Here is a 144,179-nt window from a genome sequence, read left to right as displayed (position 1 = left end):
TATCGTGGTATTCACATTTGCTACTTGAAGTTAAAATCTGAAACGCGATGATTTTTCTGTTATATAATTATTGAGAAGCCACATCAGCCACTGTAATTTATAACAAGTTAAATAAGGGATTAAAGATAATTGAGGGTCACTGCAGACCATTTTGATAGTTTTCTCTTTCATGAAACTTGATTTAAACCTAGATTATAGATGTGATGTGGCATAGGTCATCCTTCGATCCATTATAGAACTTGGAAACCCATTCAGGTAATATTCGTTCTCATTTTTGTTGAACGCAGTTGGTTTTTATCATCCTGTATTTAAATATTTCCTTTTATCAATAGTGCAATTTATAAAGAGTGTTTGTGAGTAGAATAAAATTTCCAATGGTAAACTTAACTGCTTTTTCGACGTTATTTTACCAGCTAACTAAAAATAGGAAAGCCTGGAACCCCTTCCACTAAATTTAGTTAGTATTAAGATTTTTTTACAGGGAGTGCAGTGGAGCTGACGTTGAAATCATTTTGTATTTGATTATATCATCGCTAGTCTCACTGAACTCTTCTTTACTCTACATGTCATGTGTGGTCTGACGTCTCCTTACCAGCAACAGGTCCCAGGTTCAAACTAGTCAATTCCCTAAAAAACACGCTCAGAGCGTCGTTGCGAAAAAGTGGTAGGGAGACACCACTTAGAACAAACAGACACCACGCAGAATGTTAAAACCTTTCTTTTCTTTCCGTCATCGCATATACATAGAACAGAAGGTGGGAAACTCCACATCCTCGTCTTACAACCTTTTTAATGCGAATACTTCGTTCTTAGTCTTAAACTGTTATTGTTCCCATTTCGTTCTTGTGCGTATTGTATACTACCCGTCTGTCGTTACAGCTTATTCCCATTTTTCTCAGAATTTCGGAAACCTTATATCATTTTACGCTGTCGAACGCTTTTCCTACATCGACAGAACCTATGAACGTGTCTCGATTTTTCTTAGGTTTTTCGTCCTTTATCAGTCTGAACGTCAGAATTGCCTCTCTGATGCTTCTGTCTCTGGTAAAGCTAAATTGATCGTCACGTAATAGATTTGCTATTTTCTTTCCCATTCGTCTGTATGTTGTAGCCCATTCGACAGTAGCTTAGGTCATGAGACGTTTACCTCAATGTGCACTTATCGACCCTTACTGCTTTCAGGTTTGTATGGATGATAATTTTTTTCAGATGTCTGAAACAATGTCTCCAGAAATCCACAAAAAATTTACAAACTCTCGGATGCGATCCGGAGACCGTGCGTCTGTTTCTTTTGATATGCGAAATGAATGAAACAAAAATTGTTGCCAAGGGTACACAAAAAGCTAGATGAGATGAACATAACTGAAGGAAACATTTAAAACAGATAACTCTAGAATTAAAACAAAAAACTTCAACTTTTCTCAAGAAAGAGGGAAGAACAGTGGAAAAATCTTCTCACCAGGAACAAAAGCTACGGCAGACCAGGAGGACGAAAAAGTGCGGGGAAAAACTGAAACAACATTCCATTAACGTAATAGTTTTATGTTTTTCGCAGTTGGCCAGAGTGCATGCTAGAAGTAGAATTAATACTAAGTGTAAACTTTGTTCTTACGGTATGTCCCACAAAGTTTTCTTAATTTCTTTATGTCAGTGCACATGAACATAATGATGCTTCTCGTTTAATGTAACTGCGAGAAATTTTTCAGCGCTTTTGTTTATAATTGGTACAAACCTGTTTAATTCCTATTACGAAGACTGTCTATTTACTTATCGTGTGGCAATATGTATACAAAGATTACGAAACGGGTACATGTCACCAGGTACATGTCAACATTTAAGCACAGCTCTCCAGAATAAAAAAGACACAAATGACAACAACTATACAGGGTGTTCCATACATACATAGGGTGATCCATTGATCGTGACCGGGCCAAATATCTCACGAAATAAGCGTCAATCGAAAAAACTATAAAGAAAGAAACTTATCAAGCTTGAAGGGCGCTATGGTTGGCCCGCTAGATGGCGCTGCCGTAGGTCAAACGGACATCAACTGCGTTTTTTAAATAGGAAACCCCATTTTTATTACATATTCGTGTAGTACTTGAAGAAATAGGAACGTTTTAGTTGGACCACTTTTTTCGCTTTGTGATAGATGGCGCTGTAATTGTCACAAACATATCGCTCACAATTTTAGACGAACAGTTGGTAACAGGTAGGTTTTTTAAATTAAAATACAGAACGTAGGTACGTTTGAACATTTTATTTCGGTTGTTCCAATGTGATACATGTACCTTTGTGAACTTGTCATTTCAGAGAACGCATGCTGTTACAGCGCCGGCCGAAGTGGCCGAGCGTTTCTAGGCGCTGCAGTCTGGATCTGTGCGACCGCTACGGTCGCAGGTTCGAATCCTGCCTCGGGCATGGATGTGTGTGATGTCCTTAGGTTAGTTAGGTTTAAGTAGTTCTAAGTTCTAGGGGACTGATGACCTCAGTAGTTAAGTCCCATAGTGCTCAAAGCCATTTGAACCATTTTTGAGCTGTAAATATTACATTAATGCAATAAATGCTCAAAATGATGTCCGTCAACCTCAATGCACTTGGCAATACGTGTAACTACATTCCTCCCAACAGCGAGTAGTTCGCCTTCCGTAATGTTCCCACATGCGTTGGCAATGCGCTGACGCCTGTTGTCAGGCGTTGTCCGTGGATCACGATAGTAAATATCCTTCAACTTTCCCCACAGAAAGAAATCCGGGGACGTCAGATCTGGTGAACGTGCCGGCCATGGTATGGTGCTTCGGCGACCAATCCACCTGTCATGAAATATGCTATTCAATACCGCTTCAACCGCAAGCGAGCTATGTGCCGGACTTCCATCATGTTGGAAGTACATAGCCATTCCGTCATGCAGAGAAGCATCTTGTAGTAACATCGGTAGAACATTACGTAGGAAATCAGCATACATTGCACCATTTAGATTGCCATCGATAAAATGGCGGCCAATTATCCTTCCTCCCATAATGCCGCATCAAACATTAACCCGCCAAGGTCGCTGATGTTCCACTTGTCGCAGCCATCGTGGATTTTCCGTTGCCCAATAGTGCATATTATGCTGGTTTACTTTACCGCTGTTGGTGAATGACGCTTGGTCGCTAAATAGAACGCGTGCTAAAAATCTGTCATCACCCCGTAATTTCTCTTGTGCCCAATGGCAGAAGTGTACACGACGATCAAAGTCGTCGCCATGCAATACCTGGTGCATAGAAATATGGAACGGGTGCAATCGATGTTGATGTAGCATTCTCAACACCTACGTTTTTGAGGTTCCCGATTCTCGCGCAATTTGTCGGCTACTGATGTGCGGATTAGCCGCAACAGCAGTTAAAACACCTACTTGGGCATTATCATTTGTTGCAGCTCTTTGTTGACGTTTCACATGTGTCTGAACACTTCCTGTTGCCTTAAATAACGTAACTATTCGGCGAACGGTCCGGACACTTGGATGATGTCCAGGATACCGAGCAACATAATAGCACACGCCCGTTGGACACTTTGATCACAGTAGCCATACATCAACACGATATCGACCTTTTTCACAATTGGTAAACGGTCCATTTTTACACGGGTAATGTATCACGAAGCAAATACCGTCCGCACTGGCGGAATGTTACGTGATACCACGTACTTATACGTTTGTGACTATTACAGCGCCATCTATCACAAAGCGACAAAAGTGATCCAACTAAAACATTCATATTTCTTTACGTGCTAGACGAATATGTAATAAAAAATGGGGGTTCCTATTAAAAAAAAACGCAGTTGATATCCGTTTCACCTATGGCAGCGCCATCTAGCGGGTCAACTATAGTGCCATCTGGTTTCCCCCTTCAAGCTAGACGAGTTTCGTTCTGTGTAGATTTTTCGTTTGATGCATATTTCGTGAGACATTTGGCCCAGTCACTATCTATGGACTACCCTGTATATGGATATCAAGGTCTTTTATGTATTTTATGTCTTCGCTGTCGGAAAATCGGAAGTACCCGTGTAGCCTTGTTAAAAATAAATTTTGATCAGCGCAGGTCCGTCGTTGTCGGAATCCAGCTTTCCAGATAGGAAGGTTCTGAAAGGTCACTCGACTAATCCGACTGTAAATAGTGCTCCGTAGTGCGACTGGACAATAGTTCTTAGGCTGGTCTAATGCCCTGCCGGCCTTTAGCATTGCTCTGATTTTCGATTGTTTCATTTTCTGTAGGCTTGAACCAGAAATCATAATGTTAGAGGACAAATCCGCTTGCCACCTTTCCGTTTAGTTCCCACTATGCAGGAGAGACTCCGGTTCAAAAATGGTTCAAATGGCTCTGAGCACTATGGGACTTAACATCTTTGGTCATCAGTCCCCTAGAACTTATAACTACTTAAACCTAACTAACCTAAGGACATCACACACATCCATGCCCGAGGCAGGATTCGAACCTGCGACCGTAGCGGTCGCGCGGCTCCGGACTGAGCGCCTAGAACCGCGAGACCAAGAGACTCTGGATGGATTCCTTAGTTGCCAATGTCTTTCCAAGTTTTAGAGTTTTAAGAGCAGTGGAAATTTCAGATACAGAGAAAGTTCTTAAGTACTCTGATTGTTCATTAGTGTTTCTTTGAGCAACGTAAGTTTGCGTCTGACGTATCTTGTATGAGTTTTGTCGCTTGGTGCTCTTGATTTGAGCAGCAAATGTAATGCATTCCCATTAGCTGATATATGAATTTCTTCACTCTGTCATCTGCAGCGTTGATTATGTCACAGGAGGACATTATGCAGTCAGTTGCTAAACAGTCGCTGCCTAATATTTTTTTTTTTTTGTGTACGCTTATTTCGACGCTATTTCCTTCATCAGTAGGCAATAAAGCAGAAAGATGTTTATGTACAAAAAGAAAATATCGAGTAGCGTATTGGTTACTAATTGTATGCATTATGTATGAGTGTTGGCCTTACCTTAATTTTTGTTCCATCCAACTTTCTTAGTAACAACCATGCTTCTCTACTTGATGTTTGAAAACTCAGTGACTCATCAGGCTCTATCCACCTAGTACGTTTGGCTGTGTCGAGGTTATGAAGTAGATTATCCGCTATTCCCGGGTCCTCGCTTGTTAGAAATTCATTATACTGTTTTTCATTATCTTCGATAAGGATAGAGGCTAAAGCAATGAATTAAAATTTGTTTCGGCCTTCTTTGTTGCACCACTTACCGTAACTCCAAAGAGCCTCTCATTTATTTACTTATCTAATTGGGGGGGGGGGGGGGGAACAACCTAAACATCTGTCCAGAGTTTTAGCAAATACCATACATCTACATCCCATTCTGTTCGTGCCGGTGATCTTCCATAAATGACACGTGTCTTCCGGGTGGTGCTTAAAAAGTCACTTCAAGACAAATATCTGACGCCAAGAAGTAGAGCCAGCCAGATAATCTCAAAAATCTCCTAGCTAAAATGAATTTGTCATAAGACATGGACTCCTTCTGTAGATGTTGTTGTTGTTGTTGTTGTGGTCTTCAGTCCAGAGACTGGTTTGATGCAGCTCTCCACATGGACTCCTACTGCTGGTATCAAATAGGAATGCATTTTTTGAGTTTTCGATAACAGTGGACATAAATTTCTACTTCGCTCCACACGTAACGGTTGGAAGCCACTGATCTGGTGGAGCCTCTTGAAGAAATTGGTGTTGGCGGACGGTTGTTAAGAGTTAAGGTACGTTCGGGTTTAAAGTAAGTAGGTAACAGGAAATAATTTTTAATGCTGGATGACATATCGTTAATGAAGTCTTTGTTTGTTGGATTCTTTCAAGATGGACCCAGCTGACAACAGAGTAACGTTAAATTATACGAGGGCTATCCAGAAAGTAACAGATGTTTCGAAATAAAAAAATTAACGGTATGGAAAACCCAAATTTCATTATATACGTTTTAGAGGAACAGTCTTTGCTAGTTTTCTTTATAATTTCTGTTAAAACTGAGGCACTTATCATACCGTGGCGCAAGTTTTCCAATACAGTCTCTGGAGAAATCAGCCGCCTGCAATTATTGCAACCACTGGTTTATACCGGCATGCAGTTCGGCGACAGTCTCATAGCGTTGTGTAGACATCCATGACCTCATTACTGGAAACGGGTGGTAGTCGGTCGGCGCCAAATCCAGGCTGTATGGAGGATGGTCGAACACCTGCAGCAAAAACACCCTATGAGCTCTTGTGTACGATTGGCCGTGTGCAGACGTGGGTCGTCGCGAAGAAACTTAACTTTTGCGCAAGGTTTATCCGATGCTTGTTTTGTATCGCCCGCCTTAACTTTGTCAGTAGTTTAATAATACCTCTCTGTGTTAAATATTATGCCACGTTCAAGGAGATCAACGTGGATCAATCTACTAGAGTCCCGTAACACAGTAGCCCTGATCTTTGTTGCTGACAGCGTTTGCAAACCCTTGCTTGGTTTATTAGGAGAACTTGAGTGTCCCGTCCCATCGAGTGCCTTTTTGTTTCACAGTTGATATACTTCACCCAAGTCTCCTCACCAGTTACTATACGATCGATAAATTTGTTGATGTTTTACTTGCGACCTTCAAGAAAGCTCAGTGCTGCAGCTAGTCTCTCTTCTTTTTTTGGTCTTCATTTGGATTAGGATTAGACTTTTGGGAACTCACCTAGCACAAAAAAGGGTAAAAAAATGAAATGATCATATGGCATTGTTGGCCGGAAGGCCCCTTGCGGGGAAGTTCAGCCGCCGTTTTGCAAGTCCTTTTTAGTTGACGCCACTTCTGCGACTTGTGAGTCAACGATGATGAGATGATGAGAAACACACAACACCCAGTCACCACGAGGCGGAGAAAATTCCTAACCCCGCCGGGAATCGAACCCGGGACCCCGTGCGCGAGAAGCGAGAACGCTACCGTAAGACCACGAGCTGCGGGTAACCAATTTTTCACGACACAGTCTCATGCAGCAAACACTGTGAAATTTGGGGAAAATATTGCGAAAGTTCTGTATTACTGAAAAGACGATTTTCACGAATTTTGCCGGCCGCTGTGACCGAGCGGTTTTTAGGCACTTCAGTCGCTACGGTCGCAGGTTCGAATCCTGATGACCTTAGGTTAGTTAGGTTTAAGTAGTTCTAAGTTCTAGGGGACTGATGACCTCAGATGTCAAGTCCCATAGTGCTCAGAGCCATTTGAACCATTTTCACGAATTTTGTCGTTGATTTTCATCACCAGTTCGTCAGTCACGAGGCTAGGCTCGCAACTGCGGTTGCCATGGCGAATGTTAGTACGGCCACTTTTAAATCAGTGCACCATTGCCTCATTCGGCTTTCATTAACATCAAAAATGTCGGGATAGATTTCGACAGGTCTGCGGAATTCTCTACTGCAGCGCACATGTTAATACGCACCACTACTGGATGCATGTTGAGTGTAGGAACATTATGCCACCAAGATGGCGGCTGTAGCCCCGCCCACTGCCACGATAGACCAAAACGTCTGTTGCTATCTATGTAGCCCTCGTATTAATCAGTGATACAGAGATTTCGTTTGGGGCAGAATGTCATTTCCTGTGAGCACATTAATCTGCATATGGAGCTTTCACATGAACCAATCTTTCTTTTTTTAGTGTTTTCTCTGGTGTATGACGCTGAGCATCCGTTATGAAGCAATAGAGTGTGTATAATAGTTGCTAGCGCCGACCTAAACATGATTAATGTCTGGCATAAAGCAGCAGTGTCCTAATGTGCGGAGTCGATTATCTCTCCAGTTTTTTAATGCATTTCTATGCAGTCGTTTGTTAATGTGTAAATTTAGCGCGGGTCTCCCTTAATGGACGGTGCTAATGGCTCAAGATAATTTAGCGGCACCTGTCAGCGGCATATGCAAATGTCGCCGGTATAAAGCGTCGCTCTCGCGTTAACAGTAACGATGAATCTGGGCGGGCAGCGGCGCCGCGTGCTCGCAGGACGGAGACCCGTGTGACACACAGCACGGCACGCCGCGGCAGCGCACAGCTCCTGGCGTGACGTAACGTGACGTGCGAGGAGATTGTGCGATTAATCAACATCATCAGCCGAGCTGCGGCAACAGCGAATACCGCGTGCCGTAATTGACGCACGCCAGTATCTGCGCAATGCAAACACAGCCGGGCATTTCAACTAATATTGCCATCCGCGTCAGCTGTATACACTTGTTGGTCACTGCGCGCCCTAGCTCCTTGATTATTTGATAACATGATTAGAGACTAATTTTATTAATCTACCAAGTAAAAGGGAATATCCGTAGGCTTCCGAATGCAGCATACGAAAAATTTTGAATTGGGGGGGGGGGGGGGGGGGAGAGCAAACCTGATTCAAACTTTAAGATAGTGAGTCGCTGAGTTTGTTAAAAGGAAATTCTGGAGAATGTCATCACGCTTCTTGCGAATACTGCCGAATACGTTCCCCGACCATCCTCTTTGTCCTCCTGTTTTGATCCATCCGGTTGGATATAACTTAATTCCATCCATCCATGTACTCCGTCTTCAGGCCACGAGTGGCCTACCGGGACCATCCGACCGCCGTGTCATCCTCAGGGGAGGATGCGGATAGTAGGGGCGTGGGGTCCGCACACCGCTCTCCCGGTCGTTATCATGGTATTCTTGACCGAAGCCGCTACTGTTCGGTCGAGTAGCTCCTTAATTGGCATCACGAGGCTAAGTGCACCCCGAAAAATGGCAACAGCGCATAGTGGCCTGATCGTCACCCATCCAATTGCCGACCACGCCCGACAGCGCTTAACTTCGGTGATCTCACGGGAACCGGTTGTAAGTAGGCTGTTTAGGTTTTCTTATTGGTAACGCCACGTAGCGCTCTGTATGAATATCACTGGCTGTGCTGTGTGCAGTCTGTGGCTGGTTGGCATTGTTGGAATACTCGCCATTGTAGCGTTGGGCAGTTGGCTGTTAACAGCGGGTAGCATTGCGCAGTTGGAGGTGAGCTGCCAGCAGTGGCGGATGTGGGAAGAGAAATGGCGGAGTTTTGAAATTTGTAAGACTGGATGTCATGAACTGCTATGTATATTATGATTTTTCAACACTATTAAGGTAAATACATTGTTTGTTCTCTATTAAAATCTTTCATTTGCAAACTATGCCTATCAGTAGTTAGTGCCTTCCGTAGTTTGACTCTTTTATTTAGCTGGCAGTAGTGGCGCTCGGTGTATTGCAGTAGTTCGAGTAACGAAGATTTTTGTGAGGTAAGTGATTTGTGAAAGGTATAGGTTAATGTTAGTCAGGGCCATTCTTTTGTAGGGATTTTTGAAAATCAGATTGCGTTGCGCTAAAAATTTTGTGTGTCAGTTTAAGCACAGTCATGTATAATTGTTCTAAGGGGACGTTTCACGGTGTATCCACTGCGGCAAGGACGTGCCACCCTTCATCCACAGTTTGCAGTATATCATGTGAGAAAACGGCAAACTGAGTTTAGCATGTGCGATCCTTTCTAAAATCATGCTGATTCGTGGATATAAGCTTCTCAGTCTGCACTGAAGTGTCTGCGTGACTGTTCAGTAGCTACGGTTTAATGACTTGTAGCTTACCATATATCGTGGCTGCAGACGATGTATGTCAGAATAAAGTCGTCTCGAGCAACCTGTGCGGCGTGTGAAGCGAATTTCCACGAAAGAGGCTCCTCCGTCTGGTCTACGAAAAGATTTTATTTTAGTGCGGTTTGGTACAGTTTTCTAACGCCCAATGTTCAACACCGTGTCGCACACGGCTTTCAAGACATAACCACTGCATGTAAACCGTGCGAAGAAGATTCGGGTTTAATATTTGAGGCGTCGAAGACAAACACTTCCATCTTAGTTACTGTTTACCAATTTCCAAACGCGGTTGCGAGTAACTTAACCTAGAACTACCTATTCCGAAACAGTTTACCAAAGACTGACTTTCCACCAGCTAAAGTATGACATCTCTGTCTCTCTTCACCATCGCTTGGTGTATGGAGTAGTAGTTAAAGGAAATTCACGTTTGGTCGGTGATCTGGAAGGAATGATGATGAAAGTGGTGATCCACAGCCAGCAGTTTTGGTAAATGATAATCTGTAATATTTTTAAAATAAAACCCTAATTTCTTTTTCATATTACAGTTCCCAGTCAGGATTGTTGCCTGTTAGATGCCATACCTGGTGAAATCTAGGACTGTATGAATCGACATGACAACTCCGCATTTTATAATTAAGTGCCTTACAGAGGATTCATCGAACCATGTTCAAGGTAATACTCTATAGTCCCACTCTCGAACTGCGCGGGGGAAAAACGAACACCTAAATGTTTCCGTGCCAGCTCTGATGTCTCTTATTCAATCACAGTGATAATTTCTCCCTATGAACAAAATATTCTCGCATTCGGAGGAGAAATTTGGTGATAGAAATTTGGTGAGAATATCCTACCGCAACGAGAAACGCCTTTGTTTTATGTAGGCTTTCTGCCACCCCATTCGCGTATCATATCCGTTACACTCCCTCCCCTATTTCGCGATGATACACAACGAGCTGCTCTTCTTTGAGCCTTTTAGACGTCCTTTGTCAATCCTATCTGATGCGGATCCCACACCACGCTGGAATACTCCAGAAGAGGACGAACAAGCTTCGTGTAGGTAGTCTGTTTAGTAGACCTGTTTGTGACTTCAAAATAAATCACTGTATTTGGTTCGCTTTTCCCACAACGTTACCTTTGTGAATGTACCAAAGTAAATTTTAATAACTGCAATCAGTAAGTATTTATCTGAATTTGCAGCCTTTAGATTTGTGTAATTTATTGTGTAAATTGTTAATTCTATGTTTAATAAGTACGAAACATGAGTCACACGCCTTCCTGTTCGCAGTGGTGTCCTTAGTTTACGTTATTTTTTAGATTTTTCTGTTTTGTTGTTTACGTGTTATATGAATAAAGTTGTATTATTAACACTTTTGTCAAACTGTAGTAAATATCTCATACTTTTATTTGAAGCAATAACAAACATTACTAAAATTTATACCCTCGCTTTGCAAAGACAACGCCAGAACTGAATCCAACTGTCTAATTTACTGATTGATTTATTCTTTTCCAGACGTCATAAAACTGAAGCGTTATCTCATTAGTTAACAGTTCATTTTATACCTAAGATTTATCACTGGTTCCTCATATAAACCTACGTCCCCAATTATTAGTTGGATGCATTTCAAACTCTGTCTTCATATACAGTTTTTACCGCTCTGTTGCGGAGAACTCCTCATTCATTACCTTATCAGTGCACCTAATTTTCAACATTCTTCCGCAGCATCACATGACAGAAACTTCGGCTCACTTCAGCTCTGGTTTCACAACAGTCCATGATAATCCACGGTACAATGCTGTGCTCCCAGTGTACGTTTTCAGACATTTCTTCCCCAAATTAAAGGCTATATTCTATACTAGTAGACTTCTCATGCCAGAAATGACGTTTTGCGAGTGCTAGTCTACCTTTTACGTCGTCAGTTATTCAACTAAATTTTTGAATGTTTCGATAATTCCATTGGGCAAACATTTACGTATGTGTATATGCAAACCCAAAACCTCACATTGTTTAATGCATGATAAGAAGGCAGTTATTAACGAATATAAAAATAAGAAAAATCTCTGCAGCTAGTCACCGTTACTTTTAATGAAACATTTATTTTTTCATACCAAGCTTCGGGCGTTTGTACACATCATATTATGTTATTTTTATTAATCAGATCACTAAGGAGGATGATAGCTGGCTCATCCTAGTTTTGTTGCAAGTGATCAACCAGCCACATTTTCCTGAGTTTTTCTTTTAATTTTATGATTTAGGTCAGTTAAGACTTTAATAATACATTTTGACGTTAACAAATATACAAAATTTGCTTTCTTACTGGTGGAGAGTGACTTTTAGGTGATTGTGGGTGAAATTAAGACAGAGGGCTTGTATTTTTAAGAAAAAATGTAGCCTCTTTTAGACATTTTTAGTTTTTTTCGTTTCAGATTCGTTTGTCTCATATTACTTTAGCGAGGGCGATAATAATGCCTTTTTTGTGTGCCATAAGTCCGTAAACACACACACAAACGTATACAAACTTACGCGAGATGCACGATAATGGCTATATGATGACTGCAAAAAATTACACAGCTGGCTTTCGTGGAAACTAGGAATCCTTTCTCCTATGCATTCTGACTCCAGTCATCCGAAGATTCCTGTCATATGGGCTTTCCTATATGTTGCAGGTCCAAATTCATTCGCTGTCTGTCATCATATCAACTTGACAAAGGCTCCCAACTCTGGAACGGTTGGGCACGAAGCGTCCTGTATGCGAATTGTCTTTCAGATACACTGCTATTCGTTGGATCCCTTCCATTGGTCTTCCTTAAAACACCCCAAAATAATTGTGTGTTCTGACGTGTTCTAGATGGGGAATGTGATTATGGGTTTGAAGCCTCGCCGAAGACTATGGTGTTGGAGCGCAAGCTCTGGTTGAACGAAGTAGAAGAAGTCTCCATCACGCCTATCACACTAGTAGATTTAGCTGAAGTTTTATCTGTAGGGATGGATCCGCGTACGAGTCTAATGTCTTTCTACATCACAATCTAATTCTACCTGTCTCTCAAAAGCAAACAGATAAGCAGTGTATTCACGTCTGAGAAACAGTCGTGTCCAAGGGTTCTATAGTGACAAAAGTTTGATTAAAAATTAGATACGGTAATCTCCCAAACGCAATATTGTAACTGACGACATCTCTTCTTACACCTTCCCCACTCCACCTTTTATGACTGATATCAATGAACACTAAAGAGAATCATTTATAAAATAATGTAGCACGTGGTGCATGATTGTATTACGGTTCGGATGATTTTACGTGCCATTCATGCAGTATTATCAACTGCATCAGAGATAGTCAACCAATCTATTAATGCCTGTGCGTTTGAAAGGCGCTAAAGGAGTTGTATTACCGAAGACAACCTGCAGGTCAATATCTGTTCTAATAACGAAAAACGGATTCAGTTGTGAAGTGCATTATGGCACTCGCACGGATCATCTCCGCTTCAAGCTGGTAACTACCGTCTTGCGTCACTTTCAAATTTATTCGTGCATCCAAGGTGAAGTAAGCGTGGCTTCAGGATACTTTTTCCGAGCTCGTGGCCGTTGGTGATCATGCCATGCGTAACGGTGCATGACATTCTATTTCCATTTTATGCTTCTTGTGACGATAACGAACTCAGTTCATTATAAACTTGAGAATGAGCACTCACTCGAAAATGCTTAGTACCACTTAGTAAAATACTCATTCAGAATATCACCCCGGTTCTTCAGCTTTATCGAGGTTGTTGTGCTAGCCCATAACAATTCAGTGAAGTTGTCCGTTGCTTCAGTATTGCAAACATAAACATTAACCACGGAACTAAATCCCCCCCCCCCCCCCTTTAAAATTTTTGCACCGAGATTCTAATACCAGCCTCTAAATTGTGACTAAAGAGAGGAGTGAACATTTAGAAATAAGTTGAGAACGTGATGTGTAAAACTGGAAGAATCTACCCTTAAAAATTCCTGGCACACTAAAACTGTGAGCTGGTGAGCCGGACCGAGATTCAAACTCGAGAGTTCTCATTTTTGCGGGCAAGTGCTACACTAGCTCGACTCACGATCAAGGGACCAAGGACTCACAGCCTTCCTTCCGGCAGTACGTCGTCACCTGCCTTGGCTGCCAAAGGGAAAGATCCCGAGCTCAATTCTTGATCAAGCACACAGATTTAATCTGCCGAAAAGTTTCATATCAGTGCACACTCCGCTGCAGAGCGAAAATTTTATTCTGGAATCTGCAGTTAATCAATAAATCTTGAAATATGAACCGAAAGGACAGAGTTGTACCACTGACGGAAAAGAAATGTATTTGGACATTCTAAAATAGGTAGACGGTAGCCAGTTACGTGCAGCAGACTAAAATACACTGAAGCGCCAAAGAAACTGCTGTAGGCATGCGTATTCAAGTACAGAGATATGTAAACAGGCAGAATAAGGCACTGCGGCCGGCAAAGCCTATATAAGACAACAAGTGTCTCGACATGTACGGGTATGGAGACAACCTCATGAAGCCATAGATCCTGCATGTCAGCTCGGGACTGTTCAAGCTGGTGGAGGCTTTATAATGATGTGGGGCGTGTGCATTTGGAGTGATACGAGACCCCTGATACATCTAGCTAGGACTACGATAGGTGACAACTATGTATGCATCCTTTCTGATCACCTGCATCCATTCCGACGGACTTGAGCAATTCCAGCATGACAATGCGACACCCCACACGTCCATAATTGTTACAAGGTTTAAACATTTACGCGGGCCTCCAAACCACCCAGACATTATTGAACATGTCTGGGTAACCTTGCAACGTGCTGTTCAGAAGAGATCTGCACCCCCATGTATTCTTACAGATTTATGGACAGCTCTGCAGGATTCATGGCGTCAGTTCCCACCAGCATTAGCTCAGACAGTAGTCGAGCTGCGGCACTTCGATGTGCTCGCAACGGCCCTATACGATGTTAGCCAGGTGTACCTGTTTCTTTGGCTCTTCAGTGTAGGTAAAAAACTAAACTAGAAAACTAACATCCTCCCGAACAGGCCATAAAGGCCCAACGGTACCGACCGGCCACCTTGTGATCCTCCACCCACAGGCGTCACTGGATGCGGATATGGAGGGAATAATGTGATACCAGAAACAAAACAGTTCTTGCTCTTATCGGTAACAATTGTAGAAAAATGAAAATAGTGCAAGTAACATATTACGCCACCATTTGTGTGCTATTTAACAGTAGAAAATGGTGTGATAAGAAGTAATGTTGACGAAAATTTGCTACATTCGGCAGTAGCCTTACGATTCCTGTGTCAATAGAGGAGATCTCTACGGAAGAAAACTCGAATCCAGATTCTCCAATGGCAGTTAGTGTGTATGTTTCCAATACTCACGGACTGACCACATCACCTTAACTGTACAGGTAAATGTGGACAAGAAAGAGCTGTTGCTGAAGTGAATGTGTCAGACGAATTTCTTTCTTAATTTCTAGCCGATAATCATAAAATATTGCCCTCAGGCGATCGGTGTTAGCGTAGTACATCCTCAGATCTATGGAAAATAACCGAAAAGCAAATAGTAAAGTGGATAGCAGTGACCATTACAGAAAACCAAAACGTAAACTGAAATACTCCGGCATCCGTAGCCGAAGTTGTTAATACAAACTTGTTCGGAGGCTCTCGGCCCAGAGGATAAATTCTTCCCACCGTTGTAGGCCGGAAATTGGCGAATCCATGGTGCCGTACCTGTTCGTCAGAACTTGGCTCAATGCTCCGGGTTAAATTTCAAACTTTCTCGTGGAGTGATGCTATGGGGACATTGATAATGGTGATACGTCCGCTACTTACCGTGAAGATAACATGCTAAGTTGCGAACAGGCACATTTAAAAGATACTTACACATAAGCATTCGGCGCAGTCTGCGTCGGGAAAAGAGAAACACACACCATTCATTCACATAAGCAAGCACACCTCACGCGCCAATGACAGACAACTTCTGCAGCCCGGGCCACAATACCGTGCACTGATATTTTTACCTCGAGTTTCAACCCTTGTTTGAATTCAGAGAGAGAGCGAGTACCTTTAAATAAAATGGGAAACTGAGTCCATATCTACAGACAACATGCAAGATATGGGGCATGTGCTATGGCTTACTCAGCTTTGCAACTTATCATGCCCAGTTCTTTTTATGTAAGATGGTGTGAATTATACCACATTACACAGAAAACATTAGTTCAATGTGCATAAATTTTGTTCTAGGAGGAAATTCAAGATATATGTGTATATTTGTTCAAACGAATTCGGCAGTCATGGCGATAAACGAAATACTTCTTATAGTGCATCCTCCGGGCTTTCCCTGAACAGCAAAACCACTTAAAAAATGAGAAGTAATGAATTTTGGTTGGATTTGCCACCTAGCAACAGTTTTCTCTTGTGTGACTCATTAAATGATTTGTTAGGAACATTAAAATTATTAGGCACGAAATATAAATAAAGCTGTTGGAAATGTTTGGACTGTCATTAAATTAACCACACACAAGATAGCCATACAAAATACTGAATTGTGACACTGTTGGCTTCGATTTGTCATGAATTAAGATATGTGTTCAAACTATAGAACTTCTTTTTGAGGGTAATAATCGTCCATTTGATCTTTCGATGACCATCGCGACTGGGAAAGGACGACCAAGGTTCAAATCCCCAGCCGGAATTTTTGTACAGGTTTACTGCTGTTTATCCAAACAAAGTCAAGCGAAAGCTTGTACAGGCCGGCCGCGGTGGCCGAGCGGTTCTAGGCGCTTCAGTCTGGAACCGCGCGACCGCTACGGTCGCAGGTTCGAGTCCTGCCTTGGGCATGGATGTGTGTGATGTCCTTAGGTTAGTTAGGTTTAAGTAGTTCTAAGTTCTAGGGGACTGATGACCTTAGATGTTAAGTCCTATAGTGCTCAGAGCCATTTGAAAGCTTGTACAGTAACTTAAACGGGCCGAGCTTGAGATCCTTCTCCAGTTTTGCCCCACAGGGATCATTCACCCACTCGAACAACTATGTTGTCGATGAAACTTTCTTAACTTCCAAGTAATGTGCGTATAGGAGGTAATGGGGAAAACAGAAACGAAGAAATCGAAACGTTTCCGATAGGGTGTCACAGAATATTGAAAATTAAGTAAATTGTAGGGAATATGGAGATTCTCTGCAGCATCGAGATAGAGAAGAATATGGAGGGAATACTATCTAGAAGGATGAACAGAATGTTAGAATAAGGGTTAGGACAACAGGAAATCAGTCTTAAATGATGGAGATTGTAATATACGTACGGAAAATAAATGAGAATGTTTGATGAAGGTGCTACTCTGTTATGAAGAAATAAAGGGGTTGGACAAAAACACATTACCACCCCTAACAAAGTGAAGCAAGTACGGTGGTATTCAAATACTTCCAACCTCTGAATGGGTAAGTACAGGTATGTTATGGTTTTCAAGGAAATCTTAATACAATTATTCTTGCAAGATAGTAACAAGATCAGGTAACGATGTTGGAGCTGAAGGGGGCAAGGATCACACACCCTGTTCTCCACAGTATATGGTAAAGGCTGAATAATAATGGCATCTGGTCACTGTAAGTGGCCAGGGACATACGAAAACTCAAGCAGGTGTACGCAAAACCAAAAATCAAATGACCCTGAGCACTATATGACTTCACATCTGAGGTCATCAGTCCACTAGACATAGAACTACTTAAACCTAACTAACCTAAGGATATCACACACATCCACGCCCGAGGCTGGATTTGAACCTGCGACCGAAGCAGCAACGCGGTTCCCGACTGAAGCGCCTAGAACCGCTCGGCCACAGCGGCCAGCTCATAAAACCAGTCCTGGATGATGCGAGCTCTCTGAGCAGGGGCATGTCGTTTTTGGAGAGCAGCATCAACCAATGGCGAATAAACATTGTACCATGGTATGGACCTGATCAGCTAAAACGGTCAAATAGTCATTGGCATGAATGCGACCGACTAGAGTAACCATGGGCCCGTGGAATAGCACGATATGACTGCCCAGATCATCATAGAAGTCCCGCCAGGTCTCACTACTTGGACATAAACTCGGCTAGAAGTTGATAACAGTGAGAAACAAGATTCATCTGAGCAAGTGATTTTCTTTCATTGCTCCAATGTCACGGTTTCCTGTCTTCAGCACCACGTTTCCCTGTTACGGGCCTTTTCATCGCTGATACTCGGTTTTGCAGTTCCAGTTCGCCCTGCGTTTCCCAACTAATAGAGCTTCTTTCGTGTTGTAATGACGCTCACATAGTTCGCAAGCGCGACATTCAGTTCTGCAGTGTCTTTGGCACAATCTTCTTCAAATAACCGTCTTTCACGATTACTCAACACATTTTCATCCGCGTTGTGGCTTATCGAACGATGACTTTCCGCTTTCGCTGCCTGCGGTATAAATCTTCGATACGGTGTCTGTTGAAAACATCAGATATGTTGGCTACCTTCCTTACAGAAGCACCCAGCATGCGAACACCAATAATTTCGCATAATGGACTCACAACTACACAGAACTGTATTGTATATGGGCAGGGAAGGGGGGAGAGGGTTGTTACGTATGCCTCGTAACGACTGTGTGCTGGAGGTCGAGCGGCCAGGGCTGCCGTTAAATGACAGAACAGGAAATTAGGTACAATAAAGAGAATATATTTCAATGTGTGGCGTATAAAGGGACGCGCCTGGGGTCGGAAGTTAACAGGTTTAGGCCAGTCTAGGAGGTCGAACAATTAATTGAAACGGGCAACAGAAGCGGTTCATGTTAACTTATGTTGGTGGCCGGTCGTAAGAAGCAGAGCCAGAGGCTCTGCCTTCCGAAAAGACGTCTGTTCTGCTCGAGTTCTGGATTATAAGAGAGAGAGGCAACTGTGTTCCGCACCTCAGAACACTCCAGCCTCCAGACACGTGACCTGTATCCTACGCACGCTATTGGCTAAAACCAGTGGCGTGAATTTGCTAGCAGTTTCAGCACAGGTCTCAGGGCGTCTCTTGTCAGCAGCTTTAAGTGGACAGAACTGCTTCTGTTTTTAAACACAGGCAACGTGTGTCATGTAGGCACAGCGTAAGTTGCTCTAGGAGTGAACTTGTAAAGATTTGACTTGGCCTTTGAAACAAATTTTTTAAACCACTTCCCTAAGATATTACTTGACTGCCTGCCACCATGTACAGAACATTTTTCTGACCACAGCTGACACGTGCAAAATATTGAGGAGCGTGTAGAGATGCCTTTCGTTATCAAATACAACAGCAGTACCTGCACCGTTAGCTGGCGTCTGTATTTATGTTCAAGCATGCATTTCTCCCGATGCTTCCGTATGTTTGTGCAAACCCTGTAGGCCCCAAATAGAAAATCGAGATGGGTAGTATGAAACTCAAAAAGGGAATGAGAGCATTGCTTTGAGCTTCTTCGCATTGAAGCGCACATGTGTGGCATATTCGGATGATCGATGTATTTGAATGGTATGCAGCACTAGGTCCGCAGTTTTGTCAGAAGTGATTAACGCAACCTGCCGTAATCCACGTGTAAAGTCGAAGGAGGCGTTGCTGTCTATTTGTGCTGCACTGCAGTGCCAGGGCCAGAACATCGTGAGATAGCCTCAGCGTGGTTGGGAAGGAAGGGTGAGTAAGATTTGAAGCAACGTGAAATCCGAAACGGGCGTTGAGGTGGCCTCACATGGACAGCACTGCTGCCATCGGTAGGTATATGGAGCGAGGGCAAAGTTTTGTAAACCAGACGTACACTGGGTACCACACTTCGTACAGGAATTCATAGCTTCAAGGCCAATGTGGATTGTTCGGCAAAATTATTCCTATACAGCTACATGATGCCAGGTACAGGCCGCGCGGCGTGTGCTGTGGACACAGTAGAGGTGGCGCCGTGCGGTTGCGGCTGTGCCCGTGTGGGTGGCCGGCGGCGCGCCTGGCTGTGACGCGGAGGGCCCTGGAGAGCGGCGGCAGGTGTTTGACACCGCCTCTCCTGCCCTCTGGAGGGCCGGCACAAAGGGCCCGCGCCGCACCATTTAGGCCCCTGTGCTGTGCTGGGCTGGGCTGCGCCGCGCCGCCCACGCTGCCTCATTTGCTCCTGTGTGGGGCACCGCCCCTGTGCGACCGCACCGCGCCGCGCCGCTCTCAGCCGCCGCGTTAATCCACCGAGCGCCCGCTCTCCACTCGCAGCCTCTCCCCTGTCCTCCACGCTGCCCTCTTCTCGACGAGTCCACACCCCAGATTATGCCACCGTAGCATTTTATACACAGGCTCACAGACTATTCCGTTATCACTATTTTTTCATTGTAAACTAGTCCTTAAATTGTTGATCCAAACGAATGAAAGACACGACAGAGAAAGAAAAAGCACTGTACCTAATGTTATAATACCCCCGTCTCTCTGTCCATGTCCACCACCCCTCTTTCTCTGCCCACCTGCTCCATGCCCACTCTCTACCTCCTCCAGTCACCCCTCTCTTTCCAACTCCTCCTCCCACCCCTTCTCTCTGCCAGTTTGATTCTCCCCCTCTGTCAACCTGCTCCTCCATCCTCTGTCCATCTGTTCATCTTCTCCTTCCTCCTCTGTCCATCTCGTCCTCCTCCATCTAAAACCGTCTCCTCCTTTCACTCTTTTTGTAACACTCTACCTTCCACTCTCTCTGTTCATCTCGTCCTCCCCCATCTCTATGACTGACTCTTCCTTCCCATATCTCTGTCCATCTCGTCCTCTTTCCTCTGCCTATCTCCTCCTCTCCTCTCCCCCTGTACGTTCCCCCTGTCCCCGTCTCTGTCCATCTCTTCCCACTGCTATATGTGCCTGTGTACTCTTTCCTCTTCGCTGTCCACCCATCTCACCATCCTGCCTTGTCTTTCCACGTTATTATACTCATCTCAGTTGGAGCGTGGTGGGTCTAACCTCTACAGTATTTCTTTCCAGACTGTAACTGAACGTGTATCAAATTTGATCGTAATCGTTCCATTGGTCTAGAATTTCATTTTTATCCTTGGTTTTGGGTGCATACGCACATGAAAAATTCATTTCACACGTATTTAACACATTTCGCGTATTAGTAAAGAAGTAAAACCTAAAACGTCATGCATGATGCGGCAGTTTCTCATACATCTCAGTATTTGACGTCTTATCTCCTGAACTAACGGAGATATACCAACAAGTACATTAAGTAAAGTCAGTCCTGTATTATCAACGATATATTTTGGAGCTACATTCACCAGCAAATGTGGATGCTGTCTGCAAACAATGCTGCGAATTGAGTTAGTAGAAACGAAATAAAAAATATAAACATGTTGTATGATGCGGTGGATTATCACGCATTTAATGTTTATCACATAATATCTACTGAACTGTCATACAATGACGGAATTTTTCTGGTACATTTATTAGTATATATTAATACTGTCTGCAAAATGTGTCACGAACACAGTTTGTAGTAAAGACATAATAAATTGTAACGCCATGCTTCAAGTGGCAGTTACAGCGTGAAGAGGGAAAATGTAGTAAACGATAAACAATTTTCCTTTCATCGTTTTGTAGCGGTCGTCAGCGAGAAAAAGCTTCGTATGGATTTGAAATTGGGTCTAAAGTTTGTCGCAAGTCTCTCTGCGCTCTCTGTCTCAAATAATGGATAACTCGAGTGTCGTGGGCTAGACTGCTTTCTCATCCCCATCCCCTCTCCTTTGGTAGAAGTGTGGTTCTTACCCCCACAGTGATTTTTATAGACTATAAATGATTTCCAGAATGAAAATTTCACTCTACAGCGGAGTGTACTCTGGTATGAAACCTCCTGGAAGATTAAAACTGTGTGCCAGACCGAGACTAGAAGTCGGGGCTTTGGCTTTCGTGGCTAAGTGGTCTACCGACTGAGTTACCCAAGCACGACTCGCGACCCTTCCTCACAGCTTTAATTTCGCCATTACCTCGCCTCCTACCTTCGAAATTTCACAGAAGTTGTCCTGTGAACAGTGCAAGACTAGCACTTCTGGAAGAAAGAATATTACAGAGATGTGGCTTAACCACAGCCTGGAGAGTGAGCACTTGCCCGCGAAAGACAAAGGTTCCGAGTTCGAGTCTCGGTCCGGCACACAGTTTTAATCTGGTAGGTAGTTTCACATCAGCGCACACTTCGCTGCAGAGTAAAAATTTCATTCTGGAAACATCACCTGGCTGTGCCTAAGACATATCTCCGCAATATCCTTTCTTCCACGAATGCTGTGAAGTTTGGAAAGAAGGAGACGAGGTACAGGCCGAAGTAAAGCTATGAGAAGGGGCGTGAGTCGTGCTTGGGTAGCTCAGATGGTAGAGCACTTGCCAGCGAAACGCAAAGTTCCAGAGTTCGAGTCTCGGTCCAGCACACAGTTTTAATCTGCCAGGAAGTTTCATTCATGCATAGTAACATGCGTACATACATGCAGCTTTTTTTTAATTTGTGTGGATTATAGAAAGGTGAAAAGCTGCTCTACCTTGGTTTAAGGGTCCACGGCACATTCCTAGTTCCACGCCTCTCAGCAGTTCGCGGCAGCACTGGTAGTGTGTTCCAGATGCAGCAGGCAGCGCTCCTAACTTCAGAGTAGGTGAGCACAGCGCCACTGTGAGGCAACAAGTTGCAGAGACGACAGCCGTAAGCAGTCCGTGGTGTGACAGCGAAGAGGCAGTAACTCGGAGCCAGCGTCGGCGGCCGTGAGGAGTAGCTGAAGGCCAAGACTTGGGAGTGTGGCGCCACTCCATGGAGAGAGCGTCCTCCGTCGCTGTTCATCTCATGGACGGGTCTGGTCATAGAGCGGACTCCTAGGCAGATGTGTCGCGACAGCAAGCTCTCAATACGAGCGAGCGCCCACTATGCGAGGAAAACGGGCCGCAGGGAGTCTCGCAGTGAGTACCTGGGAAGATGAGTGGCAGCCGGTGATAGTGGCCGCCTATGTATCGAGACTGGGGCGGCTACGGTTACCATAGGAACTGGAAAATGAAGCCAGGGAGACGTGGATCATTCTGTTGACAGCTGCCGATGAAGGACCAAATGGGAGCAGAAGAGAGGGATGTGCAATACAGCAGGAACTGTAAATTCACATATCCGGCAGTGCGGCAGCCTAATGGACTCCCTGAGCTAGCAACCAGCGTATCTACCACCTCGAGGAGAATGGTTCCTGTTCCAGATCAGATTACATTAGATGTACTTTTCGTTCAAATTGATCCATGGTGAGGAGATCTACCAGGGTGTAGAGCGTGTGAGAAGAACAATATCACACAATAAATATTTACAATAAAAAACAAATACGAGTGTGCTACTGTACCTCCTAAATATTTCAAGTGGAATGATTGTCATTGATGTGGAATGAACATGAAACCTTTAAACAGATGAGGTAATAAACACTGTATAGAAGAATAGTTTTACAACACTCATTTACAATAATAGCATTACTCCACTGAATTTATAGCAGGCCGCTGTGGCCGGGCGGTTCTAGAAGCTTCAGTCCGGAACCGCGCTCCTGCCACGGTCGCAGGTTCGAATCCTGCCTCGGGCATGTGTGTGTGTGATGTCCTTAGGTTAGTTAGGTTTAAGTAGCACTAAGTGTAGGGCACTGATGACCTCAGAGGTTAAGTCCCATAGTGCTTAGAGCCATTTTTTAACTGAATTTATACAAAAATTAGAATGCACTAATATTCGCATTTTTTATATAATGCATATTATTAGTAACATAGACACATCAGCTGTTTTCAACGACGAAATTCATCTGTGGAGTAGAAAGAGTTGGTCACCAATAAATTTACTACGCTCTTCTTAAACTGAAATTTATTGATAGTTAAGGCTTTTTGTGATTTCTGAAAAGTTATTGAAACTGTGTGTTCCTGGTCAATGATCACCTCCTGGAACCAAAGTAAGAATCATTAAATCTTAGTGAAGATTATTCTTAGATCTAGTTTTGATTCCGCGAACTGAGCTGTTTGTTTGAAAGAAAGATATATATTTTTAATGACAAATTTCAATAGCGAATAAATATATTGGGAAGCAGTCGTTAATATCCATAGTTCCACAACAGGCCTCTGCAGGATGTTCTTCAGCTCACACCGCAAATAATATGTATTACAAGTTTTTGTACAGGGAAAATTTTAGCTTGGCGTGATAAGTTACCCAAAACTATAATCCCATATATATGACGGTAGTATCTGTTCCCGAAAGAACAGTTAGCGTTGATGACGGTGCAGCTTTGCGAGAATGAAATGATAATTAAATGGACACCCTAGCTGCAAGCAGGCGTTGATATACTTCATTGGCGACATGTTGAAAATGTGTGCCCGACCGGGACTCGAACCCAGGATCTCTTGCTTAGATGACAGACGCCACCGAGGGCACAGAGGATAGGTCTTATCCCTTCCACGCTCCCTGTGAGACCCACATTCCCAACATGTCCACACCACTACATTAGTAGTCCGCCTAATAGATGTTTGCCCATCAATTGCTCGTGGCAGATTAATCTACCAAGTCCCGTACGAGTTCGGGCATAGCTTGTGCGTTCGCACAGGAAGGTCAATGGCCGGGAAGCGATATGATATTATGAAATGAAAGTAAGCATAGTCTGTCAGCTTTATCACTTTTACATCCTCTAACGGTCTAATTGCATATAGAGATTAGTTTAGGCACTTCAGCAGCTCTGTGGTGTGCTCCTCCAAGTTCAATTTACTCGTATTACAGAGCTCTAATAGCAAGAATTTAACAGTGTCCACTTCTTCTATCGGTTTTTCATCAATTTCAGACATATACTGGTGGAACCCTCTTACAAGTTCCGAATTGCATGTACTGTGTTTTTTTGAAATTTTAGTGACAGAGAACTGACCAGGAATCATTTTAATGCCCATCAAATTTTCTGTGAAAGGAAGTATTCCTCTTTCTCCAAGCAGGAAAAACATTCTTGTGACGACCGCTACGGTTGCAGGTTCGAATCCTGCCTTGGGTATGGATGTGTGTGACGTCCTTAGGTTAGTTAGGTGTAAGTAGTTCTAAGTTCTAGGGGACTTATGACCTCAGAAGTTAAGTCCCATAGTGCTCAGAGCCATTTGAACCATTCTTGTGACGACTTCGGGAGGGGAAACAAAAAGGTATTGGGTCCGCAATAGCGATTTCCGTGACCCGTAGCAGGAGTAATTTTTAAAGCGCTTCATTTGTGGAGCGAATCAACACAGAGCGCGACCAATCACGACCCGCGGGCCTGCTTGGGGGGGCGTGTTGTGGTCGGAGTAAACGAGGCCACCTCCCGTGGGCCGCTCCCAGCAGGTATTGGGCGCACCCCCCTCCACTCTGCCTGCGGACTCATCGGCTAACGCCGCTGCTTCTGTGCAGCGCTGGCGACTGATGTTGAACGAACCCTCCAGCGAAATACGACGACTGCGGCGGCGGGGACGATAGCAATTTAGTTACAGAAACGCGACCCTCTCCCCTCCCGCGGGATGAAATGTTGTCGCAGACCGGCGCACCACCGCGCATTCCCCATCCCCCGCTCCATCCCCACCCACCTCGTTTTCGTCCCCGCTGACGCTTCCTTCAAATACGCCAGCAGGAAGCATTTTAATCTCAGGAATGTTTTTCTTGTAGGAAGCTAACATTACTCGCCCGTTGTGTTTGTATCGCCACAGGAAGGTATCTGAAGGTGAAACCAATCTGCTTCTGCAAACTGAGAAATTCAATCAGCCGCCACCGCCGCTGTATGACAGGCAGGTGAGATTTCTCCGGCCTCCTCGGCGGTATCGAGCTGTTTGCGTGCGCAGTGGTGAGTGCCCTGGCGAAGCGAACTGAAACGAAGACTCACACACGCGTCGGGTCCCTTTTAATTATTCCTCTTCATCACTGAGCCGCCTTTGTTTTCTACACAAAAGACTCAAAATGTGTATCCACATGCCTTGTTAGGTGCAGCGAACTCACCAAACGGCTGCGCCCCACTTTGACTGAGTGAGAACAGAACACCGTTCACAGTTAGTCTGCTGCTAAAACGTTTCTCAAGACTTTTGCGCACAGCGCGCTGAATGGAAGAAAGTCATGGACACAGTGGCCGTATGTGCTTTATTTGCAATGGACAAGTAACACAGGCTACTTTAGTTGAAAACAGGCTCCTACGTTATTATGTGCAAATATAGACTTCTGACATTGTGAGCGTGGGGGCAATCTGTAGTATTATGAATACTGAATACATTTCCGCTGCCGAAATCGCTAGAATCATTTCTTCACACACATTAGGGTTTCGTCAATTCTCAAAAATGGTTCAAATGGCTCTAAGCACTATGAGATTTAACATCTGAGGTCATCAGTCCCCTAGAACTACTTAAACCTAACTAACCATAGGACACGGCCGGCCGATGTGGCCGAGCGGTTCCAGGCGCTTCAGTCTGGAACCGCGTGACCGCTACGGTCGCAGGTTCGAATCCTACCTCGGACATGGGTGTGTGTGATGTCCTTAGGTTAGTTAGGTTTAAATAGTTCTAAGTTCTAGGGGACTGATGATCTCAGATGTTAAGTGCCATAGTGCTCAGAGCCATTTGAACCATAACCTAAGGATATTACACACATCCATGCCCGAGGCAGGATTCGAACTTGCGACCGCAGCAGCAGTGTGGCTCCGGACTGAAGGGCCTAGAACCGCTCGGCCATCGGCAGTTCTCTACTGCCATTTCGGAACTATGTTTCCAACATCACACCATCTTCTCGTTCGGTACAAAACGTGTTGTCATACAATTTATAAAGTGGTGACGAATGTGAGCATTTGTCATCGGAGCAGTAATATATGTGTACATAGCCGTTATTTTAGCACTGACATGGCGATTTATAGTATATCTCACGACACCAACATGGACATACACTGTATAGCACCACTTACTGTACTGAAGGAGAAGATTGTGTAATGATGTAAATATAGATGAAAAGATGGTAGCAGGAAATTTCCGAAACCAGTAATCTCGATAATCTACATGAATAAATGATTTTATTCACCTGTGTATCTTAATTTAATACAAAGGTATGGCAGCTACCGTCGGACCTATTGCCTTATTTATACTCTCAGTGCAAGTGTTTGCCACGAGACGTTTTGAGTACATGTAACCTACAGCCAGTGTCAAGCAAGTGATAGTCTTTGCCACTTTTTTATGAAGCGTTTGAAAAATAGAGTAATCGCTTGCGACTTTTCTGACATTCTGTTTTACCTCTCTTATCACTTTTATATTTAATTTTATTTTTATTTTATTTACTGACTTTTGTGTCTGTCTTTCATATGGATACAAGTCCATACTAAGTGTTGCACATGAATTGATATGTATGATTTTAACACATATGTTGACATAATTTCAAATTAATTATTACAACTATGGATCTTATTATGAACAACACACACAAAAGTCTCAAAACACTCTCGTCGTATTAACCAAAATTATACTGGTTGTGAAGTGAAATTGCCAACGGCTTTGCCGCAGTGGTAACATTGGTTCCTGTCAGATCACTGAAATTAAGCGCCGTTGGACTTGGCTAGCACTTGCACCGGTGACCGTCCGGGTGTGCCGAGCGCTATTGGCGAAAGGGTTGCAATCCGCCCACGCGAGGTCAGCTGAGGAGCTATCTGATTGAGAAGTGGGGCTCCGGTCACGTGCTAAATGTCCACGACCGGAAGAGCGGTGTGATTGCGAGGTGCCGCGGCTAGCAGTGTGTTTAGCACCAAACTCAGCTAGCATTTGCATATGGAAATGATGCTCTAAGCCCCCTCCCCCCCTCCTTCCTAACTCCGAATTTTTCTGTTGCACATGGATTAAAAAAGAAACGCGAACTGATTGTAATCGAACCTACAAGTAGAGTAGAGAAGAGTTTGGCACTTGCAATAATTAAATTTGATAAAAATTAATTTCACAATGTCAAGTTTAATTAATGTCGTGACCGACGAAAAGGTTGTTCTACATAACTACAGATAAAGTTCTGTTCAAGATAACAATTGGATTTATTGTTTCTAAATTCAAAATGAAAAACACACGAAACATTTACAACATGTCAATTTGATACGCAGATAATTACTGTGAAGGTGAAGTTGTCCATAAACTAGCTTGTGACATTAATGACCAGGTGATATGTGGACCTGATTACTTGCAACTCAAATCTTAAGAAAAACAACCAGCAAACCCGACATTAACTTCGCCAGTAGTGACAACTCAGACATTGAAAACCCAAGACAGAACCAATATAGAAAGAACGGAATCAGGCGCGCTCTGCTGACCTCTAATTATCACATGGCAACATTACCTAATCTGCCGGTGCTGCGGACATACATTACCAGGCTGTCTTCTATACTGCAAGAACACGATCTGGCGTACCGGAGGCGATGGCTGGTTGCTTCGACGTACCGTTGTGGTGATGATAATGTCCCGAGTATAGTCCGATACTAATTATCCTGGCCTAGTTGTTCCAGACTAAAGACTTCATAGTAGTTCAAATGCGTCTCTGAGGGAGACGAAGAATGCTCGCCACACAACGAGTGACGGTACAGTGACTGATTTTAACAAGCTAAGTCACACAGTAACTCCGATACAGCCAACTTTAGCCAAAACTGCTCAAGACGGACAACATAGGCCGTTTCTACGCAGAACGCTAAATTGCAAAACTGTACCCGGAAAGTTAAGTTGAAGCCGAAACTTCAGCAACTTCGTTAAACAGGTACTATTAAACAAAAACGGAAGGCAGAATGTCAAGAGCAGCGAGTTCTCAGTCATGTAACCTACTCAGACCGAAAGGCGAGACTAGACTCGTATCACAGAGCACGTGTACAGGCCGAACACAATACATTACCACAGTGGCCATAGTTGAACGTGCCAGTCAGAAACTTGATAAACAGTGGAAAATTCCAATCTACTACACCAATGGAAAAATTTGGCGCCAGTTTCTGCGCCAATTTTGCTACGTCACGGAGCGTTTCCCTGAGCAAGTCAATAACAGGTAATCTTTTACAGAAAACGTGGGAATTTGCGGCGAAAACTGCCTGGGAACTCATGTCGTTCCCACGCCTCGCTCGTAGCTCACCAGAAGGTGTGGACCGAATTTCCGCGAAGAAAAGGAATAGCTCACCCCAGGTACTCCCTCAGAACCCACCGTGGGCGTGTCGTCCCGTTCTGTTGACAATGTCGACGTCTGGGCAGCATCCGCCCCATTCAGCTAGTCCCCTCACCAGCCAGCATTACCCTTTCTTGACGAGCAGAACCCTTCTATCTTTCTGGACCACCCAGGCGACAAGAGACGCCGCGTGGGAAGGAATAGCAACTCTTCACTGCATGCAGTTAGACAGGAAAGCATTCATATCTTCCGTGTTCTCAATACTACCCATGTAATGACCATTCTCGGCTATAACTCTCCAAATCGAATTGCAAAGAGTAAGATGGTTGCCATAATCATGAGAGAGGGCAGGTCACTGTGTGCATCGGAAAGGTATGCCACCTCTCACACAGGCCCCATGCCGTTCCCTATCCTCATCTAGCGACGCCTATCAGCTGGAGATGTAACGGCGGTCGGTTGGTATTGTTAGGGCTTCAGAAGCCTGTTCCATAGGAGTTTAGTCTATGAAATGAAGTAGTATAACTAACCATCTTATCAGGAATAAGACACACAAAAGTTTCAAAACTCCTTCGTTATATTAGCCAAAATTTTACTGGTACTCGCCTGACACGCTGAAAGGGCAAGCTGCCATAATGAACCCTGAACAGAAGCTCATATCAGTCATCTCATCATCTGGAAAGTAAAGAGAGCAAGTAGTGAAAAAAATACACCTATTCAGTATCTCACACACACACACACACACACACACACACACACACACAAGCGCTCGTGCGCGTGCGCTCTCAGACAGAGAGAGAAAGAGAGAGGGAGGAAGGATTCACAGACATTCTTAAGTGACAAAGATTTGCTGAGGTTCACATAAACCATTTATATGAATTTGTAATTAATAGTTCGGTGAGAAACGGACACTTTGACGTATGACGCTGACTTTGCGCATCACCTCGTGTATTTACACAAATAAAAATAGAACGAAGAATAGGATTTGCTGTTTCTAATGTAACAATAACTTCCACGAAAGAAGGACGGAAGGTTACTGTTTAATATCCCGTCTGCAAGAGGTCATTATAGATGAAGAATAAACTCGTACTTGGGAAGGATTGCAAAGGAATTTGCGTTTTTGTTATATGAACTATCTCAGCACTTGTCTTCACTGATTCAGCGCGACAACGGAAAATCTATTACCTGTACCGCCTCACTCTAACTTGGAAACTTATAAGTACTATTAACGATGAATTCTAATACAAAACGTTTCATTTAAGAGTAGCACACAGCCTCGTAATTACAAGAATATCTTTCATATATCATATAATTAAGTAAGATTAATGAAAGATATTTAACCGTACTGGAGATGATTTTGGCGAAATACAAAATGGCTAGCTTTGCTTCCTGTTAGGAACGCTGGCTTACCGTAGACCTGCAGTTATTGCTTTTCACGGGGTTTTAAAAATTACTTTTAATAGTATTTTGTGGAGGAACTTTAAAAAAAAAAGTACTTCTCCATCATTTAATGTAGAATCGAAATGTCATACAAGCACTGCGTTTGACAGTCACTGTATTCAACTCAACTGAAGCAAGGACAGAGGATATCCCTCCGTACAGTCGACGCTCGGGAATGCAGATAATGTATCAGCGACTTCCGACAATTGTCACCGAAACGTTGTGGAACACAGGTCACGTTTTTTTTTTTATTTAATTTTGGAGAGACCTGTATTTATCGACGTGGAGAATTATAAGTCGAAGTGATAGAAATGGATCACAAGTTCGATTAGCATAAGAATAGGACAGGAAATAATCATTGTCTTTGTCAAAGGAGACCTACATGCTGGTCTTCCAATACGGTTAAAGCCCTGACCAATAAAAGATGGCTATAACATTAACCAATTTTGTAAATCGTTTCGGTATTTACCTTTCGAAAGGTATTGCACAAACCTGTTTACTACCCAGAGCTTACATAAATAGTGGAAATGTCAGCTTACAGGGAAAATGATTTGCACTATTAGTTGCGGTGATTGGAAAGTTCCAATACATCCATGCTAGACGTTAATTTATTTATTTATTTATTTATTCAGCCTCATCTGATTAGGGTTATCAGGTCCCCTCTCACATCGGAACAGTGTTTCACACATTTTAACACCATAGTCACCAGGGTTTCACACTTACAGCACTTTTTTTAACATCATAGTTAATTAAGAAATAACAGTTTTAATGCGACAAATAGTATAAAATGATTTCAGCGCTTGTAGTGACACTGTGAGTGAATAGCACTGACTATAGACTAATCAATTTAATACTGACAGTACTTCTAGTACTGCTACTGCTACCACTAATAATGACGCCAATAATAATAATAATAATAATAATAATAACAATAGTAATAATAGTAATGACAATAACAACAATAATGATAGTAGCAGAAACAGAAAGAATTTATACGTGTAAAAACTAGATGTTCTCTGATACAGCTAATTCTAGAGAGGTAATTTATAGAGACTGCGCCAGTTAAGAGTACTTGGAAATGAGGAAGATCTGGGTTGAAAAGAAGGACTTGCAGGTGTAACGACTGAGTAAAAGGCCAATGGTAATTATGATTGTTGCTTTGATAGATATGTCGTTAACTGTCTTATGAGGCTGGAGATGTTATTCAGTTCGCTAATATAGTGCGGGGTGTTATTCCAGAGTCGGGTTCCTGCTTCTGAGAAGGATTTAAAAAAAGTGGCTAAACGATGGAGTGAGACATTAAAGATTTTGCTCTGATAGGAATGAGTGATTCTGCCATGCTTTTAAGACGAGAGCGATAATGTGGAGAAGAGATATGAGGGACGGAGCACGTTTACAAGACAGTAGAGGAGACAGAGCGTACGGAAAACTCTGCACTCGTCTGCACGCAGAACATGATCAAAGAGTCGAACATCACAGATATGAAGTACAAAGGCATTCATAACCATGAGCGTTCCTGGGAAAGACATTGCAGGGTAACACCTTTGTTATCAATTATTTTATTTATTTATCGTACGACATGCCGCCAGCATATACACAAAAACTCTCATTACAACGCAAAGGGATATACAGGGTGTAAACTTTAAGTTGACAGACCAGAATAACTCGAAAAATAAGCTTCACACGAAAAAATTTGTAGAATCCAAAGTTGATTATTTTTGAGGGGGACATCTGTTGGTGCTAAAATTAGCCTGCCACCCCAGCCCCCAGGGGATGGGGTGGGAAGTAACTTAAAATTACAAATGGGAATTCCCATTTTATTGCAGAATCAGATTCTACATAAAAAATACGTACATTTTGTCTTAAACATATCTTTTGATTCTTGGTGGTTGGCGCTGTAATTCAAGAAAATCCATGTCCTCATTTTTGCGTCGAAAATGGTTACGGATAAATAAAAAATATTTCTTTACTTCGTAAATTTTGATTCGCTAAAATTAAAACTCTCCCTCTCCCCCCATAGGGTGAGGTTTAAGAGAGAGGAATTACAGTTTTACAAATGTTGACCAAAATATTAATTTTTTCCGCCGATTCGGGTAAGTTATGTTTGTTTCGTGGTCATGAGGCCACACAGCTTTTAATTATCAAGCAAATCATCTGACCAGCTGACTAACCAACCAAGCATCCTACGAAGTAAATAAGTATTGTTTATTTATCCGTAACCATTTTCCACACATAAATGAGAACATGGATTTTCTTGAATTACAGCGTCAACTACCACGAATCAAAACAAATGTTAAAGACAAAATGTTCGTAGTTTTTTGTGTGGAATATGATTTTGCAATAAAAATGGGGTTCCCATTTGAAATTTTAAACTTTCCTCCCACCCCACCCCCTGGGGGCTGGGGTGGCGGGCTAATTTTAGCACCAGCAGATGTCCCCCTCGAAAATAATCGACTTTGGATTCTACACATTTTTTAAGCTTATTTTTCGAGTTATTCTGGTTTGTCAACTTAAATATACACCCTGTATATACAAATATATTTAAAATAATAAACGAGTGATTAATATATTTCTTATACATGCGAGTGGTCAATGTGATATGATGTACAGAAATGTGACACGTATCATGCGAGACTAGAAGCTATTGGTTACACATCGATATCCAGGTCTTGGATCCACTTTATAGCTCGAGGTGTGGCTTCTATGAAGTCCTCATCTGATTCACTGAATTTACTAGTAGGGCACACTTTTGTGGTGTGGTCCAGTGTTTGCTCAGGTGCTCCGCAGTCACAGCTTGGGTTACCTCGAATCCCCATTTATAGAATGTGGCGTTGCATCTAGTGTGGCCACTTCGGATACGGTTGAGCTTAACCCAGTCTCTCCTAGCAAAGTCGAACCCTTTTAGTGCTTTTGAGGGGTCAGTTATAAGGTAATAATTAGTGACTGGGTTTTCCCATTCCTTTTTCAAAGCGCCTATAAGGTTGAGGCCATCCTATCCTCTTACGTAGCTGTTATTCCTTATCGGGTTTCGTGACTTCAATCGGTGATTTGGTAAATTTCTAACGATATTTTGAATGGGTAGGCATTTTGCGTCATATATTTGTGTTATTTGTTTCCCATTCTTTAATACATGTTTTTTGCCGTCTTAGTTTTGGTGGTGCTATGTTGACGATGACGGAGTGCCATGGTATTGGGGTAGATGTTAATGTCCCAGTGATAATACGCATTGTGTCATACAGCTGCACGTCTACCATGTTGGTATGGCGACTCCTCTGCCAGACAGCAGCATAGTATTGTGCAGTGGTGTAAACTATTGATGTTGCTGCTGTTCGTAGAGTGGATGCATCTGCAATTTCCTAATAATATTATTCCGTGTTTTGAGCTTCTGCTCAACATTTTAAGGTGTTCTTTGCAGGTGAGGGTCCTGTCCAGCGTTACGCCCAAATATTTAGAATGGAAGTTGTGTTTCACTCTCTCTTGATCAAAAAATACGGTGAGCCTTTCATTGGCGGCTTTATTGTTGAGGTGAAAAGCGCAGACTTCTGTCTTGGAAGAGTTTTGGTGCAGCTGCCATCTTCTGTAGTATTTGTTAAGAACTTCAAGGTCATCCTTTTGAGTCTTTGCCCCTTGTTCAAGAGATTTGCTTGCACTGCTACGGCCAGGTGGTCAGCATATCGGAATTTTTTGCTCACTGTGTAAGGTATATCGCTGGTGCAGAAGTTGAATAGTAGTGGTGCCAGGACTGAGCCTTGAGGTAGTCCGTTCCTGATCTTAAAAGACCTTGATATTAAAAGAGTTATTGACGTCCATTCCACTTGTCACTTTAGAGTTGCGACCGGTGAGCATGTTCTTCGGGAGAGTCGTGAGCTGAAGGCATGGGATCGCTTTCTTCAGTTTCAGCTCGATTCCATCAAACCAAACAGTATCGTAAGCAGCTGTTAAGTCTACGAATGCCACTGATGTTTTCAGTCCTCTTTGAAAGCCAGCTTCTGTGTATGATGTCAAAGCCAGTGCTTGCTCGCAGCAGCTACGATCATTGCGGAAGCCTGCCTGGAATGATGGTATCTCAGCATCTATAGCCTTATAGATACGGTTGTATGTGAGTCGTTCCAGCAATTTGCAGCTTACGTTCAGTAATGTTATTGGGCGATAGCTTGCTGCATCTTTGGGTGGTTTACCTGGTTTAAGTATTGCTGTAGAGTCAGCTACTTTAAACTGCTGTGGGATCTTCCTGGCGTTGAGCATATTGTTGTAGAAATCTCTCAGCCAAGTTGTGCCGTTCTTCCCTATATGTCTGATGAATTCTGGGAAGATTCTGTCCGTGCCAGCAGATTTCCTATTTTTGAGGCTTCTAATGGCTTCTTTTATTTCTAACTCTGTGAAGGTGTTCGAGTAATAGGGGTGTGGTTGCAAATTTTTGGCCATTTCGTCTAACTCCTTCTCAATTTCAGCTGCAGCTGCTCTGTGCAGAGGAACATTTTCAGCTCGTTGCTTAATGTGCTGTGCTCTCTGAGAGGCCGGTAAGGTTGGTTCACTAATGGTTTTAGAAGAAGCAGAGCCCAGTTTCCTTAGTAGTTCAAATGGTTCAAATGGCTCTGAGCACTATGGGACTTAACATCTATGGTCATCAGTCCCCTAGAACTTAGAACTACTTAAACCTAACTAACCGACAGCACACAACACCCAGTCATCACGAGGCAGAGAAAATCCCTCCTTGGTAGTGATCACGCCTTTCTGCTGGAGTGGGTGAAGTTCAGCTCTATTGTTAATGTTTTCCGTCTTTGTTTCCCTTTTCGGTTTAATGATTCTAGTATTTGTTTTCCCCTTTCGTTATCACCACTCACGCTGTGCTCTTGGTATAACTTTTCAGTGACTTCGTCCCAGCAAGGTATATATTCCTTGCGGTACTTTCGGGCTATCTTTCTCCTAGCAGCACTGATTATCATCCAGTTTTCTACGTTAGGTTTGATCCATCGAATATTGTCTTCTATTTATTTGGTATACTGCGCCCAATTTGCTTTGTTAAAGTTGCATCGTGTCTTCCTGATCGAATTTGCTAGGGGGAATTCTATACCCATGGAGACTAGCCTAGGCCTGTGTTGACTGTTTGGGAAGTTCTTTAATACTTTCTTTATATGAGGTAGAGGGATATTATTAGTGTCCTTGCTAACCACACACAAGTTGCGTTGGTACTTGTGTTCCATCTTGCGGATCGGAGAGTTTCCAGGTTCTTAGCATCATAGTTCATATATAGGTCTTTTTTTCTATCCACTGGGCTAGTTTTTCACCTTTTTCATCAGTGTTGCAGTTGCCCCGATTAGTGTGATAAATATTAAGGATAATGCAGGTATAGTCCAAACAGTGATTCTCACTGGGTTTTCGTCTGGCGTGAACCAGGAACCACATACCAACACCTTAACGTCGTTGAAAGGGACCTGTATGGAGGTCGTAGTTTGATGGTATGGGGTGGGATTACACTTGGTGCACGTTCACCCCTGCATGTCTTTGACAGAGGAACTGTAACAGGTCATGTGTATCGGGACGTCATTTTGCACCAGTATGTCCACCTTTTCATGGGTGCAGTGGGTCCCACCTTGTGCCTGATGAATGACAGTGCACGGCCCCACCGTGCTGCCATCGTGGAGGAGTACCCTGAAACAGAAGATATCAGGCGAATGCAGTGGCTTGCCTGTTCTCCAGACCTAAACCCTATCGAGCACGTCTGGGATTCTCTAGATCGACGTATCGCTGCACGTCTTCAAACCCCTAGGACACTTCAGGAGCTACAATAGGCACTGGTGCGAGAATGGGAGGCTAAACCCCAGCAGCTGCTCGACCACCTAATCCAGAGTATGCCAACCCGTTGTGCGGCCTGTGTGCGTGTGCATGGTGATCATATTTATGTCAGGGTACATGCTCAGGAAACAGTGTCGTTTTGTAGCAAATGAGTTTCGGGACGGTTTTCTCAACTTATCACCAATACCGTGGACTTACAGATCTGTGTCGTGTGTGTTCCTTATGTGCCTATGCTATTAGTGCCAGTCTTGTGTGGCACCACATTCTGCAGTTATCCTTAATTTATGAGCATGAGTGTATATATATAGTCTCTGGAAACCAGAGACTGTGTGTCGCTCATGTATTCAGCACGCAAAAATGTTTAAAGTGACAATGTCTCGAATAAAGTATTAATCTTTATTGTGTTGGTATTCGAAGCTGGACCAAGTGGTAACATATCACTCAAACTGTGGTCTCCTACGATTTCATTTAATGTCGAAAGCTTTGAAAGTTTCTTTTTAAGGTTAGAGGGACGAGCTTTTATTATTTTGTACAAGTAGGGACGTAATGGTTCCTTCTTGCACATTGCAGTTTCTACGTTCACTTTTACTCCCAGGGAAAGAAGATGATATATGTCGTGTTTAGGATTAAAGCTGGTAGTGATTCTCGATATTTGAAGCCGATTGACCAACCATTACCGCTTGGCTTTTGGACGGGGCGAGCTTTAAACCTTTATCCTGTACCCAATTTAGTAATGCATAAAGGTCGATGTTAAGATCCTAGATAGCTGTCTTCAGCTTCATTGGTTTCGTACATAGATGCAAGTGGAAGCCGTCAGCGTACACGTGGTATTCACAGTAGGACGAAACTGATCAAATATCGTTGACATACGACGAACAGATGTAGGGCTTAATACGAAACCATGGAGAAAGCCTGATACCCCTGCCTCCATCGGGGTTTTATGGTGCCAGACCTGATGTGTTGCTGGCAAGACGTCAGGTATGAGGTAAGAGTCCGCAATAAATTTAGGCTGCTAAGTTTGGCAAGTAGAATGTCGAAGTCAGCAGTGTCAAAGGCTGCTGAAGTCTAAGAAAAACGTGATAGTCGCCTCTTGTGGATCCATAGCAAGCTTTACCTTTATTAAGACTGATTTTGTGCTGCAATGATTACGGATTCCTCATTGATATTATCTAACAGTTCGTTTGAAGTCGGTTATTTCGTTAGCTGGTCGCGTACTATACATACATCCTAAGGCCCGGGGCAGCGCAGAAATACTGCAAACACGTCGGTAATCAAAGGATGCCGTAGGTAGTGTTGTACCTAGTGCCTCTTTCCGAGTCTCATGGAAGACGCTTGTGGTTAAGGCGTGGTTAAAGATAGTGGGGTAACAGACTTCGTGCTGGCATAGTCTGCACTGTTGCCAAATTTGTCCAAGATGTCAGCTTTTCTAGTTGGTCCTCCCACCTCCTCCCCCTGAGGTGTTGCTGTGGCAATGTCACAGTTAAATTGGAATTTAAATTAATTAAATTGGTACGCAAATTAATTATGCACATTAATTGATGCAGAAGTGCGGGAAATTCAAAAATATCGGAATTTTCAAAAAATGGCGGAAAATTCAAAAATAGCGGAAATTCAGATTTTGGAGCCCTGGTTCACAATACCAGCACCAGAGGGCACAGTTGGAATGTCCACGTTTCTGAAAGAGCCAGTCAGTCCACCGCGCAGGAGACGATTTTGTACGCAGACTGTCGTCCCTTTTTCCCTACTGCGTGTGTGCCTCCCTGTCCGATGTCAGAGTTTCCTACAGATGCCTCCCGCTGCATTACTGTATACCCTGGTGCCCGAAATTGAAATAAACGGTGCTCTACTTATTTCTCTACAACTTCGTCTTATTCCACTGCCCCTCACATCCCTCCTTCTCCTCACTATAAAGTAGGGACACAGTTTTGTTCCATGCTGTCGCTGATGGCACACAAAGAGATCCATCTGCTCGCAGTGATATACTGTTTCCTGTCTGCAGAAATCAGTCACAGATGAACAAAAGACGCAGGGACAGGACGCTTCCTGGAAGCGGTTGGGCGTATTTCTCAGAAAGACTAGCCCCATTGAAACAATAGCGAAATACCTGACTATCCGTCACAGATGAAAAACTGAACGATCAGCAGCGGCGTGCTTTCAAACGTTCTGTATGGCACGGCATTCGGATAGGTAAAATGAGGGCCACGTAGGAAAAACGCTGGAAAAATACGTCCCGCTTAAACGAGATACACACAGACCTTTATAGTAAGTGTCTCACAGTGCGCCTATCCGTCCGCTCTGCCCCCGACACATCTTTTGAGGGAACTTGGTGGTGAAAGAGCGGCATTCCTGCTGTACAGGTGGTGGATGAATAGAAGGTGAAGGAATTCTGCATAACTTACTTGCTCCTCATGAAGTAACACACTGCATGTCTGCCTAAAGTGTTGCCGTTCTTAATAGGTCAACTGCTATAATGTTAGCTCATTTATTTAAAAAAAAGTGACTGCATAAGCACGAACACTCATTTGGAGCGTGAAGTATTTCCTTCGTGTATTCTGTAGGTGTGATTCTTATGCCTACTACAAAGAATATTGTACCGACAGACCTCAGTACACATCGTGTAAAGCGTGTAGTCTTAAGCTTTTAAAACGAATACTGTGGCGGCAGCAGTGCAAACAACAGATATAGTACTAAAATCAATGAAACCTCCAGCTAAATAAGTATGCTCTCATAGTATGAACTAATGCTTGGTACAATGAATCTTGCGTTGAATTTGTAAGAAAATAAGGACTTAACACCATCCAACAGTCCTTAAACATATTATCAGCTAGCAAGTTCCACGCACTATAGTGATAGAAGACTTCGTCAGTATAGTAATGCAGGTAGGACCAAACAATAACACGACAACCAACTTTTAGCAAACATTCCTGGATGGATAGACGTGTTGTTTTTTTTTTTTTCCTGAGCGGTACCAATGCATCTTAGAAGGAGAGAGAAGTAATCCTCAAGAAAAATAAAAAATAAAAACTTCTGCTATGTTATGTTATGTTGTGCACATCAGCCTTGGTTCCACAGGAAAACGAAACAAAAAAGCAGATGAGAGCACAGCTGCGTCGATTTTCACGTTAAAACTATACGTGGTTTTATAAGTCGTGGATGTAAGTACAGTATCGAGGTACGGTATTGCTACGTTTGATTCATGAAAAAGCTACTGTCTTCCACTACCAGCTACAAATGCTGCGCTGCAAGTTGATTGTGATCACTTTAATCGCTCACATTCATCGCGTATTAACCCCTCTGTGGGGAGTGCAGGATCATGCCAGGAAAAAGCATGGTGTAAAGTCGCAATAAAGTCAATCATCTTACCGAATTTATAGAGTGATGGCATGTCCACGAGGCTGTAGGTCATAGAGAATGGTACTCGATGGGGAATGATCGCGTACAACAGATGCTGTGCTGTGTGAGAAATTAGTCAAAATGCAGCGCTAGCTTTGACATTAGATTGAGATCGCAAGAACTGAACAAAATACTACGCTTAATACCATGGCTTTCTAGCCTAAAAATATCGTCTGCGAGTTGGAATCATGTATTTACATGTTTATGTTGGAGACGTCTTTTTAATGATTACCACCTCGACTGGCGAATTATATCCATGGCCCACTCGTCACTATTTCTGAACGGGCTGCCCTTCTTTGAACTTTTTCGAACCTGTCTGCTAAGGATCTCATCAGTCTCTCTGCACCTTGTAGCTGTTCCTCAGTCTTTGACCCACCCTCCATGCAACATTGTTTATGCGATCTTTCAAGTTTAATTTACACACTGACCGGAAGTCGGGGTGCACTGTATCTACTGCCTTCTGCGTCTCGTGGAGGAACAGAGTGAGCTGAGTTAATACGAGTGGACCATATGTTCCGCACTCGATGGAAATGAGAGCATGTTGACATAGATCAGCTGATCATGTACATGGAACAAGACCACCGCTAACTGGTGCTGTCTCTCACAACTCGAGGCAAGCGTGAGCAGCTACGGTGGTGTTTGTTATTGTCGAATAAGCATTGTGGAAAGTTTACAAAATACAGGTACTGCCGTTGGAAGGAGATGACCTACGCATTGGCAAGACGCCCACGTCGAAATGCAGCCGCGTTTAACAGGACGCCATATCACAGGCCAGCTACATTGTGGGGGAGGTATTGGCTCTGAGCACTAAGTGGGGGAGGTATTCTGATCCCATATACGAGGGTAATCCCAAAAGTATGGCCTCATATTTTTTTTTGTAAGTACATAGACCCGTTTATTTCTACAATGGTTTACATTAGTTTACAGCTTGAACATTTAGCTATTTTTCGACATAATCACCATTTCTGTCGATGCATTTTTGTAGACGCTGTGGCAGTTTTTGTGTGCCCATACCATATCAGCTTGCCGCCATGCTCTTCATAAAGTTATGGTTCTCTTCTTTCACCTCGTCGTCAGAACTGAATCGCTGGGACCACAATTAACGCTGACAGGTACTGTGAGACTCTGAAAAAACTCAAACGGGCAATTCAGAACCGGAGAAGAGGAATGTTGAGCAAGGGCGTACACATTCTCCATGACAACGCTCCTCCACACGTCGCTCGGCAAACCGTTGCTCTCCTGCAACAGTTTCAGTGGAACATAATCACCCACCCACCCTATAGTCCTGACTTGGCGCCCAGTGACTATCACCTGTTCCCTAGGTTAAAAGAACATTTGGTCGGAAAGCGATTCAGCTCCGACGACGAGGTGAAAGAAGAGGTTCTAACTTTCTGAACAGCATGGCGGCGATCTGGTATGACATGGACACACAAAAACTGCCACGTCGCCTTCAAAAACGCATCGACAGAAATTGTGATTATATCGAAAAACAGCTAAATGTTCAAGCTGTAAACGGATGTAAACCATTGTAGAAATAAACAGCTCTATGTACTTATAAAATAATAGGTTACCTTACTTTTGGGATTAGCCTCGTACATAGTGTTCTACCGACAGTTAAACCGCTCGCTAAGAGGTCGAGAGCAGAGGGACTGGGATCGCGTGCGCTTCTCAGATGAGAGCACAGTAGTGATGGCAAGAGTTGAAAACGCATTATGCTCCCACGAACATTATTGTTTTTGTACAGAACTCTTGTTAGAATATTCAACGCGACTTCAGTCTCGTCAAGCATAGCCAGTAAACAGCCGACCATCTGTTATTTTTGGTTTTAGGGCGCAAAACTGCTATGGTCATTAGCGCCACCATCTGTTATCAATCGAGTTGGTGGAGGAATGGAATGATTTACGAGAAGACTTCCCTGTCAGTCCTGCAAGTACGTTGCAGAGCATACATCACCGTGCCACTCCGCCTTTGGTCATCTTCTAAGCTTCTAGGTAGTGATGTAAACATTTTAGTAACCTGAAAGCATCACCGTCACACAATGAAAATATTCCCCTATTAACAGCTACACCATGATATGGACACCGAACGAAACGTGCACTATATTCCCATTCCAGTGCCGCAACTGCCGTTCCGCGAAAATTAGCTCCCAACAAGAGCGGCACAACCGCCCGTAAACTGCATATTAAGATCAAACAAATCCGATGGTTAAGCACTGCTCCTCAAACGATAGTCAGTTGCACGGGTAATGATTCGTTTGTGTTTGTGTGTGTGTGTGTGTGTGTGTGTGTGTGTGTGTGTGTGTGTGTGCGTGTGTGTGTGTTTGTGTGTGTGTTTACGGATATCTAAAGTGCGATTTATCAACTTCGACTGGAACGAGCACACATATCTACTGTACCGCCCTGAATCTATTCATTACGGCCACATGGCGCTGCACGCCTAGTGAATTGGGAAAAGCGAACTTATTCAGACTAATGATGGTATCTTCTCCTCAGCTGGAGAGTCATCCAACGTCTTCAAACTGAATGAGAGCAAATCTTTCGAAACGCAATCCGACGGTTGCTATACTTTCAGCTACCCAGTGTCGGATACTTTTCAGAGAGTAAATATACGATTAAATTCTCTCCCTAATTACAATGCAAATCAATTGGTGAAGTGAACTTGCTGTCAGCGTAAAAGCTCTACTACAACTTAAATACAGCCTATCACGGAGATGGAAATATCAGACAGGAAGTAAACACTCCCTATCTTTGTTGGCAACCACTAGCGGGGTCCGAACACCCCCCCCCTCCCAAGCCGGCCGTTGTGGCCTAGCGGTCCTAGGCTCTTCAGTCCGGAACCGCGCTGCTGCTACGGTCGCAGGTTCGAATCCTGCCTCGGGCATGGATGTGTGTAATGTCCTTAGGTTAGTTAGGTTTAAGTAGTTCTAAGTTCTAGGCGACTGATGACCTCAGAAGTTAAGTCGCATAGTGCTCAGAGCCATTTGAACCATTTTGAACCGTTTGAACCCCCGCTCCCCTCAATCGTCCATCGTTCTCTCGACGGCCAACAAAACGACGAAAACGACGGCGACTACTCGTTCCGTTTAGAAGTGGAGAATTGCAAGTGGCCGTCTCTACCATGACTTGACATCACAGACAAACGCTACACTCATCGAGCGAGGCAGCAGTCTCCTTGTGGATGGACTAGCGCAGCGGTGAGCTGTTTGTTTCGTATTTGTCAGCCCCAACTACACGGGTAGGCAGCGACCGCTCCAACAGTTGGAGACTACAAATAAAAAGCTTTCTCTTTTTCTTCTCGTAGCGACGCTTCTCCCGCGGTCTGCAATTGGCGACGCGCTGTGTGTATGAAAGTGTGTGTGTGTGTGTGTGTGTGTGTGTGTGAGTGTGTGTGTGTGTGCGCGCGTACTTGCGAGCGCCCTTAACAATGAATTGTTTCCCACTGCAAACACACACACACATAATTTTGGAAATTTGTGGTAAGGTCTTATGGGACCAAACTGCAGAGGTCATCGGTCCCTAAGCCTGCACACTACTTAGTCTAACTTAAACTTTTACACTATGGACAACACACACACCCATGCCCGAGGGAGGATTCGAACGTTGGGCGGGGAGAGCCGCACGGACCGTGACAAGGCGCCCTAGACCGCGCGGCTACACCGCGTGGCTTACATACATACATACATACACACACACACACACACACACACACACACACACACACACACACACACACACAAGAAGTGTCTTCGAGTTGTATGCGATTCAAACCCCTCCGCTTATATACATATTTTCATCACTAAAAGGAATTCGGCGCAGGGACAATGGTCTCAGATTCCTACATGTAGAATCAGGTAAGTGAGCACACTACATCACTGATGAATTATACAGGTTTCACTGTTGATCAACACTATTCTCACTGCTTCTGTAAATTACCGGTATTCTGATGGAGTGAATTAATTCCCCAATTGCAAGTAGCTCTCATGCTGAGTTAAGAGGGACTGCAGCAGCTCCTAACCACTGATTCTCGTTCTACATGTTAGCAACCCGATCGCGCCCTTCTTTTTTTATCGAATTTAATGTCTACATAGTCTAAAAAAGAATCCTTTCAGCAAATCGTGCTTTTAAATCCACTTGCTGTAATTATATCACTGACCTGGCAGGGACCAGAACATCATCTATAATAAATTCAACACTCATAACGATTTAGTATTATTACTCCAGGTTTGTTGAATAAAGCCTGTAGTGCATGTGTTCGGTGCATGCACAATCGATTCAGTACACAGCAGTCAGCAACTACGTACTTTCATACACGTGTTCCTGTTAATGAAAAAAATGGTTCAAATGGCTCTGAGCACTATGGGACTCAACTGCTGAGGTCATTAGTCCCCTAGAACTTAGAACTAGTTATACCTAACTAACCTAAGGACTTCACAAACATCCACGCCCGCGGCAGGATTCGAACCTGCGACCGTAGCGGTCTTGCGGTTCCAGACTGCAGCGCCTTTAACCGCACGGCCACTTGGCCGGCCCTGTTAATGAAGACAAGACTTGTAATCTGCAATGTCCCTGTTTTTTTTTTTTTTTAAATTAGAAAGGGATCTCAGTGTTATAATAAAGCTATAGGACATAACTTAAGCATTCGGAACGTGTTTCAGCAGACCAGACAGCTAGTCGCGTAATTCCAGCGCAGCTCGTCCAATAGGGATGTATTCGACCTACAACCCTACCCCCTCCAACCGGCTATCCATTACTCTGTCTCTCCTCGACAGCACCCGGCTCAAGCAGTTATCCATGTTGTTTTTATTTCGCCTAAAAACTGTCCCTTTCTTTGGAAAGTTGTTCGAATTGCTAGAGCGCCAGAGGTTCTTATACCCACTATTTTATCACCTCTCTAGACTTGCACTGTAGGTCATCCATTTACACATCTCATACTTTGATCTGAGGCGTGCTCTTTTAGTGTGTGACGATTCATTGAACAATTTTAAGAACTTGCTGGAGGTTCGATGATTTAATAAGGCGTTATTACAGGTGAACTCATTCTCAGTGACATAGTAAATCAGTTAGTAAGTCAACCCTGTGCATAGGGATAAAGACTGATCTAAATTCTAAATGTTGAGCCTGTGTAACCTAGGGAGTGAGTGCGTTTTATTATTTACGTTATCCGGTTGTTTGCTACAAGCGATTTTGTCAGAAACATCAGAGCCATGTCCTAATTGAGATATCGAAGTGAGATATCTCCGAAACATCTTTACCGCGTAGCAAATAGACCACCCGGACAATTAACTTTTTTGTGAATTATCGTATATAGAAACATTTCTGTGTTGATATCATTTCATGACTGTGAATTTATAATTCATATTTCTATATGTAAAGTCGTCTCGGATGCAATGAGAGAAAGCAACTGTCATTCTATTTATGTTTTTAATGCTTAGTAGTCAATTAGAGGTGTTTTCTCTCCTGCTACATCTGAATGCGACGTCTCAATAATCCGTTGAGCTGTGATATTCTAATCCTGCCTCGGGCATGGATGTGTATGCTGTCCTTAGGTTAGTTAGGTTTAATTAGTTCTAAGTTCTAGGCGACTGATGACCTCAGAAGTTAAGTCGCATAGTGCTCAGAGCCATTTGAACCATTTTGTGATATTCTATAGATGCGGTAATAATCGTAATAACGTGGTGAATGAGCCTGAGATCAATTCTCAGATTAGTGATTCAATGAATTGGTAGTTGTTTAAACACCTGTGTGAACATTGCTTACTCTTACAAAGCTACAGAGCTGCTCTATTGCACTGCACCTGTGTTTATGCAACAGCATCCGAAGACAACATCATTCATCCAACACCATCTAGAAGCGTGGTTATATTTCAGGAATGTAGTGGAAAATGAAGAAGATCTTTCTCTTATTGGAATATGTTTGAACCATCTCTGTTATCCCTGGGACACGTTCCCAATGGTGAAGTTACGTCATATAGCTTTATTATGGCACTGGGATCTCTTTCCAATTAAACTTATAACACTATCTCCTACTATTAAATTAGCAATATTCCGATAACGTTACTCCTGTGAAAAAATACTTATTTGTCTGTGATCGTGCGTAATGGAAAGATATACTGCTATTTTTGATTCTCTGTGGATTTCTATAGAGAGGAAGGAGTAGCAGAACAAAGGGGAGTCGAAGCAATGTGCTATTAATAATCAAAAAATTAACGTAAATGTACATGGTCGCCAGCCTAAATAAGCAAAATTATACCAAGTACCAGCATTGTTAATAAAGAAAGTTAAAAATTGCGATTTACTTGATACTGAAATTCTGTTTTGCTGATGAGGTTCAAGACAGTAGCGCAATTTAGCGAGTAATGTGCCTGTGATCCGACATGAACTACATTGGAGGAATATTAATGCGTTTAGGCAACACCTGGCTCTCAGTAACATTTACTATCTCTACGTTACAGTAGGAAGCTAATGATCATTATAGGTAAAAGGTTACTAATGGTGGAGCACTACTAACTCGGGCAAGGTGGTCTTTTGTCAGTTTAATTATTGGAAATTACAACCATTGAAATAGTTATCATCTACACTCCTGGAAATTGAAATAAGAACACCGTGAATTCATTGTCCCAGGAAGGGGAAACTTTATTGACACATTCCTGGGGTCAGATACATCACTTGATCACACTGACAGAATCACAGGCACATAGACACAGGCAACAGAGCATGCACAATGTCGGCACTAGTACAGTGTATATGCACCTTTCGCAGCAATGCAGGCTGCTATTCTCCCATGGAGACGATCATAGAGATGCTGGATGTAGTCCTGTGGAACGGCTTGCCATACCATTTCCACCTGGCGCCTCAGTTGGACCAGCGTTCGTGCTGGACGTGCAGACCGCGTGAGACGACGCTTCATCCAGTCCCAAACATGCTCAATGGGGGACAGATCCGGAGATCTTGCTGGCCAGGGTAGTTGACTTACACCTTCTAGAGCACGTTGGGTGGCACGGGATACATGCGGACGTGCATTGTCCTGTTGGAACAGCAAGTTCCCTTGCCGGTCTAGGAATGGTAGAACGATGGGTTCGATGACGGTTTGGATGTACCGTGCACTATTCAGTGTCCCCTCGACGATCACCAGTGGTGTACGGCCAGTGTAGGAGATCGCTCCCCACACCATGATGCCGGGTGTTGGCCCTGTGTGCCTCGGTCGTATGCAGTCCTGATTGTGGCGCTCACCTGCACGGCGCCAAACACGCATACGACCATCATTGGCACCAAGACAGAAGCGACTCTCATCGCTGAAGACGACACGTCTCCATTCGTCCCTCCATTCACGCCTGTCGCGACACCACTGGAGGCGGGCTGCACGATGTTGGGGCATGAGCGGAAGACGGCCTAACGGTGTGCGGGACCGTAGCCCAGCTTCATGGAGACGGTTGCGAATGGTCATCGCCGATACCCCAGGAGCAACAGTGTCCCTAATTTGCTGGGAAGTGGCGGTGCGGTCCCCTACGGCACTGCGTAGGATCCAACGGTCTTGGCGTGCATCCGTGCGTCGCTGCGGTCCGGTCCCAGGTCGACGGGCACGTGCACCTTCCGCCGACCACTGGCGACAACATCGATGTACTGTGGAGACCTCACGCCCCACGTATTGAGCAATTCGGCGGTACGTCCACCCGGCCTCCCGCATGCCCACTATACACCCTCGCTCAAAGTCCGTCAACTGCACATACGGTTCACGTCCACGCTGTCGCGGCATGCTACCAGTGTTAAAGACTGCGATGGAGCTCCGTATGCCACGGCAAACTGGCTGACACTGACGGCGGCGGTGCACAAATGCTGCGCAGCTAGCGCCATTCGACGGCCAACACCGCGGTTCCTGGTGTGTTCGCTGTGCCGTGCGTGTGATCATTGCTTGTACAGCCCTCTCGCAGTGTCCGGAGCAAGTATGGTGGGTCTGACACACCGGTGTCAATGTGTTCTTTTTTCCATTTCCAGGAGTGTAGTTGTATCTTTTGTACTGATTATTATTTTTACTCTCAACAAACATTCACATCTTTATATTTTTTAGGTCAGATGTAACATGTGATACCTGAATCCAGTATACTGTGAATAGTTGTAGCTATTTGCGTACAACGGTAATCATAAGTTATAAGAATGAAAATTCTACTTCTTGAGCACTGTTACTGTAATATGAGATTTACAACTCACTCAAATATTAGCACGCGGCCACAGAAACTAGTGTGTCATTAGACTTGAATCTAGGCTGACCATTTTAGTAACAACACAGTATGGAAAACACTGTTAACTACACAACACATGAAATTATAAATACTATATTTCACAATTCTCTACTCAGCTTAGCGTCAAGAAATTTCATTTAAGTTATACGTCAATACTGTTTCCATTTACGTCAACAGCGCTTGATTCCTAAAGGAATCTAGCCGTTAACTTTGTGTCTGGAGGTAATACTTTGCAACTGAGAGCAATAGCGCCAACAAATAAATTTTTTATATCACTGCTGATTCTGTTTTATGAATCTTTTATAGATAACCTTAGCCACTGTGTTATTCTTAGTAGAGACGTACCCGGGTTACTTTTATTTAGGCTGAGCATTCGATGTCCTGTATCACTTTCCTGGTTTAATATTTTACCTAATGCCTATCAGATACAGTAAATCTCTCTACTCGTTAAAACGTATGCTGTGTTTCACTCAGGCGATGTCTCCAAATTCCGAGTACCCGTTGTTTCATACTGCGTATTGCAGTATTGGTTAGTGCTCTTGCCAGTTACGAGAACAGATTACTGCATCCGTGATTCGTGGAAAATGTGATACTGTGTGACTCGTTTTGAACAGGTATCTATGGTGGAGTTTACTCACAGTCACAGCAAAATTAGTGGCGGTAGTACATAGCTGATGTACTTGTTCCGTTTGAATATTCACTGATACATGATTTTTATCCTCCTATAAACGTCCATCTATTGAAAAAAAAAAACTGCCACGACGGGTATAAAAATGGCGGTCAGCTTTCCTGTTGGTTTTCCAACAGGAAGAAGATGCTGTGATATGCAAATGATTAACTTTTCAGAGCATTCACACAAGGTTGGCGCCGGTGGCGACATCTACTACGTGCTGACATGAGGAAACTTTCCAAACGATTTCTCATACACAAACAGCAGTTGACCGGCGTGGCCTGGTGAAACGTTGTCGTGATGCCTCGCGTAAGGAGGAGAAACGCATACCATCACGTATCCGACTTTGATAAAGGGCGGATTGTAGCCTATCGCGATTGCGGTTTATCGTATCGCGACATTGCTGCTCGCGTTGGTCGAGGTCCACTGACTGTTAGCAGAATATGGAATCGGTGGGTACAGGAGGGTAATACGAAACGCAGTGCTGGATCCCAACGGCCTCGTATCACTAGCAGTCGAGATGACACGCATCTTATCCGCATGGCTGTAACGGATCGTGCAGCCACGTCTCGATCCCTGAGTCAACAGATGGGTACGTTTGCAAGACAACAACCAACTGCACGAACAGTTCGACGACGTTTGCAGCAGCATGAACTATCATCTCGGATACCATGACTGCGGTTACCCTTGACGCTGCATCACAGACAGGAGCACCTGCGATGGTGTACTCAACGACGAACCTGGGTGCACGAATGACAAATCGTCATTTATTCGGATGAATCCAGGTTCTGTTTACAGCATCATGATGGTCGCATCCCTGTTTGACGACATCGCCGTGAACGCACATTGGAAGCGTGTATTCGTCATCGCCATACTGGTGTATCATCCGGCGTGATGGTATGGGGTGCACGTCTCGGTCACCTCTTGTTCGCACTGACGGCACTTTGGACAGGGAACGTTACGTTTCAGATGTGTTACGACCCGTGGCTCTACCCTTCATTCGATCCATGCGAAACCATATATTTCAGCAGGATAATGCACGACCGGAGGTTGCAGGTCCTGTACGGGCCTTTCTGGATACATAAAATGTTCGACTACTGCCCTGGCCAGCATATTCTCCAGATCTCTGACCAATTGAAAACGTCTGGTCAATGGTGACCGAGCAACTGGCTCGTCACCATACGCCAGTCACTACTCTTGATGAAGTGTGGTATCGTGTTGAAGCTGCATGGGCAGCTGTACCTGTACACGCCATCCAAGCTCAGTTTGATTCACTGCCCAGGCGTATCAAGGCCGTTATTACAGCCAGATGTGGTTCTTCTAGGTAATGATTTCTCAGGATCTATGCACCGAAATTGCGTGAAAATGCAATCACATGTCAGTTCTAGTATAATATATTTGGCTAATGAATACCCGCTTATCATCTGAATTTCTTGTTCGTGTAGCAATTTTAATGGCCAGTAGTGTATTTGAGACGCATGAAATATCAATATGGCACAGCGACTTTTATGTATAGGCAGAAACATGCAGCCAATTTTACGTTCCACAGCAAGATGCTATTAAATGTACACGTATTGCTACATGGGAACAAATCGTTTCCATAAGCTTGTACTGGAAGAAGACCAATAAAGGGTTGGAGTTGTAGCTCCGTAAGCGTTTTTATGCACTGTTTTACACCATCGCACATTCTGTATTTATATATTGATGCATAAACCGAGTTCAACACCGTAAGTTGGGTGTCACTAGATGAACTGCTCTCACATCACGAGGCAGAGGCGGTGGTTCTCAGTGACAAAATGTTGAAGATGGAAACCCGATGAGGGTGTATCGTTTCCGAAAGATATGATCTCCGCATTTAGTCACATATTTGTTGTTCAGACTGCTTACAATAGATTGGTTACTCGGTGCAGCTTCTGCTGTCATAGTATGGATGTCTGCAAAAAGACTGGTGCTACCCACACCACAAGATGATCCTGGAACAGTCTGATCGCTAGTCTCCCACCAGATTCATTTCAGTGTGATTAAATCATGAATCCGCGAGAGCCCAGCATCAGTTAGAGTGGAGATAGTGGAGAACTCCCCTTAAAATGTTCACTGTGTTATGTACAATTACCGCTGCATATCTTTGCCTGGTGAGATTATTCTGTATGACGTCGTGTGTTTAGGTCGTGGCTTTCTGTTCACACATCGCTAAGGGGTTTGCGCACTGGAAAGTGAAGGCATTTTTTAGTGCAAGGAACAGTCCATGTGTTCACAGGATGCCGGAAAGCAGCGTTTCTTATTGACAACAAGAAGCTCGACGTCGCGTGGTGTAAAATTAACTGTGGGGGTTAGTAGAAAAGACGATATCTGATAATGATAAAAATGCGGGAACTTGATTATATTACAGCAGTGTGAAGCGCTTCGTCTCACGGGATGCGGTACTCATCCCCTGTTTGTTTTATTGTGTGTTCAAACCAGCAGCTTACAATCTACATGGGGGACTAAGGACAGTTAGAAAAGGTAATCGTTATGGAGCGTAATATTTGACGGCAATCCGACGTTTCAGACAGTCGTATGTTATAAAATAATACACACAGAGCGCAGTGTTTCCAGATACACAATTTCATTTAGTATAGTACGCGTTTAATACCCAGATAAAGACCGAATTTTTATTGCGTGTGTGTGTGTGTGTGTGTGTGTGTGTGTGTGTGTGTGTGTGTGTGTGCGGTGGCCGCACTCCCAACCCTTTATCCCAGTGGATGTTACGAAATAACACGTTTTTCAACCACATTTTCGTTTACTATACAGTACTGTGTAAGTAATGTTCGGAAAAGACTGTATTTTTACCATGTGTTGATATTAGCGCTAAATACCGAAGTACACTATGTGATCAAAAGTATCCGGACACCTGGCTGAAAATGACTTTCAAGTCCGTGGTGCCCTCCATCGGGTAGTGCTGGGATTCAATATGGTGTTGGCCCACCCATAGTCTTCATGACAGCTTCCACTCTCGCATGTATACGTCCAATCAGGTGTTCGAAGGTTTCTTGGGGAATGGCAGCCCATTCTTCACGGACTGCTGCACTGAGGAGCGGTATCGATGTTTGTCGGTGAGGTCTGGCCCGAAGTCGGCGTTCCAAAACATGCCAAAGGTGTTCTGTAGGATTCAGGGCAGGACTCTGTGGAGGCCAGTCCATTACGGGGATGTTATTGTGTAGCCACTCCGCCACAGGCCGTGCATTATGAACAGGTGCTCGATGATTAGATTAGATTAGTACTTGTTCCATAGATCATGAATACGACACTTCGTAATCATGTGGAACGTGTCAGGTTAATAAAAGGTGTCTATACAAGACATTACATTACACAAAATATTACATGACACAATATTTTTAATTTTTTTTTTTTTTTTGTGGGGTTGGGGAAGTTACCCACTTACTATATCCAAAAATTCGTCTAATGAGTAGAAGGAGTTGACATTAAGAAATTCTTTTAATTTCCTTTTAAATGCTATATGGCTGTTCTAACAACCCTACCAAAACAAAGGTCAAAATTTAATAATGATTGTGGTGTTGCTAACGGTGCTAAATACTGCATTTTCCGGCAACAACAAAGTTATTATGTGGCAGGTGCCATTAGAGCACAGTTAATAAAGTCACTTCATGTAATGAATAAACTAGGCACTCATCTTTTCGTGTTTCCCACGCTGGTCTCGTTGTAAAATCATGGCTCAATCGCCGAAAATCTAGGTGGTGATGATTCCAAGCTCGGATGCAAAGAGGCCTAGGTTTTCTTCTGCTATATTCAAAAGTTTTATAGATGTGCTTCACAAACCATTCGTGAAGATTAAACCTTTGAAAGTTAGCACAATGGTGATGTAAAAAAAGTAATCAGCACTTCGAATTCAAGTTACACTTCCTTTTTATTGTTTTTGTTGCAATATCACGTAACACGCAAAACATCACTTCACAATACAAAACATACTTGAAAACATCTTCCTCACTGTTAAAGTTCACATTTTATAAGCTGACTACAATATACGTCTTTCCAACATGACGTCCAAGACTTGACTTTTTCAAGGTCCGACTCTCTAACTACTAACTAATACTCGCTTACGCGCCCAAAAATCAGAGTTACAAGTACGTCAAAGATCATAGTGACAGAAGAAAGAATACACATAAGAATAATATCATTGTAATATAAATATATCGCTGTATCAAAATACCTCTACATTAATGAAATAAAATCTGAATGTTGTCTCAGAAATATGTCAACTACTTTACAGAAACACAGTAGAATATTACTGGTATCGAGAGGTTCAGGTGAGCTGCCGTAATGGTTACGTAATTCAAGTACCATTACACTGTCTGTCAGACTTTTGATGCTATTAGGTAAGTGACCAAAGACTTTTGTGGCAACATAATTTTCCCCCTTCTGAGCCAAAGTTAGATTTAATCTTGCGTAGTGAAGATCATCCTTTCTCCTAGTGTTGTAGCCATGTACACTGCTATTACTTTTGAATTCGTTCGGATTGTTAATAACAAATTTTATAAGTGAATATATATATTGTGAGGCTACAGTGAATATTTCTAGCTCTTTAAATAAGTGTCTGCAGGATGATCTTGGACGAGCTCCAGCAATTATTCTGATTACACGCTTTTGTGCAATGATCACTCTTTTAGTCAATGATGAGTTACCCCATAATATGATGCCATACGAAAGCAGAGAATGAAAATCGGTGTGGTAAGCTAATTTACTCAGATGTATATCGCCAAAATTTGCAATTACCCCAATAGCATAAGTAGCTGAACTCAAACCTTTCAGCAGATCCTCAGTGTGTTTTTTCCAGTGTTGGAAGATGCAATCGCCATCCCCACAATTTGCTCTTCAACAGTGGGAAGCAAGAAGGTGCTTAAAACATCAATGTAGGCCTGTGTTCTGATAGTGCCAAGCAAAACAACAAGGGGTGCAAGCCCCCTCCATGAAAAAAACGACCACACAATAACACCACCGCCTCCGAATTTTACTGTTGGCAGATGACGTTCACCGGGCATTCGCCGTACCCAAACTCTGCCGTGGGATCGCCACATTGTGTAACGTGATTCGTCGCTCCAAATAAGGTTCAGTCGTCCAATGTTTACGCTCCTTATACCAAGCGAGGTGTCGTTTGGCATTTAGCAGCATTATTTGTGGCTTACGAGAAGTCGCTCGACCATGAAATCCAAGTTTTCTCAACTTCCGCCTAACTGTCATAGTACTTGCAGTGGATCCTGATGCAGTCTGGAATTCCTGTGTGATGGTCTAGATAGATGTCTGCCTATTACACATTACGACTCTCTTCGACTGTCGGCGGTCTCTGTCAGTCAATAGACGAGGTCGGCCTGTAGGAATTTGTGCTGTATGTGTCTCTTCACGTTTCCACTTCAGTATCACATCGGAAACAGTGGCCCTAGTGATGTTAAGGAGCGTGTAAATCTCGCGTACAGACGTATGACACAAGTGACATCTAATCCCCTGACCACGCTCGAAGTCGGGTAAAGGCGCTGCAGTCTGGAACCGCAAGACCGCTACGGTCGCAGGTTCGAATCCTGCCTCGGGCATGGATGTTTGTGATGTCCTCAGGTTAGTTAGGTTTAATTAGTTCTAAGTTCTAGGGGACTAATGACCTCAGCAGTTGAGTCCCACAGTGCTCAGAGCCATTTTTGAACGCTCGAAGTCCGTGAGTTCCGCACAGCGTCCCATTCTGCTCTCTCACGATGTCTAATGACTACTGAGGTCGCTAATATGGAGTACCTGGAGTAGGTGGCAGCACAGTGCACCTAATATGAAAAAGGATGTTTTTGGGGGTGTCCGGATACTTTTGATCGTACAGTGTATATTTTCAGAGCGCTTGAAGGGATTGGCGAGGGGTGTCGTGTGGAACTTGGAAGCTAACTTCCTGTAATGTTAAAAGATTGGAGCCATCTACACGTGGTTGTGACCCCTCCGCAGACTCGCCATTTGACACAGGTGCGGGTCGCAGCACCCTGGCGCTGGTTACCGTCCGCCGATGTCTGCGTAGGGGGCCCGCTCGGACAGCGACAGTGCAGCCACATCTCCTCATCTTTTATGCGATGCCTATTAATCAGATATGAGGAAAGGGGAATATGAGATCGAAGCGATGAGACATTTTGTAGGCGTGAGATGTCGTCGAGAGCAGTGGTTTTGAACACGGGCAATTGGTTAAAATCCGTTAAAATTACGGAAAAACCTAGTGAAATAGTGAAAATTAATCTTAAATAACTAAAATTGAGGCAAATACAGTGAAATAATGAAAATTGTTTGAAAACACTTAAAAATTATGGAAATACGATAAAAATGTGGATGAAGGAGAGTAGGTAAATGAAAATCAGTCCATTCCATTTCTCTCTCTGTTGTGGCGGCTCTGAGTAACACGAGAACACCAAGAGTTTCAAACAGCAAAGTGCAGGTCAGTACTGGACTCCACCATATGCACCATCCACTGAACTGTGGATCAACCCAGCGAGATCGGAAGGAAAGAACATATGGTAATATACCAATAGCCACAATCTTTCACATCACTGTGTGTGATGATGCAAGTCTCATCGTGAAATTTGGAGACCGATCCATTTACTTACGATCTCCAAAGGACAGAATATCTGCCCCCTGTCCTCGATTCTGATTGACTTGAAGACTGCGGTGGAATCGAGACATCTCGGGATGAGATGTCTGGGTGGACGAGGTGATGTTTCCGTAGAAGTTAGATGGATCGTTCTAACTTTGTCTTTCCTGCCTTGCCATACGCTGACTATCGTGCAAGAACATACGTAAAATAATAAAAGACGTTAGGGATCTTTAATTGTAATTACACCCTTTATTCCTCTACAAATATGTAGTAAGGACGAAGTGGCGAGGGATTTTTGCTACTGGGAAGCTATGTAGGCCGTACGAAATGTCACCCAGCAAGTGTGTGTGGACATACCTCTGTGCACCTATAAATGATAATCACGCTACTTGTCATGAATGGGCATCTGTTGGAGTGTAAAATACTGTGGTCAGTGTTCCAACATGTGTGAAGAGGATGATGTGAGTGAGAAGTGAACAGACTATGTCTGGTTGTCAAAAAAAAAAAAAAAAATAAATAAATAAAGGAAGGTTCAAATGGCTCCGAGCACCATGGGACTTGACTTTTGAGGTTATCACTCCCCTAGAACTTAGAACTACTTAAACCTAACTAACCTAAGGACATCACACACATCCATGCCCGAGGCAGGATTCGAACCTGCGACAGTAGCTGTTGCGCTGTTCCAGACTGTAGCGCCTAGAGCCTCTCGGCCACTTCGGCCGGCTGTCTGGTCGTAAGAGAGATATAGATTCACAGATTTTTATGCAACAAAATGGGATTTTAACGCATGTCCAGCTGTCGGGATATGACAGATTTTACGTAGAAAATTATGTCCACTCCTAAGGAGGATATAGAATTATGTAGGAAATTGATATTTCCACAGGTACAATTATCATGAAGAGGTATTTTCGGTACTTTATTCGTTGTCGAACATCATATAGGTACGGAATGAGAGCTGTCTTGGTTTGGCTATCTATAGTGTCATATCTGTTCGAGACATGTCGTTACAAATATCTCTCTTTGTGGCTTTGGTCCAGAAGGTCCAAGAGTTCCAGAAACCTCTTGTTCGACTGTAAGTACGCTGCCGTTCTACACATCTTTCGTCTTTGTTTGGTTGAGAGAACACCGATTGTTATGTTTTGTTTACATCGAGATGGCGAAACACCGGTGGAAGAGACATTTTTTGGCCATACGGACTTGAGAAACGCATACGATCACGAGTAGCTGTAAATCATTAAGATCATCAGAAATCCATTATATTATTGACATCAGTATTCGTTAAAAATATGAGTGGAACTACCAGTTTCATCTATTTTCGAGTATTCACGTAAAAATCTTCGCACATGAGAGAAGTATCTACTTACTTAATGCTTTGCAGCATGTTTCACGTAATAAGCCCGCTAAAGTTTTGGCTCTCTAGAGATGTAATTTTCACTCTTTATCTTCTGAATTACATCGGGCATGTTGTCATCAGCATACTGTTGTGTGGTTGATATTGAAAACAGTTGCCTAAATGATATTATATTCTGGCAACTCATGTGATCATACACGAAATTCTCGAAATTCTCCCAGTGGAGTTATTGTTGTCTGCTTCAGTCAGCCTTTATAACTTTCCTGAGATCCATAACGCCTTTGAAGAATGGAAGGATCGTTCTTTGTCTGTGATCGCTGTATTTTTTTTTTTCAAGGAAGCCAACGTTGCTGTTGTGGTGAGACGGATTTTGTTTGAACACCACTTAGTCGACAAGCCAGCAACTGCAAGGGTGCCTTGGAAGCAACGTTGTTTGGTTGTGTTCATCATTTTCTTTCTAGGGGACATTTGAAATAACGACCGCCATAGGGATGGGGCGGTTCCGAAGACCGACGTCATAGTCGTTTCTGGCATTCCATTGGCTTCAAAGGAAACCACCAACGTAATATAGCTTCGTTAGGACATAAAAGCAAGTTGCCACCATTCTGCACCGACTTTCCTCTACCCGCCTTGCAGCATCGCCAGATGCCGTACAACCGCGACCTACTCAAATGGCTCTGGTTCAAATGGCTCTGAGCAATATGGAACATCTGAGGTCATCAGTCCCCTACAATTTAGAACTACTTAAACCTAACTAACCTAAAGACATCACACACATCCATGCCCGAGGCAGGGTCCGAACCTGCGACCGTAGCGGTCGCACGATTCCAGACTGAAGCGCCTAGAACCGCTCGGCCACACCGGCCGGCTGACCTAATCAACTCGCTGGACATTAGGTGAGGCGATCGGAATATCTGATCCTTCCACGGTATACAAGAACACACAGACGCACACAACAAGCTGTTATTCGGTACAGTGGAGCGTCTGAACCCTCTACCAGACAGCTTCGGGCAGTTTACTTGAAGAGGTAGAATAAACGCGAGCGGTGAGGAGTATAACCGTATGTAGTGGCGGACGCTGCTTTCCATATGTCAGAGGCGGATCGGCGCACGGTGAGACAACCATTATAAAGACCTGTCTGTACTTCATTTAGGCGACACGTATTATTTCAATGTTTCTCCTGCACGACCCTGATTTTACTTATCCGAGTGCCGGCGCTTCCAGAGAATTTCAAAGCACGCCACAATTGACCGTTGAGTTCTTCATCTGTGACGTACAGAAAGGTATTTCGCTATTTTGTGCATGATAAACAGGAATATCGATATGGTCCCAGATGGGCTAGTCTTTCCAAGAAATACGTGTAACGGCTTGGAATCTTTTGTCCATCTGTGACTGATTTCTGCAGACCGGAAACAGTATGGATCTCTTTGTGCACCGTCAGCGACAGGATGAAACAGGCCTGTATCCATATGTACAGTGAGGAGAGGTAGGGATGAGGAGTGGTAAGACTGGTTCTACACTGGGTATTCTGTGACAGCACATCGAGGTGATCACACGTGCAGCTGCCGCTGCTCTCTCCTGGTGTAATCTTTTGGCGTCGGTTTTTGCGGTAGTTGTACTAGTAAATGGTTCAAATGGCTCTGAGCACGATGGGACTTAACATCTGAGGTCATCAGTCCCTAGAACTTAGAATTACTTAAACCTAACTAACCTAAGGACATCACACACATCCATGCCCGAAGCAGGATTTGAACCTGCGACCGCAGCGGTCGCGCGGTTCCAGATTGAAGCGCCTAGAACCGCTCGGCCACACCGGCCGGCAGTTGTACTATTACAGTGATTCTTCTCAATTCCCAGCATGTGTGTTGCTTTATGATCCGTTATTTACGAGTGCTGATTTTGTTTTGTTTTGTTTTGTTTCTCATGACAATTTGGAAGTGTAATATGATAAGTGAAGCATTTTCCATCAATCGTGGTAGTGTGTATTGGCCTTCATACACTTCAGTGATAGTTTGCTGCCCTATTCCACCTTACCATTTATCAGTGTACAAGTCAGTCAAGGTGACCTTTCGGGGCAGTGGAGTAGGACGAAGGTATCGAAGTATAAAGAGAATTTCGAGTACTAGGACTACAGGATGTATGTCGAGTAGAGCATACAGCAATGCAAACAGTGAGACACACACGCGGTCGGTAAAAAGTGATGGCAGTGTGAATCTCTCGCGCTGTGGACTGACCGGCCATTTCAGAAACACGTACAGCTGCAGCACACGCAATAGTCTCTATGAGGTGTGAAATGCATGTTCAGTCCCTCCTGCTACATCGCCAGTATTCGCTGAAAGGTATTCCTCCAACGATCGTCCATTATAGCTTCCTTCCATTCCTCGTGTAGGAGGCTATAGTGACAGCACTCTGCCATACGCTTACAGCTAACACGCTTATTAAATTCCACTCTGTCCAACACCAACATCTTGTCAGTTCAACACATTTTCCGTCAAAAATAAGGATAGTAGATTCCTCTCCAGTCTCTTTCCCGGCAGTTCACAAGTGGAGCAGAGAGATTTATTCCGACTTGTAGTTGAAGGGATCGTCCAATGGAGAGTTACTATTTATTTTATGTACATCTGCTATTAGTTTTGAGTGAGTCCGTCTGTGCATAGACACTGGCATGCATTTCCCGTTGTAGAACTGTGCATCGAAAAGTCAGGAAAATAAAAATAAGCGCGTTAAAATCCATGACTGCAGTAGAAATATAAACTAAGCCCACTCATTGTTTCAGAAAAGTGATGAACATCACAGTAGCAGATGTGTGTAGTCCGATTTTTTAACATCACTGCAGTTCTCGTTTCTCTTAATTTCTGTTCATGTACAAGTTTAAGCGGGTGTTTCAGTTATCGCTTTACACCGAATACTTTTTCCTGACTTTTCTCAAACGGAACAGAGAGACTTATTTCGACTTTTAGGAGAAGGGAGCTTCCTATGTAGAGTTTCCATTTATGTTGAGTCCACCTGTTACCAGTGTCGAGGGGGGTGATTTTTTTTTTTTTTTTCTTCAGCGGGATAGCACCAGTTGTGTTACATCGTCGATTTTGAGCCGTATTGCGATTTTAGGCACTCATTAACACTATGCATATTGATGCGTAATCGGTAGCCATATTTACTTTAATTTTCTACCAAAAGTTAACAAAGTACACTAACCTAACCATCCTCTCTGGCAGCTGTATTGAGACTAAACGATTCCCGCCGTTTTCAGGGGAGGGGTGGTGGTGGTGGTGGTAGGGGTAATGTAATGGGAATGGGAGGAAGGATGTGGGGAGGCCAACAGCGTCCTTTGTTGGAAGAAGTGCGAATTAGTTCAGTGGGTCCCCGCACATCGAGGCGAGAACACACATCTCCAGCTTAGATTACTGAAGGTAAATGAATTAACTAAATACCCTGCCTTCCTCTCAAGCGTAGAATTACCGTTTTCCACCAAGAAAACATTTCACACCAAAATAAATAAATAAAGACTATACCTTCCTCTCTAGCAGCTCAGGACAGACGGAGTCTTTTTCCCGCCAAGTAAGGAAGTTGGGGAGGGGAGATGGGAGAGTCCGACATTGCACTCTGCTGGTGGTATGAAGAACTAGGGCTCCGAAGTTTGAAATTCCCGCTATTTTTAATTTCACGCCATTTTCAGTTTAACTAATTTGCATGTGTTTAGATAATTAGCATTTCAATCTAACTGCGATGTCGCTACATCTACGCACTATGCGGAGGATGTGGTGATGGGACCAACCAATAAAAGCCGCCATCTTGGATAAGTTTGGTAACAATGCAGACTGTGCCAGCACGAAGTCTATTACACTACTGAAGATATCGATTATAGTGAGCAGTAGTACGTCAGTAATAATTTACGTAATTTGGACTGTGATGCTGTCATGTCCATTGGACGCTGATCTGGTATATATGATGGCTTTTTTGGTGGTATTGCGAGTAATATGATTTAGACAGATATTTTCGTGGCTACAGTCATTTACCCCTACGAATTAATCTGTGAATCTGCGTTTTGTTTGTGTTTCAGTTGAAATTCAGTTCTTCTGCAGGGTCAGTGGAGTCCGCTGCATCTTTTACTTTGTCTATCTATACGAACACCACGCAGGTTTTTCCATACGAATGCTAGTTTATTTAATGTTAGTCTATTTCTGTTGTTGGTCAATGTATGGGGGAGCCTGAATTTAGGATTTCCCATAGTTGATTGACGCTGTTCCACTTACAGTTGTAGCCGGCCGCTGTGGTCGAGCTGTTCTAGGCTGTTCAGTCCGGAACCGCGCGACTGCTACGGTTGCAGGTTCGAATCCTGCTTCGGGCATGGATGTGTGTGATGCCCTTAGGTTAGTTAGGTTTAAGTAGTTCTCAGTTCTAGGGGACTGATGACCTCAGATGTTAAGACCCATAGTGCTCAAAGCCATTTGAACTTACAGTTGTAAGCAATATGATTTTAATTGGGTCATAAATATTACATAATTATTCTTTCGAATTGCTGCAGCGCATATTTCCTATTCTGAAGACATATATTACAGAACTGCATACTCTGTAAGTTGGAAGTTGCTTGATTTTCTGTCATTTTATCTTACGCGTGCATCTCGACGTGGCATTCACTGAGCAGGTCGTTGGAAGTCCCCTGCAGAAATATTGAGACATGCTTCCTCTACAGCCGTCCATAAATGCGTAAGTGTAGCTGGTGCAGGATACTGTGCACGAACTTACCTCTTGATTATGTCCCACAAGTGTTCAACTCATGGAACAACTGTGGCCCGGGGACTTGGCGCATTGTCATCCATAAAATTTGCATCTGTGTTTGGGACCATGAAGTCCATGAATGGCTGCTGATGGTCTCCAACTAGCCGAACATAGCCATTTCCAGTCCGGTTCAGTCTGACCGATATGATCACAGGTCCAGAAGACCTGCTGCTGGCAATGTCGAGCTATTAGCGTAGGTACTCGCGTACGTCGTCTGCTGAACGCCAAATTTCGCCGCACTGTCCTAACGAATACGTTCGTCGTACGTCCCACATTGATTTCTGCGGTTGTTTCATGAGGTGTTGCTTGTCTTTTAGCACTGAAAACTCTACTCAAACGCCACTGCTCACGGTCATAAAAATGAAGGCCCTCAGCAACTGGTTGTCCATGCTGATAGGTAACACCTGAAATTTGGTATTCTCGGCATACTTTTCACGCTGTTGATTCCCTAACGATTTCCGAAATGGAATGAAGCCTTGCGTGTGGATCCAACTACCATTCCGCCTTCAAAGTCTATTATGTCCCGTCGTGCAGCAATACTCCGGTGGGAAATCTTTTCATATGGATCACCGGAGTACAAATGACTGCTCCGCAAATGCATTCTCATTTTATACCTTGCATACGCAGTACTACCGACATATATGTATACGTACATCGCTAACCCCTAACAATGTAGATGTAGATGTAGATGTAGTGTGCTGATGCACCCATTGCACCCATTTTTGTTCATATTGAGATACAGAGTCCTAAAGTTAAATGAGCGGCGAAAAATCTACAGTTGAGATACCACAAATATTCAAGCACATGGCTTCTTGCTAGAGATGAACCTTTCTTTCTGTTTCTTTGGCTCATTAATTTCAGAAGCATTATAGACAGAAAAGTGTAGGTAATGGACTTGTACCTCTATTGAAATAAGCCCTTCATATAGACATACATCTGTATCTCATGTTAGCGCTCTGAGCCTTATTCTATATTATCGAGTATAGCATTCCGACGTGCATTTGCTGACACTAATCTGTTAGAAGCAACAGTCATTCAGCCGGCTTTTGAAAGTAGACAACACTTGTTTCAATTTTAGAGACGTCAGTGGTTGTTGTAATACGTTCTAAAAACTATCCATTTTTAGACGTGGTCACGTACGAGGTAGTAGGACCCACGCGAAATAAACTGGCATTGGCTTTAAAGGGAGGTAGCTCGGAAGAAACTTCGTGATTCGTTCCTGAGACAAATTTATAAATGAAAAATCTGTGTACGCACTTCTTAATGTGTGTGTGTATGTGTGTGTGTGTGTGTGTGTGTGCGCGCGTGTGTGAGCGTGTTTCCGATTTGGTGACCGAGAGTCGGAGAAGGCGGGCAGCTAGGCGGGAGCAGAGCCACTGGTGCTCTGCTGGCCGCGAGTTTCAATGGCGCCAGCGATATTGTTATTGGAATTCCATGCATAGCAATGTGGACAGGGACGGCGCGCAGGTCGGCCGCGCGGTAATAGCGCCATTGTCGTTACGGAGGCGTTGTTTAATTAAGGAACTTGGCGCCAGGGAGTTGGCGCGCCAGGCCCCGACTGGCGGCCGGCTGGCGGACAGACCGCACAGGAGGCGGCAGGCCAGCTTCAAACGCCGCCAGTGCACAGAGAAGCTGAGCGGGACGGGGCCGGGCCGGTCCCTATCCCGGGAGCAACTCGTGCCGTCGTTGTTGGAACCGACGGAGGGCCGTCCGTCGGCTGCCTCAATCACTGTCCAGTGCGCGGACACCGTTATTTACACCAGGGCTGACCACTCAGGCTTCGACGGAGATGGAATCCTTAGCTGCACACAAAATTATCTAATATAAAAGGAGCTCTGGCCTCTGAATAGTAACACTGGAACCGAATGTACTTAAATTTACCGTAAGACTGTGGCTTTACAGTATTAAATGAAGAAAACGAAACTTGTTTCAAATTTGGAGACGTGAGTGGTTGCTCTAATGCCGTCTAAAATACTATCCATTTTTCGACACGAGGTAGGGTAGGGCCCAAGCAAAATAAACTAGCACTTGATCACGAACACATTTTCGTCGTGAGTGCTGAGCCAGTTGACAGTGCTGTTTCGAATAGGACGGATATTGTGGTAAGAAATGGAGCGATGTGGGGATTGAAACAAGTTTAGAAGAGGGGAAGTACTGAGGTACGTGTATCCATTTGATATTAAATACACATTTAATATGTACCCCCTATCATTACATGTATTTGGTTGATGTATCAGTTCGTGGTGTTTCTTAGTAAGTTTAATAAGCACAACAGACACACACAGCAGAGTCTTTGGTCTTCTTCACGATTTAAATTAGTCTACCAACGCTTGGTAACTTTTCTCTTCAGCTACTACAGAAACCACGTGGTTTTGAGGCGAAGAACTATTGAGCCATATTCGGAGCGAATTTTCGTCCGGGAAGGAAGTTCCTTGAAGGTTGTTCGATAGCGGAATAGGTGAATCTCAGAGGGTGAAAAATCTGGTGAATAAGGTGGGTGCGGAATGACTTCCCAACCGAATGACTTCTCGACCCCTGTACAGTGATAATTTGTCAATCTAACAGAATCACGAATCTAAAATCACGAAATTCCGATCACCATGTTTCTTTTCCGAATGCGAAAATATTTTGTCGATACCGACCTATATAGGGAGAAACGGGTCACCACGATAAAATAAGAGAAATCAGAGCTCATACGGAAAGATACAGGTGTTCGTTCTTTCCGCTCGCTATACGAGATTGGAATAATAGAGAACTGTGAAGGTGGTTCGATGAAGCCTCTGCCAGGCACTTAAATGTGATTTGCAGATTATCCATGTAGATGTAGAATGTGTCGAGTAGCATCGCTTAAAGCAGTCTTCCTGGTCTTTGTTTTTAGATTGCGTCTACAAGAAGTCTCAGATATTGGTGATAAATGTCAGCAGTGACGGTTACACGTCGGGGAAGCAATTCGTAGAACACCACACAATCGCTGTTCCACCATAAACGTAAACTATCTTTTGTGGATGCGCGCAGGTAGGCCTTTTTACGGATAGCTACTTCCTTGTATGGCTCAACCACTCTTTTCTTTCCATTACGTTAGCTTAGAAACACTATTTTTCGGCACCAGTAACGGTACAGGATACGAATGGTCGGTGTTGTTCACGAGCCAATTGTTGACGTGCAAGCAGAGATACACATACGACCAAAAAATGGCTCCAAGCACTATGGGACTTAACATCGGAGGTCATCAGTCCCCTAGACTTAGAACTACTTAAACCTAACTACACTAAGGACATCACACACATCCATACCGAGGCAGAATTCGAACCTGCGACCGTAGCAGCAGAGCGGTTCCGGACTGAAGCGCCTAGAACCGTTCGGCCACAGCGGCCGGCTCACATATGACCAACCGCTGATTTTTGTGATCTTGGCTCAGAGAGTGCGGTACCCTTACACCCGGTTTTTGAACTTTCCCCACAGCAAACAAACGTCGCACTATGGTGGAATGATTAGAGTCCATCACATTTGTGAGTTCTCGAGTACACTGACTTCGAGCATTGTGGATTAATGTGTTTCAAGGGTCTTGATGCTATCTCAATGGTCCTCCTGAAGATGAAGAGTCACTAATGTCAAAATGACCTCCTTAAAACGAGAAAACAATTTTCTTGCCATTCTCTGTCCAATAACATTATGTCCATAGACGGCACCAGTTTTGCCTGCATCTGCTGCTGCCACTCCTCTGCTGAGCTCAGACAGAAGAATATGTCGGAAACATTCTATTTCTTCACTTGCTGTCCATTTTCTAGCGTCCACAGCTCCAACCAGTGACTTCAAATGACAAAATGACAACCTGTTAAGTCAAATAGCAACAGTGAACTACAAGTAAAGGATGATAGTCGATAAATAAACGTATAGCAGCAGGAATGTCAGTATTCAAAGCAAAATCGCTAGGAACTTATAATACACGATTCATATTCCCTACAGTAGGAGGCAATTCTGTCGGCAGATGTGGCCGAGCGGTTCTAGGCGCTTCAGTCTGGAACCGCGCAACCGCTACAGTCGCAGGTTTGAATCCTGCTTCGGGCATGGATGTGTGTGCTGTCCTTAGGTTAGTTAGGTTTAAGTAATTCTAAGTTCTAGGGGACTGATGGCCTCAGATGTGCTCAGAGCCATTTGAACCATTTTTTTAGATAATTCTAAATACTAGTGATGTATAATTTAGCCCATGTATTTCCTGTTGCGTCTATTCTACCTTTTACAGAACTTCTGCATCAGGTTTCATATGTAATACCTGTTCATTTTTAAAATTCTTGCCTTGCATTGTTTTTATTTTATTGTAATTATTAATTTAATTCAGATTGTTATCTATGATATTAGAAATAAATTAATACTGCCATGTTTTAATGCTATACCTCACGCACATCTCGTCTATTGAATGTGATTCTTCGCTAATGTTCTCCTCCTACCTTCCTCCTTATCCCTGTGGGCGTGCACGCGCGCATTCACACTCACACACAAGCGCTTATTTCACGTTGAGACCTAATCATTTTCTGGTTGCTTTGATTTACTTTTATCTACATTAACATTGCACTGTCGAAGATGAAATTCACTCTTTGTTCGCACTTCACTCACCGTGCATAATATCTTTCGTAATGCAGTCCATCACAACCGTATCCTCTTTGACAACGATACTCTGTTAAAGTCTGTGGATGGCATTGGAAGCCAGAAACCAATTAACGAAATAAATCAGTACTGTACAACACACACTTGAATGTTTTTCAGTTATAATAATGTTGTTCTACCAAGAAGTGAACGAAGAGTCAGTAATATAAAATAAGAAATACTATATGTAGAAAATGACATCCTTCAAGAAAATCAAGTTGAAGGGGCGAAGGTTTGGTACAGTGTAGGACATTCAAGCGAAATCACAGGGGGTACTACACAACCTGGCAACGAAAGACGGCAAAATACTTTTTAAAAGTGACAGAAACGTTGCGATCGATGAATTCGCTTCCACAGAGACTCCTTCGATGGTCATGTTGCAGATGATGAGATTAATATCCAGATAAGATATAATAATTTTCATCAGTGTGTATATGAAGCTTTGGGATACCACCTCGTATAAATTGAAAACGAAAATACCACTTTTTGCCGTTCTTTGTAATACTAACTTTGCGCTCACCTGATTTCTTGTCTAGGTTACCATGTACGTGCTCCTTATGACATTCTCGATGTGTATGACATTCTCGATGTGATATTTTTTGCTTGTTTTTGAGAAGTTCCATACTCCCTACAGTTGTATTAAAGTGTTCATACTTAATCATTTTTCACATGCCGCTTACTAGTTTCAGCTCTGCTACTCTGCTACCGTCTGTTTGGTTACCGGGAAGCTTTGAATGCTTTGTTGTACTGTAATAGTTTGTTCAAAAGTAGTTTCCGTCATCACCTGTCGCAAGAGCTTTCAGATCAACTGCACCATCGTGAAACGATATGGATTTCTTGAGTCACAGCATTTGATTTATTATTAACGTTCTTATGTAAGTTATGAAGCTTATTCACATTTTTGCAACGAAGTATCAACTCGTCCTACAGCGAGATACAAATAGACCTGAACTCCTTTAATAAATTATATTATTTGCACCAATAATGAGACATTTCCAATTTGGGAGATCATAATACACAATTAGGAGATAACATACGTGCGAAGTTCTCACAGAAAATGTTGGCAGTACTCTCCACCAGCAGAGATCCACAGCTGTATTCGTTTCATTATATTACGTGGCATTCTGTGAAGTGTATCCTCGCCAATGTTGCTTATTTCGTGTATAATGGCTTCACGAAGTTCTGGAACTCTCCGTGGTGTACCGGTATTCTTATACACTCAACTTTTAACAAACCCCTACAAGAAGAAATCTGGGAGGTAGATAAGGTGATCTAAGGCCCGTAAATTGTTTGAGATCATTCGGTCACCGCATGGAAGCGTTAGATGTGTGACACGTTGCTCCACCTTGTTAGAAATACAGTATAATGTAAGCGTACGCTTCTGTTGGCGTTGTCGATGTTAGTAGAGTTCTCCTGGGCTATTGACCGCATTGTCAATGTTTAAACTTCAAATGGTTGAAATGGCTCTGAGCACTATGGGACTTAACTTCTAAGGTCATCAGTCCCCTATAACTTAGAACTACTTAAACCTAACTAACCTAAGGACACCACACACATCCATGCCCGACGCAGGATTCGAACCTGCGGCCGTAGCGGTCGCTCGGTTCCAGACTGTAGCGACTAGAACCGCTCGGCCACCCCGGCCGGCCAAAGTATAAACTTTCCGACGTTTCGGCCACTACTGCAAGTGGCCTTGCTCAGTACTGTACTGAGCCGATTGCCTTTTACGTATTGACAATGCGGTCAACAGCTCAGAAGAATTTTATTGTTATAAGTAACTTTCTATAAACTCAACGTCATCTAGCTGCTCTCAAATATGCTACAGAAGACTATATAAACTGTAGGGTCTACGGTCGTACCAAAGAAAATGGAGCCAACAATCCCGGAATCAGACACCGTCCACCATACTCCAATCTTTTCAACTTGCCGTTGTGTTTCGTGGATGGTTTGCGGGTTTACAAAGTCTCAGTAGCTGCTGTTTCGAGTAACATGAGAGATAGAAACATCCAACATCTGTAATCCAAGTTCCGGAAAGGACATCTAGACCTTGAAAGAATAACACCTGAAACCATCCAAAGTAACGCATTCTTTTCTCATGAACTGTTTGCTGTAACGTTTGCGTCTTGTACACTCTGTAAGCTCGCATTATCGATTTCTTAGCGGCTCTCTGCCATGTGCCATATGAAATGCCTGTGTCCTGGCTCAAACGACGCAACGATTTCCTTGGCGGGTTCTCCAAGCGTCTCCGAGCATTATTACTAACATCTCAACCCAATAATGGGTTCTGTTTACCATTGTCTCTTTTTAGTACACCAGCTGTCTCCAGCTTCTCTTCCTTTATTGGGGCATTGCGCAAACTGAATTCGCTCCCGAATGCCCGTTGTAACCAAAGAGTCTTTGTTCACAACAAAAACCCGCTCTCGAACAGTGTACTGCATGTGTCTGCCAGATAAAGACTGTACTCCATATCGCTACCAGCTAAAGACTGCGACCGAATCACGAATTTGGTTGTTTTTGTCACGCAGCCCTTACTACACACTCGCAGACTTCGCAACCCGCGACCGACAAGGGTACGAACTAACTAACACGAGTCGAGGAAGCGGGGCACTATACCGACAAACGAGCTCATACGCAGAAACAACAATGAGTTTGTCAACAACGGGCGGCACTTCTGATTCTCCCAGGGCTAAAAAAATGGTTCAAATGGCTCTGAGCACTATGGGACTCAACTGCTGAGGTCATTAGTCCCCTAGAACTTAGAACTAGTTAAACCTAACGACATCACAAACATCCATGCCCGAGGCAGGATTCGAACCTGCGACCGTAGTGGTCTTGCGGTTCCAGACTGCAGCGCCGTTACCGCACGGCCACTTCGGCCGGCTCTCCCAGGGCTACTGAGAACATTGAAACAACTGTCCCGTTACTGCGAGATTTCGGAGGCAAATTGTGACCCACTTCAGTAGTTGAGATTTATATGCATCACCCTGAGCATGACCTTCAATGATTTTCTATACCTCACTGTACTCCTATTATAACACTGCTTTGCGACTGACCTATGGCACTGGCAAGGGGCAGTGTTGCTGGCACTATGAATGTGCGGCGGCTGGGCCCTCCCACAAGACTCAACGAAACGTTAACCACAAAGTAATTTTAATCGAAGTATGATTTGCTCTGGTATAGGTTATTAGAAAAGTTTAAACGGACTCTAAAACTTTTGTGTCAAACTTTACTTTTATACAACTGACGAATCTGTAATTTTAACCACGTCACTTTCTCTTCTTATAACACAATCATATTTTGATATTGTCACTAACTGAAGACAAGTTTTCTTTAAAATTGATTTTAGCGATACCAAGATTGACTTTAGTTTCAGAGTAATAACTTCACAGTGGTTTTGGTCACCCGATGTGGTACAGTTCTGGAAATAAGGAAATGTTTTCTTTTGAAGTTTCATCGATAACCGATGTTCAGTATCCAGCCTGACCTTACAACATCCACTGGTGACCCAAAACATTGTGACCACAGTCTACCGCAAGACTGGATGCCGTCTCGTGGTGTTGTGGGCACATGACACAGGAGGGAAAGTACAGGCTGTCCACAACTAAAGTCCTAGTTCAAAAACGCTGTAGAGAGACAATGAGACAAGCACTGCTCAGAATGATGTTACATTTGAACGCATGTTATTGACATAGAGAGAACGTCATGGGACAAAAACAAATTAACGAAAACTTACCATTAGATCGCACTGTTTGCTTCATAACATCCACAGCAAAAGTCGCGCGGCACACGTCTCGTATGCGTCCGAGACGCCCAATCTGACTGTCCCCCTGACGCACTGCGCGTTGCTGGTAAAGCTCTTTTATAAGAACTTTGCGCGCCAGTAGCCCTGCAAAAGTTCCGGACACTCAAGGGTGCAAAAAAGGTATTGGTTCGATGTCTGCTAAGGATCTGGAGAAAATAATTACAAAATTCTAAAAGACGGGTTCTTTTGAAGTTCAATGTGGCAGAGGAAGGAAGCAGTTGATACGATGACTGAGGAAGATGTGGCCATAGCATTTTGGGAAGGGTCGAGCGGTGGTGCGTAAACATGCAGTGCACGGAGTATTGCCCGAACGTTTGACCACCCAGTGAGGGTCTGGAGAAAATAATTACAAAATTCTAAAAGACGGGTTCTTTTGAAGTTCAATGTGGCAGAGGAATGAAGCAGTTGATACGATGACTGAGGAAGATGTGGCCATAGGATTTTGGGAAGGGTCGAGCGGTGGTGCGTAAACATGCAGTGCACGGGGTATTGCCCGAACGTTTGACCACCCAGCGAGCACGTTGCATAAAACCCTACGAACCATCCTGCAGTACTATCCATGCAAAATGGTCCATGTTCAGCAGTTGCTTCCTGCTAACCTGCCAGCAAGACAAACGATCGCTCTGGAATTTCTTGCTCGCGTAGAAGTGGACGTGAATGGCCATGGAACATTCTGTGGACAGACAAAGCTCATTTCTATCTCCAAGGGCACGTCAATTCGCAGAACTGCACAATACAGGCAACGGAAATTCCGCATGCACGTCAAAAGGTACCACTTCGTTCTGTGAAGGTGGTTGCGTCGTGCGGGTTGACGGCATCTTGTATATCAGCGCCGTATTTTTTCGAGAGGATGAGTCCTGAGGGTCCTGATAACGCAATGTGAGTATTTTGCACATCAGTGTTATACCAATCTTTCAGCAGCATGGGTGTGTGGGTAGGATCATTATATGCAAGATGGTGCTCCTTCGTACATTGCACAGCCAGTGAAGCGGCGGTTGCAGAGGCATTTTGAAAATGCTACAGTTATCAGCTGTCATTTCGTTATAGTCTGTCTGTCTATATCTCCTGACCTTTATCCTTGTGACTTCTGGCTACGGGGTTCCCTGAAAGGTGCTGTGTTTAGCGCTCCTGTTACGAATGCAGCTGAAGGCACGCAAGGCTCATCGCATTTTGAGCGTGATCTCCAAGATAATCCGATCTGTCGTGGATCATGCTGTTTCTTGAAACTTCCTGGCAGATTAAAACTGTAAGCCGGACCGAGACTCGAACCCGGGACCTTTGCCTTTCGCGGGTCAGCAGTAGACCTTCTGTAAACTTTGGAAGGAAGGAGATGAGGTACTGGCAGAAGTAGAGCTGTGAGGACGGGCCGTGAGTTGTGCTTGGGTAGCTCAGATGGTAGAGCACTTGCCCGCCAAAGGCAAAGGTCCCAAGTTCGAGTCTCGGTCCGGCACACAGTTATAATCTGCCGGGAAGTTTCACATCAGCGCACACTCCGCTGCAGAGTGAAAATCTCATTCTAGAAACACGCTGTGTCTTGATTTCAACCTGTGACAGAAAACTGTAGACAACGTATCAGACATGTCTTGCACTGGTCTCACTACAGTTAGAAACCTATGTCATTGTCCTTCTAATGTGGTTTCTGGGTTCAGGACAGTTAAAAGCGATGTTTCCCATTTGATGTGGTACGATGTTGCCGTGGTAGATTGGCTTACCTAACAGTGCCACAGCTATTTACTGCCGAATGTGTGCAGTCTTGTACATTGAAAAGTACGGTTGGTTTAATGTACAATTCGAACCACGGCCGTTGCGATTCATCTCTCATCTGTAGCCAACCGCATTACCGTTAAGATGCTTACAGCGCCATCTCTTGGTATAATTTTCGTTAATATGCTGTTCAAATCTGACGTCATTCTGAGAAGTGGTTCACCTTCTACAGCGTTTTGAAACTGGAACTTTAATTATTGACACCCTACATACAAGCGGAGCAGCTACTAATGTGGAATCCCCAAGCGACGATGTGGGCAAACACTAAGAGTGCACGTCCTATGACGTTTGCACGCAAAGGAAGTTGTTGCAGGAAGGTGAAACTGCGAATGAGCAACAAGGTGATGAACGTCCACGCCTCGGTACTTATCTTAGAGCTCGGAGGTTGTCCACTTCGTAAATTAGGATAGGCGGCGATCTTTAACAGACCTAACGACGGACTACTATACTAGTGCAGTCATTAGTGTGCATACCTTTCAGCTCTCATTGTCGAGCCACACCATCAATTACGATTGAAAGAGCACGAGACATTCAAAATGAGAGCGTTGGTCAATGCAAATGTATCGCCTGCTCGGTTACGCCGTCATCCAGACAAACGGCTACTCGGAAGATGTACCGCACCACGAACGCGGCTCAAATGGTTCAAATGGCTCTGAGCACTATGGGACTTAACATCTGAGGTCATCAGTCCCCTAGAACTTAAAACTACTTAAACCTAACCAACCTAAGGACATTACAAACATCCATGCCCGAGGCAGGATTCGAACCTGCGACCGTATCGGTAGCGCGGTTTCAGACTAAAGTGCCTAGAACCGCTCGGCCACACCGGCCGACCACGAACGCGGTGGGAGCCGTAAACGTCATGGTGGACATTCACTGGAGCATCCGTGGGATCTGTGGTAGTAAGAGAACTGTGGACTACGTGAACCTTATCGTGCTCCACCTTCATCCCTTCAAGCTTGATGTCTTCCACGGCGGCAGTGGCTTCATCTAGTAGGATATCTGTCCATGTCACAAGACCAGAATCGTGCCACAGTACTTTAAGTATCATGATAGTGAACTCACTGTGTTGTCTTAGCCATCTGATTTGCCTAATCTCAATCCAATGGAACACTTCTGGGACGCTATTCAGTGTCAGTTCGGCGCCCACCGGTCGGTGATCCAGCGGAATTGAGTAACCTGTGCGTAGACATCTAGATCACATACTTTAGAAAACCTACCAAAGACTTCTTGAATCCACGTTAGCAGATTCGCTGCTGTGTAGCGTTTCGAAAGTGGGTCAACACATTATTAAGCAACTGGTCATAATATTTTATCTTAGCGGTGTAAACATAATTATGAGAAATGAGGAGTCTCGTTCCGTTTGTCTTAAGACCTGAATAAGCTGTCTTTCTTCGATGAATACTTTTCAGTTGACAATCGTGACGGTGTTTATGAGTTCAAATGGCTCTGAGCACTATGGGACTTAACATCTGAGGTCATCGGTCCCCTAGAACTTAGAACTATTTAAATCTAACTAACTTAATGACATCACACACATCCATGCCCGAGGCAGGATTCGAACCTGCGACCGTAGCAGTCCCGCGGTTACGAACTGAAGCGCCTAGAACCGCTCGGCCACACATTGGCCGGCGCTATCGGAATGGGGCGAAGACTCATACCAAGTTGTATTTCTTCCTTAATATTGCTTCATATTGTTATTATTATTCTGCAGTACGTTATGTGTATTGTGCAGGATCGTTTTAGCTGGCCTTAAAAGAGTCTATCAATCACCAATATCGCTTAACTTCATCGCAGCGTAATGTCTTGGTTCAAGTATTTAAATACCGTTAGCCGTAATATTTCAGTCACCTGATCTTGATTATGCAAGCCGCGTACACATTTAATTAACTTCGGGTGCCACATTATAAGCATCGAAATAGTTCACGTTCTTAAAAATCAACAGCAAAGTTCATGTCGTCAACCTACGGTGAGATCGATAGCTTGTTACTACGTGGATCAAAACTGACCTCAAGCACTTTTTAGAGGTTTTGAACTTACGACTATTTATCACTGGTACTTTTTTTAAAAATGTGTCTTCATCACTTTTTGACTCATTCTCATTTGGTATCAGAGCACTGTCTTCCCTAAATACTTTCAAATAAAAGCTCTTAAAAATTCATTTTCGTCGAACGTGTGACCTTCCTAATACAATATTTTTCAAAATTTCTTCGGTAATAAGAAATGACTTTCGTATCTTCTGTCGACTTCCTTTCCACCTTAATCCTAAGTATCAGATTCCAACTTGAGGGTTTGAGACACTTTGAGAAGAAAATTCGTATAAATACCTATTGACTACGTTACGCAAGAAACACAACACCAGATTTCTTTTCTTAATGATATGAGTGATGGTTTTATTTTCTCCCAATACCGAGCTATCTCATGAATATGGTACATGTTAACAGCTCGAGAGTCAAGCTGTAACTTATTTTAACTTTTTACGATATTTTCCGATTCGCAATCGATTAACATTGAATACAGTGATTCAAGACAACTATGATGCGATTTTCTCGCCGATGGTAATCGCCACCTCCGTCTGCTGAAGTGGTGCTCACCGCGAGGCCCTGCTTCTGGGGAAGCACCGCTGGATCACCTTGTCTTCGTTCTCCTCCGGTTACATGGAACAAACAAATAAGAAGAACAGATTTAATGTACATATAGTTAACGAACATTTACTCAAATTACTAACGTAAATAAGACGTACCGGCATTCGCTCAGTCGGCAGAATGAAATTAGTAATGTCCGTCCAAATTGATGCAATACACAGAGAATCTACCATGTTAAAAAAGATTCTACTTTCACAGACGGATCCTGAGAATAATGGCCACCTACGAGTTAATTCATACTTCGGTTTGCATTTGGTGACGATCGCAGTTATCCTCTGTCGTCAACGAGATCAAAGAAGTGCTGTCTGTTCAATAACATGTAGTTTTACTTCGGGATGACAAAAAGTATGATTCTCCTCCAGCATGTTGAGCGCTATGGCTCAGAGTTTTCGCAGCCGTAGTAATTAACCGGAAACAAGTTCTCCATGCCCGAGGCAGGATTCGAACCTGCGATCGTAGTGGAAACAAGTAACAGCACCAGTTGCAGTTTCATTATCTTACACAACGTTTAGCCACCTAATGGATATCTGCATGAAGAAGGTAAATAACAATGTTAAACAACAAGAGAAAAATCGAAAACGTTATCTGAAAAGAGAAATAAATAACAAATACTATCAAAACAAGGCTTAATAGTTAAATAAAATAATGTTGTATAACAGCTTGTCCAAATTTAAGTAGTTATAATACATGAACTTGTGAAGCTAGCATTGTGGAGACACGCATATGCAAATTAGCGAGTTATGCATAGTTACATAATTAACGTTGCATAAGAACTCGTCCAAAATTTCACACAATAATTTCACATACACAGGGTGAGTCACTAACTATTGCCACCAAGAATAACCCGGAAAGTATAATAGTAACTGAAAAGTTAGTATGACAGTAACTGAAAAGTTTGTGGGACAAATGTTGCATGGGACAACGGGGGCCATAATATGACGTCGGTTTTTTGCTGATACTTGGCGTCGCGCTAGGGATATGAAGTTCAACTTTTGTTTTTTTGACTGGGATGCTATAGTTTGTTACTTATCTTCTGGTAGCGGCTATCGAGATGAATCCAATGATGTGTAACAGTAAGGTCTTTGATAGTCTACGAAGGTCAAAAAGGTGGCATGAACGTCCATTTACAGAAGGTGCTCGAAGTGATAACCATAGGTATCAATACAGTGCTGCAATTTTCTTATCATGGATTAAGTGGTATTTCTTATCACTTCCGCACTTGTTGAAGCACATTCTCTGACAATTCTCTCTCGTATATGGTGAAAAGAGGAAATATTCGCCGAACACGTCGTATCCATCTAACGTGCCTTTGATATGAAGACACTGTTCGACGGTTTCACAGCACAACACTGATAGGAACGGTAAGACTAGTATAATGATATATTCCGACGGAGAACAAGACGATATGCTTCTCATTTACGGAGAACGCCAACGAAATTCAGTGACAGCTAGAAACAGAGTTGACCTTCATATCTCTGAAGCGACCCCACCTAGCAACGAAAGATATCCTCAACATTCTCACCCTACACGTCGTACATTTAAATATGTGTATGATAAATTGAGAACACCTGGATCTTTTTTTTTGAAAGACATCATATTTACACCCCTGACTGTTAAACTTTTTATTTCCACTGTTGCAATTTCGGTGTTAGGCCATTATCAAGTGCAGATGTTTTGGCTTTAAGCCATGTCTACTTTATACAGTCTGACACATTTATATGTCGCTGTCATTTGCTGTTATATACATTCATAACACTGCTAAGTAAATGATAACGAAATATAAATGTGTGAGCTTGTATAAAACAGACATGGCTTAAAGCCAAAACATCTGCACTTGATAATGGCTTACTTATAGCATTTAGTCTCTTCTGCTTAACAGTTCTCATTTCATACAAGAAATGGTGCCTTATGCTTCTGATAATCATTTTGGCATGATTTTAATTTTATTGTACCCCAGAACAGCCGTAACAAATTATAAGTACGCCTACGGACTTCTGATAATTGTAGAAGTAATAAAGAGTAAGACTCAATAATAACGGATTCCAGTAGAAGATGCAGTTCTCGTTTGTAGGTACGCACGTAGTTACGAGTTAACAGGTGTAGAAACGTAGTTTGTCTGCTGAGTTGAGCGAGCGAGTGAGCTCAGGCCTACCTTCGTGACGTTCCCGCCGCGACCAGTCTTTCTCGTCCAGGTCGGAGGCGGCTGCTACTGTCACCATGTCACCTGGCAAAGAACGAGCATGCCTCACTCAGGCACTCTGAAGTTCCGCCAGCTATACACCTCCATTCACACTCGTGGTCCCAATGTCGTGGACAGCTGACACTGGATGTCCGATGCCGAGCAGCAATGCCCCGGTCACCCATCAGGGGTAGGCGAGGACGACGGCCGATGACTTCTAGGTTGCTAAGAGGTCACGTGGCCGCACCACTCCTCAGCCGGAACATAGACAGCACGCAGTACGACAGCCGCAGTCTATCAGAGGACGGACAGCTGCTCATCAGTTCGCCGTATTGTTGACGTTTCCCAAGTCACGTAGCCGCCTCGCCACAGCTATGGCTCTTCTTGTGCCGGAAACTGACGAGTTAATCACGAATCAGACAGCGAACAGATCTTCATTACCAAGGGTTAGTCGTGGTTTCTCTGAAACTCGAAAGCCCAGCATTCTCTCTGGTTCAAGACGCTGACAGAATGGCAGCAACGCTGATTTCCTTGCGCCTTTAAGCTCGATTATTTATACTTTTATAGCTATGCTTCTGACGTAGTACTCTTGGGAGATGGGAGAGGCTCAAAGATGGCTCTAATCACTATGGCACTTGACATCTGAGGTCATCAGTCCCCTAGACTTAGAACTACTTAAATCTAACTAACCTAAGGACATCACACACATCCACACCCGAGGCAGGATCGAACCTGCGACCGTAGCAGCAGCGCGGTTCCGGACTGAAGCGTCTTGAACCGCTAGGCCACAGCGGCCGGCGGAGATAGGGGAGGACGGGTGGATCTGTTATATTACATTACTCTTCCTGTTAGCGTTTTCTAGCTCGGTGCGCACGATGCACGGGTTGCTAGACACGGTTAAAATTGCGTCATGTTAAGTTTCTTGGCAGCATGCAAGTGCTCTGCGTTACAAAATGTTAATTTACTCTTGATCACATTGTGCTGTCCTACCTGCTTCAGACATGATTGGTGTAACAAACCTCATTCGCCCTGAGTGTTTTGACGTAATGACAACAATACTGCCCATTGGCAGAAAAAGAAATATTCAATGAACAACTGTACCACAGAGCCAGCCACGCGTTCTCCGATGAACAGAAATGAAATGTCTCCGATTAACAGCAATGAAATGTATAAGATCAGCTCCAATGACCAAAGAGCATGGCTCACGCGTGGGAAAAACAAGTATATCAGCATGCGTCACACTTACAAGACACCACAGCTGTGGGGAACAGATACCCCTCTCGTGTATCAATGGCTGCAAACCAAACACAGCTGTGCAGTAGGTTTACAAATACTGCCACTGTGTGCTCAGTGGACAGCAACTACAAATGCTTGAGATACTGAAGACCAAGAGACACTACGAGAACCATGCTGACAGCTACTCAATGAAGAGACAGACTTCATATACTCGCCAGTTCTTGATACTGCTAAGCTTTATTAAATTCAGCCCCCCTATAAATTTAATCAGTGTGCCAGATATTTACTCGTTTTAGTGTTCTATGGCTATATTATATTGTATTAGTAACACACTAGCGATCCGGCCCGGCTTCCCATGCGTGGCATTAAGTATCTACGGCCAGACGACTTGACTGGCGTAGCGTACTTTGTTTGGGAGACAATGGGCTTGTTCTGGTCCCCAATTTCAAAGACAAAGTACAGTCTATGCGCCTTTCTATTGCGTGGCGTTACTAGCATCTTTTGAGATTTCAATGTAACCTTCCCGCAAATGTAGCAAAAAGTTCCAGCACTTTTTATGTATTTACAAGGCATATTGAATGACAGGAACTACGATTACAACTTGCACTAACTACAGTTCAGTAACACGTCCTTCCAGCACAAGAAAGCAGCATAGCTTTAAACAAAGTGAAACTACGCTTAAATGAAACATGCTCTGCTTCTCCTTCTTCCCTTTTCACTTGTTGCTATGAGCCTGGGCTAAAAATATCGACAAAATACACAAATACGAAGTGCTATTGTTGTCTTAAAATTCATCACTTTGTGTGGCGTCATCTGGATTTCGAAACCTATATGGAAAGTGATTGGCAATGAATGCTAATAAAATGTAACTATCATTAAAATCACGCCCACCGCATCCCCCTAGGAAACGAGAGCAAATTCGAGTTTTTCATTGTCGTTTTCGTTATCAGCGTGGACGCTACACCTAAGAAACATTTATTCCAATAACATTTTCACTGTTGGCTTGCGTAATCCAAGGAGAATAGAATCTGGAAGTCTCAAATGTGTTCCTCTAGCAACTGTGGAAGTATTTCGAAATCTGCCCATGTCTTTATGGTATTTAGCAGGCCCAAATCTGTTTCTCCTCAATGGAGATTCGTTTACCAGTCTTATGCATAATTTTAAAGTATCCAAACAAATACAGTGAACTTCTATTTCAAGTTCCCCGATTTTATTTTTTTCGCTATTCTCCACCACAAATTCGTAGCCCCTGCGAAAAACCCATAGGATTAATGCTAAAAATTGCTTGATTTTACATTTTTCCAAGTAATGTTTCACTCGAATTTAATTTCTACTCAACGTCTCGCTTGACTTTGTCCCATTTACTTCCTAATGACATTTGATGTGACTGAACGAGTTACGAGTGGCACAAAAGACAGATGGTTCGGACCATAGGTGGCGCCAGAGTTAAGGGATTATTTTAGGCCGTTGTGGAGAGGAGAGATGTGAGAGAGGAAATCCTGACGTAATTCACGATTGGAGTTGGCAACACAACTCACAACATTTAGCTTCACCGCGCAATTACGGTACAGCTGTTGCTAGGTTGTGGCAGTAATGGAAAAAAAAGACAGTCGACACACGGTTTTCCGTATTGACCCCACACGTCACGAAGGGGCTCAGCCACCACCTTTTCTTGTGCCACGTGTAGCTCAGTCTCATTTTATCATAATTCCAATGTATTGCATTTAGAAACAGTATCAATCATCACCCTTTTAAATTCAAACACTGAGTCTCAAGAAATATGCTCGGCTATAATGGAGGAAACGTTGCCCACTTCCGGCTAGTGAACTCTTATTGGCTGGCGACTTGTTAACTCACCCAATAGTAAGAGCTGCCGCCGCATCACATTAATACACGTAAAATGAACTCACGTACTGGATGAGTGGAGAGGTTGAATGGTCCTTCATGGACGGGAGTGCAGGTATGGACGAAAGCACTTTTTCGTGCAGATGATATGCTATAAGAGAGATGTCACACGGAATTGGAGCAAGGGTTTTGCAATAGCACATTTTAAAGGCTTTCGTGTTCAAATTTGACAGCGATATACTTGCAGCAACTACACATACTACTTACATACATACTTTGCACCACACACTGTGAATCGAAAAGGTATGCAGCAATGACAGAAGGCCTGAATCGGAACTCCAGCACCTGAGCTGTCTTTGAAATTTACATTTTACTCAATGTGCAGAAATCACTGAGCCGTCCTCTAATAAGCATGTAACGTCACCTTGGCAAGTAAACTCATTTTTTACGTCTCTGTTACTCTCATCAAGCATAAAATAACTCTTTAACGGTGGTGAGCATACGAAATGCGGCTCGTATGAAAAGCATTAAACAGTAACAGCAATGGTGACAAAATTGTCGTTAAGCACACGTCCTCGTTTATGCTTATGGTTTAACCACTTAGCTGTGAAACGTCCCCTTAGAAAAATTAATGAATTACTGTGCTGATATACCTCTTACAGTATTTGCTTTTCAAACAGCTGAGCAAGACTGAACGTACTCAGACTTTACTCTCTTTACTTATTCTGATCAACACTAAACTGACACACAATACTTTTAGCGCAACGCAATCTGACTTTTAATAATCCCTACAAAAGAATGGCTCTGACTAACGATAACCTATACCTTTCATGAATCACTCACCTCACAAAAATCTTCGTTACTCGAACTACTGCAATACAGCGAGCGTCACTACTGTCATCTAAATAAAAGATTCAAACTACTGAAGGCACTAACTACTGATAGGCATAGTTAGCAATTGAAAGATTTTGATAGAGAACAAACAATGTATTTACCTTAATAGTGTTCAAAAGTCATAATATATATAGCAGTTCATGACATCCAATATTACAAATTTACTCTTTCTGATGAACACACGTCCAGATCGTCCGCTCTCAAAATTCCGCCATCTCTCTCCCCACATCCACCACTGCTGGCGGCTCACCTCCAACTGCGCAACGTTACGCGCTGTTAACAGCCAACAGCCCAACACTACAATAGCGAATATTACAACAATGCTAACCAGCCACAGACCGCACACACCACAGCCAGTGATTTTCATACAGAGCGCTACGTGGCGTTACCAATATAAAAACCTAAACAGCCTACTTACATAGCCCCCATCCTCCCCACAAAAATTTTACAGATTGTTTTGGGCACTGGCCAATACATATTTGTAAAATATTTTCACAATTGCAGTAACAAAGAAATCAAATGCAAACACTTATTGATACAATGTTGATCAAAAGCTAAGATTTTCTCACAGTCCATAAAGACAGTCCTGAACGTTCATCACAGTAAAATTGCAGTGTTTTTCTCAAAGTCTGAGCAGTAAAAGAAAATGCACACGGAAGTAGTGGATTTCCATGCAGTCTTGAAGAAGTAGTGTGGTCCTTCTAACGGAAAGACAGTGCTGACTCTTGACATGCAGACAGGTAATGGGCCACAACAGAGCAAACCCACAGCAGAGTCAGTCGAAGTTTTGAAGAATATTGGTAGGTCGGTCATCATAGAGCAGACCCACTGTAGTCCTGGTAGAGATTATGGTATTGGTGGGCCACGAGAAGTGCAGACCCTCTGCAGTCCTTGTAGAAATAATGGTACTGGTGAGTCAGCAAAGGTGTAGACCCACTGTAGTCCTTGTAGAAATAATGGTATTGGTGGGTCATCAAAGATGCAGAGCCACTGTAGTCCTTGTAGAGATGGCCATCAGCCATCTGTTGCGACTGTGCAGGTGAGCAATCACCATCGAAGAGTCTTGCAGACAATATAGCAAGTCCGTAACCACCACTTGTGCACTCACAAAGTTTTTGGAATTGTCCTTAGAACCAGCAATGCTGTTAACAAGTCCCTTGCTGAATTATTAACACACGTGCAAGCACTAACAGTCCCAACTTCTCACATACTGTGCATATATTATGACCAACAGAAACGTGTGCACTGAAATGAAACTTAATTTGAAGAACTGGTGTCTATACAATTATAAATTTACAACATAAGAATAAAATTACAAAGGTACAAAATACATCATTAAAGAACACAACAGTACAGATAACATTTGTAGTAACACAGGCTTTACAAAAGAATAGAAATAAAGACATACATCAGTGTTACCGGAATTACGATATAAGTAAATACATAAAATATCAGAATAGCTTTTGAAATATCAACTTCACACACGAGCATTAAAACAGAACAGAATAAATAATATTTAAATATCTTTACAAGGAAAATAACATATTATTAGAAAAATTCTACAACATAACTCGTATCAGCTAAACACACAAAGACAGGAAAAACACAAATATACAAGAGTACACAAACACATAGCGGAATAACAGAAAAGGAAAGGACAGGGTTTGTTTTACTGCAGTATCTTGCAAACGAAACTTTCTTTACTTCTTGGAGATCTCCCTTCGTTCTTCATTATTTCAAAAAGTGCTATCTATAACTGCTTTCTGTGCTTTTTTCGTAAAACTTCTCAATGCATTTCTTCCAATTCATTGCAACTCATTCTCTTATATAGTCTACCCCCTCTTAAGCTAACTTAAATCTACTGAGCTCAGATGCATAAACTAAGGGACAAGGCAATGCAGCATCACATAACAAGTTAACACAAACAGCAATGACAACAAAAAAACACAAATTGGCAAAGCAAGCAGCAGTATATCTTAATTAGCAAAGCAAATGCAACATTACAATTAATATGAGCCAATGTGAATCAACAAGAAAAATAAATCAATAGTAAAACTGGCTTAACAGAGTAATACAAAGTGAAATTTAGTAGCGCAATGCCTGGCAAACAGCAGCAGCAAATGCAATAATTAATATCTAAACATGACAAAGCTCAAGCAGAAAAAATAGTACACTAAAGACAAGAATGCAGATATGGGAAATGTCTATTCACATCTTAATGTCTATGTAATTAAATGGTGCACCACAACTTATTCTACAAAATAAATTACCAAGTACTTGAAAAGAAAATTATGTATGCAGTTCCTGTGAAGAGAAATGTCTTTTTGTGCTCCCTCATATTTTGGAAGTATATTACAAAATTATTATTTAGTGGATTTGTAGACAGAAAATATTTATATTAGTAAATCTATTAAATTTTATTTTAACCAATGCTGCAGTGCAGCTAGAAACTATATATTAAATGAAATGAGCAAATATATATATATATATATATATATATATATATATATATATATATAAAACAACATATGAAACGTCATTCAGTAGGCAAATGGCGTCTCCAAGGGCAAAAAATATCCCTCAACTAGAAAGACAATAGATGTAAAATATTTCTCATCATTTCATTAGGCATTTTAGTTAATATCATAAATTAAGAGCTCCACAATGTAATCATATGTTTTCAAGTTTGAGCGTGTCGTATTTGACATGCTTTCTACAAAGTAATGTCAATAGGGAGGATAATGGCCACCTTTTTTCTCCACCTATGCCTCTGAAAGGCACACACTAACGGCTTTTTTTTCCAGGTGACTGTCACTCAGATGGGCCTCCACAGCACATTATGTCAAGGTCATCTACCTTCTTTACTGAAATATTTACAGCAGAAGTTTCCACTACAGTGACAGTCTCATAAAAAATAAAAAAAATTCAAAGGTTAGAAATTTACATCAGAAGTGTGTAGCAACAAAATCTCATATGTAACAGTGTCCAAAAAGTTTTGTCAGCATTTTGGTAACTAACATTCACATATGTACACACATTTCATAACTCTTGAAGTACGATTCTTGGCTTCCAACATCCTTATCATAAATCAGAGTCTCTAACCACAACTCCTTATTCCTTACCTTATTACACATATACATATTCATATTCATCAACATGTCTTCAATATTTCATCATAATAAATACATAGCATAATCAGATTCCTCATATAGCATCATCTCATTGATCATAAACATATCTCAAAAGTATAATACACATCGTCATCGTAATAATAACACCATAACACCTCAGCCAAATCTCAAAAACACTGTAGCTTTCTGCAATAATTTCAAAACGTAAATAAAATTCTCTGCTCATTTCAATAGTGTCATCTACCTCAAACGTACTTTAAAAATCATTACCCCATACCAAATGCTACATTCAGAGCTCTCATACTGTCACAATGGTTCCAAAAAAAAAAAAAAAACTGAACAGTTCACAAAGTACAGACGAAATACAATTTCATAAGTGTGAAGTTATCCAACTGTGTAATTACGTAAACATCTGTCACTGATGTAGCAAAATAAATGTTTGTCTCTCTCAGTTAAATGATCAGATAGCTGTGTAATTTATGTGTTAGATAAATATGGTACCGATGTGTAAAGTTGTATAAGCAAATACCATATTAGCTAGGGCTCCTTGTGCTTACCAAACACGCCGTACACAAAGTAGGCGTGTACCCCCCTGAGGATTAATGTAATTATACCCTCAGGTGTTACAAATTACAGCAATCGAATAAAATGTATCACCGAAAACTTTCTTTGTATCTTTGTGATCCAAAAAACTTTAAAAATAAATGTTTTAAGTACAAAATTAATCACTCAAATACGTGTCTTGTAGCGCTAAATGTGCGTCTTGCAGTAAGATAATTCTGTGGAAGTGTCGTAGTTATTGTCCTCTGTAAGCAAAGTTCTGCTGAAGTCTATGTACTCACCTCATCATAAACAAAAGTGAAATGCTTTGCGTACAGATATCTCAGTTATTTCGCTTATTGCCGTGATGAAGAAAGTACCGTGCTGTAACGTATTGTTGTGCTATGGAAAAGGCTGTCTCATTGTACCTATACCACAAAAGTTACTACTAAAACATGTTTTACTTTCCAGAATAATACAGAAAAACTGTGCAGATCTAAAGCAGATACAGCACAAAAGCAACAATGTAAATTGTGTCACACATTAGTAGCGTCGTGATATAATCGTGTAGCTGTCACAGAAACCCAATACTAAGTCATCTTTAATCTCACGGAATGTACTTCAAATAAAGAATATCTTTTCAAATAAACCAAAATGTTGCATTAAAATCTCATTAGCAGTATATGTTCTAAGTATGTAAGCCTTATAGTCGTTACGTGATCGTGCAACTAACAAGCAAGAATGTACACACACAATAACACTGCGTCCTCCGTTCACTATAACGATGCATTCGTAATTACTGTCTAAATATGTTCCCTAGGTTCTAGACTGGATAGTTTACTTCAAAACATAGTTGCATGTTAACAGTTTCTAAGTGTGACAAAGGTACTAGTAACGTGAAGTGAAAAATTTTATATCAAAGACTAAGTTAAAAAGCAGATAATCTCTCAATAAACAGTTTTACATTTGAAATGTGGTACAATCTTTTACCCTTTCTAGTGCGCAGGGTTTCAACTTCAAATCAATTATCATGTTTTATACGTCGGTAAGGAATGCTAAAATTTTTCTCAAGGTTAGCGTCTATGTTATTTTTGGCTGAGCCAGCCGGCGCACGTGGCTCCCTGTGGTGCGAGTCGTTGTCTGTCTCTTTGTTTGCGCGCGCGTCGTTATTAGGATTAGGAGACCTAACTTCTACAAATTCACCTTGACGAGAAGGCCCTGCCCTGTTTGATTCTCGCCAGTTCTGATGAGATTCAGGTCTGTCGACATGATTATATTGTCCATCGTCATGTCGGTAATTTCTGTAATTAATTTCTTGTCGGTCATGTGGTGGAGAACTTCTCCCTGAGTCGTAACTGCGTGGAGGACCGTTGTGTCGGAAGTTATTCTGTCTCCCTTGATAATAATTGTTTTGGTTCCCATATTGTCTGTTTCTATAGTTATCTCTGTCATATTCATTACTACAGAAATGCGATCTTTCTCTGTAACTATTATTCTGCCAACCGTTCTCATACGGGTGGTGTCTGTTTTGGTCACGATTTGCGTTGTAAGAATAGCCTTGTCGTGTCCAGTTATTATTTCTGTCATCGCGGAATTGTGACGGATGTGATCTGTAACTACTGTTATGTTCCTGTTTCCGCGTCGTGCGATTGTCAGTGTCAATTTCCAATTCTTGTAACAGTCCCTGAAAAGCTTCAATGTCGTCTTTGCAACGTCCTGCCAAAATAATATGTCGTAAATGTTCAGGCCATTTGATGAAGCAAATGCGGATGAGTTCTGAGGGGCTGTATGGATTTGAAAGATATTGATTCTTGTGTAACATATCTTCGAAATATTTGACAAGACTGGAAAATTCAGATTGTTCGAAATGGTTCATCATTTTACTCGGTCTTGTGTAGTTTGAGACCAATATGCTGAGAGGAAGGCATGATAAAATTCTCCTTCACTGTGACAATCGTGAATGACCGATCGGATTCTTACAGCTGGTTCATTCTCTAAATAGCCACACATAAATTCTAATCTGTGCTCTAATGACCAGTTGGGAGGAAAACAATGAGAGAATTGATGAAGCCACGGTAGTGGATGAATGTCGTTGCCGGAATTCTTAAATGTTTTGAATTTACGTGTAGTAATAAACAGCTTATAGTCAAAATCATCATGTCGGCGAGTCGCATATCGGTCATTGTTACGTCGTTTCGGCGGTTCCATCTCAAAATTCGGTGTACCTTGCCAATTTCTTTCATAATTTCGAAGTGCCCTGTGTTATTTTTTTGTGGCTGCTCCGTATTTCTATGTCCCTCTTCCCGTATTGGAGCGCGAGTGTCCTCTGAAATGTAATTCTTGTATTACCTGTGCCAACTGATGTACTTCCCGCATTTCTCTTTGGTGTTGCGTATTAATTTGATTCTGATTTTGTTTGTATTTCCTAATTTGTCCGTACTCTTCTGTATCATTAAAGACTACCGGTCTTGTGTCATTCAGATTATCATCTACCTTCGTAGATAAATTATTTAGCTGATCCGAAAGTTCGACTACTTTCTCTGATAATGAGCTAATTTCCTCCATGTATCTTTCTGAACCAATTTTCAGAGTATCTACTGTGTCCTTTAAGTTTTCCTGAGTTTTTGCAAGTAGCATAACCGAATCGGTAGATGCAACTGAGTCAATTTTAGCCCTCAAAGTGTCGTGATTCTCATGGACAATAGTTTGCAGTTCTTTTATGGCTGCTTCGTGATTCTGTAGTGCATTTTCATGCCGCGAAAAAATAGGTTGAAAATGCTCACAAATTTGTGTTTTTACGTCATTACAGACTTTTTGACATTTCGATTCAATGTTATGTAACTCAGTAGTTAAATCTTCACGTATTTGTTCAAGCGTGGAGTCTAACTTTCGAAGATTTTGTTCCATTGTGTCTAACTTTTGAAGCTTTTGCTCGTTTGTCTCTGATTTTGTTCCATTTGTTGCATTAATTGCAATAATAATGTATTAGTGTCTGGAATCTGTTTCTCTATGCTTTTTGGTAGTGCATTTTCACCGGCAACATTCACATGTTGACAAGCAGAAAATGTGTCTTGACTCATTTGAGAAAACGGTGAGGACCCAAAACCTGAGTCTACAGTATTTGCAATATTGTGTTCTGTCATTGCGGAATCCTGAGGCGAGCTGTTGCCGACCGATCGATCGATAATGCTTCCCTTTCACTAATTGTTTCACTGTCTACACCATTATTTGCCACCCGCTCCATTTCCCTATCCACAATTACCAAATTACTACTTTGAACATTAGTTAATTCATTACACGCTGGCGCTAACGCACTGCTTTCGTCTTCACTGTCATTTCTCAGTTTACTTTGGAGCCTAGTATTACGTTTTTCACACGCCATTATTGTCACAATATTTCTCACGATAACACAGAAAAGCACAATTTGAAGAGCCAAATAAGAAAACACATTAACATAGCACCGAAAATAATATCTAGTTAATTGCAAGCACAGCTGCGAAATAATGGTGCAAATCTACATGCATGCCACAACTGTTTTACTCTACAACAATGAAAGACTGCAACTACAAAGGCGATTCTCTCTATAATTACGCGCTAGCAATAAGCAAAAGCTACACTAATGACACAAACTACAGGAAAAAATCAGAAGATTCCAGTGAGGTATCCTCGGCTAAGGGTCGACATATCAAACGTCCCCTTAGAAAAATAAATGAATTACTGTGCTGATAAACCTCTTACATTATTTGCTTTTCAAACAGCTGAGCAAACCTGAATGTACTCAGACATTACTCTCTTTACTTATTTTGATCAACACTAAACTGACACATAATATTTTTAGCACAACACAATCTGACTTTTAATAATCCCTACAAAAGAATGGCCCTGACTAACGATAACTTATACCTTTCATGAATCACTTATCTCAGAAACATCTTCGTTACTCGAAGTACTGCAATACAGCGAGCGCCACTACTGTCATCTAAATAAAAGATTCAAACTACTGAAGGCAATAACTACTGATAGGCATAGTTAGCAAATGAATGATTTTGATAGAGAACAAACAATGTATTTACCTTAATAGTGTTCAAAAGTCATAATATATATAGCAGTTCATGACATCCAATATTACAAATTTACTCTTTCTGATGGACACACGTCCAGATCGTCCGCTCTCAAAATTCCGCCATCTCTCTCCCCAAATCCACCACTGCTGGCGGCTCACCTCCAACTGCGCAACGCTACGCGCTGTTAACAGCCAACTGCCCAACACTACAATAGCGAATATTACAACAATGCTAACCAGCCACAGACTGCACACACCACAGCCAGTGATTTTCATACAGAGCGCTACGTGGTGTTACCAATATAAAAACCTAAACAGCCTACTTACAGCTGCTGTGATGTTTTGCGTTACATTCAACAAGTTGATCAATTTTTGCTTTTTTCTGGGTGAACGCAAACGATGATCTCCCAAAAACGCATGTTTTGAACGTATAGTTTGTGGTCGTAGCATGTCAGGAAACAGCTTGATTACCTTGTACCCAGACAACAATTTCAATTTTTTGATGAGTCTTTACTTGTTGTTACACACCTGTGATTTTTTAAGAACTGATGAAATTCGTTACCACAAATTATTGTATAAACTTTGTATTGTACATTTTATTTCCTTCACTTAGATCGATTTTATACAAAGTATTGGAGAGGACTGAGATTTTTAATCATATATACCAATTACACATGATTTTCCTCGTATTTTGGAAAGTTTTAACATTTTCCCCAAGTCTGCATTCTCCTCAAGTATGCGTTTTTTAAGTCTGAATCGCACGAAAACGTAAAATAGGAGTTTCACTTCAATCTTTCGCCCCACCACGTAGAAAATCGTGTTTGCATCTATGTTTGGCTTAAGGAAAGCAGGAAGGTTAAGTTGAATCACGTGCTGCGCTGCTGCAGTCTCTTTGTATAAACGAAATAAGGCTGCATACCATGCTGCGTTTTGCTCTGTGCATAAATAACTGAACACCACATTTATTCTGAAACGACTGCAACCAAATGGATATCACCAGGAGACTAACATATCCCTAACTAGCTACCCAACTGGGGAAAGGGGAGCTACATAGAATCCGATCCACGTTTCGTTTCTGGCGAACCTCCACGTCATTGAGAGGTGGATACCCCTATTTAAGACAGAGTGAAAAAGTGTAACGTAGTCGGGATTAGGTCTTACAGCATCCCGATTTTTAGCCGTACGCTGTACCACTATCCCGCAAAACGAGGCGCGAATTTGGTCAGTCTTTCTGTACCTCACGGCTCTTCTGGCCCCTCATGCTACGGCGGCTGTTCCCTAGATGGCAGTGAAACCGTTTTCACAATTTAATTCACCATAATTCAGAGAGTTTGTAAGAAGTATTTATACATAAAAATCTTTTCGGGAATCAGTATATCTTTTAGTAAAAACCGGATCAAAATTCCTACAGCAGTTCCTGAGATTAGCTTGCCCATGTAGAAGGACGAGCGGAGACGACTTGAATTCGTAAATTTTGAGGAGAGACATCTCTGACAACTGTAAAATCTTTGTTGTCTACATCTGTACAGTGATACACAACATTTATGGCAGCGATACTGGACGATAATAATAATAACTAGCGAAATTACTGGCAATAATTTTCAGTATCTGTCATTTTAGTTAATTTAGTAATAGAATAAATTCTGTGAACATGTTTGAATGGCTATACTTGGAGGAACCGGGGTCTCTTGTTCTGTGCCGTGCACATTGTTTTTAGGTAAATTCGAACGCCGTGTATATTTAACTGACTCGTAGGGATAACCTTTCAGCTCACTTAGATCTGTGATCGGTAATCGTTAGAGTATGGTACGTAGGCTGAAAAACAAAAAACAAAAACAAGAAAATATGAGAATGTGCAGTATGTCTGGTCAGCAGTAGTGGTAGAGAGTGAATCTCAAAGTTTCCATCAAAGAAACGGATGTTTAATTTGCAAGTGAACTGAAGCATCTGTTTATAAATTAAGTGAAGTGACATTTACCCTTCTTTGGATGGGTCTTCCTTCCAGTAACTAGAAGGAATGTAGTCTAAGAATTTAGTGGAGCACTGACCGAAACGTCCAATGTCCACCCAGCACTGCTCATTACATGTCGCGATTTTAGCGCATCGCTTTGAACTCTTTAGGGTGCATTTACCTCGTAACATACCACGGCTTACGCCAGCATGAAGTTGCATAAAGTGAGCCGGTTACGTCACAACCAGTATGTACAAAGTACTATGCTGGCTTGAGCGCAACCGCTGAACTTTAATTCCCTGCTCTAAACTCCACTCTGGAAATGTTTCTGCATAGTCTCATTTCAGCGTGGGCAGCTCTGTTCAGATTACTATTACTTTTCCGCAATTACAGTAATTAAACGTTAAATATTGTTTTTTATGCGCATTTCGTCACCCACCGGTAGTAAATGTATTGGTCCCTCGTGGATAGAGAATTAGTTCACGCATTTGTCTCTCTCATAATGTTTCCTTACTATTTCAATTTCCCAACTTTAGGAAATTCAGTCTGTTTCAATTAGTTTACGTAAAATAAGTCCCCTTCATTTTGACTTCTTTCAGGCATTAGTCTTTCGTCGAAAACCGAGTGATGTTCAGTGAATTATACGAGTACGAGCCATCAGATCATCGTTAGTCCATACTTCTTGACATAACTTGCGTTGTGATGACGTATTCTGACGTAACCCATTTAAATGAATGATGCATTTATTTATTTCGTCCAGGCGTAATGTACGTGACTTGATGATGAAACGGAAAATCACCAGAAAAAAGTTAGTCATTCGCTTAAAAGAGCACACTAATTATTATAAAGCGCTGTAGATGGAACAGAAATAGTACCTCGGATTCATGTGGCCCTCCGCCACTGACAGTGAGGTAGTGTGTATGTACCAGTCGGCTGTGTGGAAGATACGCACTAAGAGGGATCGATGTGGAGATGTGACACAAAGACAGAAAGGAGGTATCACGCTTCGACGTACCCATGATGTTACCCGATTTCTTCGAACTATCCGTCGTATCCACAAGGAAAATTGTACCGCTCGCACGCATGTAATATGACGTAAGAACAATGGACGCAAGAAGATCGTAATGGGCAGGCGACAGATGCCACGTCTTGTCAATGACAGTCGAATTCAAAACAGACAAGAACTCCTACTGTCATTTAATTTACGTCCCAACATAGTGAAGGAACATTTATTAGGATACGCAGAAGTCATAAAAGACCATTTCTCAAACCACCATATAAAGCTGCACGTTTTCAGTGAACAAATAAACTGGATTGAAGCTTCATAAATCAGGGTTGTGTGGTCCAACGAGTCACAAAGTGGCCTCTTTCCAAATGATGCAGGGCATCGAACGCACCAGTGCCCCATTAATGAGTCTAAATATTGTGTGTTGGCTGGAGACCGGAGGTGGTTCTGTGATATTCTTGTGTATTTCTCACATCAAGAATTAAACTCATTCAAGTCATCGTGAACAACAGTCTTGGTGATTAAGCGTAGCCTTATCATGACGAGTATGTGGTCTTCCAAGATAAAACCGATTTCACGGGTGGTCACTCATAAAAAACCACAAATTTTTTTTTTTCCTTTATTATTCGTTACAAAACCGAGCCGCTTATTCCAAGAAGGCTGTGCACAGCAAATTGCGGAAATTTTTACGATATATTCCTAAGATCCCGATTCCTAAAAAATATATACATATTATCTCCGAGATACAGAGGTTCAAAGTATTCCCACCTGTGTGTGTAAAATACGCAAGTAAAATCCGGTGTGAGACGAAAAGGTAGATTATAAAATGAGGTGGAACAGAGAAATATTCTGCAAAATGTCACCGTCCTCATCAGAAAGTTTTCGGGAAACCAGTGTTGTAGTACTGAGGGCCATGTGAATTTTTTGTGCACATAAAATTCGGTCTAAGGTGTAAAATTAGTTTTCCGTTATTTTAACTTCACATACGTAAACTACCAAAACTTTACTGAGCGATAAAGTTATTTTGATGTAAGGGAGTCTCCCTGCTGTGTCAGGGAAAAGAAAGGAACCAGCAGAAAAAATGCTCCTTTGCGATCAGAAAAAGGCCAAAACGCTTCTGCTTAAAAGACTATGATCGATAACTGGGGTACCAGCTGCCTCACTGTACCTTCCCCAGCACATTTAAAAACTTTTCCAAAATTTTTGGTATGCCAACATATTGGCGCTTTTTTAGGCTGAGAGAGGAGACAGTGGCATTAGGAAAGAGATGGAAGAGTAAGAACTACTGAAAGATAGTAGGCAGAGGTTGCGGTATAGAAAGAGCGAAGAAGTCAAGGGCAGTGTGAAAGAAACAGAGAGAAACATTAGCGTTGGAACATAACTGAAAGTGACAGAACAGAGCTAGGAAAAGAGTGAAGGTGAAAGTGCCAGCGGGAGAGAAATAAAGGGACGGAAAGAGTGAAAGCGGGTGGGACTCAGTGGTACCGAGAGACATTCTATGTCAGTGATAATGAGGAAGAGAGAGATAACAGACAGCAGCAGTGGGAAGGAACGAATAATATAGAAACAGTAACAGCGTTCAAGAGGGAGACAGGGCAGAACGGAGACTGTGGCTGTGAGGCAGGAGGCATTGGCGGGTAGAGAGACACAAAGAGTTAATTTTCGCATGCGAGCATATTCCCGCTCTTTTTAACATGAAACCCACCTTTCACTCCCACCAGTTCCCCTAAACAATTCGCTTAAACCCACTAGTCCATCGCCGTAAGTAGCTCATACCCATCCTCTCCCACTTGCCAGTACTCACTAACTCATTCAGCCGAAATGAGGGCAAGTGTAAATGGTTCAAATGGCTCTGAGCACTATGGGACTCAACTGCTGTGGTCATAAGTCCCCTAGAACTTAGAACTACTTAACCCTAACTAACCTAAGGACATCACACACATCCATGCCCGAGGCAGGATTCGAACCTGCGACCGTAGCGGTCGTGCGGTTCCAGACTGTAGCGCCTTTAACCGCTCGGCCACTCCGGCCGGCGAGGGCAAGTGTAAGTGGAGAGGTATGAGACATTTACGGTGATGGACTAGAGGGTGTGTGCGACTTAGTTAGGGGAACTGGTGGGGGTGAAAGGAGAGTTGCATGTTAGAAAAATCGGGAATGTTTTTGCATTCCAAATTTTTTGGAAAGGTTTTAAATGTGCTGAAGGAAAGTAGAATGAAGCTGCTGGTACCCCACTTGTCAGTCAGTCTTCTAAACAAGAGCATATTCGCCTATTTTGGGCTCTGATAGGAGCGTTTTTCGTTGGTTAGGCTCTGTGACTAAATGTCTGACTTACACTGACAGTGAACACTACACATTATTAGCGCGATATCTCGTGGGGTGACTGATTTTTGCCCGGTGTTATTTCATACGACCTTTATTATAACACAGTAACAGAAAGGCATTTGCTAATGCGAGTAACGGTACTGCTTAAACACCCTCCACAATGACTCTTTAACTCGAACATTAGAAGTGTGATCTACTTCGCTTCCTCTGTCTATGCGAAGGCACAGGGGATTAATAAACACACTGGTTAGAGTACTACAGACTTTATGCGACATTACGTGTTACGTTAATGAATAAAAGCAATTTTGTTGTGCAAGGCAATAATTACTTTCTACATTTACATACAGGCAGACTTAACCCAAAATCTTTAAGATAATATTACTGGCAACTAAGGATTGACAGAGCAACAGTATTAAAGAGCTAAACAGAAGGGTAATGGCAACACAGGGAAGTATTTTCTTTGCCTCTGCTGAAGCTTCCTGTCATCAGAAAATGTGGCTGACTTTTTCTCACAAAGGTGAGCGTCGAGCTTACTCAGCTAATGGACTGCTCTTTATCTCAGGGAAACATTAAACATGACCTGACATTCGACTGACGTTTCACTCTGCTGTTTAGTCGAACAAATGTCGCAATGAACATTAGCGGTACGCGTGATAAGCTTAATTAGGGAACTAGTATGTGCGTTTTAACCTCCTCTCCTTTGCACCATCTTTCCCTGTCCTTATTTCTCCTTTTCGTTCTCTCTCCGAGCGAGCGCATTGGTTAACACATTGGACTCTAATTCGGGAGGGCGAAGGTTCAGACCCGCGTCCAGCCATCCTGATTTAGGTTATCCCTGATTTCCCTAAATCGCTTCAGGCAAATTCCGGGATGGTTCCTTCGAAAGGGCACAGCCGATTTCCTTCCCTAATCCGATGGGACCTGTGGCCACGCTGTTTGGTCCCGTCCCACTAATCAACCAATCAATCAACCAACCGTTTTCTCTTCCACTATCATTATGAACAATTAAGTGTGCTTGCCAGAAAATGGGATTTGTAAAGGGTCCTTTCATGCTTTTATGACAGATGCCATAGCAAACGTTGTCAGGCTACCGCTAAGGACAAAGAATTATAAATGTGATGGCTTTACTTCGATAAATGTGCAGCAATGATTGCTACTGTATAGAAATAAAATTCATCACAATTCCTTACAAAAATTCTTTCACACCTCGCCAAGAGTGCTGCGCTATTACTGGTATTATTATTATTACTCCTTTCTAAAGAAACAGGAGTCATTGCAGTGATACAAGTGTTTGGTTGAAGATTAGCAATAAAGGAGAAAGGCAAGATTCGAAAGCAGGACAAGCAGACTTCTAGTCCTCCACGTCGGACGGCTGGTCTAACGGCGCTGGTAGAGGGCGGGAATTCTCTTGATGCAGACAACAGCCTGGTAAAACGTTGGACATCGATTTCGCGAAAACGCTTGAAAAGAGCATCGTGCTAGATCAGTATTCTTTATATGTAAGCATATGTTAAAATCGTGAGAAAGATTAAATATGCCTTTATCTAACTGGGTGTTTGCTTTCATTGTAATTTATTCGTTTTATACTCCGATTGGATATAGCCCTGAAGAAAGTTCGTGTTGAAAGAAAAACGAACGAAAAATACACGAGGAAGATTATCCACGTCGAAGCATGAAAAAAGGCCAACGTGGTATCATATATCACAAATCAGTGATCCGGGGATGAGAACGTGTTTTTGACCGCTCAGAAGCAATGAAGTTCTGACAAAACCAAAAGTAAATAAAAGCTCTGCAAAAGTGTCACGAAGCACCGACACTGCATCACCATGGATTCCACAGCGTCAATAGCGAAGTCCTTCAACCCTGGAAACTATGATTCACACATAGTTCTCCTTCTCTTATGTAATGTGGCACACATCACCCCTGAGTTAACACACAATTAATGACCTGTTGTTTGTTTAACTAATTTTAGAAAACTGTATGTGAATCAACATTAGCTGTCAATGTGAAATAATAAAATGGACAAAATGAATCAGCATTGTACAGCCAACTCAACAGTGGTCTGCGCTTTTCTGTGGTGGGCAGCCAGACCTCTAAAATGAATAAATGGCTCAAAGTATCCTTTTAGTAATCAGCCTGCGAGCAATAACTAGATATAATCTGAAAAACATGACTCTCGTCTCAAAGTACTTAGCAAGACAAAACATTTGTGGTCTAGTGACGACATACATGGAGAGGAAGAAACTTACCATTCCTCAGTTCGTGTATGATGGCAAGATTTGAGCCACTGTGGAAAGGGGAAGAATAAAATAGACTTGTTTTAGTGGTTATTTCTTTTGTGGTAGTGGTACAGGATATAGGCTATACGTAGTGGCAACAATGTGGCAATGAGAGCTGTAATTTCTTCCGTAGTCTTGCTATATGTGCCATGTTGGTTGACTGGTAAAAAATGTAAAAAGTACTATAATCCTGGTAAACTGCTCACCAACCGAGAAGATACGACACAGCATTGTGCATTGGTTTAATTGTCTATTACTGTGATACGGAAACTTCACGTACCCAAACATAGGTTCTTATTTTAAAATTGTGCCTAACCTGCCTTCACTACAAGCGCTAAAACTGTTTAGCAGTACAACAAACACATAGTATACGTAAATTACAAAGCTTCGATTGGGTTCACTTAATACTGGTGTGAAATGCCACTGTTTATACTGTTGTAACAACGTAATCAATACATGGGAGAGCTTAATATTAAACAATTTAATCATTTCTCACATAAGAAACAATTCTTAAATGGAAGGAAGCATGCACGGAACTCCGACAATGACGCAACGCTGATTAGTTGTGTAAGTGTGAATTAAAACATCATCGTGTCTGAACACTTTTTAAAAGGTTCGCTATTTATGAAATTTATTCGCAAATGTGGAATCTTTCTGACGTTAGCTGCATTAGAAATGAAGATATAACTTAATGGTGACAGATTCCGAAACTGCGAATAAGTTTCATAAATTTGGGGCAGCTTTAAGGTCTTCAAGTATGACAGTTTCTTCAAATTTTGTTAAAAATAAGTATTAGAAGCGTCGACAGGCAAAATGATGGTCTCAATCCCAACGTTGAAAACGCTTCACTCCTTGAAACCCTGGGCGGAAATCCAAGTAAAGTTGTGAACGATAGGATTGGAGACAGTGTGACATACGAACGTTTGGTTAAAGCAACCACTCGCTAGAAGTGGGAAATCTAGATTCGAGTCCCTGTCCGTAATAACTACTCATGTGTCATCAAAAGGTAATATCCGCACACCTAGTGCAGCTAATGTCAGAAACATTCCGCAACTGCGAATAAATTTCGTAAATTTAGCACAGATGCAAGATCATCACCAATGTCTGCTGCCAGTGGTTAACTAACGAAGTAGAATGTAGGGAAACGAGCCTTTCATTTCTTCAGACGAGGCGACGCAGCCTATGCATGAAAATTACTGCTATGTACAACATAAAATCATAACCAGTACGCTGAAGCGCCGATGCATAATTTTAAGTCAACATCTTTAGAGCAGTTGCAAATCAAACACAAGGTTCAAGATTTCGACTATAGAATCATTTTCAAGTCGAAAATTTCTTAATTAAGGTATGGCTGTAGCATTTTCTTTCCCTTTTCGAGAATATCACGCTTTTCGCAGTTCGCCTGTTTCACTTCCACGTCAGGATCTACATTAGTACTCTGCAAACCACTGCTAAATGCATGACAGAGAGTAAGTCCTACTACACCAATTATTAGGGCTTCTTCCCATTCACGTATGGAGCGCAGGAAGAGTGATTGTTTGGATGCCCCTGTGTGTGTTGTAATTATTGTAATCTTGTCCTCATGACCGCTTTCTGAGCGATACGTAGCGGGTTGTAGAGTATTCCTAAAGTCATCTTTTAAATCCGGTTCTTGAATCTTTGTTAGTAAATTTTCTCGCGATGGTTTACGTCTGTCTTCAGGAATCTGCCTGTTCCGTTCCTTCAGCGTCACTGTAACACTTTCCCGTGGGTAAAACAAAATTTTGACATCTCATGCTGCCCTTACCTATGTATGTTCAAAACCCCTGTTAGTCCTATTTGGTATTTGAGCTGTATTGTAGGATGAGTCACAAGAGTGATTTTTAAGCAATCTCCTTTGTAGACTGATTGCTCTTCCATAATATTCTACCAATAAACGTAAGTCTACCGCAGCTTTATCCACAACGGAGCCTAAAGCCGTCGGCACACGGACCATGCTGCCGAACGTCAACGTTGAGCGTGGTGTAAGTTCAACGTGCTGCTGGACGCTCAGAAACGATGCGACTTGTGCATACGATACGTCGGCCCTAACGTGGTATACTAGAGCACTGTATACGGGAGAGTACCGCCAACCTGCCAGCCGCCGCCATTTTAGGCCGACTGCGCAATGGCAGCCCTATGGACGGAACTCTGAAGTTCGCCTTTATGAAGAAGGGAACCGGCCTGAATATGACAGTGCGTTAACTGAACAAATAACTATCGATATTAATCGTTACATCCTTGATAACTCGGCGTCTGGTGTGAATATTAATGAACATTTGCTACTCTGTCACTGAGATCTAGACGCTTATAAAAATAACTAGCAGTAATTTTGTTCTTGCGCTAATTTATGTGAAAAGTATTACGTGCTCTGATGATAGACTCCAGTCAAGGTCTTCTGAGGTACATACGTGACTTACAGTACGTATTAAAATACAAATGCATACTTCGATTTGCATAATTCCTTTTTTAATGCTTGTTTGTTACAAATAATGATAGTTATTTACAGTCTCACAAAAGATAGCAAATATTTTTAAGCCATACGATGTTAAAATAGCTTTTCAGACTAATAACCTAGTGAGATATAGCCTTAAGCACGATATTGGCGAGAAGAGAAATAAGTTTGAAAGATCGGGAGTTTATAAGATTCAGTGCAGAACTTATAATGCAAAATATATAGGGCAGACAGGAAGATCATTCGCGATCCGGTATAAAGAACATAAAGATGCGTTCAGGTTAGGAAATTATGACAAATCAGCTGTTGCGAACCATATATATGAAACAGGCCATCCCCTTAATAGCATAGAAGATAATGTAGAAATATTGCATGTAGAAAAGAAAGGGAGGAAACTTGATTTACTAGAGAAATTCGAGATAGCTATCCATGAAAAGAGACAAAGCAATATTCTAAATGCACAACATAATTTTAAAGAAATTAGATTTTTTAGCGGGTTTTTAGAATTATTTTAGGGTAGGTATGCGATTTTAAACTTTTAGCACGTCACTGACGGAGTTGCGAGAGGCTAACGATGGCAGACCAATGCAATAAGGAAATAGGGCGCCCAATGGCATAGCGTCACCGCCAAGCACACGGCTGTAACCACGCCACAACACCTAGGCACGTCAGTCCACAACAGCTCCCGAGCTGGCACAGTGCGACAGCATACTTGGTAACTATGGGACGGTCATCGACTTGTGTCAACAACTTTAATGTAAGACGAGGACTCACAGTCCAATATACTTTTAATTCTGTTTTACTCTATGGACTTCCCAACTATTTGTGATGGTATTTTGTCTTTTTAGTCCGTTTAATTTCATGACATAGACTTTACAACCTGATGAGGAGAACATTGTCTCTTGAAACGCGTTGTTAAGATAAATGTATAAGAATCGCGGTTGAATGCTAACAGTGATAACCAGCTGTGCATGTTGCTAGACTAACTCCAGATTGTACAGGTTTCCAGATACCCCTGTTTCCAGTTATCAAATTTTCAAACAGCGGGATGGCACTCTTAAGGAACTGTACAGCATCATTGTGTTTGTCCTCAACGGCTCTACTCATGGCAGTTTTCCTGTTCCTTGAGGTCATTAATTTAAACCAACGGAATATTCTGGCTATGAAAACCGCTGTTGATGTAGCAGAATCTTCAAGTACATGTTCCTCTATTGCATACTGTAACGCTGCTGCAACGCTGTAATTTATAAGTGCGTAAGCAGGACCAACCTTCATTTTATCACAATGCCCTGGACTTATGACATTACCTTTTAAATCCCAAGCAATACTTAATTTCTTTTCCTTGTCAAACTGGTACAGTTTTTTCAAAGACTCAATCGAGACTACCGGTCCTGCCAAATTATTGTCTGCAACTACTTGCTGTGGTAGGATAATGTGGTCGGAATTAGTTAGGTGATTCCTAAGATTCTTCAAGATATGAGCTACGTCAGGTATGAAGTACAGCTTCCGCTCTCGAGAAAATGGATGTTGGCAGAAACTCTTTATTTCATTATAATGGCCAGCAATAATACCACACTCATGCCACAGTACCTGATTTTGTCCATCCATATCTGATACAATAACTTCTACCATCACACCAATCGCTTCACACTTCATAATTAGTTGCCACAGGAAACACTTTAGTTCTTTACCTGGAATTGATTTCCCGGTGAAACGATAACCAATTATTTCTTTCCATCGTGTACGTAGATCACGAAGGAAAAATACCAAGGCGTGACAAGCATGTTTTTCATACGAACCATTTGCTACTGGAAGTGTTGGATGGCCAATTACGAATTTCGATGAAATGTCGTAAGTTAGGCCTGGCGTGAGACTCATCGCATCTCATCAATCATTATTGCAACATGTCTTTCTAAAGGATTCATGGTGTCTACCTTCACTTTAAGAGCGGATACGAAATCCTCCAAAATATCTGGACTGAATGCCAGAGACTCAAGTTTCCTTTGTAGAGTTCGTTCGCTTTGTGATGGTTATCCCAGTTCTCTTACCGCATTATATCCAACGCTTACACAAGCTAATCGAATTTTCAAAGCCCTCTTAATAGTTTCCGGTGGCCACTTTGTCCCTCGCATAGCATTTTTTCTGCAGTGCCGAGATCTGATCGTCGTTGAAAAAAGGTTTCACAGATGCAGCCACTGTATCAATTTTACCATTCGCACTATCTAGTTGCTTCTGCAATAACTGGATTTTCCTTTTCAGACTTTCTAGTTCCGTTTCAGTGTTATTCTTAGGATAAGGTGTCCATTTCATTTTCATTGAAAAAGGCGACGTTTAAAATAAATCAGAGAAAAACATGGGACAATGAAGAAAAAAACGGGACATAAATATTGTATTGTCTATATTTAATACACATACAAGTTTACCTTTACAATGTGCACTCAGATGATCCTAAATCACTTTTTACAGTTATTCTGGCCTACTAGCACCGTACTTTTCATTTTTATGTACTTGATCAAGAAGTGCATTTTCGTTTGAAAAATCATAAAAGTCAGTACACGATACACCATTAAAGTGTGTTTTGACAATGAGAAAGGCCCTCACTGTTTCAACTTTCATTCTGCTTTTTTTTTCATATTACCACAAAGAATTCACTAACTAAAACACACGTTCCGCAGCAGCATTTGACCCAGGAATTGCCAGACAAAACTCCACCAAATGAATCATGTTTTTCATGTTAGTGTTTTTACTTTTGAAGTAAGCAAATATTTTGCACCACGTTGCACGAACACTTTCTTTGTCTCCTTCACTTTTTATGAAGTTCTGTGCACATGAAAATTCATCGAACATTTCGTCTTCATCAACAGGAATATTTGGTACAGTACTTTTAACAGAACCACAACAGTCCTGAATGTCCTTCCACTGTAGCTGCTCCTTTTCAGTATTAACCCAGTCAAATGCTTTAAAAGGTGTGAGAAATGGTGAACACCATTCTTTAATATACTCAATGCAAGAGTCATGGAAGACGTCAGCATAAACATGAAATTGCTCTACAGTAATTTCACCCTCTTCTTCCAGCTTTCTTAGAGTCTCATGTACAAAGGATGTGCGAAATCTTTCAGATTTTCTACATTGAAATTTGCCAAATAATTTGTTTATTTCTTGATAAACTTCCATGATTGTGATTTCTTGTTTGTCAATATATTTAATTGTTGTGGAGAAAGGTTTTAGCTGGCTAACAAGAAAATGTAGAAGAACAATAGACTCAGGATTATCAACGAATTGTTTAAGGATAGTAGGGCACTTATCAAGGGAAATGAAATATGATTTCAAAGCAGGAAATATCTCTACAATTCTTTCCAATGCTGGTAGCAGAGATAGCCACCTTGTCTTGCTGTGCCCACTTACAGTTTGTATTCAGTTTTAGTAAACTTACGGAATGACTTCAGTGATTCAACCCTTACTGTATATATGTGTAAATGCTGGTAGATTTTGTTTACCATTAATTGGCAGTCGATGGGTAGGCAATCTGAGACAGTTTGTAAGGAATTGTGCACTACATGTGCTGGACAGCCAACACCTACTATATTATTCACTGTGTTCTGTTGCAGTTTATAGAACAAATTGTTTTTTTCCTTTCCTGTGCTTACCACCAAAATTGGTGTTAGTGTTGTCTGCACAAACTGCAATCACCTTTCCCTCAAGAGCATATTTCTTTAATACCTCCAGCACATAATTCTGAAGTAAATCTGAAGTTTCTTCAGCTAAATTAACCAAATCGAGCACTTTCACCGTGATGCCATTTTCAGGGTGAAAATATCTGATAAGGAGAGGAAGCAACTTCAAATCCGGAGGATTCGATGTATCAATCATTACAGAAATGAATCGAGCACTTTTCAGTTCATTTAAAACCTGCTGAGCTGCATACGGTGCAATAACATTTGAAACGATTGCATTACATTTTGTGTGTCCACATGTGAATTTAGGATTGAAAAGTTTTTTAACAACTGCTGTAGTACAGTCCATTGACTTAAAGCTATGGTTATGCATTGCACTGTGGTATGCAAACGTAGCTTCTTCTGCTGCCAACTGCCTATCCATTTCTGTTACTGATTTGAAGTTTACATAGTAGTCACTCACGCATTTATTTGCTCTTTCGTTTGATCACTCATGCGATGTTTCTTCGTCTTAATGTGATTCACAATGTCAGACCTTCCACTATGACCAGTAGCAAATTTTGATCTGCACAACGTACATTCTACAGTTTCTCCATTACCAGTCATAAAAGGAAACTCGCTTTTTATACTGCTGTTAAAATTACACTTTCGTTTTAGCATAATGAAACAGTGATTGCACAGTGAAAAACATTAACAGTATCAGTGGTGTAGAGTATCTCTGGACCGAAAGGACGGATTCAGTGAGTTGTATGAATAAAAACGAGAACATTTTCCAGAGCTGATATCAGAGCAAAAGAACATTCTCAAAGAAAGTTCTCAGTTTCGTATGAATAAAAACTAGGAAGCATAATCTCTGACCCTCGAGTACTTTCTCTCTACCTCCCCTCCTTACTGAGTAAGTTCTCAGCAAAGAGATTAAAATCCAACATCTTTGGTTCTCAGTTTGTTTCGTTTGCGGCTTTGCGTGTGTTTTGTGTTAGCGAAAGATTTCTAAAGTTATTTCTGTGCCGAAATGGAAGACTCAGAATTAGCGTTTGTTAACATTATTAAAGATTACCCCGCAATTATCAGCAAATCACAAACTCCGGCCGAAAGAAGAGAGAAAGCGGATTGTCTTAAAGGGGTACAACACCGTTATATGGTTAATTTCGGGAAAGAAATAACGGACGTGCAGATAATGAAGAAACTGCACAATATGAAATCCCGTATCAAGGCGAAAACGGATGTGGATAAGACGGGAAACATCAAGATTTCCCTGAAAAATTGGGAGCAGATATTTTTAAAGTTTTTGGACGGAGGTGACTGCAACCCAACTATCCACAGAGCTCCTGGTAAGTCCCATACTTTTCGATTTTTTAATTACGCGCTTAATGCTTTGAAATTGTGATTCAGACAAATACGTATTTTTAACATGTGAAAATGAAACAATGTTTGGTAAATTTCGTCTACTATATCACCACTTTTCAGTAAAAGTATTACAGTGTACTATGCATGAAATTGGACGAACCTCTCCCACATTTCTGCATAAATCTGTTTGGTATATTTACTAACTAGAAACTGAATCCTGACACACTACTATTACTTTTTTTTTATTTTCATTAAGAGCTTGTGCAGTAGGTGGTGGTTCCACCTCTGTCATCAGATCACCAAGGAATTCGGAGGTAGCTGACACAGATTGCATGTATGAACAAGAGTCAATTTTGCAGCTACCACTAATTGTTCCAGCCGACCATATGGATCTCGTGGGCCCCGAAGTCGTTATACCTTCACAATCGCCTGCTTCGGGGCATGAGAGTGTGCTTAAACGTCGGCGATTAAGCATGGAAACAGATGAGACACGTAATTTGTCTACTCCAGAGCTGCAAAGGCTGGTGCTATTGTATCAATTGGACATACTCAAACGAAAGCAGCAGAAATTGATGCGCGAAGAAGACAAACAATAAGACAAATTGTGTAGTGTCTTATTTACATAACGAATTTTATTAATAAAAACATCTTTTTAAAGTGAATGTTCATTTTCATTCCTCATTTACCAAATTCCATATCCTCTTACAAAAATTATTCAGTATAAATGTCTTTTCAATGAAACAATAAGAGTAATATAATCTAATTTGAAATGTTAAAAAAAGTGTATGCACTTATATTGTTGTGTCTGGCCAGTATCTTCACCACATCCTTGAAACAATTTCTGGTAAAGTAAAGCAAAAAGAGTAACTTGTTTTACTGTAGCATCTGTCAAATACCTTCACCACTAATTTTTGGTACAGTAAAGCAGAAAGAGTAAGTTGTTTCTATTTTAAATGCTGCAGTTAAGACAGTTGTGCTCTTATTTACTGTAGCACCTGGCAAATATCTTTCCCACATCCTTGAAACAATTTCTGGTAAAGTAAAGCAAAGAGAGTAACTTGTTTGTATTTTAAATGCTGCAGGTTAGACAGTTGTGCACTTATTTACTATAGCATCTGGCAAATACCTTCACCACTAATTTTTGGTACAGTAAAGCAAAACGGTAACTGTTTGTATTTTAAATGCTGCAGGTTAGACAGTTGTGCACTTATTTACTGTAGCACCTGGGAAATATCTTCACCAAATCCTTGAAACAGTTTCTGGTAAAGTAAAGCAAAAAGAGTAACTTGTTTGTATTTTAAATGCTGCAGGTTAGACAGTTATGCACTTATCCACTGTAGCACCTGGGAAATATCTTCACCACATCCTTGAAACAGTTTCTGGTAAAGTAAAGCAAAAAAGAGTAAGTTGTTTGTATTTTAAATGCTGCAGGTTAGACAGTTGTGCACTTATTTACTGTAGCACCTGGGAAATATCTTCACCACATCCTTGAAACAATTTCTGGTAAAGTAAAGCAAAAAGAGTAATTTGTTTGTATTTTAAATGCTGCAGGTTAGACAGTTGTGCACTTATTTACTGTAGCACCTGGGAAATATCTTCACCAAATCCTTGAAACAGTTTCTGGTAAAGTAAAGCAAAAAGAGTAACTTGTTTGTATTTTAAATGCTGCAGATGAGACAGTTGTGCACTTATTTACTGTAGCACCTGGGAAATATTTTCACCACATCCTTGAAACAATTTCTGGTAAAGTAAAGCAAAAAGAGTATGGATGAAGTGGGGTAAGTGTAACCATGGGGTTAATGTAACCATGGCTTATAGTGCCTTAAAGAAGCTGTATTTTTGCCTCTGATTTATCACACATGTTAATTTACTCCTTTCTTTGTTATATTTAACCATAAGTTGTCAAATTTGACATAAATTGGTAATTAATTTTTGGACTTGAATGGACGTATACATTTTCACTCTGCGAGAGAGTGACATACTCAAAATTTGGTGGTCTGTCATTTTTGCAGTTTTAAAGATAACTGCACAATTTTTTGGTTACAAACTAACTTTTGCATGATAATTTCAAATATGAGATTCGTTTTACTCTACTGATAAAGCTCTTGTTATGCCAGGCATGGTTACACTTACCCCAACTTTTTCCCATGTGGGGCAAGTGTAACCAATCAGCTGGGGCACGTGTAACCAGGCGGGGGGGGGGGGGGGTTACACTTGCCCCAAACAAACTTACCGGAACCTATTTATTTATTTAAGCTGTAACCTTGTTTTTGCCATCACACTAGATCAACTAAACTGGCCATCCTGTACATATGGATACCAGAATACCTGATGTGCTGGATTTGTAGGTCTACTGAGTTTGTGTGAGATATATTTTACTTTTTATTTACGTCTACTATATTTTTAAACCACGTTTCCTTTTATAAAATATGACACAGAACTGTAAAAAATGTCGCCATTTCAATTAAAGTAGAGTATGTGAACCATTGTTTGACTGACAACAATGATGAGCCTGATAATTCGTCCTGCAGCCAATGGATGTAGCAATGTTTAAGAGTGTGAAATCCACTTGGGACCAAAAGTTAACTCGTCACCAGACACTTCATCAAGGGGTAAAAATTAGCAAACGTGACTTTCCCAATCTCCTCACTGCTGTATGGAATGAAACACCACCTGAATTGTTGAAAAGTGGTTTTCAAAAAGCAGGAATATTCCCTTACAGTAAAGAAGTAATTGATAAAACGATAATGCAGCCATGGACTGTGTGGAAGCTACGTCCCTAACAGAAAGTAGCTCAGATTTTTGGGAAGCTTCCAGCTGAATAACCTCCAGAATTTTATAGGCCTACATCTACTGAGCCCTGCAGTTCTCCCAGTATCAGAGTTCTTTCTCAACCATCCCCGAGCTAACCAATGTTTCATTATGTTCTGGAACTTCTGATTTGTCATTTGAAAGCTTATTATTGGAAACAGTCTGACAGTGTAGTCCCACTGGTAAAACAAAGAGGAAAAGGATTGCACCAGGAACTGAAGTTATCACTTTTCAAGATGCCATCTATAAAGAAAAAGATTTTAAAGGAAACAAGAATAATAAGAAGAAAACAAAACAAAAAAGCATTACTGGTATAAAAAAGGGCTTGGTAATGAAAAGTAAATCTTCCACACAAAGTGCTGTTACTTTATCCGAAATGGCATCTCAGAATGTTATAGAAAAAAAATCCCTGATTGCTCATGTGGGTAACAAGGAAAAAAGACTGGAAGTTGAATCAACAAGTGAAGAATGTGAAACTGAAGGAGGCCTACCTTTAATAAGTAGTGATGAAGAAAATGGGACCATAATAACAATGGACGATCTCAGAAAAGAAATGATAAACTGTGAAGAAGAAGAGGCAAACTTTTTTGAAGCCAAAGATAAAATTACAATTGGAAACTACGTTCTGGTAGCTTTTGCAACAAAATGTAAGAAAGTTCATTTTACTGGCAAAGTTACCAAAATTAGTGGTTTAGGAGATCCAGAAGTGATATTCCTCAGATGCAAAAATAAGACAAAGCATGGCACCACATCCTACTGGCCTGATAGAAGAGATGAGACGGAGGTTCCATCCTCTGATGTCATTTCAGTGCTGCCTGAGCCTACTTTGGGTCACAAGGGAGACCTGACATTTGGTGTTACGTTTGATTCATTAAACGTTCAGTGACTAAATAATAGTTAGGGCCTAAGTGTGAATATAATAAGTTGAATTAGGGCAGTTTAGCATTAAACACAAATTGCCTACAGCTTTAGTTCAGTTTCCATGAAAAATAACAGAAAGTGAACTTATAAAGTGAATTTCTCTTGAGGCTACATATTTTATTATTTTTTGTTAAATTGCCTAGTAAAGAAAAAAAATACTTTTGTAGAATTTAAACTAATAAATTACTGGCCTAAAACAAAAATAAATCATCTGTGATGCATTCTGTTTCAGTGTTTTATGGTTTAGGCTAACACTTATTTTTTAGTTTAGCTAACATTTTCCGTGTATTTCATAATATACAAAGAGGCGTGTGCTAAAAAGTTCATATCTTGAGTAAAATTTAAGATATTTTAATAATTTAAAAACCTTCAAATTCAGTAAAAATTGGGTAATCAGGTCACTTATCCCAAGTCTCTTTTACAATGCTCTGTATGGGTACAACAATGCGGGGTTACACTTGCCCCGAACCATGGGGCAAGTGTAATCTCACAACACAAAATTTTGAAAACAATTATTTGACCATATTATTATTTTTTTCAAAAACAAAATGTGTATTGTTTAAAAGTCAGTAAGTCAAACTTTAAGCATGAGAAATTTCAAAATCATATCTTCAATAAAAAGTTGGCAATTTGGTGTCAAAGTTGAACTATGCCAAAACGTGGTTACACTTACCCCACTTCACCCTAACTTGTTTGTATTTTAAATGCTGCAGGTTAGACAGTTGTGCACTTATTCACTGTAGCACGTGGCAAATACCTTCTCCACATCCTTGGAACAATTTTGGTAAAGTAAAATAAAAACTTGTGCCATGAATCTGCTGAAGTTACAGTACAGAAATTACAGTAATGTTCCAGCAGTTCATGTTAACCTGTTGTGTCCAAAGCTATTTAAAGTGGTATCTCTGTTCCAAATAGTTACATGTTAAACAATTTTTGTTGAAAGTAAAATCGATGACAGAGAATGAAAAAAAAACAACACTAAACAGCATTTTATTACGTAACATCAGAGCACCGTGCTTTATTTTCATGAGGGAATAATTACAAAAAATATCAAATTGGGTTTAATTATTCAATGTTTGGGCAGACACCCATACATTACAGTTGTCGTATTACATTTACAATTTCCCGTCTCCTATTTGTTCCACGTACACGTACGTTTGCTGCTTCCTCTTCTCCCAGTACTGGAAGATTGTTGTCGTCATCACTAGGTGCCTCAAAATCCTCATCCCCTACATGTTTTGCTACGTTGTGCAAAACAAAACAGGCTGCTATCACACTGGGGATTTTTGTTTGGGCAAGACTTATTTTATTTTGCAGAATTGGGAAACGCCTTTTCACCTGTCCAAAGCACCGTTCGATTATCACCCTTTCCTTAGAGTGAAGTCTGTTGTATGCCCTCTCATCAGGTGTTTCTGGATTTTGAAATGGTGTCATTAACCACGGTGCAATGCCATATCCTTCGTCTCCTAAAATTAGGGCGTTGCACTGGTTCTCGCGCAATGTACGATAGACATCGGAGTTTCTCCATATCCTAGCGTCATGTACAGACCCTGGCCATGAAGCATCAACACTCGTAAACATTTCACTGTTGTCACACGTCGCCTGCACGTTTGTAGATGGAAAGCCCTTTCGATTGACGTATTCGTCTCCATGTGAAGAAGGTTTCATTATAGGTATGTGAGTGCAGTCTAGGGCCCCTACCGCACATGGAAACTTGTATCTCGATTGCCATTTAACTTTCGCTGTTTCTAGTTCGTTAATATTTCTCGGAAATCTGATCCACAACGGTGCTTTCCTGTTGACCTGTTGCAGAACATACGAAAATGTTAGTGATACTGTAGTCTGGTGTACTCCCAAATCTTCTCCTACACCTATCTGAAAACCTGGATCCGCTAAATAGCGCAAAAATATTTTCATTTTCAATTCATTGGAAAGGGCGCCTCCTCTTCTTTCGTGATTTTCCGGAAGAAAGTGATTCGCCAGCCAATTAATGTTTTGACTGTTAAATCTATACAAACTTCTACAGTTCCTTTCTTCTGTGTTCCTGCGTACTACATATATCTTTTTTTGCCTTTCAAGAAACATAAATTCCGCCATTTTCGCTAAAAACGCTCGGTAACGCTTAATCACAACACAACACAACACAACTCACTCAGCTCGAAGTATGCTATGGAGCTCACTCACAAAAACAGAGAATGTTCTCCGCTTGTGAGAAACTTCTTTGGCTTTATTCGTACGAAATCGGAGAATATACTTTGCTTTGAGCAACTTCCCCCACCCTTCAACCCACACTGAGAACATACTCGGGTGAAGTATATTCTCAGACTCGCTTTATTCATGCCAACCAGAGAACTTTCTCCGAACTTCTGAATATAAAGTATATTCTCTGCTTTATTCATACGACCAACTGGATCGATTTAGAAGAGAAGAATCTTCGTCGTTATTCGTAACCTATAGTGCGTTTAAAATTATTTGCGTTTTTTGACAGTTCGGTACATGTTTGCGGTATGCTGAAAGTCATCACACGCTTCCTAGCGTAAATAATTACGTAGTTAATAGCAAGTCAAACAACCAATAGCGTAAAATACTCTATCCAAGCGGAATCATAAAAAAACGCTACATTTGAGCGTCCCCAAAAAAACTTTCGGGACAGCGGGACATTTTGGTAAAAAACGGGACCGTCCCGGGAAAAACAGAACGAATGGACACCCTATCTTAGGAGGTAATCCGACGTCAGAACTGTGAACATCCGGCAAAACGTCTTGAGGAAGTACGAAAACTTACTCATTACCCGAAAAAAAAATTAATAATAATAACAAAAAAATATTTTCTCGAACTACAACGCGAAAAATTTAAGTTTCATAACAGGTTAGTAGGGAATAAGATAGATAAGTTTCTCTTTAGTTACATATATTTAAACAGTACCTGGTTCCGTCTGTGTAGCGTAAGTGCACTCAGGTTCCCTTTGCAAACCCCTGTCCTTTGGTGGCTTTCGTTCCTTAATTTGAGGACGGTGGCTAAATATAGTGGGTACCGCATTCGGTTTCAGTTTTTTAACACCATCCTTACGATTTGCTTCAAACTGATCAGGTGTGAAGTGAAGCTAAAAATGACAATCCAAATTACACTGTTACATAAAGTTCAAAACTAATACTTGTAAAGTAGTAAAGATGGCGTTATGAATAACTAACAAAATAAACCGTTTCAAATTTCATATACATGAAGTACATCCGTATTTGAAGATTTGATTCTTCAGGTTCCGTCTCTTATTCAGTGGTGATCGTAGGCATTATTGTAAAAATGATGTGGATGTAGCTTTCGTAATACTATCAATAACATTGTTAATGCATTTAGAGCCATTTCTATATAAATATTATTCCACACACGTGTATTCAGGGGATTCTTTGATGACACTGATCATTATTTAATCTGAAGTGAAATTGGGATTGTGAGGCCGAAGGTGCAGGAGGTCAGGTCCATATATCGGAGGATAAGAGTGGAGAAACTTCAGGATAAGGAAATCAGGCACAAGTACATAACAGCGATCTCAGAAAGGTACCAGTTAGTTGAATGTAGTCAATTAGTCAATTACAGTCATTGGAAAAGGAATGGACAAGGTACAGGAACACAGTACTAGAAGTGGCTAAAGAATGTCTTGGAACAGTAGTGTGTAAAAGTAGGATGAAGCAAACAGCTTGGTGGAATGACACAGTCAAGGCAGCCTGTAAAAGGAAAAAGAAGGCGTATCAAAAATGGCTACATACTAGAACTCAGGTAGACAGAGAAAGTTATCTTGAAGAAAGAAACAAAGCCAAACAAATAATTGCAGCATCCAAGAAGAAATCTTGGGAAGACTTTGGAAACTGGTTGGAGACTATGGGCCAAGCTGCTGGAAAACCACTCTGGAGTGTAATTAGAAGTCTTCGAAAGGGAGGTAAGAAGTCTGACATGTTCCACATCCTGGAGGACCTCCTCACTACGGATCAATTGGAATGAAAGTAAATCTAATCTAATCTAAGGAAATGACAAGTATTTTGGACAGGTCAGGAAAACTGCTGGTGAATCCTGTGGATGCCTTGGGCAGATGGAGGGAATATTTTGAAGAGTTGCTCAATGTAGGTGAAAATACGATCAGTAATGTTTCAGATTTCGAGGTAGAATGGGATAGGAATGATGATAGAAATAGCATCACATTTGAGGAAGTGGAGAAAATGGTCAATAGATCGCAGTGCAATAAAGCAGCTGGGGTGGATGAAATTAAGTCGGAACTCATCAAATACAGTGAAATGTCAGGTCTTAAATGGCTACACAGGATAATAGAAATGGCCTGGGAGTCGGGACAGGTTCCATCAGACTGGACAAAAGCAGTAATCACACCAATCTTTAAACATGGAAACAGAAAAGATTATAACAACTACAGAGGTATCTCTTTAATCAGCGTTGTGGGCAAAATCTTCTCAGGTATTGTTGAAAGGAAAGTGCGAGCATTAGTTGAGGACCAATTGGATGAAAATCAGTGTGGGTTTAGGCCTCTTAGAGGTTGTCAGGACCAGATCTTTAGCTTACGGCAAATAATGGAGAAGTGTTATGAGTGGAACAGGGAATTGTATCTATGCTTTATAGATCTAGAAAAGGCATATGACCGGGTTCCTAGTAGGAAGTTATTGTCTGTTATACGAGATTATGGAATAGGAGGCAAACTTTTGCAAGCAATTAAAGGTCTTTACATGAATAGTCAGGCAGCAGTTAGAGTTGACGGTAAATTGAGTTCATGGTTCAGAGTAGTTTCAGGGGTAAGACAAGATTGCAACCTGTCTCCACTGTTGTTCATATTATTTATGGATCACATGTTGAAAACAATAGACTGGCTGGGTGAGATTAAGATATGTGAACACAAAATAAGCAGTCTTGCATATGCAGATGACTTAGTTGTGATGGCAGATTCGATTGAAAGTTTGCAAAGTAATGTTTCAGAGCTAGATCAGATATGTAAGGACTATGGTATGAAGATTAGCATCTCCAAAACGAAAGTAATGTCAGTGGGAAAGAAATATAAACGGATTGAGTGCCAAATAGGGGGAACGAAGTTAGAACAGGTGGACGGTTTCAAGTACTTAGGATGCATATTCTCACAGGATGGTAACATGGTGAAAGAACTGGAAGCGAGGTGTAGCAAAGCTAATGCAGTGAGCGCTCAGCTACGATCTACTCTCTTCTGCAAGAAGGAAGTCAGTACCGAGACTAAGTTATCTGTGCACCGTTCAATCTTTCGACCAACTTTGTTGTATGGGAGTGAAAGCTGGGTGGATTCAGGTTACCTTATCAATAAGGTTGAGGTTACGGATATGAAAGTAGCTAGGATGATTGCGGGTACTAGTAGATGGGAAAAATGGCAGGAGGGTGTCCACAATGAGGAAATCAAAGAAAAACTGGGAATGAACTCTATAGATGTAGCAGTCAGGGCGAACAGGCTTAGATGGTGGGGTCATGTTACACGCATGGGAGAAGCAAGGTTACCCAAGAGACTCTAGGGTTCAGCTGTAGAGGGTAGGAGGAGTCGGGGCAGACCAAGGAGAAGGTACCTGGATTCGGTTAAGAATGATTTTGAAGTAATAGGTTTAACATCAGAAGAGGCACCAATGTTAGCACTGAATAGGGGATCATGGAGGAATTTTATAAGGGGGCTATGCTCCAGACTGAACGCTGAAAGGCATAATCAGTCTTAAATGATGATGATGATGATGATGATTTATAAAGTGAAGAAAAATGATTTTTAGTTTCAGGTCGAACTGAACCCAGGAGCCACATATCAGAAATCAAAAGCTATACTGACTTTTTTTTTGCATCTGCTCGGGGCGGACGTCGTAAGACATCCGTTTAAGTTCGTTGTTGATCGATTAACTCAGCTTTTTAATTAGAGGGCAGCTAACCCCTCTGACCGAACACGCTGAGCTACCTGCCGGCACTGAGCTATACTTCCACTGCCACACTGGGTTTTGTAATACGTAGTTCACACAATTATCTGATACAAAGAGAAGTTTCCTTACCTCACACAATTTACCTGTTTCGTATGGAAATGTATCTTTACTTCCAATACGGTGTAGCCACTATTCGCGTCTTTTCGCATTCCTTTCGCCCTGTGGAATGCGGAGAAGGTTGCTGCCTCGGTCTGGTTTCATATAACAATTTACAGCACAGCACTGAAAAGTGGAACGTGCCATGTTAAGCTCTTAATTTAATACACAAAGAGTATATATATTTCCAACACCTTTAAATACTAAAATATCGGCTAGTTAATTCACATATTGCTTAGGCTCAAAATAGCTGCCTCACTCCGCTCGCCTCAACCGACCAATAGCAGCCGCCGATTGTTGGCAATTCTCACATAAAAGGTTGGCGGCACTCCCTCTCAAACAGGGCTCTGTGGTGTACGCGATCACAACGCACTCCAGCGGCAGTTGCAGGATGTTTCTAGTTCGTAAATCACACTAAACGGGAGCGCGTTAAATTCCCACGTTAGCTCTATTAAAACGCACATTTCCTCCATCGTCCACGATAAGGAAGGTACCATGTTCAATCAATAACGACGTAGGCTTATAAAAGTTCCATTACAAACAGTGCTATACAAATTTGCAATACTTTTTCACATAAGATAAACATTATTTCATCATTCCCACATTTTAGTAGAACCCCAATGTCAGTCTTACTTGATTACTGTTCCTACCTAGCAGCAGAATATTTGCAACATGTGAATTACGAAGCTTAAAAGAAAAAAAAGAGCAAAATATCTTTATACAAGTGGATTAAGCCAGTCGAACAGTAACCCCTCAAAAAAAAAAAAAAAAAGAAAAAAGCACTCCGTCTTCAGGTCACGAGTGGCCTACCGGGGCCATCCGACCGCCGTGTCATCCTCAGTGGTGGATGCGAATGCGAGGGGCGTGAGGTCAGCACATCGCTCTCCCGGTCGTTATGATGGTATTCTTGACCGAAGCCGATACTAATCGGTCGAGTAGCTTCTCAATTGGCATCACGAGGCTGAGTGCACCCCGAAAAATGGCAACAGCGCATGGCGGCCTGGATGGTCACCCATCCAAGTGCCGACCAAACACGAAAGCGCTTAATTTCGGTGATCTCACGGGAACCGGTGTATCCACTGCGGCAAGGCCGTTGCCCCACCCATCAAAAAAAAAAGGTGAAGTTTTATTTACATAACATCAAATATTATACTATATACTTATATTAAACTAATAATAAAGTATCAGAACCTAATAAAAACGCAAATGTAAGGAAAACATAATTTGGAAGTGTCAAGACGTGAACCACCGCTCCAACACGCAACTTATTACGTACCGATCAGCGACACTACTCTTTTTTTTGTTTTCATTTTGTTCGTTGTTGGTCGTTGTGTTTGGTCGTTGCGGACGTCAAGTGATATCCATTCCAGTTCGTTTGATGATCCTTCCACTAAGGTTTCTTTTTTTTTTTTTTTTTTTTTTTTTTTTTTTTTTTTTTTTTTTTTTTTTTGTTACAGAAGCCAGCCGGCTCTCTGACCGAACACGCTGAGCTACCGTGCCGGCTTACGCTAATACGCTAAACCGACAGTAAGCTACTGATAGCCAATCAGAGCGTCTAACCAAATGCTGAAAACCAAAATCGTAGATACGTTACTAATTGAAATTTTTTTTATAACAAATTGTACCAAGAACAACGCGTTTTGGGTGGATCTTCAGTGAGTCGCTGCCTTCAAATAGCACACTCTCATAATACGCAAGTTACAATAATTCTTTTGCCACGAATATGTTTCTCATTATTTTATTGGAACGTATCACACAGTTAACAACGGATTTTCCAGTGATTCTCAATTTTCTGGTGCTCAAAAACGGCATATATACGTATAGGCTTGAAATGAATACCAATATGGCGCATCATAACTGTGTACTGAAAGGAGACGGCGTGCGTGTGACGTAGGTGGGGTTGTGCCATCTCATTGGTCACCACTCAGACGCACGGTCAGAATATCTGACATGCTTGATATTGCTCTGCATGTTCGGAAAGACTCCCGAACGTGCTATTCCACGCTATGGCGTCAGAATGTAGTGAGGAGATACTGAGGAGATACTGAATAGGATTGGGGAGAAGAGAAGTTTGTGGCACAACTTGACTACAAGAAGGGATCGGTTGGTAGGACGTGTTCTGACGCATCAAGGGATCACCAATTTAGTACTGGAGGGCAGTGTGCAGGGTAAAAATCCTAGAGGTAGACCAAGAGATGAATACACTAAGCAGATTCAGAAAGATGTAGGTTGCAGTAAGTACTGGAAGATGAAGAAGTTTGCACAGGATAGAGCAGCATGGAGAGCCGCATCAAACCAGTCTCAGGACTGAAGACCGCAACAACAACAACTTAAATGAGCGTAACAATATCAGTGTTCGTGTGCTATGGCTACTGATCAATCATCGCGTTTGAGTTTGTTTACATCAGGTTTATTCTTATGATGAACGGAGTATATCGCACAGGCGTCTAATTGACGCGGATGCGAGCTGGAATCCCCGGGGAATCAAAACAATGCGTCATACAGCCGCTACAGCGCTGCACATTGTAGCAAATGGAACAGTGTGCGACAGTGGTATAACAGTTTGGAAACAGGCTCCATAGCTAAGGTTTTACTTAGAGTGCAGGACTTCTACCAGTTTCAGTTAATCGATGCGTGAATTGGTGCTCGTTTTACAGATCTGAAAGAACAGTCACGTTTTCCTTTCTGTGGCATGATTCGCTGACCGAAAAGTTGTTGCTACTTTTAAACTAGTACAAAATTCATCGGAACAAGCGAGCATCGTACAAGAGAAAGTTATAACAGTTACATTCGTGCCTGCTTTTGATGTTTTAATCGCATGCGCGCACAAAGGGTCTCTCGTTAATTACACCGCAAAATGCGGAGCCTACAGCGCGTCTTTGAAGCTGTACACAGAGCGACAAAGCTTTTACTTTCCCTAGAAAGATAGCTTCGTGAGAGTAGCTACGTAAAGTAGTGCAGTCTTTCGCAACTGTTTTTTTAAAAACGTGGCGACTGTATTTCTATTTATTAGGCACCACTTTAAATAAGCGTGTCTCACTATAAACATGCTGTAATGGAAACACTAAAATATTAAAGCCAGAGTTTATTATTTACAAAGGAAATCCCTGCTTTGAGACTGCGTCATCATGATTTAAAAAAAAATGAAAGTATCAGATTTTTCAAGATAAAAGGAACAAACATATGTTTGGGTCAAACGGAACACACTCGGCTGGGGTGAGGGGGGGGGGGGGGGTGTAAGACTGAGAGAACCATACCGGCATTTGCGTTATGTTATCTAGGGAAATCTGTGAAAATCTGAATCTGGATTTTAACCGCTGTTCTCTCGCATACTATTCCAGACTATATTCACCGCGCCATCTCGTTAGGTACTGTAGCGGCATCACATGCGACCTTGGAAACTGAGGAAACGGCTACACGAAGGGTCAGGATAACGCCGTTTCCTTTGGGCCACGTTGGTTGCGAGTATCAGTGACTAGTATCGAGCGGTGAATGCTCTTCCGCGCCCATCATAAGAATGAACGTGATATAAGCATTTATGCCACGTCTTCTTCCGCATTTGTGGAATCTCACTGAATTTCGTTTCATGCGGAGATGCAGCCAAGCTCTCTCGAATACAGTCAAGTACAACAATGGGGATACGTTTTATGCTGTGCGTTACGAGCGCGTCGATTCAGCGATAACACGGAGCAGTAGCTTTGGTTCAAATGGCTCGGAACACTATGGGACTTAACTTCTGAGGTCATCAGTCCCCTAGAACTTAGAACTACTTAAACCTAACTAATCTAAGGACATCACACACATCAATGCCGGAGGCAGGATTCGAACCTGCGACCGTAGCGGTCGTGCGGTTCCAGACTGTAGCGCCTAGAACCACTCGGCCACGCATGCCGGTACCAATAGCTTTACCGGCGCATTTAACATGGACGGCACGGAACCAGCAAGCTGTGCTAACTAACCTACAGTCATGTGAGCAGTTCCAGTTAAGGCGTAAAAAGCGTCGAGCAGAGAAAGACTATGGCTTCGAGTGTCATTTAATTTTTAACCATGAACATTCGGAAAACTTCGAGCTATACCGCACGCTTGTTAGAGAACCAGATGGGAAGTACAACATGCTTTCTCGTTCTTACTCTGATAGTACTATATTGACAAACAAGAGTGATGAAAATTCCTAACTTAAACAAAAGGTAATTTTTCTGCGTGATGTATTTTTTACTCAAAAGCGTATTGTAGGGATTTTATTGTGTAATTAAAGCCATTGAAAGTACTACTTACATTCAGTCGTCTGGTAATTGTGAAATCCTTCCATACCCGAATCCGAGAAGTACATTTCAATACTGCAACTGCTATCTGCTACATTGATAACTAATCGATCGGCCGAGCGGTTCTAGGCGCTACAGTCTCGAACCGTGAGACCGCTACGGTCGCAGGTTCGAATCCGGCCTCGGGCATGGATGTGTTTGGTGTCCTTAGGTTAGTTAGGTTTAAGTAGTTCTAAGTTCTGGGGGACTGATGACCTCAGAAGTTAAGTCCCATAGTGCTCAGAGCCATTTGAACCATTTTTTTTTTTGAACTAATCGACCAATAGTCGAATCCACGAAGCCTTCCAAGCACCACAATTTCTCCTCTTCCTTTATGTCGTGGGGTTATGTATGTCGCCAGCGTTCGACAGTAACGCGTGACATATTCGTGCATTAGTTCCAGTACGTCTGGCAGCTTAAACGTCTTGCTGTTTCTCGTGACAAATCCTTTAACGTGGACCCAGGCTAAGTTCATTCGCTTCAGATTGCAATGATATAGTAGCAACTGTAAAGAAGCAGCATTTGTACGGTGCGCTTGATGTCGTGGAAAGTATTGTTTTACACGTTTCTACGGCGCTTAAGCCCTTGGCTCGAAGAGATTACGTCCGTGGTATAGAACAATGGGCTAGTCGAATTAAAAATTACATGATTTTCCATTTTGGTCCCAAAAATTTAATTTCTCAGGTTTTCTTAATTCAAATAATCTTAAATGATTAAGAATTTATATTTGCAATGAAAACGGGAGAGTCCGGAACCTCGCGACCGCTACGGTCGCTGGTTCGAATCCTGCCTCGGGCATGGATGTGTGTGATGTCCTTAGGTTAGTTAGATTTAAGTAGTTGTAAGTTCTGGGGGACTGATGACCTCAGATGTTAGGTCCCATAGTGCTCAGAGCCATTTGAACCATTTGAAAGCGGGAATTCCGCATGCAATATGTAATTAGAAACAAGAAGACATACATTTTTCATAAAAACGATAATTAGATAAGTGTTAATTAGGACTTATTTGATGAAATTTTTATTTATCGGATGAAGGTATTTCAAATTAAACGAAAAAAATCATAACGGGATTTGAATCAAATGGTTCAAATGTCTCTGAGCACTATGGGACTCAACTGCTGAGGTCATTAGTCCCCTAGAACTTAGAACTAGTTAAACCTAACTAACCTAAGGACATCACAAACATCCATGCCCGAGGCAGGATTCGAACCTGCGACCGTAGCGGTCTTGCGGTTTCAGACTGCAGCGCCTTTAACCGCACGGCGGATTTGAAACAGCGACCCGTGGACTCCCTTGATTATGAGTCTACAGCGATACCGATTTTTTAAAAACAGAAGTATGGTAGTTTAGAGTGTGCGGAAACAAATTTAACAACGTTCTCCATTCGAGAGGCATCTTCATTGTCACCTTCAACTAGGTGGCAGTTCAGCATCCACATTTTCTTCTTCTGGAGTCTGAGATTCCTCTTCATCAACGCCCAACTTAATCGTTCAGTAAAGCCTTCATGTATGCACCTTAGTCTCATGCAGAGTAAATTAGTCGCAAAATCCTTCCCTGCCTTATCATTCCTGTTAGTTTCAGCCCTCTAAGAGCATCCTTACGGCGTTCAAGACTTTCCTTTGTAAACAACATCAGATGTTTGCCGTCACAATCTTTTATCCGCTGTCCTACTGATTTATTTTTCATGTGTGACACGTGGGGGAGGTAAGGATCGGGAACACGGAGCAGACGCAGTGGGGCCTCTGCGGAACTGCTAGTGCTTTGTGGCTCAACCCATCCCCCTCCACGGGGTACCGCGTATCTCGAACCTATACCCATTATGTTGAAGACAATTTGGAGCATGTTACCGTAGTCCGGATACTTAAGTATTTTTTCGAATTCGGCTTTCATATACATTTTGTATTTAAGATGTTCATCACGTCCAATGTAGCTACAACTGTAGCTTATACATTTGCCCATTAGCCAGAGCACTGTGTTATTTTTTGCCTGGGGGTAGTAACTTTCTTCTGGCCTGTGGAAAATGTTAGTCAATACAATGTCTGCGGAAGTTCTTGTTATTTAAGTTGATAGTAAGATCTCCGTACGTGAACCGATGAGGCACAGTGTTAAGAAGCTTGGATTTACTGCAGAGGTTAGTATCACTTAAGCCGTTGGCAAAAAGATGCTCAATAGTGCTGATGATGTTATTGATTACTTTGTACCTCGCCGTTCTCACGCCAGACGAAGGAACATTACTACTGATGTTTTGTCTGTCTACATTCCATGCTACTCCGTCATATTTACTTGCTGTGTTATTTTTCCTTCCAACCACACATGCCGTTAGGATACGTCCCTTAACATTAGTAAATAAAGACCTCGGAAGATTTCAAAGCCCATTTTTCTTCTTCAGACTTATGAAAAACATTCAGAACAATCCGTTTCCCGCAGTTTTAATGGTATTCCACGCGCGTGTTCCGCTACGAAGTAGGAAGCAACGTCAGCCTTTTTCACATTACGCAGTAGCAGCGCGACAATCAAATACAACAGTACTGCGACAGTACGCGATTTTTGAAATAACAACTACATAGATAAAAAATTATTAAGATGAACTTTGATGGCTGGTTGATACACTAGAATATCCAAAGGTTTCATTTACCGTAACATAGTGACAAGATATATATAGTACGTAAGTAGGATCTACTTCCAAGAGCGCAGTAACACTGGCGTACGTGTGCTGCAGCTGCTTACGAATCATGGCATTTGCTTTTGTTTGTATGACACTTATTCTTATGATGAACAAAGTGCAGAATGACTCCCTCGATTTAATTACAGTTTATCTCATGTTACCTACAGACGAGAGGCCCGCGACCCAAGAATGAGGTAGTGAGCTCCAAAACTTCGTAGCCATCGTCAGCACGAAACTACGACGCACGCTGTAGCCGGCAGAACTGCCGGTTACAGCGCGTCGATTAACGACGGCCCTGGCCAGTCACAAGAGAGGACGATGCTCAAACCGTCGCGCGCAGCAGACTCAGTGTCGAATACATGTGCCCGCTCTGGACCATTTTTTGTGTAATACTGCATAGAACTACGTTTTAGATAACAAATGACAAAATGAAATTTTCACTCTGCAGCGGAGTGTGCACTGATATGAAACTTCCTGACAGATTAAAACTGAGTGCCGGACCGAGACTCGAACTCGGGACCTTTGTCTTTCGCGGGCAAGTGCTCTACCAACTGAGCTGCCCTAGAAGACTCATGGCCCGTTTTTAATCTGCCAGGAAGTTTCTTATCAGCGCACACTCCGCTGCAGAGTGAAAATCTCATTCTGGAAACATCCCCCAGGCTGTGGCTAAGCCAATGTCTCCGCAATATCCTTTCTTCCAGGAGTGCTAGTCTTGCAAGGTGCGCAGGAGAGCTTCTGTATAGTTTGAAAGGTAGGAGACGAGGAACTGGTAGAAGTAAAGCTGTGAGGAGGAGGCGTGAGTCGTTCTGGGGCAGCTCAGTTGGTAGAGCACTAGCTCGCCTAAGACAAAGGTCCCGAGTTCGAGTCTCGGTCCTGCACACAGTTTTAGTCTGCCATAAAGTTTCATATCAGCGCACACTCCCCTGCAGAGTGAAAATCCCACTCTGGAAACTTCCCCCAGGCTGTGACTAAGCCATGTCTCCGCAATATCCTTTATTTCAGGAGTACTAGTCTTGCAAAGTTCGCAGGAGAGCTTCTGTAAAGTCTGGAAGATAGGAATCGAGGTACTGCCGGAACTAAAGCAGTGAGGGCAGGGCGTGAGTCGTGCTTGGGTGGCTCAGTTGGTACAGCACTTGCCCGTGAAGGTAAAGGTCCCGAGTTTGAGTCTCGGTCTAGCACACAGTTTTAATCTGCCAGGAAGTTTCCAAAATGACAAAGTTTTAATGTCCTAATATGGTGTCGCTCCTCCTTTTAACCGATGTAGTGCAGTAACGCGACGTGGTATGGACTCAACAAGTCGTTGGAAGACCCCTTCAGAAATATTGAGCCATGCGGCCTCTATAGCCGTCCGTAATTGCGGAAGTATCGCCAGTGTTGAGTGTTGTGCGCGAACTTAAATCTCGATTACGTCCCATAAATGTTCCATGAGATTATGTTGGGAGATCTGGCTGGCCAAATCATTCGCTCGAACTGTGAAGAATCTTCTTCAAACCAATCACGAGGAATTGTGGCCCACTGGCAGGGCGCATTGTCATCCATATAAATTAAGTCGTTGTTAGGGAATATGAAATCAATGAACGGCTGCAAATGGTCTCCAAGTTGAAGAATGTAACCATTGGTAGTCAATGATCGGTTCGCACTACACCACACCATTATGGTTCCACCACCAGTTTACACAGTCCGTTGTTGACAATTTGGGTCCGTGGCTTCGTGGTGCCTGTGCCACATTCGAACCCTACCATCAGCTCTTACCAACAGCAATCGGTATTCTTCTGACTAGGCAACGGTTTTCCAGTCGTCTAGGGTACAAACGATGTCATCAAGAGCCCAGGAGAGTGGCTGCAGGCGATGTCGTCCTGTCAGAAAAGGCAGTCGTGTCGGTCCTCTTCTGCCATAGCCTATTAACGCTAGATTTCGCTGCACTCTCCTAACGGATACGTTCGTCGTACGTCCCCCATTTATTTCTGGGTTATTTCAAGCAGTGTTGCTTGTCTGGTATCACTGACAACTCTATGCAAATGCTGCTGCTCTCGGTCGTTAAGTGAAGATCGTTGGCCACTGTGTTGTCTGGGGTGACAAGTAATGCCTAAAATTCGATATTCTCCGCACACTGTTGACAGTGTCGGTCTCGGAATATGGAATTCCATAATGATTTTCGAAATAGAATGTCCCATCCTTCTACTGTAGTTCCAAATACCATTTGATGTTCAAAGTCTGTTAATTGTTCACTTATTTTACGTAGACATGATTTCGATTTTGTAGACATCCTCAAGTGCATGTTGAAACGCTAAAATGTGTTTGGCAATGTCTGTGACATGTCGTCGATAAAACATATTTCTTATCTTTCAACATGCACTTGAGAATGACTTTTATTTTCTTTACGTTTTTTTCCCAACCTCTTCATCCCAGAGTAGCACTCGCAGCCTGCGTCCTCAGTTATTTGTTGGGTGTATTCCAATCTCTGTCTTCCTCTACATTTTTACCCTCTAGAGCTCCCTCTAGTAACATGAAAGTTATTCCCTGATGTCTTAACAGATGTCTATCATCACGTCCCTTCTCCTTGTCAGTGTTTTCCACATATTACGTTCCTCTCCGATTCTGCGCAGAACCTCCTCAATCCCCACCTTATCCGTCCACTTAATTTTTAACATTCTTCTGTACTACCACACCTCAAATGCTTCGATTCTCCTCTGTTCCGATTTTCCCACAGTCTATGTTTCACTACCATACAACGCTGTGCTTCAAACGCAAAGTCGCAGAAATTTCTTCCTCAAATTACGCCCTATGTTTGACGCTAGTAGACGTCTCTTGGCCAGGAATGCCCTTTTTGCCAGTGCTAATCTGCTTTTTATGTCCTTCTTGTTCTGTCCATCACTGGTCATTTTGCTGCCTAGGTAACAGAATTCCTTAACTTACAGTATCTGCTTCGTGTCCATCAAGCCTAATGTTAAGTTTCTGGCATTTCTCATTTCTGTTCCTTCTCATTACTTTCGTCTTTCTTCGATTTTCTCTCAATCCATTTTCTGTACTCATCAGACTGTTCATTCCATTCAGCAGATCCTGTAATTCTTCTTCACTTTCACTCAGGATAGCAGTGTTGCGGTCAGAACGTTTCTCAATACAGTCGATGCGTTAGAAAAACTTCCAAAAATTTCAGGTGAAAACTGGCAATTAAATTAGAATCAGGAAGGTTAAAGAAAACTTGAGTGAATGTTAGAATGACATCAAACTGAAATGGGGCCAAATGAACCAACAACTGGCAAGCTTGGATACTGCATCTGGACAGTTCAGACAAGCAAACACAAATACAACGGCGAATACTGGTAACACAATGTGTCCTTGATCAGGCTGAATTACACTCAGTACATGCAGTAACTGCCCACTGAATTATCAAATCATCTGTGGATACCGAACCAGCAGAGAACAGTCCAGTCTTACAACACACTCACACAGGCAAATTCGCTATTTCCGGGTTCCGTTTGCAGTAAAAACCAGGCAGCTAGCCTGAAGCAAACTTCGCTCAGCCACGCCGTACAGTACGTATTAAGCCAGATCGCTCGTCATTGTTGCAGCTATCTCATCACGTCAGCCACAGAGTGCAGTCAAATCGGGCCGTTTCCTCTATTGGCGTCTGCACGGTCTCGTCCGCTAGCTCTTCTCTCCATCCGTCCGCGCGGTGGAACCTACACTATTGGCCATTAAAATTGCTACACCAAGAAGATGACGTGCTACAGACGCGAAATTTAACCGATACGAATAAGATGCTGTGATATGCAAACGATTAGCTTTTCAGAGCATTCACACAAGGTTGGCGCCGGTGACGACACCTTCAACGTGCTGACATGAGGAGAGTTTCCAACCGATTTCTCATACACAAACAGCAGTTGACCGGCGTTGCCTGGTGAAACGTTGTTGCGATGCCTCGTGTAAGGAGGAGAAATGCGTACCATTACATTTCAGACTTTGATACAGGTCGGATTGTAGCCTATCGCGATTGCGGTTTATCGTATCGCGACATTGCTGCTCGCATTGGTCGAGATCCAATGAGATGACAGGCACCTTATCCGCATGGCTCTTACGGATCGTGCAGGCACGTCTCGATCCCTGAGTCAACACATGGGAACGTTTTCAAGACAACAACCATCTGCACGAACAGTTCGACTACGTTTGCAGCAGCGTGGACTATCAGCTCGGCAACCATGGCTGCGGTTACCCTTGACGCTGCATCACAGACAGGAGCGCCTGCGATGTTGTAGGTAACGACGAACCTGGGTGCAAGAATGTCAAAACGTCATTTTTTCGGATGAATCCAGGCTCTGTTTACAGCATCACAATGGCCGCATCCGTGTTTGGCGACATCGCGGTGAACGCACATTGGAAGCGTGTATTCGTCATCGTCATACTGGCGTATCACCCGGCATGATGGTATGGGGTTCCACTGGTTACACGTCTCGGTCACCTGTTGTTTGCATTGACGGTACTTTGAACAGTGGACGTTACATTTCACATGTGTTACAACCCGTGGCTCTACCCTTCATTCGATCCCTGCGAAACCCTATATTTCAGCAGGCTAATGCACGACCGCATGTTACAGGTCCTGTACGGGCCTTCCTGGATACAGAAAATGTTCGACTGCCACCCTAGCCAGCACACTCTCCAGATCTCTCACCAGCTGAAAACGTCTGGTCAATAGTGGCCAAGCAACTGGCTCGTCACAATACGCCAGTCACTATTCTTGATGAACTGTGGTATCGTGTTGAAGATGCATGGGCAGCTGTACCTGTACACGCCATCCAAGCTCTGTCTGACTCAATGCCCAGGCGTATCAAGGCCGTTATTACGGCCAGAGGTGGTAGTTCTGGGTACTGATTTCTCAGGATCAATGCATCAAAATTGCGTGAGAATGTAACCACGTACCAGTTCTAGTATAATATATCTGTCCAATGAATACCCGTTTATCATTTGCATTTCTTCTTGGTGTAGCAATTTTAATGGCCAGTAGTGTATATTGCTGCGCAAGAGCCGCAGCGCCGCCAAGGTGTTGTTCAGACATCACTGCTGCGCCGGTGGTGCGGACTTGGAACAACTGCAACAGCGTCACGTCTTACGGTGGCACACTATTTGGTACTGGTTATCCAGTTCAGCGGTATCTGATGCGCTGACATTTCATGGAGGTGTCTGTGTTTCTGTTTAATGTAAATGTCGGTTACACAACACGCATTCGGAATCGATACAGCACTAGAAATTGGTATACGAGGCGTATTCAAAAAAGTGTGGTCCCGTGACCAATATTTTAATGATTGTAGGCCTCAATAAAATTTCACGCACGTAGCTCTGTCTATTGACTCGTTAGGGAACTGCTGCAGTGTTAGTTTGATTCAGTAGTCTTTTGATAGTCGCTGAGAGCAGATCGCAATGGCCGGGACAGTTGTAGATCCCGCCAGTTGTGAAGTGCGCGGTGTGATTAGATTTTTGCTGGAAAAAGGATTTTCAGCAGCTGAAATCCACTGTGAGTTATGATTAAGGTGTGGACCTGAAATTATCAGTGACATACAAGTTTGAAAATGGTGCCAAGAATTTCAAAATGGTGGCACAAATGTTCACGATGAACAGCGGAGTGGCACGCCCACTATTCGGACCGAAGATATCTTTGACCATGTGAAGCAAAAACTTTGAAGTGATCAGCGATTGATGATTAGCTGTTTGGTTATGGAATTCCAAAATGTTGTCGAACCTCAATTTGCTGGGTCATCAATAAACAGCTTGGATATCACAAACTGTGGGCGAGGTGGATTCCAAAAATGCTGACTGATCAGCTAAGAATGTGTAGTGCACGATAGTTTTTGGAGCACTATAGACAAGATGGAGATAATTTGTTTCCCCACATTGTTACGGGCGACGAAACGTCTACACCAACCCAGATTCGAAACGACAGTCAATGCAATGGCGCCATTCAAGTTCACCCAAACCAAATGAGATTAAGCAGTCTCCCTTCCCGAATCGTAAAATGATGGCTACCATTTTTGAAAAGAAAGGGACGCCGCCCATAATCCTCCTTCACGACAACGCACGCCTTCATACCGCTGCCAAAACCAAGGAGAGGATTCAAGATTTTCGTCGGGAACTTTTTGATCACCCTCCGTACAGTCATGACCTCGCACCAGCCGACTATGTCCTCTTCTTGCAGTTGGAAAGTGACTGCGTGGAAAACGCAGATGTCTGTGCAGAGGCGTTAAAGAAGCTAGTGCAGCGTTAAATAAAGTACATAGATGTGAAAGGCGATTATTTGGTAAAGTAATGTAGATTTTCATTAAATTATTACTGTCAGTAAAAATATTTTCTCGTGAGCTTTTTTTTTTTTATGGCCAAACAGACCTTAGTTTTAGAACAGGCCTCGTACTTGTAATTGTAGCACTGCGATGTTGCTTATCGCGAGACAGCCATACGTGCTGGAACATTTGTTCAGCTGTTATCCGTCACCCCTCCTCACCCTATATACCCATCTAATGAACGAAGGAGATATATAGTGAGTGTATCGTTCCAGCCAGTACTAGAAATGCAGTGTCAGTTTCATCGTTGTTGTTCCAGCGACAGTAGCACGGAGGCGAAACATCGTCCACAACATGTCATAAGTCATACTATTTACTAGCATTCTTCTATCTCCTATTATCAACCTTTTCATTCACGTCGGCACTCCTTGCTTGTAGCAGTTCACAATCACTCTTTCAAAATATGGATGCTTTGTCAGCACTTCCCTCTGACATTCGGATGATTCTGACTTCCTTAAAAATACCTGTACTTTGCAGGCCTGCTCACTAGTCCGAACCATCCTAGTCGTATCATCTCTCTTTGGCACAGTCGTAGCTCCTACGCTGACATTAATACATCTGTTTCCTAAGCTGCCTGATAGCCACCCACTAACTCTTGCCACAAAGGAGCCTTGCAGTTTGACGGCAAAATCCACCTTTTCTGTTCCCGCCAAACCATTTTCGTTGTGGAAAGAATTCAATCCAAGTTTTCCATGATTACAAACCCACTTTCCATATGTCTGAACCAGTGCTTTAAATGCAGTTTTAACGTTTCCATTCTTTTACGGAATATTATGTTTACAATTACAGCCATGGGTTAATTACACTTCCATAAATAATGAATAAAACATTTACGTACATGTTAAATCAAAGAGTTTGATGAAACAGAAGTCACATTAACTAAAAGCAGACAATGAAGTTAGGTAAGACGAAAGAGGTATTGTCGATAACAGTGTTAAAGTACGATTAGCATTGTCTAGTTTTTTCAGACACAGAATCTAACATCGGGTTCAATTTAGTTCATACTACCCGTAATAATATGTGTTAAGATTGTGGGGATAGACTGATGATAAACACGTAAGCTCTTGCAAGACGACGACCGAGCCACTCGTGAATCGGGGTTCGTCAGATGTGCGCCCAACCTGGACTTCCCTGTGACGGACATCTCCAAAGGATACAGTTGCGTTATTTAAGGTGCGCGCTCCGGATCGCCGCTAAACTGTGACTGAATCTGACATTAAAATGATACCCAAGAGAGTCCTAGTAAGCATACAAATCTCATATTAAGCTACTGGATGCGTTCTCCAAATACGAAATCATTCTACGTCCAGTTAAGATTGCGCATTTGTTAAAGTAAGAATTACTTAGGAGGGTTCAATGAAAATCAATACAGCGAGGAACCCAATGTCAACAGGGATATCGTAAGTCACACATAAATATTACTTCTATTAACAATTTAATATATAATGCACAAGACATCGTTGACGTGAAATGCGACTGACCGATGTCGCGGTTGTACACCTCGTTCACATGAAATGTGCGATAAGCAATCACATCTCTACTATTAAAATTCTCCAGACCTACAACGTCTTTCACTGTAGTATCAGGATACCGAACAACTGGAGCAGTGACCCAACCATTACCATATTCAGGTGTATCTTTCTGCGTAAGTCTAAAGTTCAGAACACAACCGCAAAACATGGGTGGCCCTTGCTGAATCACTTGCGCTCCGACTTCACTACTCGTACTAACTTCTGTATCATCAATGGCCTTATAGACTGTCAGGTGAGAGCGCATAAATCTCCTCCTGTAACGTGGCATCTCCGTTCGCCGTCCAATGCAGTCTTCCCAGTTACATAAATTTTTTACAGCTTCACGCCAGCATTCATCCTAGCAGTTTCCGTCCGGATCGGATGCAGAATAAAAACGTGCGCGACTCTTTTAAGTAGAACTAGAACTAGTGAGTAACTCGAGCGCCACACCCAAAGTGACGTCAGCGCAGTATTGCGCCTGCGCAGATCACGTGCTGCAACTCATAGAGATGCCCAGAGATTCCTCCTGAAACAAACGCTACTGACATTATAATCTACCCTACTTTTCTTTTGTTAACGCCAATAGGGATTTTTGTGTTTAAAAAAAGTGTCTGTTTACACAAAAAATACACTTGCTAAGCATGATTATAATCTGTTTTTCGACTAACATTACGAGCCTCTTAGACTACGTATCCATTCTGTGAAAACCGCACATCAATAACACTTTCCATTTTCGCAATATTTGCGGCGCAAGTTTTAGGTGATTCAGTCTGTATACTATAGCTTATTATTAATGGCATACTTTGGTTACCTCTGTAGGACGAAAATCTGACGCTAAGAAGAGAATTTTCAGAGCTTGTTACACAGCCTGAGTCATGGATATTTTTGCCGCGTATTTTGAATAACCACAGGAGATCGACACTGCCACCACTTTCGTCTCCAATTATCAAAAATTTTCAAATTTGTGCGAAATCTTATGGGACTTAACTGCTAAGGTGATGACCCTAAGCTTACACACTACTTAACCTAAATTATCCTAAGGACAAACACACACACCCATGCCCGAGGGAGGACTCGAACCTCCGCCGGGACCAGCAGCACAGTCCATGACTGGAGCTTCTCAGACCGCTCGGCTAATCCCACGCGGCTCCAATTATCAGTTAAGTACTTTATAACTGCAAGGATCCGTTAAGCTGATTCTTTTTCAGTAATAAGTTTGTGTTCCTTCTACTTTGTACTGAGCACCCGTTTCTCGCCCTTAGTCATTTACCTAGATAGTGTCCCATCCCAGGAGCTACGATATTTCAGAGTATCCCGTTTTACTGAACTGAAAAGTCACTTAAACAAACTTCCATTACAGTTAATAAACTTTGAGGAGAAGTAAATTTCACAATTCTTCACTGAACTTAAGCTTCGAACTACTCCATGAAATTTTTTATAAAACGGTAGTTAAACTTTCACCAAAGTAAAATTGCCAAGAAAATATTTAAAGCGTTTGTCTTAAAGATTGTTCTTAGTCTCAGGACAGCGTTACTGTTACCTGCAAAAACCGTGATGATTTGTAATAGTTACTGGCCAGGAAACTCTGAAGTGCCGGCATAAGGATTAATTACTGTATAGGTTCGAAAGTAACAGTGTTTATAATTTCGTAATTTCGTGTATGTATAGTTAATAGTGTTTTTCATATTGTGTTATGAGTAAAATGTCCAGCCTGATCTGGGTCTACTGATCGATTAATTTATAAGTCACGAAGCTAATTGTTGTACGAGATTTAAGCTTCAAATTACAGCTGCAGCATTAATGACGTGTATTTAACAGTTCTCCAACATTTGTGTGCTGTAATAAGCAACTGGCTACTCCAACAATACTAGATCCAGATACCACATGCTCCTTTTGAGTCAAATAGTTGGGAGGAAGTGAATGCTCCTTGAGAACTCAAATAATAATCCGAATAGAGAATGTAATTACCTAAAAACCATTGGAATGACAGTATTTCCCAGTAATTAAGCTAGTAAAAGAACTTATTGTTCAAGTAAATATTGCTCCAGCATTAATTATTATTTACCTACAATAATCGTTAGCTTTCTGCTTTAATATACAGATAATAAGCGTTTCTGAGGGCCAGTTGTTACAAAAGCGGTTAATATTACTTCTATGACGTTCATACTAAACTAGTGTTACATTGCTCGATAAACTGCGCAACTGCATCGCATCTTATTTGCAAAACATAATTTCGGTGTCAAGCCGAGTCAATCCCAGTAGAGCCGTGCTAGTACTTGGTACAACTTTGCCGAAGTAGGATGGCGACCATTTCCTTTTACAGAATTGCAGTTTAGTTTATTACTAATAGAGCCTTGGTTCGATTCTTGTTTGTTCTGATACTGCTTCTTTTCAATAAAAATCTTTCGAGAAACGAAAATAGTACCTTATCTTAACCACTGCACTGAAAGTTTCCTCTAAAAATAATTTTTCGTTTGACTTGAATTCGTACTTGCTTGGTTGGTTGGTTGTAACTTTGCTGTTGGTTATCTTTGTGAAACTTTGTGCGTCTCCAAATGCGAGAGAAACTAAATACATCTGCCTGCGAGAATACAACACGTCTTATAATCTCCCTAAAAATGTGCAATCTGATTAACTCCTGAACTTAACTATTAATCTCTTCAATTAAACAATGTGGTCTCTATGCATTAATTACCTGTCTAATAAGCCTTTACATTTAACGGTCCCTGTTCACTGATAAGTTTCGTAGCAAACTGGTAGTGAAATGAAAATATCTCACTTAATTGCTAGGAAACGTGGTACTTGGTGCTCTCTGTGCACCAGCGGAAATTTCTAACTGCGTTGTTGAGAGCTTAGTACAATGCTCCAGACAACAAGTCAACTATTTAATACACATCATTGAGTGAGACACTCCTTTAAATAAAAATGACTCAGATCCAGGAAGTGGACAATGCTCTTAGGTGAAATATTCTTTTAACGAACTGTTTTTATGCTATCTGATATGTAATTAATTTTATGCAATTCATGTTACAACACTCATTAACAGCGACAAAGGGCAACATTGTTACCAAACTCTGACTCCATCAAATGTTAGACAAATCATTAATAAACACGAAAAATACTTTACAATGAAAATTACTCAATCTTTAATGGAAAATCTAAAGTTCTCTGATATGGATGTCTCATTCAACAATGATTCTAAATTACGCTTGACTGCAGTGCCACTAAATAAAATTGTTACCTTCATTCCTCTTCATACGTTATCCAATCTCATTTCATTCTAGATCACTAATCGAATCTTACACCTGTTTCACAATATTCAAACACAAATTATTTACTTAAACACAGATCCACTTAACTTTATGTCTGCGTTGCCACAAATCCTCTGCTCCGTGTCTATCTCACTACTACACTAACGATCGAATTAGAGCGCGGTTCGCTGCCAAGCAGCGACAGCAAAACAAGCACATCTTCCAGCGACACAGCTACTCTGACCAAAGGCTGCACGCGAACATTAAGCGATTCAAAATTGTCGCTTAGCGTTTGAGACGTCCAAAGAACGTACAAATTCCAGAAATGTAAATAACAAATTCCCAGTAGACACGTTTCAGTGCATACGTTCACGGTCAAGTTCGAATCTTTTCACAGTAGTAATATCATTTAGTAGTAGCCGGTAGTGTTACACTAGGCTTTTCCGGTGACAGAACAGTTAGTACTGTTAGGGAAGAGTGCTACAGTACGACTCCTCATAAAATATAAGCATAGGAAAACCCGCGTATAGAGCATTTGCAGATATAGAGATGATTTTCAACATCTTCGCTGGAATAGCTGTCTGAAATTTTGAAGGCAACAAGGATAAAACACAGGGACACAAAGTCATCTATAATTTAAAATGACACCATACTTCAGTGATTAGATCTGAAGTACACGAAAGGGAAGCGGAAGCTGAGAAGGAGGAAGTAGAGAGAATATGAAATGCAGCCTGGCAATAGGAAGAAAGGAGTTTTTGAAATTTTGTTGATTCTGAGTATAATTTTAGTTGTTAGGGAGTAAGAGTCTGTCAGAGGTGTGGCCTTTTAAAAAAGTGCACGGTGGACGATAGAGAGTTCAGACAAGTAGAGAATAGCAGCTTTTAAAATGCGATCTGTAGAAGAATGCTGAAGGTTAGATGGCTCGATCGTGTAACTAATAAAGAGTTACTGAACTGAAATGGGGAGAAAAGGAATTTATGACAAAACCTGCCTAAAAGTAGTGAGTAGTTGACATGGCATATCCTGAGACATCAAAGAATTGTCAGTTTGGCAATGGAAGTGGTAGTTAAAAATTGTAGGGGGAGTCCAAGGTTTAACTACAATAAGAAGGTTCAAATGGATGTTGGCTGTGGTAGTTATACACAGATGGCGAGGCTTGCACATGATATGTTACCGTGGACACATGTAGCAAACGACTGTTCGAAATGAAGACCGCAACAGATAAATAGTGAGATGAATTGTCTTTCTCGTTATCACAACCTAGGGCCAACTAGCATTGTCTTTGGTTAGCTAGACTGATGAATAAATAGAAAAAATAATTATCACATGCATTAAGACATGTATACCACAGGGGGACGAGACAATCAAATCCTGTTTCGTAGAACGCGTTCCGCCGCTGAAGGCACTCCCTCGTCTGACTCAAGCCGGCGTCCACTCACGGCTTCTTCAGGTCACCAATGAAATGCAAAACAAACGGTAAAATATCCCGGCTGTACGGAGGATACTGCGGTCTCTCCCAACCAAAGCGCTGAAGCGTAGCTTTCATCCGATTGGCAGTGTGGAGGTAGGCTTTATTATGCAAGAGGATGCTTCCTCGAGCGTTGAACCTAGTCAGTGCTCGGCTCTGTGAAGACACTTCGTAGAAACTGCGACACGCCACAGTCAAATGCCCAGGAACGCTGTCAGACAAAATCAGTTGAGGATCCGTCAGTGGCCGACAGCGTTCTGTGAAGTAGCAATTGATCGTCGCGTCTTCTAGCGCTATAAATGTCTAAACGCGTGTGGTGATTACTTTTGAACGCAACCATTCCCTGCTCCCGTTGTGGCGGGTGTTCAGTATTCATCTGATTGACGCTCATAAATTAATTGTGCTTCTAATTACGACGTAAACACGTGTAGTTTCACAAGTTCTACTACTGAAGATACGATGTGAAAATTATTTCTGTGCTTGATCCAAATCGCTGTTATATTGTTTGTTTTACTGGGCTGTGGAATGCTGTGATTAAGTGCAGAGAACAAATACTGCCCTTATCAACTTGTAATGTATTCTACTTATTGTCACCAAGTGATTTTGTTGAATTACTGCGTTGGTCATCCTACAATCTGTAGCATTATCCTCGAGAAACATGAAAGTCTGTGGGATGTCCTCCATTGTCGACTCCTTTCTGAACCAATAAACGATATTTAATTTTGTCATGCCAATGACTTTATAATGTACTGGCCTTTCTCAAACTGTGTAAGAATCTTCAATGGCGAAATGTTGTAATGCAGTATTCTGTAAATTTTGCTATACGGAGTTCGTGCAGAGGAGCTTTTTATGCTACAATCGTAAGGAGACCGATCGAAGACTGCACAAATTTCATATTAAACTATTTCTAATTAATAACCATCAAGGGCATGCATGTCAGTTAAAAGTACATTCGAATACTTAGGGAATCATGGATTGAATCTACTGCCGTGACATTAGAAATGAAGTGGAAATGGTAAAGACAAATATTGTGATAACTGAAGCTTTACATAATTACTAATTAATGAGAACTACTTTCTAATCTGGTGTATTGTTCTACAGGATGTGTGGATTCTGAAAATGATAACAAGCAATTATAAGTAGCACTTGACATCGCAGGATTATACCACGAAGGATGTATGACCTTTCAGTAAAAATAAAACTGAAGTAGACTATCAAGATAATTTCAATGGAGATACTGGAAAGAGTAGTTCGCAAGATGGTGTCATTACTACGTGTAGCTACAAAGCATTTTAAAGGCTGTAAATAAACTAAAGGTCTCGATCCGAGCTAAATTTATGAAAACATGTAGTTACTTGATTATTAGATTTTGAAATCAAGTTTTGCGTGAGAATCATGCGGCAAAATACGTGCCTCTTTCAGTGTCTTGAATCCTTTATGAACTACGAGTGTTACAACACATGATTCACGCTGCACATAGTCAGAATTAGACGTGCTGTGCTTGACCCTCTCACTGACAACAATCCGCTTTCTAGAGAAGGGAGATAGACAACATTCTGCTCCCAGCTTTAAATACAATTTCGATATGATGGCTGCATTTCATACACAGCATGTACGATCTAACATGAGAGAAATGCCAAGTCTACGCAATGTGTTTTTACCATAGCAAACTCTTAAAATGTCATACAGTGGACTATTTTTTATATCCATCACAGTAATCATGACGAGTAACAAGAAGAAATAATTTTTCATATCGAGCAAAAATATGAGACTGAGATGTGAGGGAATCCAATTATTTTACCAAATAAATTTCTTAAAACTGGATATGAAGTATGTCTAAGCGGCCAAGACGATCTCTCCAGCTCTTCGCTACATTTTGCCTGGAACGTGGATCTGCACCTGATGCCACGCTCTGCGCGTTGTGTGATTGACGGCACGAACGTCCGATGCGGCATGCGGCAGCGGAATATTTCAACTTCGACAAAACGCGACGCCACACGTGACACGAGCTGCCGCTGAGAATGTCCCTGTCCGTGACTACTGCTGCTGCTGCCGCGAACCTTTCCGCGTAGGATTCTCTCGTCAGAACCGGTCATTAGTGCAGGCTGCTAAGAAGGTAATCTAGCATTCTGCACGGACTGCTGTCGCGTCTCACGTTCCACAAACACTTGTATTGCTTCTGTCTCTAATGACCTCGATTGCAACTTGATGTTACATCTTGTTCTTCCTTCGCTTGTATTGCTATAACAAAACGTTTCTTCGGAAAAAAACAACGACAATCAAAGTGAAGGCGTGCAATCAGGAATTGAGATGAAATAAATATTTATTTATCGATACATTCATGTACGTATTACACTTATAACTCATCGTCGTTATTACTTGGTCTCCATTCAAATGGACTGCATTCCGACCGGTCTCTCTCAAGACCATTTGTTTTTATTTCCGTAAACATCGAGGGATTTTCCCGACAGAAACAAGTTTAAGTAGCAAATTTATGTCAAAAATATACATGTGACAATGGACTGTGCGGCTGATCCCGGCGGAGGTTCGAATCCTCCATCGGGCATGGGTGTGTGTGTTTGTCCTTAGGATAATTTAGGTTAAGTAGTGTGTAAGCTTACGGGCTGATGACCTTAGCAGTTAAATCCCATAAGATTTCACACACATTTGAACGTATTTACACATGTGATATTCTGATTGTCCAGGAAACACACAGAGGAAGTACTAAAAACCGTCCAAGAATTGCTGGTAAGGAATTAATACTGGAAACGCGTCACGACAAATACGGCAGTGCCATCTTTGCCAGACCTAACGTGAATATCAAATCAGCCTCACTGACTGAAGACGACATCGAGCTCCTCACAGTTCGAACTCCATTCTTCTGTTTATCATCGGTCTACAAACCACCCGGTGCCGATTTCAGCATTAAAACACCAGCCAACTTCAACGATCAGGACGTGAACTTTGTCACAGGTAATTTCAATTGCAAACGCACATTATGGGGTGTCCAGACACCGACACAAACGGAACGAGTCTAGAAACATGGGCTGAGGCTCATGACCTACATCTGATCCCTGATCAGAAGTTCCCACCTTCTTTTAACAGTGGCAGATGGAAAAGAAGATACAACCCAGACAACATATTTGTTTCTTCAAAGGCAGCTGTACAGTTTAGGAAGACTGTACGAGAGCCCATCCCTCCTACCCAACATAGAGCTGTTACATGCACTATGAATCCTGTAATACCGCCTGAAGAGGAACCATTCAAGAGGTGGTTCAACTTCAAGAAGGCTGACTGGCAGAATTTCAGTGAAGATTTTGGGTTAAAAGTGAGAAACATTCCACCGCAACCTGAAATGTACGAAATCTTTATCAAATGCGTCCAACAAGTTTCGAAGAAATCTATTCCGAGAGGATGCAGATCTCAGTGTGTTCCAGGCATGTCGACTGACGACAAACTGTCGTTAGAAAGATACCAAACTCTCTGTGAAGAGGATCCATTTGGAGAAAAAACGATCCAAGCTGGTGAAATAATGCTGCAGGCCATTTCAGCAGCTTGAAAGGCCAATTAGAGTAACCTGATAGAAAACCTCGACATGAAGCTGAACAGTAGACAAGCCTGGAAACTGCTTAAAAACCTGAAAGGCGACCCTGCAAAAGACTCTTGATAAGTGGCAACACAGCTCCTGCAGAACGGCAAAATAAAACAAGCTCTTCAGCTCAGAAAGAAACCGTTATTTCGTAGGGATCCCTTCTCCATGGCTAACTCGGAGCTGCCATCTCCAGTTTGAGGACGCATAAGACTGACCTTAGAGTTGAAGAGATAAAGAACTTCGGCTGTGAAACGACGGAGTGGCTACTAAACCTAATGAACTAACATCCCTTATTAGCACCTTCCTTCAGAACAGTAGATTCCAAGTTTCATTACAGAGTAAGAGGAGCATATGGCTCTACCGTACAGGCAGCAATGTCTAAACGTGAAACAGAAAGTCTTTGCTCGCAATGGGATACTACAGAAGCTGACTGGCAGCAGCTGGAGAGCGAACCCGCACCTCCTAAGGACTTCTGCACTTGCGCTTTGTGTATCAGCCGCTGAGTATACTGCTCCTGTTTGGAACGCTTCAGCGCATGCTAAGCAAGTCGATATTACGGCCAACGATACTGCAAGGATCATCTCAAGATGCTTGAAGCCAACACCAATGCAGAAATTGTATACGATTGTTGGAATAGTCCCACCCAATATCCGGAGGGCCACTGCTGCAGTCAATGAGAGAACAAAGCAGGAGAATGACCGCCGACATCCTCTGTATAGTCATCAGGCAGAAAGCTCCCGGCTTAAATCTCGCAAGAGTTTCCTTGCTAGGACTGCGCCACTGGAGGGAGCACCAGAGGCAATTCGTCCTGCAACATGGATGAGGCCACTGCCCGTCAGTCACGTTTAAAATCTAGTTGAGCAGACAGTAGTGCCTTGATAAATATTACTATAATGTGTAATTAATAATTCATTTGAATCCTATTTTGAAATCAGAATCCTCCAATAACTCTAAACACGCCAGACACAGAATATCACCTCGGCAGCGTCAATGTATCACGGTAACCCATTGAAAAGCTTTAACGAAAGCCCAGCGACACCATAAAATGTCCTCTTTATGCCAATATAAATAAAATAAAAAATTAAGAATTACACCAATACATGACCGATATCTAACATTAACAGAACAACAAAATGAAACGCCATCCTCAATAGGATTGCCAGTAGAGTCCGTTATGTATCAACTTTGAGACTGAAAGGGCACACTTCTACAACAGTAAATTATCAGGTGGTCTTTCTAACTCAAGTTGTGGTTATGCGTACATTAAGAATGGCAGACTAGGCAAGCGCAAGATTCGCTGACGAAAAAAATAACTACAACAGAAAGTAATGAATATAGAGTAACGTTATTTTGGAAATACGTTTTTCTACACAACATATTTATGTGATTAACATTGGAAGATCACAGGTTAATGCAAGCGCGAGATAAGGCACTGCAAATACGAAGTGGTGTTACATTAGTTACAGTGTAATCGCCAGGATACTGAGCGCAAGTATTCAAACGTGCTTGTTTTGTGCTGTACGGGTGCCAGGTGTCAGGTTGTGGGATGGAGTTCCATGCATGTTGCAGTGGGTCTGTCAGTGCAGAGACGGTTAATGCTTTTTGTGGATGACGCTGGGGTTTTCGTCCGATGATGTCTCATACCTGCTCTATTTGAAATAGGTATGGTGACCGAGCAGGCCAAGGCAACAAGTCAACACTCTGTAGAGCATGTTGGGTTACGACAGAAGTATGTGGGAGAGCGTTATCTTGTTGGAAAACAACTTCTGGGATACTGTTCGTGAATGGCAGCACAACAGGTCGAATCACTAGACGGATGTATAAATTTGCAGTCAGAGTGTGTGGGATAACAACGAGAGTGTTCCTGTTGTCACACGAAATCGCACCCTAGACCATAACTCCAGATGTAGCTCCACTGAGTCTAGCACACGAACAGGTTTGTTGCACTTCCTCAACTGGCCTCACTCTAACCAAAACATGGCTGTCACAGACGCAGAGCCAGCCAGCTTTCATCGGAAAACACAACAGCCCTCTAGCGAGCTTTCCCTTGAAACCACCGAAGTCGCAACTGGCATTGGTGTGGGGTCAGTGGAATACAAGCTCCAGTGCGTGTGCTTCGGAGCTCTCGTTGAAGTAACCTATTTGTAACAGTTTGTTATGTCACTGTGGTGCCTACTGCTGCTCAAGTTGCTGCAGCAGACGAAGTACGGTGCGCTAGTCCCATACGCCGTACACGATGGTGTTCCCCACCGGTAGTGCCACGTGGACGTCTGGAGCCCGGTCTTCTTGCGACCGTATATTCCCGTGACCACCGCTGCCAGCAGACAATCATCTGCATTGGGTACATGCTTGTCAAATCTCTCTGCAGTATCGCAGAAGGAACATACAGCTTCTCGTAGTCCTATTACACGACCTCCTTAAAACTCTGTGACATACTGCTAGTGGCGTCTTTCTCGCAGTCCTATTACACGACCTCCTTAAAACTCTGTGAGATACTGCTAGTGGCGTCTTTGTTTTCTTAAAGACATTCTTGACTAACATCAACTCAGGCACGGGCCGCTGAAAGCCAAGAGTGGACCCGGGGCAGGGTATATGACTGGATCCAACGCCGAAATAGCGCAGTCCAATTTTATTGTTATTTTAAAGGATGTTGGACATGATTTAACATAACACAATTCTGAGACTAATGGAGATACACAAAAACCTTGGGATGGATTATAGAATAACCATAATTTCTAATTAAACACTAAACGTAGATTCGAAATCCAATTTGTGCTATAGACAATACATTGCCTAAGATATTGCCGACGGAATTAAAGGAAGCTAACAGTTCCGTGGCGCCGGCCATGGTGGCCGAGCGGTTCTAGGCGCTTCAGTCCAGAACCACGCGGCTGCTACGGTCACAGGTTCCAATCCTACCTCGGGAATGGATGTGTGTGATGTCCTTAGGTTAGTTAGGTTTAAGTAGTTCTAAGTCTAGGGGACTGATGACCTCAGATGTTAAGTCCCATAGTGCTTAGAGCAAGTTTCGTGGCGCCAGATCTTGAACCGTGAAGCATCGGGTCACTATTATGAGCACTAAGTATGGTTGCATGTCGGATCCAGACTTATTCTGTATTACAGAGCCTGTGAATATTGGACGATATGAATCAGACTTTGACGTGTTGCTGTACTGCATTTAGAAAGCAGGTGGTCCTGAAAAAATTGTGCAAAGTTATCCGAAGCAGAGAAGAAAGTTCAAAAACGGGTGTATCAGAGAAATTCTTCCTAACTTTTGTGCTATCGTAGAGGACACGACAATAAGGATTTCCTATCAGCAACCTAATGTCTGCAAATGCTTCGTTTTCTGTGCAAAAGCCAGGGTTGATCATTCCGATTTTAGGCACTTTTTTCAGCTGTTATGCTTACCACGGAAGCAATGAAATACTAAAATTAGTTTGTTATTATAAGTCACAGAATTGTCATTCAGATTTGTTCGGTTGGTTTCGGGTATTGAAATACTTAAGTTGTTTTTCTACCGATGTGCCGAAAGACAAGCTTCTTAACTACACATCGGAAACTGAAAGTTAATTTTCCTGCCAGCAGTAAGTAATTTCTTTCCGAGAATATCTTTTGAATTGACCTTTCTGATTACTTCGGACACTTTCAATCACAATTAGAATAGCCTGCGATAGCTATAAATTGAAATAATATTTATAAATATACTTGCAATTTTCATTGTATTTAGTTCAAATAATTTCATAGAAAGAAAACAGTTTCTAACAGATTTGTGTAATGTGCCATCGCTAAGATCGTGCTCCAAATTTCACACTCCTTATGCACCGAAGTCCTTCCAGAACTGTTAAAACAATATACAGTTTCCTTCATCTCAGTGCAAGCTCAAAACGACGCATTACTGGTCATTGCTTTATTAAGAACAAGTTTAATGTCAAGCCAACTGTAATTTCAGAAAATTAGAAATAGGGATGTTACAAGTTGTATAATGTTCTATTACAATCAACATCATTTGGGGTATACTAAAAGAAAAAAATTTCGTAAATCATGTCTCCAATTTCCAGCTGTGGCTTTGAATGAACTACAACCATTCGGATGAATCATGGAAGAGTGTGCAAAGGTTATATACGAAGGGCGTATAATAAGAAAGTTTCCCTGTTTTGTAAGAAACAGTACGGAAAGTTTATCATGTTGAACTAATTTTATTGGCATTGTACAACGCTTCTGTTACTTTTCTGTATAGTCGCCGTGTTTTTCCCAGCATTTTTGGTAACGTGACAAGTTATTCTAAACCAGTATTGTGCAAGTCGGGTCCTGCGCCCGTAACCACCTCTTCACTGTTGATGTGACTTCCTCATCGCTACTGAAGTGTTTACCCGTAGATGGCCTTTGAGTTGGAGGAACATGGGAACAACTTTTATTTGCATCTGCTAAGCTCCACCCTCTTTTGATGGCAGATCGCAAATTTCTCAAGGCATTACAGTTTCTCTACACATCCATTGTGATGTTGAAAGACACGTAGTGAACGAGCGAAACCGCTTGACAGTCCAGAAAGATTGTTGCCATAATGTTCCACGCTGAATGAGTAACTTTTGCGTTTTTGGTGCACTTTCTCGGGGCTTCTTCCACACCATGCGTTGACGTTTTGTCTCAGAAGTCGATGATGGACTCAAGTCTCAATCCAAGAGACAAGATGTTTGAAGAGCAGATCCTCCTCTCTGTGATGCATTTCCAGAAACATTCTACCGGAATACATCCGTTGTAGCTTCTGTACAGTGCTCAGAATACGTGGCACCCATTTGCATAGGTTCTGCAGTAGTGAAGAAGGTCTGTCAGGACCTTTGCGGTGTATTAGCGACCGATTGCAGCCCCAGGAGGTAACCGCCATAGGATGTTGTCAGAGGTAACAATATTCCTCCACAATACTGTGAGCTGCAATAACGGCATCATCACAGGTCGCTGTAGTGGAACTCCGTGTGCGCTGTTCAATGTGTACATTCTTCGCGCCCTCCCGCAAACAGCGTGGGCCGACGTCGAACATTTACATGCCAATACACCCTTCTCCATAGAAAGGGATAACTCCCGTTGAATGTCGACAGCGATTAGTTGTTTTGTTGTGAAATAAAAAACGAATGACAGAGAACAGCTCACAAGTGGGCACACTTTGTAGTTATAACTCCATGCTAAATGGCAACCTACTGGCAAGGTACTGCGGTACACATCGTAAGCCGGCGTGAGCATTTACAACACATATCAGTCAATCTCGCAGAGAAATAAAATAGGTAAATTCACTTATTGGACGACACTCACGTTTGGAGAAAGGATGCCTTTATCATGGCGCTTTCATGGAGTAGGAGACTGAAAGAACAATAATGGATATTGGTTTGAAAAGTAATGTTGAAGACAGTGCTCAGGAACCCAAGACCACCACAGCTGGGGAAATTGATGATAATTCGACTGAGACCTACACTTCAAGAGAGCAAACTGATTCGACTTCAGATGCTAGTCAGTAATGAATTACTGTAAAGAGTATTTTGTTTTGTAAATTGGTTTAATTTAATTTCACTTTACTCTAAACCAAAAGGCTGTGTATTACACTGATTTGTAAATTGACAGTAATGCTGCGATATGGAGTGTTCTGTCCCCGCACGTTCTCTGTTGTGGCCACACATTTCAGTAAACAAACTTCGTTACGCTCACACGTAAACCACAATGGGTGGTCCAACGTATAGCTTATTATAAATTGCTTGCCCATAACACTGTCAATGGAGTTTTCCGGGCCTTTCGTTCAGCAGATATTTGAATCATAGCATCAACATTTTGTTGCCTTGCTATGTTAAATTCATTTGGCAAGGTTTCCAAATCTGTGATACGTTGTTGGTGCACAGTTATCTGAGGTAATTTAGAACACGTGCCACAGTGTTGAATGACCATTCTACATCAATTACAGTTACAGGAAGAGTGTAAAAGGTGCGCATACCTACAAATACATTCGGAAATAAACGCAAATTTTAAGCTCGTGCAACTTATTCAAGAGGTGTAACGGTACCAAAGAAATGTATTCAAGTTTGAAGTATGACATGTTTTCTAATACTGAATTTCTTCTTCTAAATCGTTGTACCATTAGTACGATGTCCACTGATAAATAACTTGCATGCCGCTGCAACCTAATTGTCTCTCTGCTTTGAGTATTCCATAGAAATCTACACATTTCATCTGAAATCTTCACTATTTATCACGGGGTTTTCAAGTTAACGTCTTGAATAAATCGTCTGAATTCACTTCTGTCTCTTCATTCCTCGTTATTCCTCTTCGTAGTGCGTACCTCAAGAAATCCAGGATCGATATGAACTGCACTACCAACAAGGTCTCCAAGTGTTTTAACTCAGCATGTATGGCAGTATTTCGAGCTTGTAGTAACTTGCTTCTCTAGACAATGAGCACCAACAGGTGCTAATAGGCTTCATGTTTAAACACTTGAATGACCTCATATAATCCAAAGCACCCCATACCACCCATAACTTAATACGAGGCGTCAACTCAAGAACTCCAGCGAATATCATACATGAAACGTAAGGAACATCCAACACGCTGAAATTTCCTGGCAGCTTAAACCTGTGTGCCCGACCGAGACTCGAACTCGGGACCTTTGCCTTTCGCGGGCAAGTGCTCTACCAACTGAGCTACCGAAGCACGACTCACGCCCGATACTCACAGCCTTACTTCTGCCAGTACCTCGTCTCCTACCTTCCAAACTTTCCAGAAGCTCTCCTGCGAAACTTGCGGAACTAGCACTCCTGAAAGAAAGGATATTGCGGGGACATGGCTTAGCCACAGCCTGGGGGATGTTTCCAGAATGAGATTTTCACTCTGCAGCGGAGTGTGCGCTGATATGAAGCTTCCTGGCACACAGTTTTAATCTGCCAGGAAGTTTCATATCAGCGCACACTCCGCTGCAGAGTGAAAATCTCATCCAACACGCTGTTTCAGAATGTCCCGTCGTCGTGGAGTGTAGCTGAACAGGATGTAAGAAGTTGAATCACTCCAAAAAAAGTTTATGCTTCATGACAACTCTCAGTTGGCAGGCTATGACAAGCACATAGAAAAATTTTGCAAGAAGATTCCATTATTAAATGTGCCTGAATTCCTTTAGAAAACCTTCTCATATAACTTCCTTTGTCATAACTTTTGTGCTGTCTTTTAAACCGTGTTGTGAATGCGTAAATTTAGCAGCGTCCTACATAAATATTTAAATATGTCTACAGTGCTAAATTGTCACTCAATTACTGCATTACCTGGCTCGAATATGACATGTGCATGAATGTGAACTAAATTGAAACACACAACCGTTTTCATATGTTGTGTGTAAATAAGTGTATCTGTTTAAAATAATTCAATTAGGTTCGTTAACTACTTTCATACAAACTTACTTCGCTCTTTAATATCACTTCACTTTTATAACACGGAGACGCACACCACTGGAATCGGCGAATTTTACTGAAAAGATTTCTGAGCTTTATCCGAGAACGTTTATGTTCCGACACCAGCGAAGAATGGTAGAAGTTAAAATAGTTTCTCATAGCATAGATTTTGATATACAATCAGGTTACTTTCACGTGGATTCTTTTTACAATGACAAATATATATGTCTGAATTATTCGGCAATATAACTCGCCGCGTAAAGCTTTCATGAAATGGCGACATATAAATGAACATCGGTGTATCACAGAATCGATCTGTTCCGATTACATGAAAATAACTGACTGAATTTGATTTGAAAAAATATTAATCAGCATTAAATAATTGTTCTCAGCACTTTAAATCTGTAGTAAAACCATAACTCTTGCCAATAAGATCATATAAATATGTTACCGCTAATGGCGGCGTTTCAGCTCGTCCGCAGCGAAGCAAAGATGTAACGCAGAGGATCAAGGTTAGAAATATTTTTACAGAAAGTGTGAGATAAACTTGAATAACATTATTCTCTATTTTTCTCCAGTAATTTACAAAAGGGAGTTAACATAATAGTAATAATACCAGACCTTATCATAGGTGGCAGATTAAAGGGCGTCTTGCTAGCATCATGGCTACTCGAACAAGAAGAAGGAATGCAAGAAAAATCAGTGATAATAATAATTGTTCTTATAATTAAAAGATATCATTGTTTTCAGACTATTTGCCGTGGCTTGGGAAGATATTGTTACATCGTCTCTGCACTAGCCAAATCAAACCGTTTCTCTGACAACACACATGTCTCTCATGGTATCACATAATAAAAAAATAATAAAATATGTTTTTATCGACTATAAATTAGAGGCGTGGACGCTATACCTTGTCTGCCTCATTTACTGATAGAGACTGAGTATTTCAAAAGTACTGATCGATTTAGATGTGCAGTAGAAACTCCTGTCTTCTGATTACAGTCTATGAATTCCCAAAACCTTTCATTTATTTCATCTTTATCAATTTCGTAATTGAA

The sequence above is a fragment of the Schistocerca serialis genome, chromosome 5 (genome assembly GCF_023864345.2).
Source record: "Schistocerca serialis cubense isolate TAMUIC-IGC-003099 chromosome 5, iqSchSeri2.2, whole genome shotgun sequence".
In the NCBI taxonomy this organism is placed as follows: Eukaryota; Metazoa; Arthropoda; class Insecta; order Orthoptera; family Acrididae; genus Schistocerca; species Schistocerca serialis.
Note: the sequence above shows the minus strand (reverse complement) of the source record.